Below are 124,169 nucleotides of genomic sequence, written 5' to 3'. Positions count from 1 at the left end.
ACAAAACACAAATATACACTACGTGTCGTTATATAAGTGTAGAAAAGTTTTAAGTTTTAAGTTGTTAATTTTTTAACAAATTTTACCATTTGTATAGTGCAACGTGATATACCACTCTGTATTTCGAGCACACTGAAAAATCTATGTCCTCTACAAGAGTTCAAATTTTCAAGCATAAAATTAGGAGAAAGTTTAATGACTTGAAAAAAAAAACATGTTTTAAGGAAGATATTTTATAAATTATGCTTAATTCTTCAAATTACTTCTCTAAATATCAGACCAATTTGTTAATAGGACTTCGTAGAAGGTTCGCTAATCTTAAGTTGGTAGTTGTAAACCATTCAGCTATGCGTGTTTCTTATAATTTTCCCTTAAATTTTTAGATCGTTTTGTCCTAATAATGTAAATATTAATGTATTTTAACAAATTCAATGCATAATTACAAATATAATCTGTAACAACTCGTCCCAAATTTTACGAAACGAAATGTCATTTTTTGTAATTTCACTAAGTTGGGTTTTTATTTAAAAATTGTTTTTGAGTCTTATTGTGTGTGCTCGTGGGGCCCATCTGTTTTGGTTTTGTCCCCCGGGGCCCAAGCCTCACTCTCTCCTCCTATCCTTCACTTTTCTCTATTCTCTCATTTGCCCCATACTCCATGTCTCTCCCTCATCCCTTCCTACAGCTCTCTCTCTCTCTCTCCGGGCTCACCACACCCCACACAAACAACATCGACGACGACAACCACACCGCCGCTAGCCACCACCGCGAGTATGAAGTCTAGCATGAGATCACAAACCTTGCACTGTCAAGTTTCCTCTCCTGCGAGTTCTCTGTTTTTCCCAACCTAGGTAAGGCTCCAAAAGTTCCTAAATCTATTGTTTAGGGGTAGGTTTAGGTAGTTTTTGAACTGATTTGGTAACTTTTGGACATAGTAACCACTCGAGAGGATCTTTGTAGCTTTCCTAGCGAATACCCGACGGCTTGCAGGCCGTTTTCAAGCCACCATCGACCCTGTGATTGGTATGATTCTGTTCCCCATTCCATAGCTTATTTGTCATAGTTAGATTGTCGTTATTAATGTTAGAAAGAATTGAGGTTGGCCGCAGGAAGCTCATGTGTCCTTCTCTGTCAAAACAAGCCAAAACCAAGCCTTTGAGCCGTTGCTGCCGAGCCGAACCACTTCGTTAACCCAAGCCCAAAACCCTAAACTCTAAAACCCAAACCCCAGTTACAAACTTTTAGCCCATAAACTCAAAGGGACCTCAGGCCATTGGCTGTGTGAACCCAAGCCTTGTGGCCCAAATAATCCAAAACCCAAACCATTTGGGCCTAGGACCCTTCAGCCTAAACCCAAGAAGAATCGCCCCAACCCTTTCACCCAAATGGAATATTCTGTCCGTCAAGGAATATTTGGTCCGTTAGGGAATATTCCTGGAATGTTCTTAGTGTTGACTTTTTCGAAATTTACCCAAGGCCCTTCTTAGTGTAATTCAACGTCTTGGATCCGTTTTTGACGTCCGTTTTTCCAAATTCAATCATTTGAATATAGTTTTATTAATTGGATCATTTATGTGCTTAGGGGCAATTATGGTGGCGTTTCCGGCTTCGCTAGTTTGCGTGGCTCTTCAGCGGCAAAGTATCTGTGAGTGGACTCTTCTAAAATGCATGTTTTAATAGTAGAAATGCATACAAAAAAAGCATGATTTAATGATTATGTTTTATGAGATATTATGCTTACTAAGAATATTTTGAACTACCATATTTTATCGAACTGATGTTCTTTGTAGTATATATGATGAATGACTATATACTATTTAGAACATGCTTTTACACGCTTCTTTATAGTATAAATGATGGATGACTTTATGCTATGAAGATGCTTTTGAGATATATGTACCTATGTTTGGAAAGACTATGTTCAATGGTTTTGTGCGTATCTAGTGGTCACGGTTCTGCCTACGGCTGAGGGAGATATATTGATGGCTTCGAGCCGAGAGATACTGATATTGATATCACTAGTTAGCACACTATATACAAGATATGTTTCATGAAAGGTTTTAGGCATGCTAGGGTTTTTGGAAAACCTACTACATATTATGCTATTGATGTTTTCATAAAACTTTGGGGGTTAGTATGTTGATAACTATTTCAGTATTTTATATATATATATCAACTTGGTCCACTCATGTTTGTTTTGCGTCCTTCAAGACTTAGAATCAAGGCGTACAATTACAGCGTCAAGGCACTTCTGCATCAGCATCTTCAAGTCATCTTGGTGTAAGACCCATCCTTTTATTCTTTCAATTTTATATTATTCCTTTTAGTATTGTATTTAGTTGTATGCTCTGAACACGTTCCTCATTTGCATAGTAAGTACATTTAAATTTATAAGTCATAGTTATTTCTTGTTTACATGCATTCTAATACGGCTTCGTCATCTTCGGGTGTCGGCCAACACATTCCTACCCTGGTATTCGGGAAATATCAGGATCGGGTGTGTCATGATCCATGTTTACATACCTCATAAAATTATTACTATTATATGTCTTTGTCACACATTGATAAACTAATGTATGACAATAGATACCATATTTAATGGAGTTCAAATAATATGCCATTATTTGAAATTATTGAAAAATTCCTAAAGTTGATTTGACTTTAAAATTACGTTAATCTCTATATATAAAGAGAAAAGAGTTTGGTGAAACATTTTTTATATTTTTTAAATAAATTATATTATCTACACTAAAAAAACATTTTTAAAGTTATAAAACAAACAATATAATTAACAAGGACAAAATTGTAATTTCCCAACATGCTTAAAATGAGTATCAAAACTCAGATACTGTATGGTTAATCTTCTTTTGTTTTTTTAATTTATTAACTGAAAAATATGTAATCAAATTTAAATAGATATAAAAAATTAATTAAAAAATAAAAAACCCAATTGTCAAGAGACTAGTAGTAATAATTCGCATCAAATCACCATCTTAATGCAATTATTGCGGCATATGCGTGTATAGCCTTGTGTCATCAGTTATGTGGACTGGTCAGGCGATTCAGGACCATGGATTTGGTCCAACCGAACCAATTTTCAACTCTCTTTTGTCTGAAAAAGTAATGTTGTTTCACTACAGTTAAAAAATTAGGAAATAGATTTTGCATATATAGAAAGTCACTAGGTATATACGACGCGTAAATATTGCATAAAACTCGTATAATTATGTAAAACGCAATGTTGTGATCGAACTCTTGAAAAAAATAAATAAATCATAAGAAAAATGTTAAAGAGATTTTTTTAAAAGTATGACTCTTTATAAATTATTTGTCACATTATAAGAGTTAATTCTCGTGCTAATATTATAAAACGTTAAAAATATGAGATGACAGAAAATTTACGAAGAATTATATTTTTAAGAGAATCTCTTTAACATTTCTCATGTCACAATTCATAAACTCTGCGTATGACTTTGATCCAAAACTCTGCATATGACCGATGATGGTCTGTCGTTGGGCACGTGCACGTGCAATCAGGAGGCCACTCAGGAGCAACTTCACCCCACCAACTGCAAAAGCAACTAGGCAATTATTGCCCCAGAATCCAAAAAACCATCCCCACGCCAATTAGTCGGGCAAATGGCGGCCCAATTGTGTCGGACTAGCCACCCAGTCGAATCGTGATGGATTGTGCGCCCGAGTGATCTGACGTCAGCCACCTGGAATCTTCCATTTTCTTCGAGAGACGCAGGGGAAGACAAGCGGCAGAGATTGGGATCGGACTTACGGTTGGGTTCATCGAGCGGTGTCGCGGCAGTGGTCTGGACCTGAATTTGGGCCCCATTTTAAAAGAAATACGTGGGCCTCCTAGGACGACAAAAGCAATCACTACTAGGGAAATTGTAAACACACATTTTTCCTCCTTCTATACTTTATTAAATTATGTTCATTATTTTTATTTAATTTATTTACATTTGAAGGCCAAAACTATGGAGGTATCAGGTAAGTGAGAAAATCAGCATGTAGCCTGCGCTAAGCTTAAACCAGGGAGAGCTCCTTTTTGGTTTCATCTGTCCACATTCTTCCCTTCCCAGGGGAATTGTGACTTGATTGTTTCATGTAGTCGATTCGCTAATTTCCAAAACTAGCTACCTTATGTATTTATATATAAATATATATTACACCTTTTTGTGATATGACGATAATATGAGAAATAAAAAGTACTATAAAATATGAGAACCACCACAACCATTAGAAAAAAGAAAAAAAAAACTATTAATGACACCCTTAAAGTCTGGGTTTGAGAATTTGGGAGCCCTAGAGTTCTCAAACCCTCGACCCTCTGTGTGCATGATATGTATAAAAAAGAATTTGTTAAATACATGAAAAAGTATATTTCTACATCAAATATCATTAAAAATTGATATTAAAAGAAAAAAGATATACAAACATTATTTTTCTTTTTTGAGATCCAAAGAAATACTTTATGTTTCTGTTAGTAGTCTATTTCTAATATAAGGCATGACAACTAACTCGTTTTCAAAAAGAAAATCATAACGCAATAATAAACATTCAACTCAATATTCTATAAACAACAAATTGACAAAGAAACAAACACAAAACTCAAATCCGACCCATTACCCATTTATAATATATTAATATAAGCAAAGCAGAGGCAATCAGGCAAACGATTAGAATAAAGAATCAAACCAAGTTAACCAACCTATTTTGTTGCAAAGATGGAAATTATAATGTTGACTACTGGACAATACTGTGGAAAAGGAAAAGGAACTCAACATGAAAACCTAATTTGAATATATAAAAAAATACAACAAATTGAGTGTAAAGCTAACATCTACATTAACATCCACATTCCTATTTCTAATATAAGGTATGATAACTAACTCGTTCATGTTACTTCTCCACAGGATGACCTCAATTGGAGCTAGGAGATATTGGATGCTTTTGATAGGTGCTTAAGAGGTGGACTCTAAAAAGATGGAAGAATCATATAAGATGCAGTCTGCCGATATAAACTCCCTGTTGAAATCTGAATTACCTAAGAAGAACCCCAATAATTTTTTTTTTCTAGTAGAGAAGAGCGATAGTTTTTGTGAAAATGAAAGGGTAACTGAAATCATAATTTTTGTGAAGACCGAGAGAGAAGAACAATGTTTCTGTGAAAACGAAAAGAGAAAGCGAGCTATATTGAGAAAAATGACTACATTTTGATTTTTTTTTAATTTTAATAATATTTGAAAGTAAAACTATAGTTATATTAGGTGAGGGAAAAGGAAAAAAAAAAACAATAAAATTCTTTTTCACTTAAACCGACGAGGGGGGTTCAATTTTGAGGAAAATACTCACAGTGGGTCGTCGGCCTTAGGTGGAGATCCACCAAATCTGAAACGTTTTTGCTCAATCACCACCACCTTTAGTACCCTCTTGAGCTTAGGAACAAAGCCTAAACAAGTTTGGGGGCGTCGAAGTTCGTTTGAGGTCGAATCGAACACACCCAAATTCAAAGGGTTTCCGATTTGAGGTAGTTTTCAGGTGTTTCCCGGCCAAATTGGACTTGGCCATAGGTATGAAAATTGTTCCCCTCACTAAGATCTATTTACCTGTAAAATTTGGTAATTTTTGGAAATAGCTAATATTTTCCTGCAATACGGGGCGGCCCGTGTGGCGGCGGGTGGCCAGTGAGCCGACGCCGTATTTTTAAGTTAATTTTGATGTTCTGAAACCAAATTTGATAAGCATTTGATGTGTTTCACTTGTTTGAAACTAGATGGTGATTGTTCGTCTCTTGTAGAAAATTCAGAATTTTAAATGAAATCGAATTGGCGAACTACGAATGGCTTGATCCCTGTTCAGGAACGTAGGTAGTCTAACGAGACGTTAGATGCGGCCATAAAATAAGTGAGATTAAATAATTTGAGACAATATCTTTGGTTGGGAAATTGAGCTAAGTAAGGAATATTGAAAAATAAGAGATTACCCTTATGTTTTGGTGAGTAAATTTTTGGGCATAAATAAGTGTGTGGAATCATAAAACTTAAGCAGAGAATTGCAATTGTAGATAGTTAACTAAATAAAATTTTAATTTGGGGCTATCAACAAAATTAATCCCCAAAAATAAATATTTCGGGGCCAAGGCATTACATTTCCTGTCACCCTCATTGGTAGAATAGATATCAGATTTTTTTTTTTTTTTTTTTTTTTTTTTAGCCACACATTGGCAAAATAAATATCAAAATATCAAGCCATAATTCTCATTGGCTGAATAAATACTAGAAAATCAAGCCACATCTAACATTGACTAAATAAATAATAGCATAAGAACCACAATCATGGATAAAATTACTTACCATCATTGGCTATACATAGTCGTTACCTTGATTCTTTCTCAAAAATTTTGGCCACAATCACTGATCAAACATAGAAAATTTTTGCCATATTCATTTTTTTGGCAAAACAATTATTATAAATTCCCATTGTAGCCATCATGGCCAAATAAATATAAGAATTTCAAGCCATAATCTCAGTGGCTAAATAAATATTACAATTACAAGTCAAACCAATAGAATTGGCAACCCAAATGTTAGAAATTCTAGCGAAAATCATTGGAACTTCTAATCACAATCACTGTATGAAAATGAGGAATTTAAAACCAACCCTCAATTTTCGTTTATATTAAACGAACTCAAATTCTCATTCTATTATTCATGTCCACCAATAATTCAATAAATGAAGAAATATCCATGGTTTTTCCACCATTCCAATTATAATGAACAATTCATAACTTCGATTTATGATTTCTTTCCCGTTTGACAAATTTCATCTTGATTTTCGTAAATATTAAAATTTCTAGCCATAAATATCATTGGCAAAACAACGATTTCATCACTTTTTCTTTTATCCCAATAAGTGACTAGCAACTAGAAAATATCGTAATATATCTGGTCGATACACACCACATTGATAACTCATTCTCACAGCCTACACATGGAGCTTTTATCCCGGAAACACTGGGTCTTTGTGCCCATTCAATTATTTATCCACATTTCACAGGTCATTTCGCCCAAATCAACATTCACATGACCACTTTGCCCAATTCAACATTCACGGGCCTTTTTCGCCCAATTCAACATTTCTCAATTGCAAAGGTATAATACGACCTTCCCAACTACTTGTCACAATTAATAATCCTCTTAACGTTCAACATTTTCATAAATGCATAACATAATATCAACCCAATTCAAGCTTAATCCGAAACTTTAAATCAAACGCTCATCTGCAAAGCTATAACATGAATATGATATTTAAAATTTTCCTACTCTCATTCAATTCAATTCAATTCAATTCAATTCAATTCAATTCATGATGATTCACAATATATGCATTCCACATAAATTCCTTCATGCTCATAGAACTTATAAAATAATGTAATATTAATGCAATTCATAATTTACAATCAACATCCACAAACACCAATAATATCTCACATTGTAAGGTATGATCATTTGCTTTGATACCATTTGTAACGCCCCGACCCGAAAATTTTATTTCGAAAAATAATTTCGGTGCTAAGCCAAATTAAACTCTTGTTTATTTAACTACCATTAATTCTTTATTTAAATTTCTTAATCACTCACAAAATCTATAACCAAAATTTACTTACTAAAAACATAAGATTAGATTTTCTGATAATTCACCAAATTTCTTTTCTTAAATCAAATTCCCATCAAAAGATTAATCTCAATTATTTAAGGCTGCATCTAACCTCTGTTAGACTGCCTATGTACCTTTAAGCGGGATCAAGCATTTCGTAGTTCACCAACTTTTAAATGTCCTGAATTCTTATGAAGAACCTAATGTTTTCTTTTTGGATATCCTTCGTAGTGACGTTAAAGCCATACAACTCAATGCTTGCAAATAGTAATTACAACATCATTACCAAGTAGTTTATGATGTCTCATTCAGCTCCATTGTTTGAAATAAACTCAACAATGTTTATTGGCACCACAATCCAAGTTCGAGACTCTAACTCTCAAATGTAAGCACACTCAACTACACAACTCTTTTCGTTTATCAATGAGCATAGATCTTTCCAAATATACAAAAACAAGCACATACTATCAAGTTAGAAAGTTGACAAAATCTTTTACTGGAAAGTATTGAGCATCCTGTACCTAATTGAATGGACCAAGATTCAAAATTTAATAGTAAGAAGAATTTAGGAGAGAAGATAAACGTTGACAATGTGAAGCATTGCATTTCCCAGAGGGATAATTCCATCATATGCATTACTAAATTATTCATTCTTGTCTTCTTCGTCATAATTACTATGCTAGAAATAAGGCAAGCAATAATTCATGACAGTTGGTCTTGCTCTAAGGATCTTCTTGAGAAAAAAATTCTAATTCCAATTCAAAATTGGTACAAGGATTAAGGAATTAAAACACTTATGATGTGGGTATAAAGTATAACCAAGATGCCCAATAAAATTCAAACTGATTAACAAACACAAATGAAAGGGATGTGAATTGGAGAATTGTAGCCTTACCAGTTTAGTATCCAAATCTAACCCACTCACAACTTCTTGCTCCTACTGTTTTACTATCTTCTCTGAAAACCAAACAGGGGAAGTCGAAGATGGTGAGTTCGAGCGATAGATAATGGTGAGAGAGAGAGAGATGGCAATGTAGAGTGAGAGAGAAAATAGAGAAGGTTGCAAGGTTCAAACCAATTTGGGTTGAAGTCCCCTTCAATTTATTTTCTTCTTCCCCTCTTTCTTCCAGAACTCTCCCCAACCCTCCCTCTTCTTTTTTCCTCCTTTCTTCCTTTCCCCCTTTGGCTCCTCATCTCCTCCCCTTCTTCTAGAACTCTTCATGTGACATATTTCCACCAAAACAAACCTCCAACCAAATCTGGAGCCTTCCAGATTCATGGCAAAATGACTATTTTGCCCCTATTTTCGTTTGTTTCTATTTCATTTGTTATAACTCTGTTTGTCGAACGGTTTTCACCTACACGCTTGTGGAATCGTCCTCTATCCAAATATGTCAAGAAATACAATAAAATATATAAGGATAAAATACGTCCTCGTAAAATTATGTTTAGTCAACTAGGGGCATTTTTGTCTTTTCCACTTATCTATAAATTTTCCGACGTAAATTATAATAAATCCTGGAAACAAAATTCTAAAATTTCTCTAATCAAATTTTCATAACCATAAATCTATTTATTCTCGATTTACTCCACATATTTTAAATTTTCAGGGTATTATATGTAATGTATAATATTATGGTTCTAATGATAAGAACGAAATTCCACGATCGTGAAGTGTTTTGAGGAGGAATTCTTTCTTATCCTTGAGGAGCCAAGTTGAACTCTTTGAATGTGTAGTAGTTGGTGGACTGCATTGGTAACTTTCGCACAATTCTGCCACATGTTTCCTTTCATATCCCATTTTTTGCTTAAAGACTATTGGAACAATGATTGGCACGTTAGCTACATCTATCTAGTTTTCCAGTGGTATATTTTTAACATAATAAGCGATGTTTCACTTTAAATTATATTAATTAAGGAAAAAGAGAGAGTATGAATTTGGAATGTAGTAAGTTGAAATTGAAGTTTTTAAACATTGAAAGTATGTTCTCATGTGTGTAATTTATGAGAGATGTGGTGGTCATTCTTATTTGGAAGTTTAATATTGTTGAGCCATGTTTAACTATCATATATGATGTCTTATGTTATGTTGACACTATTAATTTAAGAAAAATATTATTAATACAAACAAAATTGATACGCTTAGGCCTTATTTGGTATTGTTTTTTTTTTTTTTACCCAAAATATTTAAGAATAATGTTATTCATGCAAACAAAATTGACACACTTAGACCTTGTTTGGTATATTTTTTTGTTTAAGTAAAAAAATTGCTTCACTTTAAAATTAAATAATAACAATAAAATGTACACGTTTCTTTTAAAAGTTGTTTTCACAACATTTTTACATTAAAATGCTTTTACATTATTTTTCATACTCATAACACTTTTAAAAATATAGTTTATCAGATGTTCAACTGTTTATTTTATAATTGATTATTTGAAAGTACAAAAACAGTTTTTTCAAAAACACTGCAATCCCAAACTGAAATTTTATAATCTCAAATAAAACCACATGTCTAAATATCATTAGGGTTGCCAATCTAAATATGGTCACTCAATAAATATGACAAGAATTATTAGTTTGAATCATTATAAATATGACAAAAATTGACCCGAATAGTGTTATGCATGGGAATTCATAGTCCAGATTGATAATAACATGCTGCCACATTGTTTGGAAAGGTAAAAATTTCCCATAAGATAGATTCAAGGTTCTTGTAAACTTTTATGGTTCATTTCATTCTTATAATTAGTTTGGATTGAATAATTCATTATTTTCAATGTATGTTGAATGAAAAAAATAATAAAACAATATTTAACTTGAAGATAAAGATGAATTATTACTCATAAAGAAAACTTATCATGCATAGTAGTCCCTCACGAAATGTTATGATTAAAAGGTTAACATTTCTTCATGTTTAACCCATTCTATTATGTCAAAATGATTTTTTTTTTTTTTGCCTCTATATTCACACCTCAGTTAGTAAATTTGCATAGTAGATACCAATACATATGTTTAAAATACTATAAGATGTACTTTGTTTTTCAAATCAAGCCTACTACCACATATTACATATAAATACACACAAGTATGTGCATACTTTTCACGTTTAATGCATATATTTTCACTTTTTAATAATACGCATGAAATTAATGTTACATTTGTATATTTAACCTATTGTTGAGAAAATGAAACTAAATTAAAATTAAAGTTTTATATAATTAATGACCAAATTTTTCATCGTATTTTGTTAAAAAAATTCCAAGTGATACATGTACGTATTTTTCACGCATTATTCCTTGAGCTACGTCAATAATCCGATCCATCTAATCTTAAATACCAAACCAACCCTTAAATATGACAATCATTCATTCCATGGTAAACCCTAAAAATGGGTTTAGATGACCCATAAAATATTAACAAGTTTGGTACCCATCGGTGATTGAGATAATCAGTGGCACCCAACTTCTGTTTTTGCTTTTCTGCAAAGCGGTAGGCAAACAACCCTACTTCTGTTTTATGCTTTGGCTCCACTTAACAGACATTTATCCTAATTAATCACTTCAACCAAACTAAAAGTTCATAAGCAGCTTAGCTGAATCCTTCCGTTCACCTCACCCGTGACACACAGAAACACCATCCCGTGAATTCCCAGCCGCCACGTGCCACGCTCTGGCTCCTTCCCTTCATGTAGAACTTTGTCAGCAAAATCGACTTACATGTTAAAGCCTGCATGTGAAATCTCCGTTGGAACCCTTTTCACACTTCCATCGAATGGTTTGGTTTGTGTTCCACAAGCTTCTAACCATTGAGAGGGTGACACGTAGGATGTTCCTTGTGCTCACGTGATGGCCAATCCTACGTGTCGTAGCTGGAAACCACAAATCATCCCCAATCAAACACTTTGAAAAACTGCGGCTCTTACTTTTGTCACAATGCAAGGCCTCGTGCTTTTGATTAGGGTTTCGGTTATTGAGCTCGCCCGTGAAAGATTAAGACAAACACGTGCATTTGTAGTGCACGTATGTAACCATTGCACATTTTTCTCCAGCACAAAATCTTAACCCTATAAAAGCCACTTCCACACTTTGCATTTTGCATAGCAAATATCATGCACTTCAAGCTTAATTAACACCAGGTTAAGTTACAAATAACCTCATTGGTGGTAGAAGACCTAGCTCAGCTACATCGAACATTCAACATTTTTGAGTGACCAGGTGAATATCGTTATTTGTCTTACAATAAAGTGATTGTTTGCTCGAACATATTAAGTCAATATTATTGCTCGGAATCATCGATTAGCTGAATTATATCTGCTAGAAGAATGTTACCCATCAACAATAATTGATTAGCATGCTTATTAGCTAGCTAATGATGCTTGTGCATGCATGAGTGATCATGAGGGATGCGAGCTTATGGACCAGAGAGGGGTAGGTAGGGATTTGAATCAACCCGTGAATGGTATGTTGTCGCAGACCTCCTATATGCTTCTTCCTAGCTATAATCCTATGGCCGCAAGCAAAAAAGAGAGCTAGCTAAACAACAGTGAAGAGTCACGAGAGAGTTGTTGCTTTTACACCAAAATTCCACATCCCAATCATCTCATCTGCTGTATGTGCATATATTTTATCCTTTCATATCGTCCCTACATTTCACAACCTCATAGCTCGGAAACCACTCTCTCTCATCTCTCTAGCTATCATGCAATATATATTGGTGTCACATGAATAATGTAACGTATACTAGCTATGATGTATTTATGATGGTATGCTGCTATATAAGTACATATATGCGTACGTAGAAAAGCTCTCATGCAACTTCTTGTATACACTATATTATGTGTATATCATCTTCATGTAATTAGTTATGTTATGAGAAAGATAGAGATGACAATGAGTACAACGAGAAAAAACTTCCCTCCACTTGTATAATAACATATTATGTACCACCCCGTATTCTAAACACATTAAAAAATGTTTCGAGTACAACAGGTTGTAAGTAAATTATTCCCACAAACATATATGTTGCCTTTAATTTATATAAGTATATATAGAATTTCCAGATGGAATAAAATAACCTTAAACAAGTAGTTTATATATAAAAAAACGAAGATAAAAATGGTGCATTCATAGAAGATTATAGTTGTCAATATCTGCTTAAGGTATATATTTATCATATGAGTAATTAATGTATTTGGCCCTAACAAACACAGTTTCAACTTATTGGCGTCTAAAACCCAAGCTTATTAAGTTTTGTAAGGCCCCATTCTCCATTTAACACAACTCGCACCGTATTAATGTCTTTCATGAGATATGTCAATTCACACGTACATAAATCTTGGAATTAATATGCTTTGTCAAAACGAATATTTTGATGGAAGATGATTCTCTACCTTCCTATTTCCATCCCCTCCTCTCATACATTGTTTTTTGTCTTATTATTTCTATAAAAAAAATCAATATAAGATGTTGACGTGACTTAACCGTGATTGTTCAAATAGGAGGACATGGAACGGTAGAGAGATTAGGAGGGTAGAGAATCCTCCTCCTATTTTGACTGGTCTATGTAGCCACATTCATATTCTATTTTAAAATGACTGAAAGTGCTTTTAACAAAAATATTTTTGGGTTTTAAAAACACTTAAAGTGTTTTTCCAATACTCACTTGCATTTTTACTAAAGATTGGTTCAAAAAACATTTTCACAATGAGTGCTTTCAACTATTTTAAAAGCACTTCCAAACGAGCTCATAGACACATAATTTTCAAACACTCATTTTTTTCATATGCACACTTTTATTTATTTTTTACTATTAAATTAATAAATTAAAAAAAATTAACGGACAAAATATATTTAAGCAGGAGAGCTAAATTGTAGAGAGATCTTAAAAAACACATCTGGTTGCTGCATGCACGCAGCACACTGTTTTAGGACACTCGGGCCTCAGAGCAATTCACAAGCACTTAACTGCTAATTAAATTCTCAATCAATCCCAATGTTTCATGTCGGTAACGAATTTGACACTCATCTTTTTCTTCCGTCAACATTTACAGGCAAAATATATAAAGGGGCTAAAAGACGAGCGTTAAAATCGTTAACACAGTAGTACGCGTCGTGTATGTATGTGTACGAAAACAATCAAGTACAAGAAAATTAAAAATGGTGGATGAACTAGAATTCTAGCAGGACCACATGGCAAAGAAGCAAAACAAACCAAATATGTAGAAAAAGGCAAGAGGTCACCTGCAGAAAGAAGAAATCTACAACAGAACAAAAGAAGTAACAGTCCACAAGATTGAAATATTTGCAACAGAAGACCAAGCTCCAAAAGCCACATAAAAGCTTCCAACGATTTTCCCAGAGACAAATCATACATCTATTCTTATTTCATTTTATATAATTTTTTTCATTCAACCTAAAGTTGACACGTATAGGGTTTTAGTATATGCATGAATTTAGCACTGTTGTGGGAAGTTTGTGAGCTCATAACTTTGAGTATAAATTAGAGTCTATGTTTCTACTGGTCCTCTTGCCAGACCACTTTATAACTTCAGGCCCCTCTCTCTCCTCTCTCTCTCCCCTCTCTCTCTCTAAGTGCATTTTGGTAACTCTCTCTCAGAGGAAGACATGGAGCTCTTTCACTGGTTTAGACTCTTATGGATCACTATGGCTCTATTGACCCTCCGGTGTGCAAGCAATGTGGAAGGAAGATATCATCACCACAAGGGGAGCAAAAACTCATCCCCTCCTACAACCCCTGCAGAAAATCCAGTTGCTCCTTCAACTCCGAGCATTGCTCCTCCTACCCCTTCTCGAGATGTTCCCTCAGACCCTTACCCAACCGACCCCGGAAACAACTTTAGTAATTCTTCAGACTGTGTGTTCAATGTCATGGATTATGGGGCAGTTGGAGATGGCTCTGCTGATGACACTGCTGCATTTAGACAGGCTTGGAAAGAAGCCTGTGCTGTTAAATCAGGTGTTGTTTTCGCTCCTTCAGATTACCGCTTCAAAATCACCTCAACAATTTTTTCAGGTCCATGCCAGCCAGGACTAGTATTCCAAGTAAGAATTTTTATGTTAATTTTTCAGAAATTCCTTGTTCTATTGTTTATCTCTAGTTGCGGCTTGTACCTTAAGTGGTTAGTAACTCTGCACATGGAGAAAAACTTATCTAGATATCTAGAGTGTCACTATGACAATATGTCAATTCACTCACGGGCTGTCATGTAAACAGTTTGAGTGGTGCTATTTGCGCCCCTCTTTTTACATTCCGTACACTCTCTGTTAATCCTATCATTTGATCATCTTTAATTCATTTAATTCGGAAGGTCGGAAATTGACAGAAGTGTGTAGAAGATAAAAAGGTGTATGTGGATAACACCACTCATCAACTTTACATAATAATGCATTATTGACTTGGATCATCATAAATAGTGACGTTTCAAGTGTTAGTAAGTTATTCTTCTACACCTGAGGTTATGAGTTCGATTGTCCACTTCCCACATTGCTTTTATAAAAGAAAATGCGTATCCCTAGTAAATAAGTTTCCCTCATCGACAATTGAATTTGAAAAGAAAAAAAAAAAACATTACTAACAAAAATATATGTTGCAATGAAATTTAGTTCATTAAATTTGTAAAATTTGTAATTGAGGTTGAAATATGAAACAGGTAGATGGGGTTTTGATGCCGCCGGACGGGCCAGAGACGTGGCCTAAAAAAGACAGCCAAAAACAGTGGCTTGTGTTTTACAAACTTGACCGGATGACTTTCACTGGTACTGGAACCATTGAAGGTAATGGCCAAAAGTGGTGGGCCCTCCCTTGCAAACCTCACAGGGTAATTAGCTTTCATCTACATATCTCCACCTATTCGTTTATTTTTTATTTTTGAAAAAAAAATATTAAATTTCCAATGTTTAACAGTTATGTTAATTGCCTCAGGGTCCCAATGGATCAACACTGCGAGGACCATGTGACAGCCCTGCTGTAAGTAAATAAACCCAGGAGGGCCACAACCATACTTAAGAATTGACTGCAGTAAAAACTCCTGTCACAGTAACTTTATTAATTTTCTTACGTTCTTCTTTCTTCTTCAGATGATCAGATTTTTCATGAGCTCTAATTTGGTGGTGAGAGGCTTAAGAATCCAGAACAGTCCCCAATTCCACATGAAATTCGATGGCTGTCAAGGAGTACTGATTCAGAAAATAACCATTTCTTCACCAAAGCTTAGCCCCAACACAGATGGGATCCACATAGAGAACACAAAATCTGTTGCCATACACAACTCAATGATTAGCAACGGTAAGAAATTGTGCTTGATAATTCTGGGTAGCGATCTTCACACTTCATTTTTATTCGTTTGCATTTTGTATTGACATTTTATAATTTTTCCGCACTTGCAAAAGTAGTTCAGAAGATGAAAAATGAGTATTGAAATTACTATTGACTTGTGTTATGTGTTAATAATTTTTACCATGATTAAACAGGTGATGACTGCATTTCGATAGGAACTGGGTGTGCAAATGTTGATATAATGGGTGTCACTTGTGGGCCAAGTCACGGGATTAGGTACGTGCACAAGTATTCTCTCTCAATTAAATCTCTCCCACTTGGCTGCTACCTACCAATTGTCATCCGTTTAAGTCCAATCAAGAAAACAATAGGTTCACTAATTAATGCTAGAGAGACCGCATTACTGACAAATTCGATTTGCCGTAACAGGACAGGGAATAACAAAAAATTCTATGTACAAAGAAAAACTTTATGAGTCATTTCATCAAACAATTTTTTAACGAATCTCAAATACTATCATAATTTGTAGCACATTATGTGATCATTCTAACATTACTTGTCACTTGTATATATAATAGCATTGAAAAATTTCAACCGCACCTAATTAAATATTCTAATATTTCCTGCAGCATTGGGAGCCTTGGCGTGCACAACTCCCAGGCATGCGTCTCCAACATCACAGTCCGCAACTCCGTCATACGTGAATCCGACAACGGTGTCCGAATCAAGACATGGCAAGGCGGGACGGGCAGCGTCTCCGGCATCCTCTTCGAGAACATCCAGATGGAGAATGTGCTCAACTGCCTGCTAGTAGACCAGTACTACTGCCTATCAAAAGCATGCCGAAACGAAACCTCAGCAGTACTAGTCACAGACTTGACCTACAGAAACATAAAAGGCACGTACGATGTGAGGAGGCCTCCCATTCACTTTGCGTGCAGTGACACCGTGGCATGCAGAAATATTATCCTCTCAGAAGTTGAGCTTTACCCATACGAAGGAGAGCTCATGGATGAGCCCTTTTGTTGGAATGCTTATGGGACCCAGGAGACTGCAACTATTCCCCCTATTGATTGCTTGCGAGAGGGGGAGCCTCAGGCTTTGGATGAGGTGTCCAAGTATACTTGTTAGAAGGAGTCTTCTGTCCAACTGTCTGCATACACGATCTCAGAGATAATCAGGTGAGAATTTCCCATAGCCTCTCCGACCTAAAAAGAGTGGATAATCGTGGCTTGCCACCAATTATTCTCCTTTTTCAAAAGAAAAAAAAAAATGGTGTTATAACTTATTTGTATGTGAGTTGTCGCATGATCACGTGATCAGCCTCTCAATAGAATTTCTCATATTTGCTAGGGTAGAATGTAATTTGGGTTTGGGCTACTTAGGATTTACATAGAGATACCGTCTACTGTATAGAGCCCAAGAGCTTTTATGGGTCCATCCTTATTTGGGGTTTCCCCCCTTATTGTGTGATGTGATGATGAATTATTTACAATTGGGTCTTGTATTTTGGCCCTACGATATAGTAATGAGATTGTATGCTTACATTACATATAGTGGTATTTTTGTCTTGATAATGTATTTTTGTTGCATATTGAAGTTTATACCCCCATGTTCTCTCTTTTGAGTAATGTGTATGGGTGTACGTTTAATCAAACCCATTGTCGATGAAACCATGTTCTACAAGCATCAAACTCACCCTTAGTTTAAGCTCCAGCGACACATAGACGGATAGGTGAGGCACTGAAGAAAAATATTCTCGTATTAGACTTATGTTGTTAGATTAACACCTTAATTTGTTAACCTTACTCAACTCTTAGAACACTTCTCGAAATAAATTGTTAAATTAAAAAGTCTTGATTAAGTTCGAGGGTGGGGGACATACTGATTCAAACTCATTTGGATTTCTCCTTTCTCATATAAAGGTATATAATTTTTTTTATATATAAATAAAAAGAGCCTCAGTGGAAAATGTGAATATTCTTGATTAATTAAGTGACGAATTCCTTGCATATTGAAAAATATATTGAACCATAAAGATTGATTTCTTATGTCCACGAGGTCCAAGACAATATTGTGATGGAAGTGAAAGTAAATGAATTTTTTTTTTATTTCAAAATTATAAATAAATAAAAATATGTTGAAGGAGAAAAATGTGTGCATAATTTTCCAAATAAAAAGAGGAGAAGGAAAGAAGTTGAAAAATGCCTGCCTATACGACATGCCGTATGTGTTGGAGTAACGGGTATTAGCACGAGTCGACGACGCAACGAGTCAAAACATTTCCGCAGTCGAACCGAGTTTTGCCGCTGGGTACCGAATCGCCGACTCACTCACACAGTCGCAGCCTCGCAGGTAAAACCACTCCGACTCCGTCCCTTCCGCTTCCACCGACTCTAATTTTTCTTCTCCCTTTGATACTGGCATACTTGGAACTTGCCCGCAAGGTGTTCGACGAATTGCTTAATGCTTCTCGTATTCGACTGTGCAGATTTGATTGCGATTCGGATTTTGGTACAGGAAATTTGAGAACATGCCGTCCCTGCAAACCGCATTGCCTCCTGAACTTGCCAACAACGTGATCAGAGTTAGTATCGGAAATGTCTTCACTTCCTTTAGTATTTGCATCCAAAAATTAATCATTTTTTTCTCACCATTTTTTCGACAAAACGATTGTTTCTGTTGTTTTTGTAGCTCTACCGCGAGTGTCTTCGGAGAGCTAAATATGTTGGTCATCGGGTATGCAAATTCAGTTTTTTTCTTGATGAAATTTGTGTTTTTTGTTGTTATTTATCAATGAGATTGAACGTAAGTTAAGAATATCAATTCGACTTAGACCTGGTTTGGTACTGAGGTGATTCTGAAAAAAGCTGCTATCAAAAAAAGCTGGGAGCTGTTTTTGTGTTTGGTAAACACTCAGTTTCAGCTTTTTTTCACAGTTTTGGATGAAAAAAAGCCAAAAACAAGAAGCTGCAAAACCTAGCTTTGAAAAACCGGCTTTTTTTCACATCTGTTTTACATAAAAGTTTACCAAACACTCTAATGATGCTTTTTTTTTTCAAAAGCACTTTTACAAAAAAGTTTACCAAACACTCTGCTGCTTTATTTCACAGCTGCTTATTCTCACAGCACAGCAGAAGCAGCTTTTTTTCAAAGCACATCAATACCAAACCAGCCCTTATATTTGCCAATTTGTTGTGACCGTCACACTGCTAGGTGATATTATCAGTCTACTAATGTTGTAACCCGTGTATTTATTTATTAATATAATACTTTAGGTCCATGAAATATCAATCACGTCGTCAACCATGTTATAACATTGTGGATTAGTAACAACTCACATGTACCGGTGTCACCATCACGCTAAGATTTTTCTCCTATAACTGTATGACATCGTGCCTATCATATCGTTATGAACTTGTGAATGAGTCTCCAGTCTTTAAGAAGCAATTTCGCAGATCCTTCAAACTTGTATGAAAGTATATCTTGATTGATTTTTGCAAATTTGATCATACAATTTGCAAGGAGTAAGTCTCTAGTGCATGAAAAATACATTAACACATTTGGGGATGTTGTTTCGTTAATGATGCAGCAACATAATACAGAACTTGTCGTTGATATGGTGCGGCGGGAATTCAAAAAGCATAAGCATGAGACAGATCCAGAGAAGATTCAAACATTGAAGGATAAGTAAGCATCTAGCATTTGTGTTTGCCTTTTTATATTATAGAACTGTCAGCATTCATTTATACTTTAATCGGTTTCTTAATATGTCCGGGCCAATTTGAAACCAAATCAGATGATCAGTTCTCCATTTTATTATCGAAATCTATTCTCAAAAATATGTTCTCAAAATGCATGCATTTCTTACTCAACTTCGTTGATGGCATCTGATTTGTCTTCCTCTATTTCCAGCGCGGCGAGGGGACTCATAAACCATATACTGTTTGAGTCTGAGAAGATGTCCGGTCGTAAGTTCAGCAGCAAGAGCTAGGTCTTTTGATGTCAAGGTTTTAAATTTTCTTTCTGAGATTCCAGTTTCTTGTGTGGGATAAAGTTTTCACAGTAAAATAAGTGATAACATTGTAAGCTTTAATGCTTTATCGCCTATTTATGAATACTGAATGTTTCGTTTCTTTGGATTTTGTGATGTGGATTTTCTTTCTTCATTATTTTGTTTCCATTCCTCAGTAAACGCTAGATGCTGTAACGAAAAGTCTGAAACATGTCTTCTAGTATTCTCCAGAATATCCTATACTCTTGGGCTGTTTAGCCGTTAGCAGGATCGAATGACCAAGATCTAACCGTCAAAAATCCCGTGGTAGAACTTTCGCTTTTACCATTGTGGTTCTCACAAAGAATACAAGCTAATAGAATAGGAACTTCTGCATCTACCTAATCCAAAGGGAGTTCATTAGAACCAGCAGCTAAACCTGCAGAGCGTACAATCAAGAGGGAAACTTACATACAATCGGGATCGGGATGCCAAAGTGACGGTATCTGAAGCATATCATGCGTGCTAATGCGTTTAACTTAATATTACGTAATTGAATTGGTTCGGATATTGCCACTTTGGGGTTGGTGTTACGTGTGATTTCTTCTCATCAGTCAGGCAAAAGGAATGAGTAGCGTCCAAGGGACCTACACTCCTCGTGAAGTCATGTAGAAAATGTTTCCCGCTGAGGTCCCAAGTCGATTGCTGTGAAAAGTACAAAACACAACTTGATTTCCATGCAATTAAAGAGCAGGGACACATCCACCTTACTTTGCCTCTCCAAATGCCTAAATGGTAATATGAATCGCGCTCTCCGTATGCACAGAGCGCGAATATCGGTTCCAGACACCGGTGTCATCATTTTCCATGGAACGATGAAGATGTCGCATTTTGTCGTCTGTCGACACTTGACAAAGCTTATCGAACAAAATAATTTGTATTTTGAAAGAAAAAATGGATGTCGATGCACGTAAAGTTTCTTCATTTGGCTTAAAAAGGATTAAGTGTAATAATTCTTCATATTTAATTTAATACTGTTATTAATGGAGTTTGTTACAACTTACAATCTTCTCCCATCAGACTCGGAACACTTTACAACAACAATAAGCCCACAATTAGAAACTGAGTTGAGTAAAAGCAGGGGAAAATGCAGGTTTACTCTTCTTTTAGTAATTTGACTATACTTTGCAGGCAAATACTTGTCTATTTATATCTGAGTTCCAAGCTTCAACCACTCTTCCCTAAGTTAGATGATTTCGGTTCTCCACTCCTTGGACTAAATGGTCCTTTTCCGCCACTCCGAGGACTTTGGTCGCCTCTCAGCTCGCTTAGACGAGGACTGATTACCTTGTCCGAGAAGCTCAGTGTGCTTTTCAATTCCTTGGATGATGTTGTAGGTGAGCTTGTCACTTTAGGACTGCACACATGCCTGATCTCGCCCCGGCTTCTAGTAACCATCCCATCTAAAATCTCGCCATCATCTGGAAATGAAGCTGTCCTACTCATCTCCCGCTCCTGATATGAAACAGGATTTATAAGTTAAACTGAGCAGCCACAGTTACCTTTTAATGTGTGTATATCAAAGTAGTGCACAAAATTATAGTACGGTTCTTTTCTTTTTCTAAAAGAGAGCACGATGCCTTGAGATTTATCATACAGAACAAGCAGGCTAGGAATTGTTTAAAAACATTGCCGAAAGGCTTCTATTTAATATCCATTTATGTATTTCCGGTGAGGTAACACTTGAACAGATTGCAGATATGTTTATCAGGAAACAGTGAGACGAAACAAAAGAGTATCCGAATGGAAACTTACAGTTGCGTGGTTGCATGGTAAAGCAGGTGCCTCTTCATACTCTGCAGCATCTAAATCTTGAAGGTGTGCACCTTTGAAGAACTTGGGCAAAATGTATTGTCTAACAGGAACCAGAAGCATGATCATTAATGGGAAAAGAACCCCAGCAATAGGAATCCATGTAATTCCGAAGCAAACAAGCAAGTAAGTAGTTTGGAAAATGGTGAACGCTGCAATTGTCTTGAATGGTACTGTTTCGACAAAAGTGGCATGGTATTCCTCAAGTACTCTGAACACAAAAATGAATGTAGTTCAATTAAATTTTTTGGGGAATCGAGATAAGACAAATTGAAGGTGCAACAATACAAAAGGATCAAGAGAATTACTTGTATCTTCGAGTCGGGGCTGTGAAGAGCAATAGAATCCTCTCCCAACATTGGTTACCCGGTAAGTTCTCAACAGCCATAAAGGCAAAATAACCCCAGAGTACCGATGTTGGGATCATTTTAAGAAAAGGCATGGCCGCAACACATCCTCCTACAAATGTAGCTTGAAGCAAGTTGCTGAGCCGCTGCTCTTTCACCTCAACAGGCAATAAATCATCGATCTCCTTCTCAACATCAAACACAGTCTCATCAACTGGGGCATCTATGTGACCCATGCTTGAAGCCATTTGAACAGTTGAATCTTTCAAGTCATTTAATCCCTGCCTTGTTTTTGAACAACAGTTAGCATTGTCTATGTCATACGAGTGAACAAAAGAAGGAAAAGGGGAACAGCATATCAAGTCATCATACCCGAGCTGAAGGTTCCTGGTATACTAGTGGGGTTTGCATCTGTTGATATGATTCTTGCATGGTTCCATATACTTGTTCCAAGCTGGCATTGTTTCTCATACATCTCCTTGCTGTCGCTACAAGTCGATTGCGAAGCAACTGCAGGAGAAGCAATCTAGTTGTAAAGATAACATGTAAACCACATGAAAAGAGTGCACATGTGGGTGAGTGTCAATATGTGCATCTCCATGTTCCGAACATATTCTAATGTTTTCTCTGCCCCATTGGGTTCTTAAGGGACATTGAGTTGGTATAAAACTCAAAACCTCTTTACAGCACAGAGAACTGTGAAGTTGAACCGCTCAAGTAACGTAACTTCTAGGAAAGCTTTGAAATTGAAAGCAGTGGAAGGCTTCATTGATGGTAAAACCATATACCTACCTGGTGCTTCAGTGTGGCCAAACTTTTTGTATGCATTGGAGATTGTGGTATGACACCATTGGATGGAGGAATGCCTAAGAGACCACATATTATGACCTGTCATGTAGCAAAGACATATTAATCTCAAAACAAAATGATGCCAGTTGCACTCTTTCTTTTTGCAACCACTAAACTTCTAGAAGGGGGATTACAGAAAAAGTGAATGGCACTGTGAGGGGGATTTGCATACCATGAACCCTAAGAGAAGTAGATCGTAATGGAAAGAAGGTGGTTTTCTCAAATTGAATTCTTTCTGCTGAGCAAGTTGGGAAGCCACACTGTGGTCAAAATAGTACAACACTGCAATCATTGTTGCCGGAATGAAAGCTCCAATTATATAATACACTGGCACATTTCGCATGTCCTGTAATTTTATAAAAAAACCATTAATACCCTCACGTGGCAAGCGGAAAACCATAAAGAAGGCAGAAAATAAAATTTAGGATGTGGCAGTGCCTCGATGACAGTCCAATTTTCGTATGCCCCAGGTGACCATGGATTTGGACTGAAGAGGCGCCTTGGAATTCCTTTTGGGACATTTCCAGCAGGTATATAGGAAACAGCAGACCAGATCAATACCATCAATGGCACGCCATAATCTGCTATGAAACCTCGCAGCCATCCTGTGAGAGGGAAACAGCTAATGGGATCAGTCTCCTGTAGCAAACTAATAAATAGGAAACTATACATGTCTGTATGTCACTTGCCAGATCCATAACGCCAAGACCTTGCTTTTCTGCTTCTTAATGAAGTAAGTAGAAGGCCAAATGATAGAACCAAAGCAAACATCCCATTTGCAAATCTCCATGAAGGTTGAAATTGAACTGAATTTGGGTTTTCTCTTTCAGGTATGTGGAACTCATGAACAAGTCCCTAGTAAATACAATTCAGAACTATAGCTATTAGCTAGAAAAAAGTTGGGATTAATCCACCAGTGCCATCTACGAACCTTAGAAACTACTGAAAGTACTCCAGGTGACATAAGAAGTAATTTTTCTATAGGCAAATAGAATGCAGGGATAGAAAGAGATGAATGTTCCTACTTTTATAGCTTCCTGCATGAACAGCATTGCAATGAGAAGGCCAAATAACTCTCCTGCAAGACGAGTGAATCTGTTTATGATGGAGCAAGCCCCTAGTATAGCCAGCAGAAACAGCAAAGCTGCAGTCCAGACGCACACCCTGCATATCGGTATAAATGGTCATAAAGGCGGATCCAGAGTCAAACAAGAGTTAGACAATAAAATAACCCAAAAGGGATAATTGCAAGATAGAGATTAATGATAACAGCAGAAATCACAATATCAATCCATTTGTTAGCACGAAGAAAATACCATCCACTCCATGCTAAAAAGAGCTTTGATCCCAGCTCCGGTCTATTTTTGGCAAAATTGAACATAAACGTGTACATAATCACAGTTGGCTCTGCAACTCCGAGAATCAGCAAAGGCTGTCCTCCAAGAATCGAGTGTATAATTCCACACAAAGCCGTAGATGCTAATGTTTGAACTGCTGTGAGAACCCCACCTGTGAACACCAGAAATGATGCCAAAACATAGATTTCAAACACTAATGCATAATGCGTAGAATGTTAAAAAATTTAGATGTTTCTTATCAACTGGTCGATATTAGGAACATTTTCCACTCAGACTGAAAACCATAAGGCACTTAATGGAAAGCATCAACAACAAACAATACGGAGGTATCCAGTATATAATATTACCTGTGTCTCTTTCCAATTGTTCTCCAAATGAAATAACCGGAATAGCGGATGCAAAAAAGATATAAGTGGTGGGCGCCAAAATCCTGAGACAGTTAACCAAGTTACCAAGCCAGAATAACATTCCAATCAAACTTTGGCAATACTTACAGTTAAATATGATGTGGAATCATGTTTATGATAGCAAGAGAAGGATATACCTGAAGCCTGCCTTGAAACCACCAGTCCAATCTTGCTTGTAACACATCATTCTCCCTCGAAGATCATTCTTAATTCCGCGAAACGGTACAAATGTCTCTTCCATGGTCTCACTTTCTTGAACAATGATAACTAAATCTCAAAGTTGTAGTCAAGGAACCAAGACCTACAACAGTCAGGCCATTACCAAGGTGAGGTGGGCCTTGGAAGAACTGACAACCCAAATCTACATTAAACAAGCAAAGATATCAATGTGGCACAGCAGTAAATGGACTAAATCGAATCGAATCTCAACAGATACAAGCTGACCCAGAAATTGGGAAATCTTGATTCTTGCTGTTTAAGCACAACCCAGAAGTCAAAAATCACAACCCCATTACAACATCTAGTCTAAAAATGATTGGGCAAGAGGTTATAAGCATGCTAACCTTGAAACCCAGATGAAAAATGCAGAGAAATTTTCAGAAAGAGAGTGGCATTGGACTATTAAATCCAATCAAAGACAACCCTTTTGGTTTGTTTTACATTTCAAACAAAGAAACACACACAAAGGGTTGAAAGCAAAGCTCCAAATATATAAGCTTGGAAAGTTCTGAGAAGCCAAAATTGTAGGTTTGATGCTGATAGTAAATGTGGGTCAAAAACAAAGGAAGAAAACATCACTATCACAGCCGAACTGCCAAGAAATCTTCGCACAAACCCAAAAAAAAAAAAAAAAAAAAAACAACAAATCTAATGCTTGCATTGTAAAAGCTGAGAATGTAAATAAATACGTAGAAAAAATGAAGAACAAAGATTCAAAGTAGATGCAGCATGAAATACCTACTCCAATCAGACACAACAAGTGCTGGTGATGAGAAAAGAGAGAAAAGGTAGCTGCTTTGATTTTTCTCGCTTTTAAAGGAAGCTGGTTTTTTCGACCCAAAAAAAGGAAACTGATTTTCAAGTGTGAATTCCTGAGTGTCCGTGACTGAGAGGAAGAGAGAGAGACACAGTCCAAGACAAGCTGGCTGCTGGCCAGTGAGAGAGAGAGACAGTCCAGTCCAAGACAAGCTGGCATGTACAAGCATATTCTCTGTGTTGTGTATACAGTATAGTATAATAGTTGTTATATATTTTAGGTATTCAGTCAAAATGGTTATTGAAAGTAGCATAACTTTTTATTTAGTGCCTGAGATTTAAAATCAATAGTGATCATTGAGATTTAAAATCAATACAAGGGTCCCCAAGTTTATCTATTGTTAATCATTTTGGTTATCCGGTGAGAAATCTCTGTTAAATAACAATTAAAATGACCAAAATATCCTTAATTTAATAAATAATATGTCAAAATAATTTGACAAAAGTTAATAATATTTTTGTCATTTTACTTTATTTAATAAGGATTTTTCTCGAAATAATCTAAATAATTAATGATGGGGGAACATATAAATTAGTTCAACTGATTTTACATGTAACAGGAAAAAAAATTAGTATGTACAGTATATATACTTTTCTTTGTTTTGGTCAAAGATTAGTATGTATACTTATGTCAGAATATTTATGTTTTTTGTGCTGTATTATTGCCCCCGAAACATCGCTACCTTATATTCTTATGGGATGTCGGAAACGCCAATTAAAAAACAAAGAGCCAGTTTTTTGGTATCATTAAATAATTACTTTGAATAATTGGATCCAGAAAATTTTATTTATGAGAGCAAAGATGAAGAAGCTCTCAAATTTTATTTTTAAAGAAAGGCGAAACTGCTCAACTAAAACTTGTTTGTTTTCGCCATTTAGTATTATGGTCTGGTGGTATTTCTTTTCACATGAAAGGAAAAAGTTTTAAGTTCAAATATCGTGGATAGTGAATTCGATCTTAAATTAAATTGTTCTTTGTGTAGCTTAACCAAACTTCCAATTTTCTTAATGTAAAAATATATATGTACTAAAAATAAAAATAAAAATTGTTTGCTTTCCATTAGCCAAGTAAGTGGCCAAATCAATCATTAATCAATTTGTTGAGTATTGAGAGAGTGGGGTCGACAATCCCTCTTGTTCAGAGGAAGATTCTTTTCCTTCCTATTTGAACGGTCACGGTTAAGCTACGTCAACATCTTATATTGATTTTTTTTTATAGAGACAATAAGACAAAAAGTAATGTGTGAGAGGAAGGGAGGGAAGAGGATAAGAATAGGAGGAGAGAGAATCCTACTCCCTCTTGTCCTCCTAGTGAATTCGATTTCGAACATATTTTCATCGGGAATATAATATTTCGAATGAGGATCTTCTCAGTGCTTTCTTTGTGAGGATCAAAGGAATTTTTTTATTTTGTCCATTCATCGTATATCGTACGGTCATAAATTATTTTAAAATTGAACACAAATAGTACTTAAAAAAAACTGATCGCATAATTTACGATAAACAGACATGATTAAAAAATTCCCTAAATCCTCACAAAAAAGATCCGAAAAGGATTCTCATTCTGATATTTCTAAATTCCATGACAAATGTACATAAAATGAGAGAGAAATATTACAAGAGTAGCATTATTAGGGTTTTTTGTTTGTTTATGCTGAGTAAAGTTGCTTGTTTGAGTCAATGGATGTCAATCGTAATCATTCTTATGGTAGAAATTGACCATGAAGCTGGAGATGTGCATTTTGTTTCCTCTTTGACTTTATTGCATTCGCATTAACGCCTGAAACATTTTTGTTTAAGCTCAGTTGATCTTGAGGTTTTTTCAATTTATTTTTAGAGAATTTTAACGAAAAATCTACGGTACTGTTCACTTTAACAAAAAATTATATTTTTATACTAAAAAGTCAAACCTAATACTATTTACTTTACCCTTTATTTTATCCTTAACGTTAAAACTCAAAGTTTTTAAATCATTTTCATTAATTTTCCTTTATTCTTATGCATCGAAAAAATCATCGCATGACTTTGAGTGCATAGAGATATACTCTTAACTAACTAAACTACATGTGTCTTGCAATACTTTTTGTAACTAGAAAGGAAAAACACCATCTGACAAAAAACCAGTTGGCTAGAAAATAACTTCACAAGTTTACATCCCACTTACAAAAACTAGGGATTTCCATTTATACATGAATTTTTTATTTAAGTCATCGTGATGGGACCCCCTATATACTCTGAATTCTGTTTGTTTTCCCTCCATTACTATCATTGCCCATCATTTGCGACTTTGAAGATCAAGGTGTTGATTGAAAGAAGGCATTTTCCAATCGGAATATCCTATCCACATGTTCCATGAGGAGTGGCTCATCAACTTTAAGAGAAATAATAATATAATAATTCGACCCAAAGTTCATTTGCTTTAATTATTATCTCTGGCTTTCTTTATAGTAGTGAAGTTATGATTTTCAATCATTTTTTATATATGATACTAATTTTGAGAAATGATCTTTACATTTTCATTTCTGGCTTTCTTTACAAAGGCGAAGTTATGATTTTCAATTATTTTTTATATGCGATATCTATTTCGAGAAGTTATTTTCACACTTTCTTTTGATCATTTTGCACTATGCTTTTTGACCATTCTTTCATCATTTACTTTCAATTCATACCACAAGAATGAATAAACCAACGGTAAATCATTGAAAAAAAAAGAAAAAAAAAAGAAACCAAAAAAAAAAAAACTGACGAGTGCAAGAAGAATGGGAGATGGATATAGAACGTGAAAATCATTTCCCAAAATTATTTCCCTTGTTAGTTCTATATTTTTATCTTTTATGTTTTCCTATCTTTATTCAACAGAAATTCTCCAAGTGGGATAAATCTTACAAGATTACAAGAGCTAATTGACCTACCATGTTGAAATGATTGACCAACTACTCACATCGTGCAACCATTCAAGTTGGAAAAGACATTTTACTTACGAGGTTAAAAGTTGTCCTTTTCATTTAGCCGCGTGACAAACAGGGCAGGATGATCGACCAACTACTCACATCATGCATCCATCCAAGTTGGAAAAAAATATTTTACTTACGAGGTTATAAGTTGTCCTTTTCATTTAGCCGCGTGACAAACAGGGCAGGGGGCAGCTTCATGATTCTTACCCAGATGGCCAAATGTAATTTAACAAGCCAAAAGGAAAAGAGATTGGATGTGTGAACCAAATAGTCCTCCAATTGGGAAAGGGATCATCTTCAGATTCCTTCCACCTAATCCTCCTCATTAGACAATCCGGATTCTTGAAATTTAATCTAACGGCTCCAAACAAGAGTCTCCTTTGAAAATTATAATAATTTTAACCGTTAGATCAAATTTCAAAAGCCCGGATTGTTTGATGAGGAGGATTAGGTGGAAGGGATCCGGAGAGGATCCCTTTCCCTCCAATTGTAGGCCAACAATGAATCTCCAAATCGTTCCTTGAAGCAGGAGAGGAGCAGGCAAAAATGTGAAGTCTTTGTCGATGGAGATTTCAACTTTCAACCTTAATGATTTTGTCTCGCACTAAAACTTAAAAACCAAACCCTTTACGTCCAAGCCACCCAAACTTTAGGGCAAGAGACAAACTAAACCCACCATTATGTCACAAAAACAAGTTCTGCAATTTCTTGCATGTTGAGCAGCGACTGATTCGATGGTTATCCAACTAGTGTTCTCAACAAGGACGAATTACACACTTTAGATGATCAAGTCATGTGCTTATCTTATCCCGTCAAGTTGGGGGGAGACACTCGGATATACCAAGAATATATCCACCTCTTCCTGTATCTCTCATCATCATGCGGCACGAGACAGTCAAGAACGATGAGGGCATGTTTTTCCAGGAACAGCCAAGAATCTCCCCAACTTCGGAGCTCCAACCGTGACACTTGCAGCAAGACAGACATACTCAACCCACACATCAGTCCTCATGAAAATTTTCATTTGTCGGTCCATTCCTTTTACATATGATTCTCCTTCAAGCAGAAGAATTTTGATAGTTGTCTACATTATCATCAATCATATTGAGTAAAGACTACGATGAATAATCCAGAATCAACATGATTATCATAAACCATGCAACTTATGCACATAAAGTAGTCAATATATGTTAATGCTATCTTTTTACCGTGTGTGTGTGTGCGGGCGGCGTGTAATTCTCAAGCTCAATTTTTCAAGAAAGAACCAGTCTTACTTATTCTTAAAAAATTAGATGTACCACAAAATCCATTATGAGGAGCATGCGAACTGTCAACTTTTTCTTTCTGACATAGTTCTCACGCGTTGCAAAACACGAACAAACTCATAAAACAAGGAGAAGTCAAAACCTGGGACAAAGTCACTCTGTGGAGGAAGCTTAGAAATTGAGTCACTGCATGGTTGCTGACAAATGATAAAATCAAAACCACCAAATTTCCTCATCAAAATTTCAAGCTTGTTGCTTGTCAACTTTTGAACATCTTCAATCTGCTCCAACTGCCCAGTTTGTCTAGTTGCCTCCCACCATCTTCTTAGGATCTTCCTCTTTGTCGCAGAAGTTTCTACAGATACAACTCCTTTCAATCTAATGCCAAGCCGATGTAAAGCAACTTCAACCCCACCTATCCCACTGAAAACTGAGAAGACTGTTAATCCTTCTGGGTATATAGACTTCAGCGCAGAGAGATGATAACCTAAAGTATCTGTCTGAAAGCAATATTTGAGTGAGAGAAGCCTTTCTACTAAACTGCTCTCAGCAACTTGAGTGTGACTCGATGGGTAGCCTAGGATGCGCTCTAAATATTCAGGCTCTACAGGGCCCAATTTGTGTTGTCCAACCCACACAAGATTAGATGAGCGGCAATGATGAAGGATGTCTCTCTGTTGCTCAGAAGAGGGCAGTCCATGAGAACTTGAAAGCATCCTTCCAAGCCTATCACAAAGATGAGATACCCCACTGGTTTCAGAACTGATGCACATCACTTGCTTCCTTGTATCCCACGAAGGCCACCATTTCTTTGTATGTGGCATTGCATCCTCAATGGTCATCGGTGGCTCAGGAAGGATGCGAAACCTATCCTCGGTGGGGAGATTGTGTACATAACCTTCCCTTCTGCTTAAGGCCGAGAAGAATTGAGTATTCACGTATTCAGGCTGAAGGCCATACAAGAACTGAGAAATTTTTGCCCATGAATCATATGCTAAATTCACAATATTTCCATAAAAGAAATATGGAGGTTTAGCCACCATTCGATTCACACTCTTACCAGGATTGTTGTTGAAAAGTTTTGGAATTCCAACTTTGCCAGTTTCAGGGTCAACTTTTTCTTCCATCCATGTTGTGTCAAGGAAAGAGTTTGAATTATCAACATACTCTTGTTTTGGCCTTTTCCCTCTACGTTTTTCTTCAAAAGCTGCCTGTCTCGAAGACCTGAACTGAGGAACAGCATTCGGAATAACATTTGAATCATCACCAATAAACTCTTGCTTAGGCCTCTTCCCTAAATTGTTTGCTAAAATACCACCCCTTGATTGAGAAACTGTATGTGGATAGAATTCCTCGTTTTCAACTTTAACTGAATCATATGATCCTGTAGCATAAAATCTGGAACCTGTTGCACTGCGTGAAGGGGCTGAGTACTGTGCCAGATACATTGTTCCAAACATTAGTAAACCAACATAAGTATGAATGATAAAGACTGTATAATTTCAGAAATAAGCATGTTATGAGAAGAAAACAAGCAATGACTAATGAACATAGCCATTTGACTTGTAAGAATAAATGCTTCAACAAGGAAATCCAAAACTTGGTAAGGTCCTCTAGGGCCATTTATTTTAAAACAACTATATCATTATTTGAAGATAAAAGATTAGGATTAGGTTAAGGTTGTCAACACAATTGGCATCTCTCTGATATATACATAATGTCATAAGTATATAATTTCACATTAGAATGAACTACTTGTGGCACTTAGATAGCAAAAAGCACTATCAAAATTTTATCTGGACTGTAAGAAGCAAAATAAATTATCCAACCACAGCATGTCAGCACTTGAAAAATCATTAAATGCTTACAAGAATGCATCCCAACCTTAGTTTCTTCATAATAGTTTCCAGAAATTTGATATTTAAAGATCGAGTCCGCAAGTTCTGAAATTGGAGCTCCTGAACCTGTAACAGCAAATGACTGTTAAACAAGATTCAGTAAAAAGCTAATAAAATTGTATCACCCCGCATAGCAACAAGGTGGTATTAATCATGTTGTAGTCACAAGTGATTCATTCCCTTCAAAGTCCAGTAGACAGCATCTAACAATTCACATTTCAAATAAACTTCTTGTGTTGAACGGAACTTGGTTGTAATGTCACCACTAATGATAATATTAACATAAAGATCACGATAAGTATTATTTTTAGGGTTACAAGTTACAGCATCCATCTGAAAAATATTATTACATTATTTATGTCCTTTTTTTCCAGGTCAAGTGGAGCAAATTATATAAAAGACTCACCAAACTTTTCAATTGCCCATGAGACTTGATTCTCAGTGAAACCCATTTCAAGCAGACGGAGTGACATCTCCATGGTCCCATATAATTTTTCATCACTAACATCCTGCTAATCAGAAGGTTATATTATTAAAAAATACACTGCCAAAATCACACAACTTGGACACTTGGTACTAGACAACACGGCAACTATGTAAATGCTTGTTCCATACGCTTTTGCAAAATTGTTGCTTCAAAAAAGAACATTTAATGAGAGAAGAGAAAAATCCTGCCCTAGTCCATTGTCATTATGACAGGTACTGAAACCACCTTTCTCACCATAAAGACTTGATATGATTGCTAAAAGTTGGGGGTGATGAGCTCAAAGGTGAAAGGTAAACTTTGTTTCAGTAATCTCTTAATTAAAATCGGTTAGAAGTAGGACATGAGAAAATGAAACTCCAGACACCCAATGGAGCAAATGGAAAAGAATGCAACATATTTTAAGCGAGTATAGACAGGTATTACCCAATAATGCCCAATTATGCATTTCCATAAAGTGGCAGGGTAAAAAAACATAACCTACACGGAAAAGAATTGACAGATGCACTGATGCTATGTATATTATTTAGTGTCCAATGGGATTAGCAAGCAAAGTTCAACATTCCACAAACTTTATGTCTCAGGCATACGCATTAGTTTTTTCTTTTCCCAAAAGACATGAAGCATATGTCGGACAAGTATTGCACAAAAACTATTAATTTTGTTGCCAATATCCAAAATTTCATCAAATGGATAACAATTTAATCCAGGATCAATTGTAGACCTCGTTTTTCTCTTCACCACCATGAGTTGTATCATCTATATCATTTTCGAGTTTGACCGCTGTCTGAGCAGCAAATATAAAATCCACCAAGTCATTAATCGGAGCGTCTTCACCTGATATGGAGCACAACGAGATTAACCAACCTATATTGAAATGTTGAACATACTATTGTAGGAAATTTTAAATAGCAGGATTGAAAAGAGATAAAATTCAAGGTGGAATATCATAATTCAAGCAATACTGATTCTTTTTTTAAAGAATTTATGCACGTATTATACAAGTTTGACAAACATGAATATGAAATGAATTGTGCTATCCAGGAGCTTTCTTAATTGTGTATTAAAGTCATAAGATTAATATTCACCATACACATGCTCATAAAGACCCCTATAGAGTTTGAAGAGATTCCTACTTTTCCAGAAGCTTTCTTATGTTATGTACTCAAGTTCCAATAATGTATGTTTGTGGAGCTCTTCCCTGGTTCAACATCAGTGAAACTGCTTACAGTAGTAGCCCTAAACTTAACAGGAGGTATAGATCGGAATAAGCTTCATTCCATACCCAGATCCTTAAACCAATTCCACAAGAGCGTATTCATATGCCTTGTTGAGGAGCCTAAAACCAAACACATTGGGACTTATCTACGTAACACATTGGGAAAGTACATGGAATTGCAGATTAGTCATGAGAGCAAAAACTGTCAACTGGTGAGTGCTCCCTATTTTTTCTTTCAATATATAAAACCAATACAAGTCAAACATTTTCATATAAAATTAAAATTTAGAATTTTCAACCTACCAAGCTTATCAATTGCAAACTCAACTTCATCCAGAGAAAAATTCATCATCAGTAAGGATGCCCTTTTTTCCTCATTAAGTCCATCTGGCAAATCAGGCTCCTGTCAAAAGTTAAAGAAGCCTTAGCATGTGCAAATTAAGACAAACAAATCACATGAAAAAACAAATATCATAATAATGAGCTGCTCCTATTATGTTCATTGCGACAAGACAAGAGAGGCAACTTAGTTGCTTTATTAGAAAATTTATAGATAAGTTAAGGTTTGCTATGTCTTAAGCATCATACAGCACTTGTCACCGTACTGCATAATGCAGTTTCAGTCACAACACTACTGGCAGCATTCACTAGCATAGTTACCAATGACTTGTGAAGATCAATCACAAGGAGTATCCTGGGTACTTAAAGGATAGATTAAGAAAAAAAGATCACAGCAGTTTTTGCAGGTTACCTCTTTTGGTTCAGCAATATTAGGAATCTCCGGAGGACTGCTTGCATCCTTGTCATCAAATAAGCTATCCAGAGAATCTGTTGATCCAGAATCTGACTTTCGAGAATCCTGTTCATTCCAAAACAGGTTGACTATAAGCACTCAAAATTCCTTGGTAGATACGTGACGTACACTTAAATGACAACCCAGTGATAAATTCACTGGCCCTCCCACATGCAAAACAGTGAGATGGTTGTACCAATGCTAGGACGTTCTCTTCAGTATTTCGAATTGAACTAACAAATGATTTTGGGAAAACCATTCAACTAAAAAACATATGCAATTAGAACATCAACAAAAAATATGTCACTTACTGGATACGACAAAAGTGTCTCCAATAACACTTCTGTGTCACCTTCACCTAGATTCGAAGAAAAATACTCAATCATCAAAATTTTTGAGGAAAAAGACATTCAGATTGCGCGATCCAATATAGAAATCAATATAATGATAATAAGACACAGAGTGCATTAAATGGGGCACATCAAGACTCTGTGTGTATGAATGTGCGTGTGAGCATGTATTCAGCCCAGGTTCAGTGTTGTTTATTTCTAATATTCTAAATCTACAGTGCCACAGGTAACCCCACCAACCCTCACCCACATTTAGTAAGATCAAATAGAATGGAGTTCACAGTTTGGCATGACCTACCCTTTTCTTCAATCACTTTGTCCACGAGTGATGGTGAAAATCCCATTCCAATCAAATCTGATCTCAAATTGCTACCCGATGAACTTGCGACATTATTCTGGAATTGCAAAGGAAGAAAGAATAAAACAATGTAAGCGAATAACAACCATTATATAACTTAATTCATACATCATTTCTCAGCCAGTTTCAAAATTGTTCACAGTTGACTTAGTATGATCAGATATATCATGTGTGGTGAATTTTCTCCATATGAACAGGCATAAGTATCATAAAATGGTGGGCATACCCCGAAATGGCCTGAAAATGTAGGATCTGAATGCAACTCATAATCCAAGATCTCTTCTTTAGTAACAATTGCCTTCTCATATTCCTGTTCCGAGGAGCCTTTCCTGTTTGAGTAATTTGTCATATCGACCTACAGAGCAGAAATCGAGGGCACATAAATACACGGATGACATTCAACCATCTCCAAAGGATTATGTAGAGCTACTACATAAGCATACCTTTTCCGAAATGAAACAAATAAAGCAAAGATAGAAAATATGAGTTTACTATGACAACAAACTGCATAAGCTAGGCCGCCAGTCACACTCTGCAAGAAAACAACCATCAAGTTTAGACCTTTCAGTGGGGCGTGAACCAACAAATAAGCTTCTTGATTCGTAAAGTCATCATTCAACAATATCTAGTTGATTATATAGTGCGGAGAATCATCGTCTGCATTATACTAGTAAGCTACAAACCGTGAAATCTATATATCTAACCGGTTAGACCTCTTTTGTACTTTCGCATGAATCACATTACACGACAACGATGCACCTGTAACGAACCCTAGCGAAAGCAATCGGGCGTATGAAGCCATGAATTATATTTCTTACATAAAAAGAAAGTGCTACATGCTCAAAGTGCAATTATGGAAGAGAATAATATAATTAAGCTAAACCAAAATTCACATACCTAATCACCAAATTAGTCATGCAAATTCATACAATTAATACCCCTAATAATTTACAGTAAAAATTCTTACTTTCCTCCATTTTATCATCAACCAAACAGACCGAAAAAGAAGTGCAATTACAACAGAACGATAACGAACAGAGAAGGACACAAATTTAAGAAAATAAAATCTAAAAAGACGTTATAATCTTCAGCTATGATAATTTGAGCTGAATGACAGAAGGAAGCGCGAGTGCACACGCCGTTCGGCGGTCCGGGACGTACTTGATCGGAAATTTTAACAGCCGGAGCGGAGCAGAGCCCATGCAGGCGGTGCAGCGGCGCGTCGACTGTACTCACTCCCGCGGGAGAAAGGTTCGTTGGGAAACGAGCTGAGAGCTGCGAGAATCGGATAGAGCAACTGAATCACTGACTTTTTTTACGGTCTATAAAATCTAACCAACGGGATCCTCTCTCGGGGTACTTTGTGGATCTGCGGATTCGTGAATTATATCGATCCATTAAGTTTTAAAATAATTTATGATACGATTAAGGAATATAATTGACGGATTCTTACGATCTTCACAAATAGAATCCGGATTCGAAATCTAATGCTCCTCAGAGGTTACGGCGTCACTGACTGCCGTTAAAGGCTGTTCTCTAATAGGAGGAGAATCTCTCTGTTGTTACAAAAAGAGGGGTCACGGGCTTCCGTGCGTTTACTGACTGCGTTGGTGGTGGGTCATGCGGCCAGGGAAAGGAAGCACGACTGACACGTGTCGTCATCAGGATGCCATTTTGGTTCATCTTACCCGCCTGATTTAGCACTAACCAACTGCTTGTCGCAGTCCGCATTGGTTAAATTTCAAGAAAGGGTGGTGCTGTTAACACCTTCGATTTTTTATTTTTCCGCTTTCAACAAATTTTGATAAAAGTATTTCGCTGACGTCTATTTTTTTTTTTTATCAAACGAAAAAGGACGAAAAGATATCTACATGAAATTACAAAAAAGAGATTCGAATACAAGATCTTATATGCAAGAATAAAGATTCTTAATTAATTGAACTACAACGTACTTGCGTAGAATTGACCTGACTAGAATAAATAACCCACTAAATTTGATAATGTTGACTAACAATAAAATTTTCAATTTGTATACTTTATCGAAGCAAAGAAGATAGAGAAATAATGAAAGGTTTTGAACCCCCAACGCAATAAAGTTAAAAGCACAATCCCCTAACTACCATGGCAAACCAACTCTTGCTTCACCATCCCCCTCTATTTTTTTACCCTAGAATAGTGCTATTCACATACTCATTTTTACCTTTCACACATCCTTTTAAGTTTCGAGCACTGATTTTTTTAATTCATATGATCCGACGACCGAAAATTGAGACATGTAAAAAGTAAAAATATGTGTGTGAATAACACTACCATTTTCCCTAATCCTAGAACTCATGTTTTTTTAATGGAGTGGTACTTCTACAGGTTTCCAAAAAGAAGAAATGAGAAGAAAGAAATGTTAATAAACAAGATTGGTTGAAAATATCGCCACACTTTGTCAAATTAATAGGGCTGCCTCTGCCTGGTGAGCAAGTTGGGAGTTGTATCACCATCAGGTTACACGAAATACTAGTAGCACGTTTACATAAGGGTAATTGGAATAAGGAAAGGGAATTGAATTTCGATTACGAAGTATTCCGATGCTTACTAAATATTAAGAAATAAAAAAAGTGATGAAGCCCATATGAAACAAGGAATCCAATTCCTGAAATTGGAGGAACGGGATTCTCTAGTTTTGTGAGGTATTTGAATTCCCTAAGGGTAAGAGAATCGGAAATGCATCTTTTATTCCTATTATGCCCTCACTTGTTTCTTATTATCCTAACATTGCCTTTCATTTTACACTCATTATGTCATTTTTAATAAATAAATAAAACCTATTTATATATTTTTATATAGATAATTTAATTATATAAATTTAATTAAGAATTTAATTTAATTAATTAGTATGAAAATAATTTATTTATGTAAGGGCTATTTAGTTATCAACTTAGTTTTCATTCTGATTGAAGTGAATTAGTAAACAACTTATATGAACTCAACATCATTCTTGCCATCTTTTAATAAGTAAATAAAACCTATTTATATATGCTTATATAGATGAATTTTATTATATAAATTTAATTAAGAATTTAATTTAATTAATTAGTATTAAAATAATTTATTTATGTAAGGACAATATAATAATCAAACTAGTTTTCAAACCGATTGAAGTGAATTAGTAAACAACTTATATGAACTCAACATCATTCCTACTTCGATTCCAAACAATTTTAGTAAACAACTTTAACAGGAATCTGATTCTGATTCCATCTCATTTCAATTCCCCTTCAATCTAATTCTCCCTCAATCCAATTCCTCTTAATTTGATTATGAATTAGTAAACGCGTCATAGAAGTAGAAGCCATCAATTGCATATCACCAAAAAAGACGGTGCAGCATGCCGGACGAGAAAAGAAGAATATTCACTAATACTATACCACACGCATCGATTCAATCTAAATGTCAGAAATAAAGAGTGCAGAAAGAGAAAAGCGGTGCAAAAGCCACTCATTCAAAAAATAAAACAAACTGAACGAGGGAGACAAATACCACTTTACTCTCAAGGACTGACAGATAATGTTAATTGCTAATAACAGAATTCTTTTGTATCTTGATTTCTTGAATGATATCAATCTGTATATTCCACCTGAATTGAGCAACAAACCCCCACCCCTACCGCCAATAAATCCAGGATGTAACTAGAAAGTAAGGACCAGAAAACAACCGGAGCAAAATAACTAGAGGAAAGGAGGTTAAAAAACAAGAGTGACAACATCACAGTGAGTATTGCATTTTACCTTACGGGCATTGAACCCGGGATTTGATGAACCCCGCCAACAAAGCAAAATTTATCCGATACAAGGAACTGTGAATGACTTCCTAATCATTTCTGTTGAGGTTGAGCAGCCTGTTCGATAATAGAGCTGCCCTTCTCTAGTCGTAACGCTCTAGGATCCAGAGGGATTGTTCCAAACGTTAAATTACCCAAGGATTCAGCATATCCATTAACTCTTACGGGCATTGAGCCCACAGTGACAACATCAACCTTTCCGGTGTTAGTAACAGCAGCTGCTGAAGATTTTGATCCTGCCTGCTTTGGATTAATAGTGAGGGAACCAACTTCTAAGGTAGACACAACATCATCTTTTGCTTCAATTGCCTTCTGCTCAGTGTTTTCCTTCTTGATACTTGTTTTAGCACTCATATTGGAGGAAACCAGCTCAGCAACAGAGACTGTAATCTTTTTTGAGTTGTTTGCATCGTCGTTAAGTTTGGTGTCTTTTTCCTCCTTAATACAGGGCAGCTCACCCACAGAGTTGTTCAGCTTGCGAGGGGGGCCCAGCCCAGTTACTAAAAATGGACTTTCGAAGCTTCTGATAAGAAACCTGCCTCTCTCTTCCTGCATGATTTTCTGACGGTCTTCGTAGTACATAAAGTCATCAAGTAAAGATGTCTTCAATGTGTGGTTCTTGAATATTTTCAGAATCTCCAAGCCTTTCTTATACATGACCTGCACAGTATAAAAAAATAATCAACAACTAACCTAAGAAATCATACTTGATGGCACAGAGACTAACAATACAAATCCATTTTCCAATGATGATGAATCCATTTTTCATAGCACCTACGCTTATACCCTAGATTTCAATTAAAAGCTATGAACCTACTTCTGGTAGGATGCACACAAAACATTTAACATTCAGCCCGGTCCGGCAGTGTGGGTTCCAATCCTCCAATTCAAATTTCTCAGTAACCACTATACATGATCAACCATAAGACATGACTTCTGACTCTATGCTAGCTAGCTAGCTAGCTACAAAACATCATATTGTGAAAGTTGCCCAACTATTCACCCACAACAGAAGATTTAGTTAACGTAGTACAGGGAAAAAAATCTAGATTACCTCTTGTGTATCCCTGCTATTAGTCACCGGCTTGTTTTCATTGTTCTCCAATACAATGTGCCTGAAACTGTTATTTGGAACATCTTTAATGATGTGCCACTTAACAGGGAAGCTCCCACTCCATTTATCTTGTTGCCAAAAGTCCATATCCTTGTTAAAGTCAACCGGGCCACCCATCTCCGCTATGCCACAGAATTGACCACTTGCATTAACCTGTGCAAAGACAATTCAATATCAGCATAACCCAATGAATCACTAAAAACCTTGTTTCAGATGGTTTATAAATGAGGTAATAGATAAGGGTTTACAATTATATATGTCTTCAACAAAAAATAGTCAGCAGGTACAACACAACTCACCGAAAAGAAAAGGAAGATAGGACAGGCTCTATGTTTTCCTGCAGCTATTCTTTGAGCATCTTCATATGCACTATTTAGTTTCTTGTTGCCATGGGGTGTGGATGACCAGACATTGTATTTGACACTTTTGTGAACATCATCCTCGCTGTAAGATTTTATTACGAAAAACTTTGCATCCGCGTAGTCAACTGGCAGGTCATCCTTATTATATTTATCAGTACGGATAATGATGTTTCCTTGTGCATCACAATCTCCTGCCTTGGTCGTATAGGCTTTCACAGCTAGTTGATTTTTTAACCTATTGATTCTAGGACCACAATTTTGCTCACCCAATGCCTCTAGGCCACCATGTACATCATTCAAGTCCCTGCCAACATGAAACTTTGGTCGAAGCTTACTCACAGCAACACTTCCTTGAGCACTAGATCCAAAGTTAGATAAGCCATTACCAATGGGGATTTCCACCTTGAAATTATTAGGCAATACTTTTCCATTTGGAAGTTTATCCACAGACGAAATTGACCTGGATGCACTTCTAACCTGTGAATGCATAAGGGAAAAAATCAGAACACTCTGTTTTAAAGGTCTTCAAAAGAACCAGATATCAATACAGTAACAATTTTATAGGTGAACAAAGATAATCTACCAGAAACTCTATTAGTTTAATTAAACTCCAAACATGTAAAAGACCATAAAACTGAACAGAAAGAGTAATACCTGATTAACATGTGATGAGGCTGGGGTTGGAAAACGACCAGAAGAAACGCCTCCATGTGTCGCAGCATGCTTGCTTGATCCATTACCCCTTTGACCTTCTGATACTTTCGTCAAGGGATTCATCTGATTTAAAGAGGACTTCGAGGAGTTAGGGAAGCCTCCAGAAGCTGAATTTAAGTTATATTTGACCCCTCTTCCATCGGGTCTAGTAACTGATGCTCCATTATCAAACAAGGAGTCAGGTGAAGTGTTGGGAATGGCATCTGGTTGAACAAATGGGATATAGGGAGGTGAAGAGACAGAGTTCTGATAAGGGGGGATGGTATACTGTTGGCCATCAACGCCTATCATGGCACCAGGTATGTAAGGATTGTATGGGTTGTATGGAGACTGTGCATATCCATAGCCAGGTGTATAGTATACAAAAGGTAAACTTTCATTTTGTGCACCCTGTTAAAAAGAAATGAATTATGAGAATCATCACAATAATCACTATAAGTACAGAAGTATGTGGGTGTGTAAGAGAGATAAATCACTAACTGTGTACTGGATATCTGGACCATCAACGCCAAAAATTCTACGGTGGTCCTCCCATTCACCGGGTGATTCAAATCCTGTCCACATTATTCAGCACAATGTACAAATGAGACAAACGAACCATCAAATTGATCTACCAAAAGAGAGGGTAGAATGTATTTACCTGTACAGTAATACCCATAGTTTGTGGCAGCGGGATAATAAATGCCCTGATCAACAACAAACTCAGGAGCTCCTTCGTTGTACATGGCTTCAACTTGTTCAAAGGGAGTTGGAAAACGCAGGTTTTGTTCCACGTTTGGAATCTAAAAGCCAAGACACAATCATTTATCAAATCAGCAAGAAGTCACAAACTGAATCCACCACGCAAGAAATATTACTGCTCAATCCAATGTCGGAAGATTAGTAATAACATACCATATAAACCTCATCATTCGAATGCTCGGGAACATTATACATTTCCATTCCAGAACTGCCACCCCTATACAATACCACGATACAGAATGTCATCATTCGGTAGAGTCAGGAAAGTAAAATGCAGAACCATCCTCAAAAGAGTAAACTCTCTCTAGAAATCGGTAACAAAATTTGTTCCCGTTATCAACAATGCCGGCACAAATCAAACACTGTTCAAATCAATCAAAGAATACCCAAACAATAGAACAGAAGAATTGGCTTCTTCTCCACCAGATAATCATAAGCAGCAATCGACACGATTCTTGACCCCAATTTAGGGAGTGTAACTAAACTTATTTATTTTAATTTTTGCTTACAGAGAGTAACTGAGGTATGAATTTGCAGCTACCATATGGCAACCATATCAAAAATTAACATGTCCCGAGCAATACCAAATAAAATTAGATCTGATTAATCTTAAAAACAGACACAAAACCTAATCAACGCGAAAATTCAACAACTCTAACAAAAATATTAGGGATATTTTTTTTTGAGAAATTAAACTATATTCCTAACCTCAACTACCTTCTAATGCTCAAGAAATCGAGCACGGAACCTGTAAACGCAGAGAAAAATAGAAGACACGGACGAAACTGCAAGGAGACTATAAATTTGAGTTCGGAAAAAGCTCAGTTGCTGAATTTATAAGCAAGGACGTAAACGAGGAAGGGAAAAATTTGAGGAGTGAGGGGAATTACCAAGAAATAAGTTGAATCAATCCATGGTTGACCCAGAAAGTTCTAGGAGACGGGAATCGATGAATTTGCAGAGAGTAGAGGGGCTTTTCTGCAACATTATATATAATATGTATATATATTTTTGTGGGCGAACCAGACGCGCTTAAGAAACCCTAACCATTAAGGAAGACGGAAAGGAGGGAGAAAGAGAGAAAGAGAGAGAGAGAGAAGGCGGTTTTGGGGTGTGAATGTGTTTAATATAGAGAGAGCAAAAGAGAGATTCCCGCAATACGCTGCGTTTCAGGGAGTGGGAAACTTTTCAATTTCGCGGTATATTAAATGTCGAGATTACCCCCTGAGCGGCAATGGGAAAACTCGAATACCGCCACGCGGAAAATGCCTAGCGGGAAACTGGTGAATTTTGTCTGGTCCGCTAATAACTTGCAACGACGCCGTTCTGGGAGAGTGGTGTCATGCTCGCTGCCTGTGGTTTTTTTTTTTTTTTTGGGTAAACTACGCTGCCTGTGCCTGTGGTTTGTTCTAAAAAAAGGTGCAATCCAGTTTTCACAGATGTGCCGACACAGCTATAGCATAAGAGTGGCGGGTGCAATTTTCTTTTCTTTTTTTTTTTGTTCTTTTTTCTTTTTTCGAAAAAAAAAATTTCAAATTATTGGTTCGGATCTACTATAATATTTCCAGTAAAACTCAAATTTTAGATTTTAAATTTATCCCAACTTGCTTCCACTCTTGAACCAAAAATGAGTTTCGGATTAAAACTCATTTCTCCAAGCTGCATGGCTTTTACGCCCCCACGCCCTCTAGTTTTTCAAAGCAAACACGCTTGGGTCCCACGCGCATGGACATGTCGGGGAGAATAATAAGTCAAACGGCTCTTTGACTTAATCAGACAGCATATACTCAAATGGACAGGTTATCCTACGGCCCATATTCAAATTTATTTAATTTTTAATTTTATATTTATAAATTAATTGAATTCACCGTCTGAGATTTAATATAAGCTAACGTCAAAAATATTCATTAAATTAGACATCTTTTTCAGAATAATGAATATGTTTATCAACTAAACACTTAAGAACGAAATGCGACATCTTGTGAATTAAAAATTTGAGAGGGAGTGTTTGAATTTAGTCGAGCAATAAAATTTTCCTTTGAAATCCTTTGAAACAAAGAGAGGCTATTGTGGTGATACTAGTAGTAGTACCAGTGTGGTGCCGTTAAAAGCCCTCCAAAGCTTGAACATAAGTATTGAGAGCAATTATGTATATGATTTTAAGATGCGGTGAGTCATGAAGCCCCTCTTACAATAGATGAGAGTATTCTAATCCAACCATAATCTGGGATATGCAAAATAATTTCCAAATTAATGATTAAAATAAAACCAAATGTCAATATAACACAAAGTTTAAAGAGAAAGACATTTTATTTTTGGATAAAAAATTATTTTTAAATACAATAAAGACAACAAAATTAAACAAGTTTATTATTTTCATTCCTCTTTTTTTCTCTTTTTTTTTTTTTTGGGTTTACCTTATCTTGACTTAATTGTTGGGGGGAAACTTGCCTTTATTAGTTGATACTTGAGAAGATGATTTTTCCTATTATTCTTGGTGTGCTTTTTTCTAATACGTCTGTCATACTAATTAGGCTTCAAACTTACAATCTGTTTGAGTTATCAAACTTCAAACTTATAAATGAAAATAAATATCACCGAATCGTAAACTACCGCTTCAGTATATAATGCCTCCTATTAATTGTAATGTTGTGTTGTGCACCCTTATTTGTTCAAATTTGTCATACTAGGTTAATTTGTTTGATATAAGAATAATAACAGTATTAATGTGATTTTGTAAAAAAAAAAATATTATTGAACAAGAAATTAAACAAAGAACAACTCTTAATGTTTGATATATATTTTTTTTAATTACTATAATAGGTAGGGTGCTTTCTAATCGGAACGAGTTCATCGTCATTGTCTACTATTCTAATCTAATAAAGCATTGTACGTGGATGAAAAGTATAAACGACAATACCTTATTAAATTGAGATATCTCATGGATGTGAACTCATGCCGTAAAATATTTATCAGGCTTGAGAACAATAAGAGCTCTGATGCATTTGCTTTGTCAGTCATATGCTCGTGAAACTGATAAACGAAAGACACTTGATAATTTGGAAATCTGAAAAACTATATGCTTGCTTGCATGTGGATGTCTTTTCCATGAAAATATTCGTTATGTACGCGATAAGCTAAAATGTTCATTGCTTCAACCTTCTAAAGGGCAATTAGGGCCCTTTGTTCACCTGAAGAAACACCTATATGCTAAACACGGTGACAAGTTTAGTCTAATCAGGCAGAAATCAATGAAGGAGAAATTCTTTTATTCTCTCATGTCGTCTTATCACCATGTGATAATTGTTCTAGACAAGTAGCGAATGTTTCAAGCACATGACAGATGTTTATTGAAGTGAGACATGACAAAAGCTAAAATTTAATTGCATGAGAAAATATCTCTAGAAAAAAATCCCGAGATGTACCGGCAACCTATAAAGAGGCGAACTAAACAACCCATCACTAAATCGTTTTGCGACTTTACAGCATAAAACAGAGGAAATGAGAGGCAAGAATCACACCCAAGTGCCTAACTAGAAATCATATACATACAACAACAAAACCTTGCTTCATTAAGTGGATTGGCTCTATGAATCCTAAACGGCAGTTGCTAGGTTTTGCGCCAAGGCTTCCATTAGTAGTACCTAAAGCACATTGCATCTACCTACAAATTCCTGAACACTCTGCTGTGTGTGTGTGTGTGTGTGAGAGAGAGAGAGAGAGATGGAGATTAAACATCAAAGAGTTCATTTGAAAAAATAGGATAATTCATGACAAAATCTAGTAAAATTAAACACCTAGAATTCAAGGTGTAATACGCGTCTTTCCCAATTTCTCACACAAAGACACCAATAATCCGACGAGTGAACGTGCTCTCCAATACTCAAATTCAACTGTTGATGATCAAAATATTAGGCCGTTCATAAAAAGAGTTTTCTAGAGCCACCCTAACACATCCATCGTCCAGAACTATCGCCAATTACCCGACATGACCTTCCACCACCAGCAGAAGCAGTAGAGCACTTCAGCAAGTATTCTCAGGAAAACCGACGTAAATGCACCACACAAGGAAGCCCAGCCCCAACTTACTGCAAGTATTCTCACACTAGAAAGCCAGCTTCGCAGATTGGGATAAGCGAGCCACTTGACCAACAAAAACCGACATAAATGCACCACCCAAGGCCTGGAAAGAAAGACTCCGTTGACCGCTCTCAGGTTAAATCAATGAGTGATGGGAAGGGTCTCCTCCGCCCTGTGTATCCACTAGCCCCGTTTGCTCAACCACTGGCAGTTCCCCCACGGGCTTGGTGTCTGGATATACATTGACTTGTGTGTCTGGGGACGTAGGAAGCATCTCTGGTACAGGTGGAACCACAGATTCGGGAACAGGATCCTTCATATCAAATTTTGACACACGTGGCGGCCTCTCATATCTTTCATAACTGGGGCTCCGACTACGGTTGCGACTATGACTTCGGCTACGGTCACGGGACCAGCTCCGGCTACGACTCCTGGTCCAGCTCCGACTCCTACTCCTACTCCAGCTACGGCTGCGGCTTCGACTCCGGCTTCTGCTTCTGTTAATATCCCATGTTCGAACTCTGTCAGGGCTACGGCTATAGTTTCTGCCTCTGCTCCTGTCAGGAAAATCAACTCTATTATCAAATCGTCCCCGTCCACGTCCCCCACGGCCAGCCATACTGTTGTACCGATCTTGCGGGCCACTGCCACTTCTACCCCAACCAACATTACCACCACCAGGACCACCAAATCCTCGGCCCCTGTTTCCAGGCCCAGAAAAGAAATCGCCTCTCCCACCTCGGCCGCTACCAGCACCATCCCTAGGGCCCTCACGACCGCCAAAGTTGCCATCTCGCATGCTGCCACGACCTCCAAAGTTGCCATCTCGCATGCCGCCACGACCACCAAAACCACCATCCCTCATGCCACCACGACCTCCAAAGCCCCCATCCCTCGTACTGCCACGACCACCAAAACCCCCATCCCTCATTCCATCACGGCCACCGGAATCCCAACGTCCAGCAGCACCATTAACAGGCCCACCAGAATCAAAACGGTTCATCGGATTCCTATCCTTGCCAAAACCAGGCCCACCACGTAGAGCAATCTCTCGCACCTCTGGAGGCACTTGCTGGTTAGCTCCCTCCAGAACTTTAATCAAATCAGCTGCATATTTCCAGTCTTGCTCAGAGAAAAAGGTGTATGACACCCCAGTTGCGCCAGCCCTCCCAGTTCTTCCAATTCGGTGAACATAGTCTTCCACACCAGTAGGGAAATCATAGTTTACCACCACCCTATAACATGTGAAACTCAACTCTAAGTACAATGTCTTTGAACCAAAGCCGAGGTCTAAATTCTAAGCTCAATCATGATCTTTGTCCCAATGATCGTCGTTATTTTTTCATTCATAAACTGAACATGTTAAATTGGAAATAAAGAAAGTGCTTTGAAATGAGATAACCTTATATCTTTGATGTCAAGCCCACGAGCAGCAACGTCAGTGGCAACTAATATTGGGCATTTTCCACTCCGGAACTGATTTAAAACCCAGTCTCGCTCACCTTGAGACTTGTCCCCGTGAATTGCAGCAGCCCCAAAAGTGCGTCCAATACTACGTGCAATCTGATCACACAACCTCTTGGTGGAACAAAAGACAATGATCTTAGAACCTCGTTCTTGGGATCTCAGGATCTGCTCCAAACGCCTTTGCTTCTCCATTTGTGGGACAACTTCAACGTACTGCAGATTTATAAACAAATAATTTTGCGAAGTGAAGCAATAAAAACTAAAAAGGTTCCTACTTCTTTTTTAACATATAAAAAGGTTCCCACTTCACAAACAAGTTAATAGTACAAATGTATTCCACCCTATGTGTGCTTTTGAAAAACCCTCTGCACCAGATGCACATAAAAAAAGGAGATCGACCATCACACTGACCAGTTGTATATAATTATTCCGTGTGGGAGCTTATAGTTGTGAGCCAGAACTGAAGTATACGACAAAGCTTATGGTTCTGTGTTATAATTAGATTTAAGTTTAATAGAAAATATTTTGCATAAGTAAGATTTCTTATGTGAGTACCGTACTGATCAAAACTGAAAATATAAAGCACCAGGTATGAAAATTGTAGTTTCTATGATCATAGCACATTAATATACTAAATTACCTAACTGTTCATCATTGCTTCCATAAATCATAGACATTCTCATCAACTTCATCCCTACTTTCACTAGATAATCCCGCTCACACTAAACTAGTCCTAGCCTACCATCCATGATGCATGTACTAGAAAACCTATGACAAAGCTAGGACTAATTTGCAGGCTAAGTGGCATATGTCCCATATATTAACCATATAAGACAAAGTTCCTCAGATGCAAGGTCTGTGAGACTAACTTTAAATTTATACTTTTTATCATTATCCTAGACTGTGCAATACACAAAGTGATAGACCTTTCTAAAAGTTTCTGATTGGAATTTTAACTAGTTACATTATCCCAGAGTCCGTGCACTAGTCAAAACACAAAAAAAAAAAAAGAAAAAAAAGAAAGGAAAACAGAAAGAAAGAATTACCTGTGTGATAGCCTTGTTTGCAGCAAGCTCATTAACGCTGCCAATATTCACTTGTACAGGATTAACAAGAAGATCACTTGCTATTTTTCTTACTTCTTTGGGCCATGTTGCTGTGTACATAAGAGTTTGTCTGTGCGGGGGTATTTGATCCACGATTTTACGGATTTGAGGTTCAAAACCCATGTCAAGCATTCGATCTGCTTCATCAAGTACAAGTAGAGAAACTTGCCGAAAATCAATTTTCTTCATTTCCAATATGTCATTAAGACGACCAGGAGTTGCCACAACTATGTCTGCTCCACGATCTAACTCTTTTAGCTGAGGGCCCTTCGGAGCTCCACCATACAAGCACTGGAATCATGACGTTCAATCACAGTGAATAAAACATACAAACCAAAATGAACTGAAAAAATGAAGCTATCGTATCAATAAAGTCAAGCAATGAGCACCCACCGTGCAAGATACCCTAGAAGCTCGCCCAAATTTCAAAACCTCATCTTGTATCTGTGTTGCAAGCTCCCGTGTTGGGGCCAAAACCAGGACTGTTGGGCCATTCTGAGAATTATTATGGCGTTGTCTAAGAAGAATGAATGCAGGCATCAAATAGCCCAAAGTTTTTCCAGAACCAGTTTTTGCAATTGCAACTATATCCCTACTTTGAAGAGCAATTGGCCATGTTTGTGCCTGAATTGGCGTGGGAGATGCGAAGCCAGCAGCATGAATCTGAACCAATAACATAGGTCTAAGTGATCAGAAAAAAGTTTTAGAATGTCTCACATAAAGATAGACTACAACCAAACAAATATCAATAAAATTTTGTATTGATAGAAGAGTAAGATGACAAAAAAGCCCATGGGTATATGGTTGCTTACACAAGCAACTTGAGGCAACAAAAGAGGGCATAAAGACATAACAGGTGGAGCCATTAAGCAAGAAATCCCAGTCACATAAGGTGTGATTTGGATGAAGGGCCAACCACCCTTTTAGAAGATGCACAAGAAAGGCTCCAACAGTTCATTTTGCAGCCTCCAAAAATCAGAATAGTTGTTGCATGTGTAAGTGTGCCAATAGCAGTGCAGCGTACGACATATGCTCCTCCTCCGGAGCAAATATCGCACCTGCGATAAGTGAGAACTCATGAGTTCAAAAGTAGAAGACAAATACTAATACAAAAATGGAATGGCATGGATCTCATATTGGATATTTTATATTCAGAGAAAGAACAAGTCTAGGGGAATGTAACTTACCTCTCTCAATATCTCTGGAGGAAAACCAGTGTCTTCAAATGTCATAAATGGTGCAGGTACATTGTCACCCTATGCAATTAAATGCAAAAATTGAGGTCATAAAGAATTAACATTAGTTTAACATACTACTGTGTCTATAATAACTATAAACAATAGAGCACCATCTCTTATCAAAACCAATATCATATCGTACCCATCTCCTCAAAACCATTTTCTGTGCTGTATAAACTAAAATTTACGAGCATTCCTACATTCCCACAAATAGATCACAAGCAAACAGAAATACAGACCGATGCAGTAACTTCATGTTGTTGACGATAAACTTCAACAGGTGAGAGACTAGTGAGACTTGTAGGCCTGACATAAGGGGGCTTCACCAAAGAGTTATTTGGGAATGGTGGAGCACCTGTTGCATGACTGTACACATTATGCATGGAATGACCAGGCATGGTATTCAGGGCATTGGAATGACCAGGTGTAGCATTTTGAAATGGAGGGCCACCACTCATCTCCTGAAAAAAAAATGACATGATGTAATGAGAAATCAGTTAACTTTTGAAGAATGGATTTAAAGTTAAATAACTTACATGGAAACCTAACAGAACATGACAGTGATATAAATTAAGAGATACCTGCTGGCTTTTTGCAATCGGAATAGATGCAAGCTTGGGCTGCTGAGGACCTGTCGTCCCTTCATTGTTACTATTGAAGTAATAGTCATTTCCACCTTGACCGTGGAAATTATTTTCATGACCCATTCTTAATCCAGCAGGAGGCCCATTTGACTGCTGACCGTGTATCATTGCTGGGTCCATTTGACTTTGGAACCTAGAACCATGTTGATGGTGAGCCAAATCAGCCCCTGGTTGCTGCAAGTGACCAAAAGAGGAAGGATGTTGCATGTTTCCCAAAGGGCCACCAAATTGTTGAGTTGGGCCTTGATGAACAGACCTCTGTGGCATTTGTACTGGATTGGTCCCAGTAGGAAGATTCTGCACAGATGAGGCTCCCGCTTGTTGAAACCGGGATGGAGAAACACCAATTTGATTTCTTTGTTGAAAATCATCTTCCTCCCTCTGGGGGAATGCAGCTTTATATTCTTGTTGATTTGCCAGTGGTTGCGCTTGTGCATTATGCAGAGTTTGCGGTTGTGAACTCTGTTGCCCTTGGGGAGGAATGCTTTGCTGATAAGGCCTATAATGCATCTGCTGATGTGCAAACGGATGCATTTGTGACCCATGACTCTGTGGTGTGTGTTGTCCCAGTTGTTGAAGCCTTTGCTGCCCTTGTGACCCATGACCCTGTGGTGTGTGTTGTCCCAGTTGTTGAGGCACTTGCTGCCCTTGATGCACTTGTGCCTGGGGCATTTGCTGACCCGGATGCTGCATCATTTGCCCATGCTGTTGCATGGGCTGTCCCAATTGTGAACTCTGTTGATGTCCAGGTTGAGCCATTTGTGAGCCCTGCTGTTGAGCATATAATGTCAGATTCATCTGTTGTGCCATTAGATGTCCATGCTGTTGAGAAAACTGGCTCACTTGCGACCCATGCTGTTGTGGAGCTTGCATTATCTGCTGCCCATCCTGAGGCATCACTCCCTTCGGTTGCACCGAATGAGCAACAGGAATTGCAGCCAGCTGTGGCGTGGCAGTAGCAGGAGGTGGGCCTGCTGGCAAGGGCGGAGGCAAAGAAGCCGGTTTTTCATACTGGGTAACGTTAGTTTCAGGATTCCAGTAGTATAACAAACCCGTGCTACCATCAATCAAACCCTTCCACGGATTTGGAAGTGTAGGATCATCTGGCGCATACCGTGGACCAGCCGGCTCCTCTGTTGCCATGCCTAACACTTATCTACAATCAGATATAACCATTCCATCAGTGCATTGACATTATAAACTCTAAATCAAATACATTCAATCGTCTTGCATATCCCATGGACTAATAAATTGTAAAAGATAACTGTTAAGAACCTCAGATCATCCCACAGTTCACTCTCTCCAGCAAATAAAAAAATAATTACTTAGTCTTCTGAAACTAAATTAATCTAATTTAGTCTTCAAATTTCTGTTCTTACTTTACCAACAGTTTCTCACTTCTCATAACCTAAATTTCTAGCATCATAACAAAATTTGAAATTAACAAAACATCATCCTAAACGTTCAACGACCAAGCATATTAAAACTAAGCAAAATTTTAAATACCCAAAATTTAAAAACGAGGACAAATCAAGCAGATAATTCCCAATTCGTAAACCCTAAAAAAATCACGTACCTCCTCGAATGTATTGAACAACAGCTTCGAAAAACTTCAATTTCGTTTGCGTAATGATCAATCAGAAAGCGACGCGAGAAAAACAAAAGAGAAATTCCGGGAAAATGTTTGGGGTTTGCTTCTCGTCCTCTGTGGGTCGGACTTCGGAGGACTTGAAGAACTTCCCGAAAACCGAAAGAGAAATTTTCCGGGAAAAAGCGCTAATTATATGAGTTGGGAGATAAGAGGGCGTGAAATTTTATTGTAGGGTTACGGGAATAAATATCAGCTGCACCTACAGTCCAGAATCAGCGGTGAACCCTGAATCAGACGGCTGCAATGCTCGTTGTTTTTGGTCGGCGATTTTACCAGATTAGGTTTTTGGTTTGTTTAGGCTTGTTACTATTAATTTTTATTTAGTTTAAATATACATAAGGCCATAATTGGAACATCACGAAAACTAGTTAACTTACACCATCCTCTAAAGTAATAGTGTTTTATACCAACAAGAAAAAGCAAAGTATAAATAAATAAAGAGGTGTGACATCTACATATACTTTTTTAACTTTTGAATGTCAGATCGGATAAATTGAAGAAGAGCAATTAACAGAACTTAACAAAGAGTGTGTGAATAGCACATTCCTAAATAAATATAAACCGACATTACCTTAGTTGTCATTGGTCAAAAAAATGTAGTCGTTAACATTTAAATTTAATAATAACGCATTGTTAACAAATGTGTGCACTTCCTATGTCTCCACATTTGATGTGCATTATCCTCTTAAGGTCGAATACCTTGTGACAGTCATTACACATTGGGCATCCGAACATCATTGCATTCCAAGATGCCAGATTGAATTTAAGTCTATAGCATCAATCTGAGCCGTCAAGGACTTGGCCGGGCATTTTATCAAACAGGCAGCGTACCGATAAAACCGACCCGCATTTGCAATACACGGTGATGTGGTTGTTGGTCAAAAAATGATCTGGCAAGAGGCTAGTGCCTTATGAAACTCGTTCCTATGCTTTTGTAAAAGCGCTAGAATATGTGACAAAAGCGTTTATGAACATAAATGTTTTCTGTTGATGCACTGCCTAATGAGCCCGTGTTCTGGTTCTAATAAATTGAGTTTCTAGGCACCGATTGATGACAGGGCAGAAGAAGAGCCCAAGAAACTCAAATATGGATTTCCTCACTGGTCCCCGTTATAAGCAACCAAAGCTCCCCACAAAATAATGGGTAGACCACATACACCAGATCGAAGTGCAAAACCGTGAATGTCTTTTACCACAAACACTTTAGATCACACTTTACAAATGACTTCCCAATAAATTTACCGAGTTTACGACGCAAAGAAAAATTATCAGTCATTTTCAGGGAAAACAAAGGTCAATAAAATTTACCAAAATTATTGCTGGAAGAACGACCTACATTGAGGGAAAACTTCTAGGAAACTCGAAATCAGCTCCGGTGGAAATGCCTGTCCTTGTATGACTACAGGATGGTATCTCTCCAGAAGTGACGATACAACTCTTTTCAGATCAATTTCCTCTAAGCAGCCTGCAAAAATCAAAATTTCAGCAAATGAATGCAACGAGAAAGAAGACAACTAACTGTAATCAGCTCATATGCTGTCATGATGATGGCAAACTGTACAGCTATAACAAAACATGGACCTTGCTCAAAATCCATTTCCTGGTCTTCATCTTCTAGATCCCCCTCTTCGATAACTGTACCGTTTTCCAAAGCTAGAGCTGCTTCAGCATACCTATTCAGAAACTCTTCCTCAGTCTCTTCATATTCATCATCCTCCGAATCCTGCAAGGAAAAATGCAAGTTTGCTAATATCAGATGCATGAGAGAAAATTCAAGGATAAAAAGCCCAAATCAAATATTATCCATTAACTTTTCGGATGATAAAAGTAAATTTTCATAAAGGGAATAATAACAAAAATTATGTAATATTAGCCAGAGTAACCTATGAAAAAGAATAGCATAAATTTATTGCACATAGCCTTCTGTCATTAATAGGCAGTCCAAAAATGTAGAGAACTTTTAAAAGATGAATCCTGAAACTTGACGATAAACAAAAAACTTGCAAGTTCAAACCTCATCATCATCATCGTCATCGTCATCTTCAATTTCATCATCATCCTCGGTCTCTTCTTCTCCACCTGCTTCCTCTTCTTCCTGCAGTTCTTTCCATCGTATAGATGCTTCCATCAGAGAGGTAAAGCATTCCCGTAACAAAGCACCAGATGACTTTCCAACCACCACCACCCGTTCAACCACTTTTGCCAGTGCCAGCACTGAGATTCATTAACTGTTAGTCATGTCCCAAGTTATCCAATTCATAGGGTTTCAGGAATTTATGCAAAGCAAAAGTAACTAAAATATCATGTCAATCTGTTAGAGGCTGAAACACAATTTCATTTCCCCCGTTTTAGTGACCAAGTACTCACCAATCAACTTTATCTCTGACTCTGTAGGTAGCCCCGGTTTGAAAGAGCTAGAGGAAACAGATCCAAGTGCAGACATCCAGGTTTGAAATCCTCCATCTCCATCCTTCTCCAATATACCCTCTACAACTTCGGGACAGCATAAATAGCATGATGATATAGCGAGCAGCAAAGGCTTCCAGAGAGGACCAGGCTTGCTTTTAATTTCTCTGAAACGGGTATATGTTGCCTGACAAAATGCAACTGCCAACGACTGCTTCACGCCTTCTGTCTCAGATGAGTAAATTGGGGCATGTAGTAGTATATGGATACAAGAGCAAATCTTCCACATTGCAGATGGATATTGTAAGGCAGCCTCGCTTATAAAAGTACCAATGCCTTGTATTATGGAATGCTGAGGAACAGGTGGAGCTGGAGGAGATGGCATTTGTCCTACAATAAAATTCTTCAACCCATATTTTTTGTGTAGACTGACCGCTTCCTTAATGCACTCAAAGATTGACATATCCTCTGATTCTTCCCAAGCATGCCAGTTGGCAATCAGATCAGCCCAAACTAATAATAACTCTGATACTTTAAGCTCTAGAATTGCATTACTTTCAGTAACAGACAGCATGATGGATCGGAGCAATGTTGATGCATAATCTAAGCAAGAAGAAGGGGGCAAAACCTCATCTTCCCGTCCCTGATTAAAAACAGAGAAAATAGCACAATGTAACAACCTGAATTCCATATGTATATTGTGAAAATGATTAAAAATGAGTGCAGGGGTATTTGTTGTCTAAAGTACAGATGCACAAGAAGTTGGGAGTTTTAAGAACCTAGTATTTAATGGCTCCAATTAAAGACACTAACTTCAGATAGCATATTAAATATGAAATAGTTTATCACCAAAAAAAAAATGTATATGCATTCTTTGTCTGGAAAGTTTACTAGAAAATAAAAACTAACCAAGTGATGCGCTGGTGCAAGCCAAGCCTGTTGCAAGAGAGAAGAGAAAGCTCTACCGATGGTAGCTCGGCTTGATACCCACTTTTCACTCGATTCATTCTCCTCAGATTGTTCAGCCGTAAAACTTTCCCAAGATTGATCTATTGCTGCTAATGCTTCAAAGCCCTTTTCAACCATCTAATATAAACAATGCCAGTTCATCAGTCTTAACACCCTTCCCTTCAGTCATATTCCACTAATAGTTGAAACTGGAAGAAATTTAATTTCCAAAAAGAAATCGGTGATTATTTAGAGATTACTTAGAGATCAGTGGAAGAAATTTTCATGAACTGTGGATCAGGTAAACACAAAATATACAGTGAGCGTACAGAACGCAAAAAAAAATCGCAGGGGAAAAAATCTCCATGAATAAACAGTACTAATTTTGGGGCAATCTGATTTCATGGGTCCAAATTGGTCAAGCACACAATGATTCAATTTAGCAAAGCTTATTGGATGAGAAGCCATATACTGTATTATATACACAGCAGTTTCCCTCTCTTTTTAGCAGCAGGTGCATCAATCCCTAACTGCTAAACATGATATCCAAAAGGATAGACAAACTACCAGCCTAGCAATAGAAATCTACATATACCTGAGGCCATGGCTCCAGATCAGTTGGAATGCATTTTGAGATTCCAACAACCAATGTTGAAACAATATAAGGGATATGAACTACAACATTTTCATGTCCTGCCTCCACCACAGAACTGAGAAGATGAAATAAAATTGAGCTTTCTTCCTCATTATTGCCAATCCTACCAATCACAACTTGAAGGAGAGGAAGCCACTCAGGTGGTGGGTAGTCATTCTGGAGACAGAACATCAGATCAGAAAGATTAATAATGCCACTGAAGAAATCACAAGGGATCAACTAAAAGATTGAGTTTGTGACCCACGTCAAGAAGTCCCACAATTGCCGCAGCAGCAGAAACCCGCACAGGATAACAAGAAATATCCCCGTTATCAGGCATAACCAATGACTTGAGCAATGAAGTATACACATCTGCACTCATCTCCTGAAAACGCGACAAAATTTTTGAATAGTGGGCCTAAAGAAAAGCATGCGGTTTTCAAGGAAGTATAGAATAAAATCAAGCTAACAAAACATCAGATAGCAAGTGCCGTGTGGATAAAACGTTTCTCATTTTAATTAAATTACAAGAGTAGGAGCTGGTATGGTAAGAAACAGCCTCACTTCAGGTAGGCAGGAAGCAAGCTCTCCAAGAACCCAGTTTGCAGTGGCAACTAAGTATGGTAAGGAGACTGATAATTTATACAATGGTAGCAACCGAGTTTGAACCAGAGTTGTCGCATATGCAGGTTGCTGCTCTCTTAGAAACTGTATTGCATTAAAAGAATTATAAATACTCACTTGCAGGCTCTTAATATACCACAGTAAATCAAATTATGACGTAACTGGAGAAAAAGTCCTTACATCTAACAAGCCACCATATGCCATCAAAACACCAAAATAACTGTGATTGTCACAGTAAGAGTGTCAGGGAATAAATTAAAGTATACAAATCAACATGAAAGAAGCATCTACACATGAAAATTTGAAAATGTTGGTGAGTAGGAGGAACAGGACAACAGTTAACAAGCTGCATACGGGGAACTATATAAACAAAGAGATAAAAGAAAGAATTACCGGCACAAGAAAATAATCAAATGTTGGACACCACATATATATATATATAGCTACACAGGGCCTACCAATTCAATATCAGATAATTTATACGAAGATATGTTTATGTGCTCACTCGTTCTGAATTCTAGTTTGGGATGTATTAGCATCAGAAGGAATTGGAAACTTCGACAGAAATGGAAGCACCAATAGTTCTCCAATTGAAGGATGTTGATTGCTTCTCTTGTTCTTTTCATTCTTTTTACGTTTTGATGATGCTGATAAGCTATTAGTAGAAGTTCCTACCGGAGGTCCCTGTAGGCATAGAACACCAGCTAAAAAAATATGCTCTTTGGAATACATGTATAGAAATAGTTCACCAAGGACCACAAAAGGCAACCTTTGACACTGACATAACACCAATTAAATTGATAGCACTTTTTCTGGCCGTAAATAGATCCTCCCTCCAGCCAGAAATTTCTTCCTGTATAAAAACAAGAGGTGATGTTAAAGGTAATTGAGAAGGTAAAAGAATCACATATACGACCATTATAAGCTTTCCATACAATGTCAGATGGAAGATTCTTTCGTATGTACTCATCTGCATCTTCATCCCACTCTACGATATCCTACTTGAAAAATTGCCAGAAAAACAAGAGTTAGTTCAACTTATAACTTCAGATTTCAAAAATATGTGTTTCCCATTTTTTTCTGATAATAATATTTACCTTTTGGTTCATTACCAATGCTTGAAAGATTGCAGAGTCCAACAGAGATGAAAAATGTGGAGAAACTATTCTCCATCCCTGATTTACAATTAAGGAAAGAAAAAAAAAACAATTAAGGGAGTGGATTGAATAAGTAACAAATTGTGCAACATCCAAAGTTCCACTTCCTAATGAATGAAGTTGGCAGAATTTTGGTGATCTTTATTCAGTAAAACTTACAAATCAGGAAACTTACAGGCCCTGTTTCAAGAACACGTGAAATCACATCAAAAGCTAATGAAAGAATCCTCTCCGATAAAAAATCAAGCCTCTGCATGTATAATATTACTTTTCAGTTATAAAATGACAACAAAATGAGCAAATGATCAGATTCAGGGAATTAAAGTTTAAATTCTATGTATAGAATCACAAATAAACAAACTGAACATCAACATAAAATAATAATTACAATAAGAAAAATAAAAGTCAGAAGGCTGGAATAAGAATGCAAGTCAAAACTTGGATTCAAGATGCAGACTTAGCAGTCAGACAATTTGAAAAACACAGGCATCACCACTCTGAATGTTGACTGAAATGATTAATAAGTAAGAAATTTTAATACAGAACTTACACCAACATTTTTGGTATATTTTACTATGTTCAGAACGCATTTTATCATGTCCGGCATCAACCTGCAAAAATACATGAATGCAAAACATAAAGAATTTACCACAATAACTCTACTCTAATCAAATTTAATACAAGCATTGTGTTATTACTTATCAGAATGCTTCCGGTGTCGAGTAATGAGAGTACAGAAAATGAGCAAACTTCTTTTCCCAGTCTTCAATCTCATCAGGTACCCATTTTGTGGAGTAACCACGGAATCAAAACTCAAAGAACTAAGAATGGCAATTAGATCATGACAAAATGAAGGTAGAAGAGGAACTAAAGCAGATGGCATATGCGACCTCACCTACAAAAATAGCAATGCCACAAAAACATTGAAAAAAGCAGGGTGAGGGTGGGAGATAAAAGGGACTGAGCATGATACATTTTCATGAATATTCCATAATCATAAACAAGATTGTTACTTACAGTAAAATACATGCATTTGCTGACAACCAGAAGGATATTCTCTGCTTCCACATCTGTTGTACCATGAGCACCCAAAGCCTATTTGATAATCATATAGAATCCATTATTGTAAAAGCTCATAAAAGACTACCTAGGGTAGAAAATGAGCAACGAAGTGTAAAGAAAACAACCTTTTCGACAAATTGATGGAAAACAATTAACAAGGGCACAAGAATGTCTTTCGCAATTAGCTCTAGCTGTGGCGGTATTGGCTCCTTGGCAACCTTAGGATTCAAAAAATACTGCCAGAAACAATTTGAGCCCATTAGTGATACTATTTGAGCAAGGTTTGCAGCACAAGCAATTACATGCCAATATGAGGACTGGAAACAAAATATTCAGACAACCGGACACATGTAACCACATGATGAAAGGAAACTTAAAAAATTTAAAAACCAATCCTAGGAAAGGGTAAAATTTGGATAGAGATATCATAAACTGGTTTCGCAACAAACAAATTAATTATGCACCGTACACTACTAAGTACCTGAAAGGGCCTAAGGAGAGCGTGAAGAATCGTAAGGGCATTGGCTGTGGTCCATTGAGAGTTTGCACCATTGCTAATAAGGTTGCTATTTTGAATAGCTGATCGCAAATCGGGTACAAGTTCCGGCCACGAGTTCTGCTTAACAAACTCGGCAACAACAATGATCCGGAACTGCCAGCCAATACATTAAAACAATTATATATCAAAAGCTCACACCTTTCACTAATGTACTAAAAATTAGGATATTGAACTCCGAAATATGCATACCACTTCAACCAAAATTTTGACAACCGATTGTTCGGCTTGCAGCAATGCCCGCAAAAGCTGGTCCTTGAACTCCTTGCTAACGTTTGATTTCGAATTCGGATTCTCGCAGTCCACATTTCGCCTTGTAAAGTTTTTAAGGTACGCCGCCGCAGCGACTTTCTGACCTCGATCCTCACCTCCTGGTATCGAATTAACACACAAATCGACACAATTTTCCACTAAGAAACCATAAATCGCGTAAAATTAGCATATAATCATGAGTTGCAAGCTTAATTACCGGTGGAGATGGAGAGGAGATAGTAAGGGAATTGGGGGAGCTGCGAGAGACGATCGAGTGCTTCGGTCGCCGTGTGGACGGCGGCGCAGTCTGGGTTGAGAGTCTCGTTCAGCAGCTGAGCTATTTGAGCTGCGACCTCCATAGTTGGTTTCTTGACACCAGAAACCCTAATTTTGAGTGAGCTCAGCCGCGGAGTAAGTAAAGAAAGTGATAGATATTGCGCGGGAAAGGAAAGCAATAAAAGCGAAAATAAAATGTAAATTACCAAAAAATTAGAATTAAAAATAAAGGTGAAAATTAAAAAATATTATTGACTAATTTGCGAATAAATGGAGATGCGGTATCGAACCCCGTACCTCTCGCATGCAAAGCGAGCGCTCTAACATGTGAGCTACTTACCCAACGACTAGGATTCAAATCTGTAAAATAAAAATAATAAAAATTCAAGAGATTGTTTTGTTAATAATCCACAAGCCGAAGGCCACGTTGTCTTCAAATTAAACACGTGGCAACATCGGAGAGCAAGTGGCATGGGGCCAACTGCCACGGGCCCACAACTCCCGAGCCACGTTCTCTCCATGCATTGGTCCCACAAGTCTTTGTATACTACCTACGGTCTCGCTTGGCAGTCCAGATAAGGGATTGGATATAATTAATAGTACGAACCTAGTCGTTTGTACACTTCTGTATTATTAGTACTCGGACTAATTTGTCTGGCCCCACCTGTTTAGTGCAACTCATACCGCCTTCCTTATACCAAGATCAAATCTCCTGCGCCCAAAATGAGTGTGGCCTCTCTGTGGCCAAGTGTCTGACACGTATTCATTACCTTAAATTTTCTTAATTTTGTTGTTATAAATTTAAAGGAAAACTAATGAAAAGGGTTTGAAAACTTTGAGTTTTAATGATAAGGACAAAATAAGAGTAAAGTGAATAGTACCAGGATTGATTTTTTAGTGTAAAAATATGATTTTTCGTTAAAGTGAACAGTACCGTAAACTTTTTGTTAAAACTCTCCAAATTTAATATATGTGAGACATTTATTGAGACCACGTATACCACGTCCACTTAGAATGCATAAGATTTGGTCTCCCTTATCCCACCCAAAACCTCGGTATAATTAATCGTGTGAAAAGATATCAAAACACGGTCATCGTTGGGTTTCGCGAATTTCCTTCGACTTCGGCAGTTGTCTCGTCTAGGGATTTCCCTCAACCTCCTAGCATGTTCTGCATTCTCCGTCATGCCCGCGATGATGATTTCCTCGGTATCCATGGCGATGGCAGCAGAATCAGAACTACTTCGTGTTCAAGATTTCAACGATTGTGATTGGTTTTAATCTCTTTTTCAAAATTTCACGAATTTAAGTTTTGGTTGGTTCCAAGAATTGGGTTTTCGTTGGTTTCATACGGGTTGCACTTTGACCATTTTCTCCGAAATTAGTTGACTTCCCTTTTTTTCCTAGTTTTCATCTGGGTTGCTGAGCATCAGGGGAACCAGGAATTGCCGTTGCATTTTTGTTAATTATAACATGTTGAGATGCCATTTGTTTACACAATCCTTGATGCTCGTTAATTTTACCAGATTATGTAGGAAGGATTTCTACAGAAATCAAATTAAATCTAAATTGTTTGCAGACTTAACAGAAGTTTTTAACTTTAAACCATAAATCCTAAGGTAATCCAGTATTTATATGGTTTGAAGTTAATATTTCTTTTTTTTTTTCATAATCATTAATTTTCTCTTAAAAAATAATAATAGCTTGAAGTTTTCTTATCCGGTACAGTATCAAACACATTATAAACAATACGATCAGTACTGTCTGACGATTATTTATTTTATCCGACTAAAATAGTCAGTACAATTCGAGCACCAAACGAGACCTACATGTCTCCTTCGTCTTTGCACAATATACAGAGAGTTGCAGTTTCAGTTAGCGTCCGTTACCGTTACTACTTGAGAAGATGCCAGGACTCACCATTGGAGACACGATCCCAAACCTTGAAGCTGGAAGCACGCATGGAAAGATCAAGCTCTACGACTAGTTCGGTGACAGCTGGGCCATCATTTTCTCTCACCCCGGTAATTACAAATTAGTGCCTTAATTAATCATGGAATGTTTCTTCTTAATTTGGTTGAAGATGTCGCAATTATTTGGTTTGCTTATGTATGCACGTATGTATGTATGTGTAGGTGATTTCACGCCCGTTTGCACGACCGAGCTCGGGAAGATGGCCGAGTACTCCTGGAAGTTTCCAGAAAAGGGAGTGAAGCTTGTGGTCTATCATGCGACGATTTGCCTTCGCATCTTGAGTGGATTAAGGACATCGAAACCTACAACGTATGTTCTGATTTATATTTTTACTTAACTCGATAATTGGGATTAGTGATTTCAGTACTTGTTTTTAGTATTGTGTGCTAACAAGAAAGAACGTTGAATTCGCTACCCTGTTATTTTTTTTGTTATCTGATATATGCATGAGATGTACACTTTCAAATATGTTGTGTTATGTAGTCCGGGTGCAAGGTGGATTACCCGATTTTGACACTTTGACATATTTTAACGTTTCGCTCTTCACCTGATATGTTAAATTAAACTATTGTTTTATTACATTATTTTGTGTTCTTAATTTTTGTTTTATATTTTAAATTTTACACGTATAAATCATTCATGATAATTGAAACCCAACAAATAACTTCTTTTTTCTGGTTGAACACTAATAAGGACATGATCCTCATCTTTGTTGAACAAATAACTTTTTTCTTGCTTCCAGACGCTGAATCAGAATATGGGTTGGAAAAAATTCGAGGCACGTTCACTGTATGAAGTTCTTTGTTGAACGAATGACTTTTTTCTTACTTCCAGACAACAAAATCTCGTCAGTTTGAACACTGAGCTCTCTCTCTTAGATCGAAAAAAGATCTATCTTTTTTATTCATGTGATAAGAGATGAATTGTCTCCAGAATCTCACAGGGTTTCTCATCCATTCCGTACACACATATTCCATAAAACATTCACCAATTTTCTTTGCCAATTAATTAATCTTTTTTCATTTCATTTTATTTTCCAAATCTCATATCCTCTGTTTTGCCTCTCCAGAGCTTTGGGAACTAATCCCAGGAGGCCTTCGTTCTCTAATCTCTATCGCAACTCTATCATTGATTAAAAAAAGAAAGAAAGAGGCAGGATATGAACAGACTGCACGTTCATTTCAACAATCAACATTTATTATAATAAATGATTAAATTAATTAAAAAACATTTAATAATTAATTAAAAAATATTTGAAGCTGCTATCAAATTTGACAGCAGCCCCCTTTTGGTGTCATTCCATGTCATGCCACATAAGATTTGACATTTTGGTTGAAAACAATTAGTGGCTGTCTTTTTTTTACTGTTATAACTTATGTGGATATTTTGACATCTCCATTAGAGATGCTCTTAATATGATGGAGTCGGATGTGAAGGACTCTTCGAGAAACCAATTTCCCTCTCGCTCTCTTCATATTGTGGGCCCTGATACTTTGGTATGTATTTTAATTTTTTAAAACAATATTATTTATACTAAGCAACTTAACTTTATGATTTAAGGCGTACTGATATATGTGTTTTTCTTTTATTATTAAGGAGTTTGGAATATGTGGATTAGGTCTAAATTATGGGGTTGATTAACGTTTTTGGTTATAGGTGAAGCTAAGTTTTCTGTACCCGGCGAGCACCGGGCAAAACATGGATGAGGTGGTGAGGGTGTTGGACTCGCTGCAGAAGGCGAACAAGCACAAGGTTGCAACCTCGGCGAACTGGAAGTCGGGGGATCCCATGATCATTTCACCCTTGATGTCTCTGGACGAGGCCAAGAAGATGTTCCCTCAGGGCTACAAGACCATGGACCTCGCATCCAAGGAGGAGTACCTTCGCTTCACATATGTTTGATATAGTGTTGAACATTGTGGGGAAATATGAAAGAATGAAGCAGTTATGTGTCTTTTGTTTGTGACTAGTGTCCATGAATGCTATCCTTTGCGTAATTAAGTACTGTAGTATATGATCGATATATCATGCGTGGATCGATTATGTGTTAAGAATTTTATTTGATAATTATGGATTTTTTATATCAAGTTTAGAGATAGGCATTGCTTGGGTTGGTTGGGTTTGAACGTTATTCCGTTTGATTAACCTAACTTGCTCGAGCTAACATAGTTCAATCTCATTTTCACCCAAGAAAATGTGGAAACCAATCCATCCAAATCATTTTTCAAGCGGGTTGGGTGAGTGTCATTGCGGTGAGGAGTAAAAGTGCATTAGCCGGGCCAAGCTCAGAGTTCGGTTAAAATGGAGATTTGATTAAATAATTGTAATGAGTTTTCATAAGTAACTTTGTATCACAGTAGCATAAAGCGGGGATAGCTCAGTTGGGAGAGCGTCAGACTGAAGATCTGAAGGTCAGGTGTTCGATCCACCTTCACCGCATTTCTGCTTTTTGTTTTATTTCAGGCGTTGCGCTTATTTGAGGCTCAAATGGATTTAAAATTTTCGACATTCTAAAACCCCTATGCATTCGATTCAGTTAAGGTGGTTTCAATCAAACAAAACCAATCAAATTACATTTTCATTTGATTTGGCTCAAGATTACACGTTTCTAGTGTTAACATTAAAATTAAACCAAATCATTCATATGGATTTGATTTGTCGTTTTGTGTTATGAATGAATCTCTCATTGATGATAAAATAGATCTTGCATACGAAAACCAATCAAATTACATTTTTATTCGATTTGGCTCGAGATTACATGTTTCAAGTGTTAAAATTAAAATTGAACCAATCATTCATACGGATTGGATTTGTCGGTTTGTGCTATGAATGAATCTCACATTGATGAGAGAAATGGATCTTGCATAAGCTTATGAGTAGTGGGGTTGCTTCTCATATTATCAATTGATTTTATAGATGAAATTCAACTTCATTAGTTTGAATAGTTCTTATAACACCCTACACGTCGCGCCTTAACCTAAAAGATTTTCAATGTACCAGAAACACAGCTAGGTGCATCAAGTGTCATAAGTCATAACAAGTGGTTGAATTTTATTTTTTTTCAAGTCGGGAATAACAACTCTGTTATGAAAGAGCAGGCAGACTACGCCCATTCCTTTATGAGTGGTTTTAGGAGATTAAGGTCCCCCCTTATATTCTCCCTCCATTTGTAGAGGTGGGTTGCCGACGTCTTCGCAAGGATATCCAGATCGTAAGACATTATTACCTTCGCGCTACTGGACTATAGTTCTGTTATTTTCGGAGAGTGCGTTAAATAATATCGAAATACTTGAGAAGTCTATTTTAAATTGGCGAGTTGCAAATATTTAGTTAGAAACTTGATTATGAGTTATTAAATGGTAAAATGAATAAAAAATATCAATTTGAGAGTTGTTCCTAAAGGGCCTAACGAATTTGTAATTAGAATTAGAAGATCTCTTTTAATTGATTATTTTATCCCATTGTAATATTTTACATTGTCGAATGTATCCAACTATTTATACAATAACACTTGATTTACCTGATTGACTCACTGATCTATCTAAAGAATCAAGGGCCAAACTCAACCTTTCAATATAACCAATCATTATGATGGTGTACTTAGTTATAAACTGTATCTTAGAAATAGACAAGGTTTGTCTGCCCTCTCACTTTTGGTGCCCTCCCGTGCCCTCTTGTTTGTATGGTCACGGTTAAGCTACGTCAACATTTTATATTACTATTCATTTTGTCTTATTATCTCTATAAAAAAACTATATAAAATGTTGATGTAACTTAATCGTGACCACACAAAACAAGAGGGCACGGGAGGGCACCGGAAGTGAGAGGTAGACAATCCTTGTCCCTTAGAAATATAGTTTAAATGATGGTATAAATAGAGGATAATGTTAAATAGACTAAAATTTTAAATTAAATTTGCAAACCAAATAATGTGTCATCAATAAGAAATAAGAATGTTAATCAACGCTTAAGTAATAATCCAATCATTAACAATCACATCATTTAATTTGTAAATTTAGTTTAAAAAATTTAGTCTTTTTGACATTACACATAAGTAGATGATAAAGGTAACATTTTACATTAAAAATCACAACACCTCGGGGAATCCCAACACTGATATATCACTGGAGCCACTGATTTCTTCCCTGTTTTTCAACTTGTGGATCCCATCACAGCCTGTCTAAAGATCCAAAAGGTGTCCTAAATTATGGAGTAAATTCCGCCCAGTTTATCAATCTCTTTACACATTAGGCCTTCTTACACTGCCACAGTAACTAATTTTTCATTTCTCACACACAAACATGTGGTGGTCTCAGTCAAAACCACTCATCACCACCGTCAACGTCCTCCTCCTATCACTCCACCTCCACCTCCTCCCCACCCCCACTCTCTCCCAATGCCGCACCTCCTGCGGCCCCATCCCCATACACTACCCTTTCGCCCTCGATGACGGCTGTGGCGCGCCCCAGTTCCGCCACATGTTCAACTGCTCCACCGACCTCTTCTTCGCCACCCCATCCGGAAACTACAAAGTCCAGTCCATAAACTACGACAAGAAAACCATGGTCGTCTACGACCCCGCCATGTCCACCTGCTCCATCCTCCAGCCCCACCACGACTTCCTCATGACCCCAATCCAGTCCGCCATTATCCCGCCGACCTCCGACACCGTCTTCGCACTCCTCAACTGCTCCGTCGACTCCCCTGTCCTCAACCACTACAAGTACCTCTGCTTCAACTTCTCCGGCCACTCCTGTGACGAGCTCTACGACTCCTGCAACGCTTTTCGAATTTTCCGTACCGGTTCCGGATTGGCCACTCCTACCCCCAGCCCCGGAGGATTTTTAAGCAACGGTACTACCCCCAGTCCCGGAGGATTTTTAAGCAACGGTACTACCCCCAGTCCCGGAGGATTTCTAACCAACGGTACTCCTCCTCCTCCTGCTACTACGACTACTTCTCCGCCGTGTTGTTTTACGGGGTACGATTCGGTGAAGTTCATGAGCATGAATATATTGGACTGCACGCATTATACTAGCGTGACGAATACGGATGGATTGAAAGGGTTAGGACCGCCGGATTGGGTTTACGGGATTAAGCTGAGCTTCGCGGTGCCGGATACCGGGTGTGAGAGGTGTGCGCAGTCCGGTGGGACTTGTGGGTTTGATACCGAGACTGAAGGGTCTCTCTGCCTCTGCTCAACTTCCTCTAATTTCACTAGACAATGTGGTAGGTTGATATATCAACTTTTATAAATCTCGATATGTTTATATTATTAGACTGTGGATTTGGATCGCTTATTTAGTTAATAATTAATTAGTTGCTTGAATTTTTCTTCTTGCGGCTAATTTTGGCTTGATTTTTCAGGTGCAGGCAGTTTTTCAGCGGTAGGACGGGACTGTTCTCCCAATATACTATTCCAAGCATCCTTTGTGATTTTGGGGGCGTTGTTAGTCTTTTTGCATGAGTTTAGGATGCTGAATTTGTGATGGTGTTAGTGTTAATCTTTTGTTTAATTATCTTTGAGATATGTGAACATTTCCTCTTCTTATCTACCTTCATTTGCATGCATGATGCAGCTCATGACCCTTTTGAGGGTTTGTCGACAATGTTCTCCATGCAATCTCTAAATTTTGTGACAAAAGTTAGTCTCCAATTCCATCTATAAATTATTCAACCTAGTAGTAGTTAGTAATTCTATTTGTTAATTACAAAGTACGACATTTTGTAAGTTGATATAAGAAATCTTCGGTGAAAATATTTAAAGACATCTTAAGCTCGAATGTCATTTTTCTTATAAATTAATTGTTTACTCTGACAAAAGAAGAGGCTCACACGGACTCGTATTTGGTTCACATGCCTCCATAAATGACTTTGAAACTTTCTTCTATGTGACACGTAATGAGTTTCAAAATCTTTTAAGCACCAAAGCAAGACATTCATTTTTCAACGCGAGATACTCTCAAGTACAACTCAAATTCACAACCCTAGTGGTCAAATGCTTGAATGAAGTTGGATTACTTTGTCATTTGATGGTGAAGGATAAGATGTAAAACAACTAATTTAACGTCAAATTCTATCTTTTCGAAAACAAAAGAAAAATGAATTGCCTTTGTTTAGTCTTTAGTGCAGAACTAAACATTGAGAATGAGAGATGCTAAGAGTAAGAGGATTTATAAAATATGCTAAGAGGATTTATACTAAGAGCCGAGTGAGATTCTTTATGAGCTAAGAGTTAAGCTAATATTATAAAATATTATGTCAAAAACATAAGGTGGTAGAGAGTCTAAAGACAACCCTACTTTTTGAAAAAGTCACTTTAGCATGTCTCTTGTACATTTCCAAAGGAATTTCTCACATTTGAGTAGCCTTAAACCTCATCGAGACAACAAAATGAGTATGTAATTATAAAATTGCTATACTAATTACACAAAATCCAACATATATATATATATATATATATATTCTAAGGATTAAGGTGCCATTTCAGGCCGCTCCTCCACTAATCCACTTTCTCTTTTGAGTTTTGATCATCAATATATTCTAAGGATTAAGGTGCCATTTCAGGCCGCTCCCCCACTAATCCACTTTCTCTTTTGAGTTTTGATCATCAGACGTTGCTGTTTGAATTCAAATTCCCACCCTAAACTCTTTTCTCTTTAATCATCGTTTTGGCCATAGCTGAATCCCCATCATCATTATGTTCAAATCAAGTCTCAACATCCTTTTTCTACGGACCATCATATGTGCGCACACTTTTTTTGTTACAAACTTCCATGATTTTCCTTATATTAATTATAGGTTACAAGATAACACACGACTAATTTACAAGTCAAGTGAACGTTCAAGTTGGGTTATGCCTATTAGTTCTTACAACAAAACTTGGGTTAAACCATCTGACTAACTAGGTGATTCAATCATTTAATATGAATGAGCAATTCGATAAGTTGTCATTGTAATTTTGTTATTTAATTATTCTATTTAAAAAAACAATGTGACTTCATTTTATTAGCCAATTGGTTAGGCATACTTGAACCATGTTTCTCTCAGCTCTTAGTATATTATGGGTATTTATTTTCCTAATGCTAAGAGAGATTTCAAATTCGAATCCTCCATCCTCGTTGGTAAAAAACAAAAAAAACAAATTAGGGTAATAATTGACTTATAATTCAAAAAAATATAATTCAACATGCATAACTATAACTAAGTTGGCTAGAACAATGTCTTCTCCTTGCAACCAAGTTCGAATAACTTTTGTGACAATATAAATTAGATTAGAATATTTGGTTTATTTAAAAAGATATATATATATATATATATATATAAGAAATTTTTAAGGGAATGGATACCCATTTTTTTTGATAAAAATGGGGATTAGTTGTGGGATCCACACTACATTGAACTTTAACGATTTGAACCGTCTATTTTTCAAGTTGCATCTCATATATCATCCTATTAGCCAAATCGGAAATGTTTAAGATATCTAATTGAGTTCAAAGAAATTAACGAATACTTTGTTATATAAGAAACAATGAAATTTTATCTTGATAATTAAATAAACAAATGATTTCGGATTGAATTAAATTTTTATAAGGATAATTTATAAATCAAAATTTATAAAATAGACTGTTCAAATAATTAAAATTTGATGTGAAGCGGAAAAAAATGAGAATTTCTTTACAAAGACGGCCCGTGTATGTGTGTGTATGTATATATTTGGGTTCAATTGAAAAAGACAAAAAGAGATGGAGCGTCCCGTTAACAATTCAAACGGGCGGGGCAATCACTGAGCTTTACCAATTTCAAATTCCCACCACTCTGACACTTTCCACTCAAATCTCAACCCACTTCTCTCCTTCCCAACCCAACGGCCAAAAGCAAACCCAAAACCCCCCCAAAACGTCACCGTATTCTTCGTCTTCTCCGTCGAATCATGGATTCAAAACTCCGTTTCTAATACGGAAACAAACACAACAATCCAACTTGTTTCACTGAAGCTCCGAGCTCCCTCAGCATGTCGAAGGAGAGCTCAACTGTTCGATTCCCAGCCCGAAACGTCGCGAGGAACTCGCAGTCCGAACCGAACGAGAACGAATTCGAAACCGCGTCGAATCCAATCCACTTTCCGCCTCCAAGAACGCCTCTTAACAGCATTGCAGATCCAGCCCAGCTGCAGAAGGAACTCCATGAGTTTGATTTCGATTCGCAACCGAAGTTCGAGGCGATTCGATCCGGTCGGTATTCGTTATCGTCGGATAGGAAGATCGAAGCTCAGGAGAAAGCTGGACATGGCGGAGGTCTCAGCTATGGAACTCCCAGGGTTTCGTCAGGTCGCGGAGGGAAGGCGCACTCGGAGCCAAACTCGGCTCAAAGCACTCCGGCGAGGACCGGTAGAGCTTCGATTGGTGGAGCAGTGGGAGGTTGTACCGGAATCAAAGCTCTGCAGTACAATGGAGGCAGAGCAGGGAGTTGTTCTAGAATCTCCCGGGAGGTTTCTGTGGTGAATTCCGCGGTTTTAGCTCAAGTTCCGCATTTTGAGCTAGCGGAGGACTCCTCGTTCTGGACCGATCACAATGTGCAGGTTCGGAGATTGGTTTGGGTTTGGTAATTGGTGCCAAAGTTTTCTGGAGTTTGATTGGTTTGATTGGTTTTGAGTTCAGGTGCTGATTCGAATTCGGCCATTGAGTAGTATGGAGAGAGCTTTGCAAGGGCAAGGCCGGTGTTTGAAGCAGGAAAGTGCGAAAACTCTGGTTTGGCATGGTCATCCGGAAACCAGATTCACATTCGATCACATTGCATGCGAGACAATATCACAGGTAACTAGGGTTATGTAAAATAATACCTAAAATTTTTCTGTTTTAATTTTTACTGCTATCTTTAAAGTAATGCTATGTCGAAAAATGGACCTTGATGTTTTATTATTTGGCTTCAATCCATTGGAAACTCATTGAGTGTGTTGATTGAGTTTGTCATAGGAAAAGCTGTTCAGGGTTGCTGGGTTGCCCATGGTGGAGAATTGCTTGTCTGGTTATAATAGCTGCATGTTTGCTTACGGTCAGGTATTTCTTCGGAGAAGTTAATAGTTCGGTGCATGGTGTGGTTTATTTATTTTTGCTGGATAAGTTACACTCTAAGTTTCTTGTTTGCAGACGGGTAGTGGCAAAACATACACAATGATGGGTGAAATATATGAGGTTGAAGGGCAGCTCAATGAAGATTGTGGGCTTACTCCACGCATTTTTGAGTATTTGTTTAAAAGGATCAGACTGGTACGCTGTTCAAATTATTGATATCTTAATCTATAGCTAAAATTTATCTTTTATTTGGGTTTGATGTCTTACTATAATTTATTCATGCAGGAAGAGGAAAGCAGGCGGGAGGAACAGCTGAAGTACAGCTGCAAATGTTCCTTTCTCGAGATTTACAATGAGCAGATAACAGATCTCTTGGAACCTACATCAACTAATCTACAAGTAATTAACATCTTTTCAAATGTTCATGTTGCAATTTCCATTTAGCATTGTTTTGTTGAGCAATAAGTAAACGTATCTTCCATATTGTAGCTCAGGGAGGACTTGAAGAAAGGGGTATATGTTGAAAACCTTACAGAATACAATGTGAGGAATGTTAATGATGTTGTCAAGCTTCTGTTACAGGTGGGACTTTATGATAAATGTTATCTAATGAATCACTAACTACATATTCGGGTGTGAGTATGATGCTATATATTTGTTTTCTTAGGGTGCTTCAAACAGAAAAATGGCAGCAACGCACATGAACAGTGAGAGCAGCCGATCGCACAGTGTTTTCACATGTATCATAGAAAGCCGTTGGGAAAAGGATTCCATGACCCATTTTAGATTCGCTAGGTTGAATTTAGTAGATCTAGCTGGCTCAGAAAGGTAACTACCATCTTCATAATTTATTCTTTTTTTTGTTTAATATTTTATTCAAGGCTTATCTGCTGGCTGACTTGCTTATTCATTTAGGCAGAAAAGCTCTGGTGCAGAGGGAGATCGTTTGAAAGAAGCAGCAAATATCAACAAATCATTATCAACTCTTGGGTAATTATTTCAAGGACCTGTTTGGTTTTCTATTATACTTTTAAATATTTCCTTCCGTTTTCTGCTTTCACAAGGCCAAATTCAAATGCCAACTTGGTCATTAGTGTAATTTCCAGAAATACATAAAACATGGGGTCTGTTTGCACATGGTTGAATTAGTCGTATATGCCTTTATTGCTAGGCAGACTTTAGTTTGGTTTCAGTTGGATAACCTATATTACTTTGTGGTTTTAGCTTGGTGATAATGTCTTTGGTCGACTTAGCACATGGGAAACATAGACATGTTCCCTATAGAGATTCAAGGCTTACATTTCTTCTTCAGGTTAGACGCCAAATGCTCTGGAACCTAAGATATTTTATGTCATTTTGTAACACTATGCATACTTGTTCATTTTACTGCATCTTCATACATAATTGGTCTATGACTTTGGGACGCAGGATTCTCTGGGTGGGAACTCAAAAACAACTATAATATCGAATGTCAGCCCATCAATTTGGTATGTGTTGATTCTTTCATAGTTCTAGATTACTTTATGTTCTTATTCTTCTTTTTGGTTTCCTTAAACTGACCTTGTCTTTCCTTGTAGTTCTGCAAATGAGACACTTAGTACTTTGAAGTTTGCCCAGCGTGCCAAACTCATCCAGAACAATGTACTTACTTCGTACACTGACACACACACTTTCATTCTCTTTTTAGTTCTTGACTTTCATTTCCATATTTTTCCAGGCTAAAGTGAATGAAGATGCTTCAGGTGACACAACTGCACTTCAGCGACAAATCCAACAGCTGAAGGCATGAGTTATATTTGCAATTTTGTGAAAATTTTAACCTTGAACATCTAACAGATGGTATAACTGAAGTATTGAACTGTTACAGGGCCAGTTGTCCATCCTAATGATGCACCATAACCTCTCGAGGTCTTCAACAAGTTGCGTGCCAAGTAGTGAAGAACCTAGATTCAATGACTTGCCTGAGAAATATGATGACTCTCAAGAAGAAAACATGGCAACTAATAAGTTACCAATCATGCGAAACAAGAAGGTAATTTGATTTTCCACATAGAAGTCATTTCCTTCTAAAGAACAGTTGTATGATGCAATCCCACTATGGAAATGCATTCTAACACAAATGTAACAGATGAAAAGCATGGAGACTGTTTTAGTTGGTGCCCTAAGAAGGGAAAAGATGGCAGAACATGAAGTCCAGAAGTTGGTGGCTGAAATTGAACACATGAACAACTTGGTGTGTTTTGCTACAAGTAGTTATATATAGTTTCCTATGTCTGTTAAGTTCTTCACTATTCTGTGTAAAGGTTTTTCATGATTATTAATATCTAAATAGCAGTATGTGATGCGATTTATTAGTGACATGGTATTTCTGCAGGTTTGCCAAAGAGAGGAGGATGTTGGACATACTAAAGTGATGCTAAGGTTTCGGGAGGACAAAATTAAACGACTTGAACTGTTTACGGATGGAATGTTGTCTGCTGAGAAGTATCTGATGGAGGAGAACAAGGCTTTACTGGAAGAGATTCAGCTGCTTCAAGCAAGAATTGATAGCAATCCAGAATTGACCCGATATGCTGCGGAGAACTTTAGACTTCTCGAGCAACTTAAATTGTAATTTGTATATTGCTCAATTCTGTAGATGGTTGCTCTTTGTCTTCTTTTTGGGTGGCCATGACTCATTTTGCATTATTCTTCATGCCAGGTACCAAAACTTTCACGAGCATGGAGAGCGAGAAACATTGCTAGCTGAAGTATCAGAATTACGCAATCAGGTCCATAAAATTCTCCTCCTTCCAAAACTGCCTCATGCACTCTAAGGTGGCTATCTAAAACATGTTTTATGTGCAGCTTCTGGATACACTTCAAGGAAAGCTTCCATGCTCGAATGAAAATCAGGTTGGAAAACACCTTTTGGTTAATAATAATACATATGACCTTTTAGAAACTTCCAATTCTTAATGTGCTTTCTTTGAAGAGTGCAGAATAGTGATACCATAAGGGAACTGGAAGATTGCAGGGTCATGAATTCTAAACTGATTAGGTATTTTTCTTCATCAAAATACACTTTTTAATGCATTTTGGATCTGCTTTGTTTCTTTTTAATCGATTAATTTCATTGTGTTCTCTAAGTTTCCAGTATAATCCTGCTCCTCTCCCTGGCTACCAAAAACATACGGCAGAAAGGAATCTTATTCTTCCTCCACATGATAAACACTGGTCCTGTCACTACTTGACAGCCATATATGTGGACATTCTATTACCATAAATTGTCTAGTTACTTTCTGCTGCTATTGATACAATTTAAACCTTTCATATTAACTATGTGAAGGCAAATGTCTTTCGCTGTTTTGGTTAAAAATGACATGTCGCCATTGCTCATTATCCTCTTATGATTTTGCATCCGCAGGGAAGTAGATGAATTACAACTAGAACTGCAAAAGCATATGAACTCCAGTCAGGCTACCTCGGGCTCTGTAAGGATAGCCTATAAATAGTTGGAAAGAAACTGTTGTTTAAACGACGTTATAACATTTGCATATGTAGTTGATGGACAATCTTTGCATATATGCAGGTCAGATATTCTTTCTCCAAGGAAACTGAGGAATTCAGGCAATCAGATAAATATTCAATGGTAAGTGAGATATATCAATTTGTTTCCAGCCTAGTATCCAATTAGTTTACATCGGTGACCATTCTTCAAATACTGGAGTTATTTTCAATTTTACATGATTTTTTATCTTTGTTGCTATATCCCAGTTCATTTTCTGTGCATTTAAAATTTTAAACAAAAGCTATCCATGCCATGATATCACGTTGTGTTTCACTGTTCTAGCTTGTGCTTGGTAAATTTGCCACTTCCATTCTTGCGTACTTCATTTTACTCAAAAGAAAACAGAAAGACTCACTCACGGCAGCGAGAAGAAATTCTGTGGCATGTTATTCATTTTAAATGAGCTAGAAAGCAACTAGTTCTAGACAGATTATAACCTACATAGACATCACGTTGTGTTGCACTTTGCCTTCTTCTCGGAATCAAATTTATGATTGGCAACCACTTTTCAGATTGAAAGCTTGTCTATAAGAAGTGACTCTGGAGATGAAATAGCATCTTACACTCAGGTATGTGATGAGGTTGTACAAAACCATGTGATTCATGTAGGTCTAAATGTAGGTGATGATACTCAAAAAAGAGTAAATGGATGCTAGATTGTTGCGGGTTCATTTAATAATTATGTTACATCATGTGCAGGAGGAAAGCTGCAGATACATGGAAGTTTCATGCAACAAGGACAGATTAGAAATCCAATCTGAGCTGAAATGTGAAAGTCATTTTCTGAAATCAGGTGATTTACATAAAGAAAACAAGGGCATGATAATGACGATCACTGAAGATGTTGAGAGGAAGGCTTTGCAAGCTAAGCTGGACAAAATGGCTAAGGACCTTGAGGAGGTGAGGTTACTTAATAGCCACTTTCAAGAGGATCAGCTGTTACAGTTGTCTCACCAGAAACAAACCGAAACAGTCTGTGAACAGGTTGAGATGGAGACAGCGAGAACGATTCTTCATTTACAGGAAGAGGTTGCTGCCCTTCAGTTTGAACTTGATGAGAGATTACAGTGCATGATTCAGGAAAATACAATACTGAAAAACACAATTGCAGCAAAAGAGGATCAAATAAGAATACTGAGTGGGGAGTGGGAAAAGGCAACCTTAGAACTAACAAGATTCCTCCTAGATGGTTCTAGATCCCTCAGAAATGCCTCCAGCCAAATAGAAACTATTGCTTGTTCATTTCCTCAAGCTAACGTTTGTGTCAGTGAAGATGTCCAGAGGGCTGCCAAAGTTTGCATGGAAAAAGAAGAAACAATTGAACTTCTACAGAAGAGTTTGGAAGATGCGCGAATGATGGTAATGGAAATGGAACAGAAGTTAAGTTCCTTGAAGGGAGCAACAATGGCTTTAAGTGAACTCCAGCATTTGGATAATGATGAGAGCACCAAAGAAGCAATTCCCTTCTGCATGCTGTCAGATGAGCAGACCAACATGGTTGAGATGCTAGAGAGAAAAATCATATATAAGGAAAGTAAGTTCAAAGAAGCAGAAAAATGTGCCAATGCTGCGTTCCTTGTAATAAAATGGCTTATGGATCGCAATGCTAGTTATGCAATGGAGAGAAAGATTCCCATCTCAGTTCTAGCTATACCAGCCAGAATGCCCAACCACATAACTAGTGGCACAAATGAAAATGCTTTAAGAGAGCCTTGCAAAATTTCTCAGTCTTGTATGGTTGAACCGCTATCATTAGAAGCATATAAGTATTTGAAATCTGAAAGTCTTTATCACATGCTGCATGAAATAAAGAATGAGCTCAGTGTAGCAAATGGTAGATTGAAAACTACTGAAGATTTCATTTACACAATAAATGAAGATGAAGATAAATGGAGTACTGATAGTTTGATGTCCAGCTGTGATACTTCAACAGAAGGTTCTTGTTCTGTTAACCAATTTTGGGCACTTGAAGGGAAAACGGGGGAACTAAGAGTTGAAGAAGGCTCAGTGCTTCAGTCTGCTGATCATGATCCAGATGAGTCAAAGAAGCTCTTCAAACATTTCACTCACTCTGAAGGAGAATCATTCTGCTTGAAAAAAGAATTAGAGATGACACGTGATGCTTTCCACAAACTCTCTGTTAGGCTAACCACACTTGTTAGTGAGTTGGACATTGGAGGTAGTTCTCAACCAGCAGGTATATTCTTCAGTGAGTTTAAGTTTTTATAATAATGACCAGAAGCATACATTGATCGATCAGGGGACTTAATCAGCTCTTATTATTATATGCAGAGTTGAAAGAAATTGTTCCATCGTTTGACTTGAGGATGGAGAATGCTGATGCAGGGTGTCGTATTACAGAAAGGGTACATTAAAAATTCTCTCGATAGTATCCGAAAATAATTGTGATGTGAACTTGTGAGGCAATTATATGTTAAAATGGGTTGTATAATAGCACTTTCATAATCAATATTTTATTAAGAAAAATGCTAGTGAGTAAGATCATTGTGCTTTGATGTGCAGGTAGCTGCTGATAAGAAGAGTGATTTTGCTGGTAGCTTCTTAAGCAAATTTGAAGAAGCGCATGCAATGATAAAAGAAGCCGATGTTATGTTAAATGCCTTGGTGGAAGCAAATGAAAATGCAAAAGAATTGACTGGGCTGTGGAAGCAAGCTGGTGAGGATCTGATGTTAGAAAGAGCAAGCTTTACTGAAGAAGTTGAACATCTCAAATCTTCAGTACGTCTAATAGAAAGAGAGAACGAACTACTGCAGGATCAATCTCATTATAATTTGGTGGAGATAGCAAAATCATTGTCTTTGCTTGAAGAGTGTTTTATGCAATTAAAAAGTGATGTGGAGGAGAAGTTCAAGGTAATATATGCTGATACTTCATCCATGGGAAGGGAGATACACTGCTTTATTAGCAATTCAAGATCATTGCTTGAAGAACTATGCTCTGAGAGATTAGAGAAAGACTTTTCCACATCTGTCCTTCATCAGTGTCTCATAGGAGAGCTTATCTCCAGAATATCATGTTCTAATGTTGAAATCAGTTTCCATCCATTCAGACAGCAAGAAGGCTGCTCAACAACAAATAAACTGCATACGATATCGTCAAGTTGTGAGGATGGCATAGTGCGTACTAGTAACATCTCCAAAGATGATGCACATCAAAGAGGAGTCACAAATTTGAAAGCCGGTGACTTCAATTTATCCTGCGATACTTTGATTGATGAGAATTTAGCACTGAAGGAAGAATTGCAACGGAAAGAGATTCTACTAGAGGGCTTGCATTTTGATTTTAGAATGTTGCAGGAATCAGCATCCAGCACAAAGGATATAAAGGATGAAACTGAAAGGCTGATGAAATCTTTGAGCCAAATACAGAATGAACTAGAATTAAAAGCATGCCAACTTGATGATATGTTGGCTCAGCATGAAAATCTCGGGGGTCGTCTGACTGACACTGAAAAGGCTCTGCTTGAATCAAATTTTAATCTCGAGCAGGCCACAGAAACAATCAACACTCTTTCAGACCAAAACTGTGAGTTGAAAGAGCTTCTAAAAGATCTCTATCTCAAAAATTCTGAAGCCGAAGAACAACTGGAAGAGCAGAAGGAAGTGGTGAAAGGTTTGGAAGAGGAAATTATTCATTTGACTTCTTCAATGGAAAAAAAATTACTCTGCTCAGTTGAAGGCTTTGAGGATGATTTGAGAAGAGTCATCAGCGAGAGAGACCAACTCCTAGATGAGGTCCATTCCCTGAATGATAAACTTGAGATGTCATATGCAATGGCCGATGAACATGAAGCTATATCCGTCGAAGCTCGCCAGGTATGTGTTTCATGTTTATTCGTATGTCATATATCAAAGTTTGGATGGCAGGTGGATTTATCATATATTGAACCAATATTGTAGGAATCTGAGGCAAGTAAGATGTATGCCGAACAAAAGGAAGAGGAGGTTAAGATTTTAGAATGCTCTGTTGAGGAGCTTGAATGTACCATCAATGTATTGGAAAAAAAGGTTAGCTCCCTCGGCATTTTTGTCTCTTTATTTAATACGTGAACATCAATGGAGTGCTAGTATCAACAGGTCTTGCTGTCTTACAATTACATTTCTTACAAACATCTGGTCATGTATCAGCTGCGTGCTGTTTGAGGTATTGACATGTTTTGGTTATTGGTTTCAATTCCAAAATTTGTCCCTTCTTTTAGGTATATGAGATGAATGATGAGGTAGAAAGACATCGGTTAATCAGAGATGCACTAGAACTGGAACTCCAAGCTTTAAGACACAGATTGTCTACTGTTGAAAATTTCAGTGAACATATGGATTCAGAAAACATAAACGGTGAACAAGCTGAAGATTTGATATCTAGGTATTGCTTGAATTCTCCGTTAAATTCTCGTTTTTGCCTTAAATTACCTTAAACATGATAAATCGTTTTGATACAGGCAACTGCAGAGTAGGCTACTGGAACTTCATGAGGCTCACAACAAGATAAAGCTTCTTGAAGAGGAAAGGGCAGAGCAGGATAAAGAGGTGAGGTCCCCCTTCTTTGCTGGTGTTTAATTATCTTGTATGTGTGCAATGAATTTTAATTATCTTGTATTTGTTTTCTAAGAACCAAATTTTGACAAATTTTGCATATCATGAAGATCAAACAATGCAAAGAATACATCTCCGAAATCGTGTTGCATGCTGAAGCCCAGACGTCACAGTACCAACAGAAGGTACAAAGACTAAAGTTTCTCTCATCATTCAATATATCCTTGAACACATCTTCCAGCACATTCAAAATTCAGATAACTGAATTCTTTTCTGTCAAATAGAGAGAATGAGATATTTATAATTAACCAAATTTTGACATTAAATAACCTTTTGAACAGTACAAGACTCTTGAGGCCATGGTTTGTGAAGTGAAAGAAGATAAGAGAAACTCAACATCAACAGCTGTGGCATCAGACAAATCAGAGAAAATCAGGACGAGGGGTTCCAGCTCGCCATTCAGATGCATTTCAAGTTTGGTTCAGCAGATGAATACGGAGAAGGAACAAGAATTGTCTTTGGCCAGGCTTCAGATTAAGGAACTAGAGAATCTGGCAGCTAGCCGGCAGAAGGAGGTTAAGCACCCCCTTTGCTTAGTTTCCCTTTCTCAAACACTTTTGTAGGCAAAACTGCTAAAATTTGACACAACTGTTAACCATCAGAAGAGTATTGATTTGATTGAAATATGATCTCAGGTATGTTTGCTGAATACTAGGCTGACTGCAGCAGAGAGCATGACACATGATGTCATTCGTGATTTACTTGGTGTCAAATTGGACATGACTAACTATGCAGTAAGTCTCCGTCACTTGTAAGTGTTAAAACTTCATAACGGCAATTCTCATTTGTTTTGTTTCTTTTGGTATCATCTAGAACTTGATAGACCAGTATCACGTTCAAAAACTAGTAGAAGAGGCTCATCAGCAAACAGAAGAATTCCAAGCAAAGGTGACCATAACTGATTTTGTTTTATTTATTTTACTTTTGTCTTCCTTTTCCCTATCGTCTTGTCTGTAGACCTAGCTAACTGATTTTGGCATCATCTCAGGAGCAAGAAATTCTCAACTTAAGGAAGCAGATACATGATCTAATGGAGGAAAGACAGAGGTTAGACCCATTTCGATATACCACTTTCGAGTTGCGACCATAATTTTTATCCAATTTTTATAAGTTTCTCTCCTTGTGATTACAACTTCTGTAACCTCCAAAAACCGAACTTATGATTGAATCATTGATGTAATTGCTGTAGGGTCGATCTTTTAACAGAAATTGAAAAAAACCAATAAGCAAACAACAACCTGCAAATGAGTACCGTAGCGGAAAATTGTTCAAATCACTTAAAAATTTCATTTCATTACCGAAATGCCCACATCTGGAACAAGAAAAACAAGAATTATTGTAGTATTCTTGTTTGTCTTTGCTCAAGTTAAAAGCAAAACTTCGTCTTATGACACGAATTCATGCCGCTACGTTCTTCATATTTTCTTATTTGAAATTTTGCTATTGCAGTTGCATATCCGAAATAGATAAAAAGGAAGAAGATATGATGACTACCCGGACGACATTACAACAACTCCAAGACAGAGATCAAATGCTTTCTGCACAGAATGAGATGTTGAAGGTGGATAAGACCAATCTGAAGCGGAGGGTGGCGGAGCTGGATGAGATGGTAAGAACAATTCTTGGAACACCAAAAACACAGCAGCAGCAGCCGCCAATTCACCGCACCTCCAAGACCAAGGCATGTTTTTCTCCACGTAAATGAGTTCTTTACGGCAACGGTAACTTTCAACTAACGTGCCATGGCTTTTCTTGATCAAGCAGAACACTAGCTCATTGAAGTTGCATGAGGTTGATTTCGCCAGGAGACTGGAACACTCCGAGAAGCATCTTTCTCGCGTGAATGGTGAACTTGCTCAATACATCAAATCTGGCAGCAGCAGTGGCACCGGTGGTGGACATTCAAGAGACAAGCGTTTCGGACACACGTCGGAAACGGACTATAGGTGAGTGTTTTGCTGTGCAACAAAAATTAATTCGACTCTTATCATTCTTCAATTTGGTAAAATCCATAATGTTGTTGGCCAACAGAAAGCAGAAGAATTGAGTCTGGATGAAGTCAAATGCCGCAGAATTCACATCATCTGTAAAAGTACATATTTTTGGATAATTGGTGGTGAATTTAAAGGTAAACATTAAAAAATAAAGAAAAACTCAAATACTTGTTATGTGTGACCATAATTTTCTCTTGGATTATAAATTCACTTTTTAACGGTTAGATATATTTTGTAGATTATTTCAACAGCACTTGCGAACAAGTCCCACGCAACCCAGCTTGTGTTTCTTCATTGCTTTATATATATGTACATGTATATTTAATTGTGCTACTTAGCAAGTGTGGATAATAAATAAATAAAATTGTTTGATGTGGCATTCTAAGATTCATACAGCTGACTCTACTTAGTGAGATAAGACTTGGTTGTTTGATGTTCTAAGATCGAAATATTGTTCGATTCTTTGTTAACTGAAAGCGGATAATGGAAAAAGAATTGAAGTGTAGGCCTAACCCTGAGCTAGGCCGAGTTAGGTAAAGCAGTGTGCTCTCTGTAATTTAGAACTGAAGCAGGTGGACGTAATTATACGAAAACTAATGGAAAACCCCTAGGTAACTGTAAAATATATCACCATTGGCAACTGTAAACTTGTCAACTACTATGGTGTTTTGACCATCAACCCTAGAAACTAGGTCACATAAAACTTGACTACTGGTCAAGTAAGGAAAAAGGAAAGTGTGAGCCATATACAATTCTGCCTTCTCCTATCCTTCTTGCAATTGACACAATTTCCCAAACAGAAAAAAAAAAACCACGACGGTCGTTACATACAGGCGAAAAAATTACGGGTAGGGCAAAGAAATGTCATACAGCCTTTGGTTTACTCCATCCAGTTACTTGACATGGTGGAAGTTGATCATTGACCTTCGTTGAGCGAACGTAGAATTTCATCTGACTTTTTGGTCGGAACTTTCATTTTGATTCGAGGCCTGGTTCTTCCCGTCAGCCATCTGTTGATAATACAGATATATATATATATATATATATATATATATATATATATATATATATGAACTTTGATTAATAGCGAATCACATAAGCAAACAAAAATACTATAACTCAAAGCAGACGGAAGCTCTTCTAGTTGCCATGAAAATTGTTGATTTATCTATAATTGTGCATGTGCGTGTATATTTATAAATGCAAATACAATGAAAAATTACCTCAAGTTTCTCAAAGTTTGAAATTAGCCTCGTATACTGTTCACAAGCTTCAGGCTGACGAGCCATGGACTGTACCCTTGCAAGAGCTTTCTCAACCCCAGCTAATTTCTGCTTCCGACCGACACTAAGAAATTCATAGTCATCATTTTTTTTAACCTCTGAGGATGCATCTTCAGTAGGCTTTTCCACCTGAAATCCTCGCAGACCAGTTCCTCTTCGCCTCCAACGCAGTATAACCTTTTCCAATACACCAACAGACCACAAAACCTTTTTGTAATTCTTCCGGACCTGATGTCCCCTCACATGAGCCTAAAAGTTACGAGCAGAATCAACGATAATTTAGAGCATGGACAAAACTCCAGATAAAGTACACCCAAGTCCCACAAAAACGAACATTTATATGGTCAAAGTTTTTCAAAGGAAGGACAACTGTGACACGTTGTACTGTTTGTACTGTGAACATGGAGGGCCAAAAAACGCATTGTACAGTCCATGCATGTCCACAATTCCACAACATTTGGAAGATAATAAAGTTAGCAATGACATACACATCAAGAATTAAGTATAAAAAAGTTTGAGGTACCTGAATTTTAACAATACGGTCACGAATCTTCAGATAATCCTTTCTTCCCTTCCATCCACGATAGTTTTTTTGAATCTTCAGAGCTGCTGCAACATGCAGATAATCTTCATAATGAGCGAACTTCTGTACTCTCTTCAAGGAACGACGTGCAACAAGGTCCTGAGACGGAACTTCAGAAACATCTGTTCTACTCTTGGTTAACTGTCTATGACGGAATGAACGAGCCCGGAAAGCTTCTTGAATTAGAGCAGCCGCATGAGCTGATTTCCTAACAGCTGCTATAGGGTTTTTGAGAGAATGTTGCTCATCTACTGGATCAGATGCAGCAACTTCTGCAGTCTGATTGGCGTTCTCAGCTGCAATAGTTGCGGTAACATTGTTCATTATGTTCTCATTCATGGTCAATAACTCTAGGTGACTGGTTAAATCTGCTTCTGCCAAATATCCAGCAATCCCCTTATGCCCTCTACTTGAGGCTAGATCAGCAGCAGTTTGTCCGCCAGGAAATATTGACGTTGGGTCCTCGACGGCTCCTGGAGCGGCACCTAGTTGAAGTAACGTGATGACAATTTCCTCTCTATAAAAGGGTTGAAAAAAACAAGAGAATAGTGTTACATACAGATCCATACATGTTGCATAAATAAAGTATTAAGATGGCATAGCTGACCCTTTTACCCATCCTCAGAAATGGTAAAATAACATGCACTTAACCTTATATACTACAGCAAAATTAAGAGAAGAATGAGCCTAGACATACAGTATTTGAATTTAATACTAATCACTCCGTATAAACTGCATGCAGATGATGAATATGATTGGATATAAAAGAGAAGAATCTATAACAGCAACCCTACCTTCCAAAATATGATGCCCAGTGAAGCCCTGTTCTGCCGCGAGCATCTCTGAAATTGGGACTGACGCCTGCAGCAATTATGGGACCTATGGCCCACTCGTAACCAAGAGCAGCCGTCAAATGTAGAACACCTTGGCCTTCATTATCCAGAACATGTGGTCCTTTTCCTCCTCCATGAATTTTAGAGACTAGCCATTCACAAAGTCTATCCTTCAACAAATTCTGAATCAAGGCATCCCTACGGCTCAAGTGATCACTTTTGCATGACACAGAAGCCCCATCAATTGTTACCCAATCACTTTCACTGTTGCCTTGCATTGAAAATATGGAACTTTTGAGCTTACACTTATCACAATCTGGAACAGCACATATCAACCACTTCCTCTCTGAGCCCAAGCTCAACAATTTTGCTAGTCGTATCTGAAAGCGCAATTCATCATCTTGTAGTTGTAAGTTGTTGATAGCTATTCCAATGGGTTTTTCGCGGTATTCAAACTCCCTGATCTCACTGCAGGCTAACCTATTTCTGCCGGTCACATAGAATGGAACACGCCCAGGAGCATGCAAAGGAGTTTGACATCTAATGGCATTGTTAGATAGAATTTCAGCAGAAACTTCTATTTCACCAAACATGCATCCCCAATTAGTGTCACCAGAATCCTTCTTGCTTCCCAGAAAACTACCAACTATTAAAACCTGAGAAGGACGAGAGGAAAAAACTGAACAATGTCTACGTATAGCGTACATTTTTCTAGAAAAATAAAATAAAAATAAAAATACAAACTCTATTAGCATGTACACATACCTTTGTTTCAGTTCCTGAATAAGCCCAATCTGGCGAAAAATCAGAAATACTAAATAGTTGTTCTTGGGAAAGAAGGGGGCCCAGTGAATCTATATCCAACTGCATATGGTGTGATAAACTGGATACTTCCTTATCACCACTCTCAGCATCAAATGTACTCCAGTAATTACCAGAGTCAGAAGCCATCAAGGAATCATCACAATCCACACCAATTTCTTTATCCATCCATCTCCCAAAGCTGTCTAGTTTCTTCAGTTCCATATTATGCACACCACCATCTCTATAATTCTCTCCGACTTGGTTGGAAGGAGTTACTACAGTCTGAGGATCAGTATAATCTTGAACCTGAGGATGAAACACATCGAAGACATGCTCCTCTGGCACCTGCAAGAAGGTTCAAGTATCACTAAGGAAATTCCCACTACACGAAACACTAACCTTAAAAAATGAAGTACAAAACTTGAATAGAAAAATAAAACAAGAAGAAAAGAAATTCAGACAATCGGATACTTGAGTTTCAAACGTAACACATTAGTATGGTCAATGTTGAAGAAAGCTTAGGGTCCACCATAAAACCAATTGTCAATATGAGGAGTACCCCAACTCCTTATAAGGTCCCTTCTTTCCCGATCGGGATTCGTACTCTCAACATGAAAATAAATGTTTATACACATATCACTGCATAAAGAGATGGAAAGGAAAAGTGTGGATGACTGAACTTGTCATCAACCTCATGGACATTCCATAATGCACAGAATAGCATTATATAACAATTTTCCTCATGCATGGATAAGTATGATCTGTGGAATAGGGACAAGTACTCCACTTAGCCGTTAGCCCTGACCATGAACAATCCTGGTAGGCTTAAATCAATTCTCATAACTTCCTTTATTAAAAGTTTTAAGTTCAATAAGATATCTAAATGAAATGATTGGTCAAGTTTATCTTCAACAGTGTAGTAGTGTATTGTGGTAACTTATAACACTAAAGGGGGTTCTGAGCATGCGAGTGTGAGTGTCACATTCATATGCACTACTGTTGAAATTTGAATTCTACTCATCAATCTCAAAAATAAAGATGCATATGCATACAGTCTACATCAGAGCACTATCTCATAAAATGAAATATAACTTTTTATAGGAAACTACATAAAATTAGATATGGACAGTGGGAAGGAAAGTGTGACCGTAGAAAACAGACCTGATCTTCTCTTTGAGAAGGTGCTGAGAAAATTTGGACATCTATGTTAGTGGTCAACCTATCTTCGCAAGTTACATCGTTGACTCCACTACGAACATCCACTCTAGAATCTGTTAGCTTATTAGTTATGAAGTCAACTCTGTTAGGTTCTTCAACAAAAAGGTTTTGGGCATGCATGCTGTGCTCATTTCTCGTTGAGCTATCCACTCCGTGCCAGGAGGATAATCCAGCACCATGATCACATTTAGGTCCACCATACCACGTACTAGAGGGATCCCTGAATGACTCAGGAAATCCTGAAAAGCACCAGAGACACCTGGTCACATATTTCATTTTTGGAATCTTATTATTGCAAAAGATAAATTAAAATCATTGAAACAAATGACTTTTATATGCGTAAAAAAAGATTACTCTATAGGTTTCGTCTATATAATGGGGAAAAAAACATAAAATAGGACCTGATAGAGGTCTAGAAGCAGAGTTCGATACAATGGATGATGCATGTTACTGTTAAAAGACCAGAGACAGTAAAATGTGATCAGGGAGCAGAAGGGAAAAATATGTGAAGATATGTTTTTCTTAAAGAGAATGGAACCATGGAATGTCCAGCCATTCCAGGTAAAAGTAGAAACAAAAAATGAAATTGCAAGACTTCAAAAAATGTGAAAAACTGATTCAATGAATCAAATACAAATGAAAAGGCATCTGCAGCTATGCATTTTACCTCCAATTTTTTTGTGGAAGCAGTGAAGCATTATGAAAAATGGAACCAAGCATCAGTTGCTCAATAGATGAAATTCCTGCATCTCTCCAAGAATCCACATCCTCAAATTCTGTCGATAATGTTTGTCCACTCAAGTCAACTCTGTTTGGACTTGAAGCAAAGGATGTTCGAACTGGACTTGAAGCAAAGGATGTTTGAACTGGACTTGAAGCAAAGGATGTTTGAAACATACGGGCAGCGGAGTTTGCCTGTGAAGAGCAAGGAAGGACAGCAAGTCTTATTTTTAAACCAAAAGTAATAATAATAATAATAATAACTGTAGGAGCATCTGTATCCTACTGCAACATATGCACAGATCATGTACACACATTTTTAAACCAAAAAAAAAAAAAACTGGGGTACCTCTTCCACATTTCTGTAATGCACAAGAACGATGTGCTGTAAATGCCTGCAAGCAAAGAAAACAGTCTTATATGACTTGTTGATATACAGAGAACGTAGAAATTTTAAACATCAGTTCTTGGGCATGGATGATTTCTTTTTTCCCGGACAGGTGGTAAACGGAATTTATGCAAACGAATTGAAACCTAATTTATAGCTTCGAACAGAAAACTCACGTGTCAAGCATCCAATAACTCCGCCGTTGAAAATTCGCATTGTCCTCCCCATGGGCATAGTAACAATGAAGTACGTCTACACTGCCAGCCTAAAAAAGGTCAAATCACTGCAAACAATAAAGCCTTGAATTTAAATATTTGGGCACCAGAAACACAAACATAGTGATATCTTAAGTAGATAAAGGGAGAAGAAACTAATAATCTCTTACATAATCCTATTAAAAGAAGAAATGAAAACAAAAAGGAATGTTTAAACACGGGGATAAAATAACCTAAATGACCATCAGCTTCCAAAGTAGATAAATTAAGAATTTACCATTTGTGTAACATTTGCAACACCCAGCGCCAGATTTCAGAAAAAAACTGTACTCTTTATAAGTTTTATTTACTTAAAAACTGGATGTTCAAGTAACCCAAAATTAAGGTCTATTATAGAGACATTCAATGCTCAAAGAACTCTGGACAGCTGAAAGCAATAATCATAGCATATGACCCATGGATTCTCTGCTTACCTTGATCTTTACAATTACAAACTAGAATGATGAATCACGTCTTAAAACTACAAATAGTCTATCAAAGTGACTAACATTGTTGTACCCACAAAATGTACGATGACACCTATGTATTGATCCATGACAAACTATGACCACCTAAAGATAGAGGATCCAAGTACGGACGACAACAACCAAACAACGACTCACTCTATCTCTTAGAACCAACCCTATAGGTGTACTTACTAATAATAGATTGAACAGCACACCTTCAACTTTTCATGGGCTTCTTTTACAGTCTTTCCATCTTTTTTCTTCCTCCAGCGATGATCGTCTTTACGAAAATATCGAAGTGCTTTTCGATCAAACAGGTACAGAGAACCACCTGGAAAAAATGAACATCACTTAGCTTCCGTTTGCATATACCAAGTAAGAATGTCAGTGATCCATCTGAAGTAACAAATGCCCAAATGACCAAAGATCATTTTGGATGATTCTATGCATGGAATGGGAATGGAAGAATCAGATAATTAAATAAAGCAAGTTAAGATACATGTGTGTGTGCCTACATTATGTATATGAGAAATAGAAAATACCAGCTCAACTGTTTCACATCTTAACCCGTATTAAATAGTAATAATAATGATAATTAAGCAATTAGTGAGTACTTTAAACATAACTTGGAATTCCTTGTAGAGGGTTTCTTAGGACCCAACTTTCAAAAGAAAATAACAGAATGGGCAAAACAAAAGGAGATATGTTTCATCAACCAAAAATGGTTCTTATGGCAATTTCTGGCCTTCTCATAATCTACAAGTAAATGAAGGTCACCTCCCAAGAATTAATAGCACGGTTTTCCAATTTTAGTTAGAAATTAGTAAATCCAAAGAAAAACTATAATAGCCCAACAAACTAAAGTAGAACTTAACAAATTCAGACTTAACACATTGTCATCAAGAAAAACTATCCAAATGTAGCCATTCAGAAAAAGATGCAAGGGCCAACCTGGAGGCCTGACGGGCGGATGTGTGGTCAACTCAAAATTCTGATAGTTGCGAAGTATTTCACAAATTTCAGCTGGACGAAGCCAACGGTTCTTTGATTCTTGCAATATCTGGGAAAGGTCTGTCAAATTCCCAAGGTACCAACAGAATAAAAGATATTAGAAACAAAAATAATATATACGAATACAGGGTCCGATTTAAATTCGGAGCAAATACATAGACATAAATTAACACTTTCAGCATCCCCATTCTGTAAATAAATACACTAGATGCACCAGAGTAAATTTATCACAGAGACGACACAACTCAACGCACTTACAATGCATTACAAGATTACTTCCGGCTTTCAAAATAGCATTCCATCACAAAATTACTGACTCAGTTAGTCCATGCAAACTAACCCTTTCACCAAAGGTGTACTTAGTACTACGGTCTAGTGGTATTCCTCTTCATTTGTAAGCGAGAGATCTTCGGTTTGATTCTCGTCAAAGACGAATTTGAACCATATTAGCTCATTAGGAGGCTAAGCCCACCTCCCTCCTCCTCTTTAGTGTGGATATATCATTTGTTCAATTTTTTTTTTTTTTTTTTCACCAAATGTGAAAATTTGAGAGTTTTACACGCATGCATGAAGTGTTAATCAATGATCACGCCCAATAATTATTTCAATCACCAAAAAAATCACAGCCATTCTTGAAAATAACTATTATCGAGTGAAAAATTGCAAACAAAATTTGAAAAATCCAAATTTTAATCCAATAAAATAAAGAAAAATGACAGAACAAAACGAGAAATGAAGAAAGAGAAGAGGGAGAGAAAGCTGACCTAGGTGTTGATTGGGGAGGCATCTCCTGGTATCAGCCATGGGCTACCTAATGAGCTTGCATAAACCCTTGATTTCATGTGCGAGAGAATGAGAGAGAGAGAGAGAGAGAGTGAGGGACTGTGATTACCACCACCAATCCACACAGAGAACAAAACGCCAACAAAAATACATGTCCAGAAATCGCAGAAACCAATTTTTGCTCTGCTCGCAAACAAAACGGTAACAAAATCGAAAAAGCAAATGCTTTCAGGCAGCCAGTCTCCAGAGAGAGAGAGTGGGGAATGAGGTTTGGGTTGAAGGAACGTACGTTGGCCTTGAGAGTCGAGACACAGGGGGGGGGGGGGGGGGGGGGGAAGCGAAGAGTGAAAAGAATTGGAGAGAGAGAGGGATTGGAAGTTGATGTGGAATGGTTTTTGCGTTTGCACTAATCCGACGTGTCGTATATGGTTCTCATTCCTTTTTATGTCCAGCTGGTCTTGACAGCGCGCGTCCCATTTACTTTCGAAACTGATGTCACAGCATTCATTTTTTATTTTTGGTCATCGGTCAAACATAAAGAATGTATCCAAGTATCGACCCCCTCTGTTGGAAAAGTATCGACCCCTTTTGTTGTAAAACGTAACCATTAAATCATATTTTTCATGTATGTATTTTTACTATTAAAATATACATTTTAGAAGGGATCGACTTACAGATACTCAGTCGTTGAAGAATCGTATGAAATAGGAATGACGGAATTGCCGCTAATAATTGCACCTAAGCACATAGAGGGTCCAATTAATAAAACTCTAATCATTTTAGAAGGAGTCAGCTCCGGCACTCCTTCAGGCGGCCCTTCCTGCTCTTCAAATGTGTTGCCTTCCTATTGGTCCGGGTCTGCTTCTAACGAACTGTGTAGAGGGATGTCATGTACCAGTTGTCACAAGTTTGTATTTGGGACAATCTTTGTCAACATTCCAACATTCTCATTTGGTGAATGATTTGTTTTTGTTGTTTGCATTGTACCACGCTTGTGCTTGAAGTGTATAAAATGTGGGATAAGACATTATTATAAAATGCGGGTGTAATACAAATAAATCAATTAAAATATTGATGTGGGTGGAATACAAATAAATAAATAAAAATATTGTCACTTGATTTGCTAAACTTCTGCCACTACTCATATTAGAGGAAGCTTGAGAGGACGTTTTTCCAACTAGTAAGCGAGTTGTTGAGTTTTTTCCAACGACCTTGAAGACCTTGACTACTTCTTGCGTCTTCTCTAAGCCTCTCGCAAAACACTGTAGTAATTCAACTCCAAAATTCACGCAACGGCATCTCATTATCCGTATGCGGGTCATGAATAATTTGAATCCAATATTCACACAACATAACATCTTCGATGACTATCCAAGTAGCCATTTTTTGCACACAAAAGTATATGAAAGCTTTGGTTCAAAGTGTTGAAAATATTGAAATGTGGCGTAAGGTGGAAGATGATGGTTAGGTATTTATTGAAAATAATAATAAATTTTTGTTTTATTTTTTTATGTATTTTAAAATAATTTTTAATAAATTTTTGATAATCTCTACTAATTAATGAAACCCTCTTTGTCAACCAAAAGAGGGTGAAAAGACAAATTAGTCTTCTAAAAAAATGATGGGCAATAATGTAATTTCACAGGTCCAAATTTTATTGTCTTTTATCGAAGTCTCACCTACAAGTGATGTTAAAATACCTCCAATATTTAAAAAAAAAAAAAAAAAAACCAAAAACAAAAACCTCCCACTACCCCACTTTTTATCTCTCTCTCTCTCTCTCTCTCTCATTTTCTAAAAAAATGTGTTCATACACACAAAATGTGTAGGCAAATGCTAGTATTTATTAAGTTAATTAATTTGGATCGTTGGATTTGAAAAAGATTGAAATCCAACGGCCCAGAATTGGACACGTGGCCAACGGTAAGAATTCTGACATTTTATCTCTTTTTTTTATTTAAGTTTTTTGGCTGAAAATCCTGGACCGTTGATCTAGGAATCAAATGGCCTAGATGTTGCCACATCACTAGCCGTTGGGTTTGAAATTCAAAATTTTGTTACCGTTGAAAATCTAACTGTTCAAAAAAATAGTTGTTGAAAATCCAACGGCCGAAGACGTGCCACATGGCCATGTCCCGCGCCCTTTTAGTGTGCCTGCATCGGCGGGGCCCACCATCTGGTTGCTATCGGGAACGCACGTGTGTTTCCCATGCGCTTGACGTAAAAAAAAAAAAAAGAAATCTGGCATTCGCTGACATCATGTTGATGCTAGTATGACGTTAGATAGGCCGATTCCTCACTCAGTCCATTTTTGGCCGGCCTACAAACTGGCTTGGACTTTGGGCTGACCTATTTTTAGGGGTTGAGGGTTTTACACAGTGCCAACCTATTTTTTTAGGCTTGGGCCGAGCCTATTTTGGTCGGCTGGAGTTGCTCTAAAGCAAAAAACAAACCAACAAGTCACTCTCAATTCCACAAGAAGCTGAAAATTCAACTGCAATTGAAGAAAAGAACAAGCAAAAATACAAGCCCCTGAAAATGCTCTTATCACAAGCTACGACTGCAAGTTGTAGCAGTTATAGATTAGCTAGGGCCGTCCTAGCTCTGTCCTGGAAACCTCGGCTAAATTTTGGGCATTCCGTTTACTACTGAGCCGGCTTTTTCCTCTTTTGTTAACCGACTAGTAAGTACAAAAAGTCATCTCAAGTAAGAAATGAAACTAGCACATGGTATAGAAGGTATAATTATCAGTTTGAAGTTTCAACACATGCAACAACACAGGTACGGGGAATGATGAACCGTACGAGGTTGAAGATACTTATCTTCCTCAATCGACCGAGGGTTCACGCTTAACGCCTGGCTTTAAAGAATTATCCTGACCAAAAGAAAGGAAATACATGTAATCAAATTGTAGTCAACTTACACACCTCACTCCTATCTGATAAACACGCACTAAATTGCCAAGATAGGAAATTTGTTTCACCAACCTTGGTACAAATGTAAATATAATGAACATCAGGGTTGTTTCCTAGCAATTCCTCCGCTGAGCTTCTTCCATCACCATGCAGCGGTACAGGATTTGTCAGATCCCATATTGGAGGTTCTGGTTTATCTTCACGGGAAAGTTTCCCTGCATACATGGTGATGGCACAGACAGAAATCAACACATATATAACAAAAAAGATCAAATGCCACGCAAAATACGACTCAACGAACCTATCACATGGAGTTTTATCATCCACGAGCATGACTCTCTCAACAAGCGCAAACGATACAATGGGGCACCATATGTGACCTACAGCAGCATGCAGCATGTTTGAGACAAGTTATGGATGCACAAACTGCAAAACAAGAATACGAAAAAAGAGGGCGGGCTGGGCGGGGGAAGGGAGGGTATATCGAAATCATAGGCGGAGAACAAAAAAATAAGCAACGTTACCAGAAAGTAGACTCCTTTATCCTTGAGGACCCTACAGGTTGTTATTAACCGCTTTAATCTATGGTGGGTGAACAAAATCAAGAAAATAAGCAAAACCAAAAGTTTAGGACAACTGCATTTACTTATTAAAAGAGATTTATACCTCCAAACTTCCTCAAGCATATCGGTAGCATTTTGCCGCGAATTACTTCCACACTAAGCATGAAAAATCGCACAACAAAAGAATCATAAATAGCGAAACGACATAAAAACAAGCACAAGAACATAGCACAAGGGTTATCAGCACTTACCAAAAGAGAATCTAGAGTTCCTGAAAAATAAAAATTCACAATATGAAGTGCATTCCGCAGTTTAGTTTAGTTGTGCCGGAGAATATAATTAAATAATTACGACGATAATTAAAAATGAAGTACCTTTGTCAACAACAGCATCAAAGGAAGCAGTTTCGAAAGCACTCATATCTCGAACATCCATTTGCAAATCTAATTAATTATTAATAAACAAAATTAAGAGCTAATTAACCAAAATACAAATAAATAACTCATAAAAATATCAAATTTAAAATATAAAAAAACAGACATTTGAGGTGTGGACGATTCGAGTACTTGCTCTGCATAGTTTGGACGACCACAGATGAAATGTCAATACTAACCACATCCTCGTACCCATCATCAACCATCCCCTCGCTGAACGCTGCGTTTTGGAAACCAATTCCTTTTGAGTTTTGAGTGTGAATCAAATGGGAGATCTGAATCATCTGATCGGGTGAGTGCGGGTGCAGGGAGAAGGCAGAGTACGTACCTGAGTTGCCGCAGCCGACGACAAGGATGCGGTTGTGTTGGTTGGGATGGCGAGGGACGTAGAGATTGATCAGCGGAGCCAAAGATTGGTACTTTTGGTACCAATCGAACGATCCTGATTCGTTGGCGTAGCGGTTGTCCCAGTACCGCGACTCGCCGTACGCCTGCGTCGTCGTTCCCATCGTCATCTCTCTCTCTCAGAGTCTTCACCTTCCTTTGTTCTTCAGTCGGTTTCGTTTTTGGGTTTGTCGTTGTTGCGCTCGCCCGTGATGATATAGTTGCATATGGGCATTAATGTCATTTTTCATGAGTAGATTCCTAGATTGCCACCTGCTGGCGGGTTAAGCCGTTAAGGCACTTGAATGTGTCTTGCCATATGCAGAAAAGTTGATTCTTTTAAGTATCCCTCTATTTACATATAATTTAAAAAATTTGTTTTTTAGAATATCTTTTAACTTTTTAACGTAACAATATGCGATTAATTACGCTGGTGTTGCAAATGTGTGTCTATCTTTTGAAATAAAATTACAAGGCCAAATCATGATGATATAGTTGTTGGCTCATTTTAGTTCTAGCCAAATTATGATTTTGTAATTTCAAAATCCAGGACTTGGAAGTACTTTACGAATAAGCACATATGACCGAAATAAGATGTTTTTGCTAGCAATTGCTTATATGACCATACTCACTTTCAGTTTATTTATTTATTTTTTATTACCAAACAATATCAGAAAATCTTTTTGATTTGCAAAAGTTGCTTATTCTCTTAACATTTTTTCAAACATAATTAGCACTAAGGGTACCCTCAGCAATAATTAGACTTTTTAAGGTGCTGCACATGCCTCTCTAGTGCTAATTCCATTAAAAGAATGGCAAAATTAAACGATTAGGCTTACTATATATTTGTAGCATATTTTAATATTATATAATGTACATGTGTAAAAGACACATCATTGAACAATTTTATTTCATTATATATTGATCGAATGTATTGCATGGCACACTAATTTTTTTTATTAAAGGTAATACACGTAGTCAAATTTAGTAGGATAGATGTGTCATTAAGGACTCGTTTGAAAAATATTTTTAAAATGAATAAAAGCGCATTGGGTGAGATTGATTTTAGATTCTGAAAGTACTTTTAAGTGTTTTTTTAGAAGAAATATCAAATAAGCACTTCAAGTACTTTTTCAAAATCCACTAATAATTAATATTAAAAATATTTTCACAAAAAGTATTTTCGATTATTTTAAAAGTATTTTCAAATCATACTTTTTAAAATGATTAAAGATAATAGTTGTACGAATGTAACACACGTAGGAAGCCTACCAAAGCCCATCGAAATTGGACAAAAGGGGGAACGAACCCAGTACGACGTCGTACTAGTTGATATTCTCCTTCAAGTGTTTCTGCTTCCTGTGTTTTGGGGACAGCCACTAGAGTGATGGACGCAATCAGCCAGTTGCAAGAAAAGGTGAACACGATCGCGACAATTGCTTTCACCACCATCGGAACGCTACAACGGGATGCGCCTCCGGTCCGAATCTCCCCAAATTACCCGGAAGCCGGATCCGCACCGACCCCCAATCCCAATCCGAATCCGAATCCCAACCAGAATCCGACTCCAAACCCGAATCCGACCCCGGAAAGTGACACGGAGTTCGCGAAGCAACCCAAGCTGATGAGTGCTGATCTAGTGAAAGCAGCAAAGCAGGTGGGCTTTGAGTTGGTTGACGTGGCATCTAATTTGTTTTCTTTTTATCAATTAATTTTAATTCCAGGATTGCACTTGTGCAGTTTGATGCATTGGTGGCGGCGCTGCCGTTGTCGGAGGGAGGCGAGGAAGCTCAGCTGAGGAGGATTGCTCAGCTTCAAGCCGAGAACGACGCCGTCGGCCAACAGCTTGAGAAGCAACTGGAAGCTGCAGGTCAGTCAGTGTGTTCAGTTAACTTAACCAGTCACATTTGACCAATAATACGCTAATAGAACCGGTTACAAAATTTTAGTAAAAAATATAAGCCGAGGACATTGAAAATACAGTAATTTGGTACCGAATTATGGTTTATATTCGGCTTATTGTTTGTTCGGTATCTCCTTAATTCTATTTTTATCAAAAGTTTATAGGTACAGTTTCATTTATGTTTCATTTGTTTGCCTGAGTGGTTTTTGATGGTGGCAGAGAGAGAATTGCAAGAGGTCAGAGAGTTGTTTGGAGAAGCAGCGGATCACTGTTTGAACATGAAGAAATCAGATTGAAAAACTAGAGTTGCTTCTTGTTTCTTAGGAAATTTACCACTGTAATTTACGTTTTCTTTTTTAACCGGTTGCTGAGAGTATGGATCTTGTGTAATTGTGGTGACAGTATTTTAGAGTTTATGCTTTTAATTTTGGAAACTTTAATAAAAAGCTTCCAGTACTGTCACTTTAACGAAAAACCACATCTTTATGCTAAAAAGTAAATCCTGATACTTATTCATTTTACCCTTTATTTTGTCTTTATCGTTAAAACTCAAAATTTTTAAGTTTTTTTTATTAATTTTTTATACGAGTGATATTAGAGAAGAATCAAACTCGGACATCGAGTCCAAGAGTGTTGCAGACTTATTAGGAGAGAAGATTCAAACTCAGACATCGAATGTAAGAGAGATGGTAAATCCTGAAGTTATGAGCCTAGGGTTACTTACATGTCAATGAAATGAAAGACTATTCTCCAATCGAAAGGGCGTCTAGCAAAACCTTGAAGAATCCGGCACTACGGACTTTTACTAACCGGTTCACGATGGATACCGTACAGAGAAACCGCCGTTTATATCTGAACGGAGAATGAGACATCATTCGCAACAGATTTGGCAGTCAAGTCACTTCGTTTGTTTTTTGTTTCCATGAATACCAACGGACACGAAAAATGATCTCCAACTTTCCAAAAGGAAAATGTTCTAACAAAACCAAATAAATCATCCTAATCAAACCAAATAAATCATCGTCAAACATGATGGTTGATATTGTCCTGTGTATGCATTCGCAAACTTAAATAAGGTGTACAACAAGAAATGTCTAAGCTGACAATGAGTTTCGACAGATTGAAAACTAGGATCCTATTCAACGGGAGCGTGCGGTTTCTGGTAGAGTTCAATGCCAAAGAAAAAGTATGACGATTTGTGAGACTGCAGCGGCAGAGCTATCTCTTTTTCTTTCCATGTTTCCCAGATTTGGCAGGCCCAGCACTTGAAGTGGATGCAGCGGGCTCCTGCTTCTTAGTCCTACCAGGATGCCTAGGAACCATCTCTGCAACTTTCAGCATCAGCTGTTTTCCTGCAATTCAGTCAAAATAAAAACCAAATAATTATATACATGTATTAATCAAAAGGCACACGAAAAACAAGGACAAATCTTCATTTTATGTTTAACTAAATAACGCAAACAGTTGAGTTGTAGAATGTGGCGACGCCCTTCATAGGATCAATGAGACAACCAGACAAAGGAATCGCTTGCAAACGCTCACTGAAAAAACTTCGAAAACAAAGTCCAGTTGGTAAGACTTATTCTGGCTTTAACTATCTTCGTAAAGGTTGACAATGTTATACATCCGTGGTTCAAAGACGAGAATGGCGAAGAGTGCATATGCCCCACTGTTACAAACAAGGATCTCTGTACCCTATATCTTATTCATTCCCCGTTACCCACCCCAACCCACAGCTTGAGTCACAGATTAGGAGCCTATGATATAAGGTGAGAGTAAACTTGGGGGACTCTAACAGCTAGAAACTGCCAAATATCACAATAGCTTTTGCTTTAGCTATGTAGAGAGAGAATAATTTCACAGGATACCTTTGCTAACACAGTAAGTTTTATCTCAATACCAAGGATTACAAAGAGCAATAATTGAGAATCTCCCTACGATAAATGGGCTAGTCCAACAAAATTAAAGGCTGCTGTTTAATGTCCCATCCCGAAATCTTGCATTAACTGATACATTACTTTGAGAATGTCATAAAATTAAGGGTAAGTGCAATAGTAATACAGTAATACTTACTGGAAGTAATGTCTGGATTATATGGAGTTCCATCTTCCTTTTTGAGCAAGACCCTCACTCTCCCAATTTGCATGAAATCACGTGGATAAGCCTTATCTATCTACAACAGTCAAACACGCCGCATATATTAGCACAAATCACACCCATTACTGGAACTAAACATGCACAAACCTTATGACACAGATGGTGCAAATGTAGCAAAACAAACCTCGATTGCAAATGGGAGTTTAAAATAGCTGCAGCAATCACCAATCTCAGCACAAGTAGGACCCTCGCACGCTTTCGCAACACTGATTCGCCTCCCTTCAGCCACAGTTTTCTTCGAGTTAATATAAACCGGATAAAGAACAACCCACTTCTTTATATTGGGGGTCTCCTTATCCATGACTCAGCTAATGAATACCTACACGATAAAATTATTTAATTACAACACAAACCCATCACATTTCTTTCCTTCCTAGACACAAATGCACAAAAAAAACATCGAAATGTTAAATGGAAAAAGAATATACATTTCAATCAATATGCTATAAGCAAGACGAAGATCAATCAGAAATCCCAATTACAGCTAAATACTCAATGGTTCAAGATTTCTATATATATATATGTATGAATGTATAAACAATACACACACATATATATTCAAGAAAAGCCTGATGATGCAGATCAAAATCAAGGTAATTTAGTACACTATTCTTAATCCCTGACCAACAATCACCCACACAAAAAACAAGGCAAGCACACGCAGATGTAAAAATGCACCAGATCACAGAAACCCTAAAATTCCAGCGACAGAAAGAAAATTCAAGTGGGATTGAATCAATGAACTAACCCAACAAAATAGCAATTGAAGTTTGAGAAATGGGGAGGGGGACGGTGGAAACAAAAAATTCGAGCAATTGAATCGAGTCGAAAGCGTGATCTGAAGAACTTACCAGAAGTTGAAACACAAGCAATGGAGAGTTTGAAGAGCAAGCCGTGATATGCGAGAGACTGAGACTGCAACGGAGATTCGACGACGAAGACCGTCCGCGCGGAAGAAAACATGAGTTTTTACTTTTAACGCCCAATAATTTGGGCTTCACACACTCTTCAAGATTTCAGGCCCGTTTATATTTTTCGGGTTGGGCTTGATCAGCTATAACCCAGCGCATATTCAATAAGGTAGTGCTGTTCATACATTATTTTTTGCCTCCACCGATATACGAATGTTAAAAAATTAATTCTATTCAAGTAGTCTAATAGCTTAGCAAATATGGTATTGAATTTTTACTCATGCCCAAGTTCACCTTTTTATTATTTTAAAAAAAAAAAATTTATTCGATTATGAGATTCAACAATAAGACCTTTTCTAATTATTGACAAATACTTATATTTTTTTTAACAAACGATATCATTTGTACTAAAGGGAATGATGTAGGTTTAACCTCACAATAGACTAGTAATAATGTGGTTCAAATTCGTCTTTGATAATAATCAAATCTAAAACCTTTCACGTACAAGTAAGAAGGAATATCACTATAGCAACAAATACAGTTTTTAATTGTGAAACGGAGAATAGAGTGCTACAATTGATGAAAATCATGAAATTGGTTGTTGAAAATCGTTGGACAAATTAAGAAACTTCCAAAAGTGTGACATAATCAGCCTTGAAGTACCAGCTTCCCACAGTTCGCTAACTACCATGTCTAAAGAACACAAGTGGCGAGAAGTGGCACGTGGCAGGCACACTTCAGCAATCTGATTCTTAACCAATCCACTGGCGCGTGTATGTAGTAGGACTATTTCCACGCGTGTGACTTTACAATCTTATCCAACTGTACACACTCATCAGCCGCACCTGCCAACTGCGCACTTCCCGTTCGCAACAAAACATCATTTGCCACTCCACTCCACCGCACCATACCAGACCCGACCCGACCCGATTGTTCGTATCCGGCGACGCCAGCGTGATCCGAGAAAATCCGACCCAATGGCCCGGAAGAAGATCAGAGAATACGACTCCAAGAGGCTGCTCAAGCAGCACCTGAAACGACTCACCGGAATCGACCTCCAGATCAACTCAGCTCAGGTGACCGAGTCAACGGACTTCACCGAGTTGGCGAACGAGCTGCCATGGCTGTCGTCGACGCGGCTGGTGGTGAAGCCCGACATGCTTTTCGGAAAGCGCGGAAAGAGCGGCCTCGTCGCCCTGAACTTGGACATGGCGCAGGTCGCCGAGTTCGTCAAGCAGCGACTCGGTAAGGAGGTAATTGAATCCGATTTCGTATGATTTGAATCGTCTTTTGGAAACCCGAGTTTTTGAATTAGGATTTTTGTATTTTTTTTGTTTGATGGGTTTTGTGTAAATTTTGGAAAAGGTTGAGATGGGAGGATGTAAGGCGCCGATTACGACGTTTATAGTGGAGCCATTCATGCCTCATGATCAAGAATTTTACCTCTCGATTGTGTCTGAAAGGCTTGGATCAACCGTGAGCTTTTCGGAGTGTGGAGGGATCGAAATTGAAGAGAACTGGGACAAGGTAATGAAAAATTGTGTTTGTTTTGAGTGTTTGGATTTAGGATGGTGTTTTCTGCTTGGTTTTGAGGTTGGTAATTTGCTGTGGCGTTTGGTTTTTATGTTGTATAGGTTAAGACTATATTTCTTCCGACCGAGAAGCCTATGACGAATGACGCTTGTGCTCCATTGATTGCCACTCTTCCATTGGAGGTGTGTGTCATAGATCATACTGTTCTTTTTGACGTTTCTCCATGTTAAGCTTGAACTTCAGATCTCGCAAGCAAATGTGTTGTTATAACAATAAACATGAGCATATACATGAGGCTCGCGACATTGACATGGACTGGTCGCGACATGGACTGTTCAATTTTTTTTGGCTATATTTCTTGTGAATCCGTTTGATTATCATCATTTTATTATTACTACTATGCTCTGTGTATTCAACTTTTTGGTTGGTTTTGGGACATATGCTTAATGTATTCTGCTGTTACAGGTCAGAGACAAAATTGGGGATTTCATAAAGGGCGTATTTTCTGTATTCCAGGGTACGAATGTCCAATATGGATTACTAAAGTATAGAACAGTGTAAAACTGTGATTAGCTATGTAATTAGTTGGGTACATGCTCTTGTTGCTGAGGAAGTTTGCATTCCTGATTTTCTTTTGCAGATTTGGATTTTAGTTTCCTGGAAATGAACCCATTTACCTTGGTTGACGGTGAACCTTATCCATTAGATATGAGGGGGGAGCTGGATGACACTGCTGCCTTCAAGAACTTCAATACGTATATTTCTCTTGATGATTTTCCAAACTTTAGTTCTACCTGTTTCTAGTTAACCACTTTTGGTTTGATTTTTCCTTCTGACAATATTTGTAATACTATTCAGATGGGGCAATGTGGAGTTTCCACTGCCTTTCGGCAGAGTCTTAAGTCCTACAGAAACGTTTATTCATTCTCTGGATGAAAAGGTAAAAACCAAACTGTTCCTTGCGCGGAAAGAAATTTATGATAAATTTCAATTTACTTTAAGGATCAGCACTTTTTTAAGAGTTGTTCAAAATAAAGTTAAACATATATATTGCAGACAAGCGCATCCTTAAAATTCACTGTGTTGAACCCAAAAGGACGCATCTGGACCATGGTAGCTGGAGGGGGTGCAAGTGTTATTTATGCTGATACTGTGAGTAGCCTGAATGCCTGATGTATTGCAACCATATAGCTATACTGTCCCGGTAGCAGCCCTGTCAAAATCTTGGGTCTCCATTTTTGGCTTTAATTCATTGTTTCTGATTGAATGTGCACCTATTGCTATTTCTCCCCTCTGTTTCTTTGAACGTTGGGAACCTTTAAATTCCTACCATGGCCTGTTGTAATATTCTGGCATCTTTATGGGAATTAGGTTGGAGATTTGGGTTATGCTTCAGAACTTGGAAATTATGCAGAGTATAGTGGAGCTCCAAATGAGGAAGAGGTGTTGCAATATGCAAGAGTTGTGGTCGATGTAAGAAGCTTTTCTTTTCTTACGAAAACCTCTTTCTTCTCTCTTGCTCACACACACACACACACACACACACACACACACACACACACTCGTATTTACTTTGTCTGACTACTCAAGTTGCAACCATTACATGTAGCATACACTAACTGCCAATAAAATTCTCATATATTGCAGTGTGCAACAGCTGATCCAGATGGTCGTAAAAGAGCTCTAATAATTGGAGGTGGTATAGCTAATTTCACAGACGTAGCTGCTACATTCAGTGGAATTATTAGAGCCCTAAGGGAGAAGGTACCACCACATTTTGACATTCATATCATATAGATAGATTGGCCTAGTTGGTTTATTTCGTTTTGTATGCTCAAACCGTTTCTTTTTTGCGACATCAAAGGAATCCAAGCTAAAAGCAGCAAGAATGCATATATTTGTGCGTAGGGGCGGTCCAAATTATCAAACTGGTTTGGCAAAGATGCGTGCTTTGGGGGAAGAACTCGGAGTTCCTCTTGAGGTATGCGACTTTCTGGTTTTGACATTTGATTTCAGTTGTTAACAAGCCTTACTCTTGAAGAACGTTAAAAGGGTGAAGTAAAACACAAATAGATTATAACTTATGAGCTGCAAGCCTGACGTCGTTTCTCAATGCAGGTTTATGGCCCTGAGGCAACAATGACCGGAATTTGCAAGCAAGCAATTGAGTGCATTGTGGATGAAGCTTAAGAGTTTCTTATTCGTGGCTCTTTGTATGAGTTTTCCAGCCTCAAAGTGTGTATTATGATTTGGCCAAAAAGGCAAAAAGTGTGAATTGTGAGTTTATCTTGGCAAGATGAGACCGCATAATTTCTTCAGTTTTCCAATCTTTTCAACTATTGTGACTTATTGTGATGAACCATGTTTAAGTGTGTTCTTGTTTTGAAAGGAAATGGTTGCATTGTGTTCTTGTTTTGAAAGTAAATGGTCGCATTACTTTCCTTCCTATCCTTCCGTTATCTGCCCCTTTGACTATTTCAAGTTTAAACAAGTAAGAGGTAATAAGCAAAAGAAAATATTTCTCGCAAAAATTATAGAGACCTTTAAGGAATGAGGAAGCGAGTAATTTTTATTTTTAAACAACGATATTCTACATGTAAGGGGACGGCGATAGTCTACTATGAGGGGAGGGGGTGGATTGGGCTAAGAGAAAATCTAAGATCTATGTGTTTATTAATTTGAATCTAAGATGTTCGAGTTTATGACTTGTTATCGTTCAATAGAGATTAGAGAATTTGAAATGTCATCATTCAGTTCTGAATAAATGTGTTTTAATTTTTTTTCATGTTTATTACTTTACAACTTTACGGAATTAATTTTCACATCCTTATTTTTCTCTTACATACTACATTTCATCTCTCACCTTGTGTTGGATAAATAAAAATAAAGAATCAAATGACAAAGTTGCATTACAAGTTTTTCCTGGCAAATATATAGAGGTAATTTAGCCGAAGGTCAATAAAAACTCTACTATTAAGCCATATTATCAATGACATATTTTATTTTGGACTTAATCAATGATATATTTTTATTAATTAGGTATAGATCAATAACACGTAAGCTTTAAGTAATTATAAAATCCATGAAAACACCAAAATAGCATCCGAAGAAAAAGAAAGGAAGAAGAAGACGCCGCCAATTTTTACATATAGTGAGCAAATGACGGGGAGAAAGAGAGAGAGAGAGTGACGATGGAGAAAAGATAGGGAGAGGCAGAACCAGAACAAAAAGAAGAGGAGGAGCAGGTAATGAATCCATGGATGGTGTCGGCCAAAGGTGGCGGGAAAATCGACTACGACAAGCTCATCGACTAGTTCGGCTGCCAGAGAATCAACTAGCCGCTCGTCGACTGCATCCACCACCTCACCGGCCGTTCTCCCCACGTCTTCCTCTGCCGCGGCGTCTTTTTTGCCTATAGGTCCCCTCTCTTTCTCTCTGTCTTAAGCTTTCTTTTTTTTTTTTTTTTGGAAAAATTGCAAAAAATTGAATTGGGGGTCGAATTTCAAATTTCTTAGATTGAATTGTCAAGGAAGGTCTCGATTTTGGGTGGCCAGGGCTTGGAATCGGAGGCGGGGTGGGGGTATTTGAAGGGGGTGTTGAGCCAGGTGTCAAGGATCTCGATGACGAAGTCGGGTGACGTGGACATGCTTGGGACGACAAAGACGTTGGAGTTGTTAATGGATCAGGCGTTCTGGGCGTCGGAGGAAGTGAGGCACGTGGCAGCAAATACGCCGGGAAAATTGTTGGCGAAGATTGAGATTCCGACGCCGTAAAAGCACATTAACGTAAAAGCACAACATGACATAGACACTGCAAAAAAGTGTTTGAATTCACAGAACAAGAGTGTGAATCCACAAACCTATTTGAATCTCAATGCACAATCACAGAATAGGAAATAAACACTGCAACGTATTTGAATCTCAATGCACAATCACAGAATAAGAAATAGACACTGCAACGAAGTGTTTGAATCCACAGAACGGGAAACAGACATTGCGTTGCAATGTCTGAATCCACAAACCCATTTGAATCCGAATGCACAATCACAGAACAGGAAATAGACACTGCAATGAAGTGTCTGAATCCACAAACCCATTTGAATCCGAATGCATAATCACAGAACAGGAAACAGACATTGCAATAAAGTGTCTGAATCCACAAACCTATTTGAATCCGAATGCACAATCACAAAACAGGAAACAGACACTGCATTGTAGTGTCCGAAAAATGAAGATTGAAGGTGGTGAGAGGCGGGGAGGCTGAAGTCTGAAGGTGGTGGGAGGTGCGATTTACAATGAAGGAGATGGAAAAGTTTGGTGTTTTAAACGGTAATGGCATCATTTGTAATTTTAATTTGATTGAGGTGTTTTAATGTATCTTAAAGTCTCATTGACCTATTTATAATTCCAATAAATTTGATTGACCTATTGTTAATATCATAACTTTTAATTGATTTTATACAAAATCACCCTATATATAAAATAGGGTTAATCTCAGTTTACTAACCTAAAGTTTTGTAATTTTCAACATTTGGTACATGAAGTTTTTTTCTTCCTAGAGTTATTCCTCAAGTCTTAATTTTGGGACAGTTTTGTACCTCTGTTAAGTTAGCCGTTAATTGATGATATGGCACCCATGTGGACAATGACTGGACGCCATGTGTCAATATGGGCTCACGTAGATATTAAAAATTAATTTTTTTAATACCATTAGGAAAGACATCGGTGTTAGTTGGAGTGAGGTTAAGGTATTTAAACTCTTATTTTCTCAGAGATTTGTTGTGAGATATGTGACTTGTGTTGTAATCCCGCATAAAATTTTATTTGTCCAATCATCACTATCTAGTTTTGGGTTAGACATTCTAATACCATCAGGAAACCACGAATAATGCACCAGCGATACCTTGTGAATAAACAAACAAACACACACATAATGCATTTGAGTTGATGGTAGGTTTCTTCTTCCATGTTCAACATGCAATAACTCTGGCCTATTATATATATCTACATACTCATAGGAAATTGACGCTCTACCCAAATGGAAACAAGAAGATGATATGCAGCTACTCATAAATCACTCAACTCAACCTACAAGTTCAGTAGTAATGAAGGGATAAAGGGAAGAAGGATATAAAGAGAGAAGAGAGATATTTTCTAATATTTTCTGATGAATATCCTCCTTCAATACTACCACAATTGGTTACATATATTGTTTCCCAAACACTACAAGCTAGCTGGCATGACTAATCCAAAATACTTATTTAAAAACTAAGCTTGTGATTAAGATAATCATAGCTATAACATTGCCCCATCCTTTAGTTAAACCTTGTCCCCAAGGTTGCAGCTAAAACTTAAAATCTGGAAATCTTGCAGTGAATTCATCATAGTCCTCCCAAGTTGATTCTTCAACATCCTTGTCCTTCCAATGAATCAGCACTTGCACCCCAGCAACATTGTTCTTTTTATACATCCTTCTCTGCAGCACTGCCATAGGTTCTTGGACCTGTAAACCATCATCAGTAACCAATGGCAACAATGGCACCGAATTAACATCAGGACCAATGTGTTTCTTCAAGCAACTGACATGGAAAACTGGGTGTATCTTAGAGGTCTTAGGAAGCTTTAACTTGTAGGCCACCTCACCAACCTTCTCCAACACCTCAAAAGGGCCATAAAACTTAGGGTGCAGTTTGTGATAGACATGAGTTGCTAGTGATTGTAGTTGGTAGGGGATGAGCTTCAAATAAACCAAATCTCCCACCTTAAAGGTTCTCTCACTCATGTGTTTGTTTGCTTGCACCTTCATCCTATTCTGCGCAATGGCCAAGTTAGTTATAAGCATTTTCAACATTTTGTCTTGAGCAATCATGCCTTGTTCCACACTCTCCAGCTTTACTGTACCAATTTCATAAGAAGAAATGTGTGGATGAGGGAAGCCATACACGATTTCTAAGGGAGTGAACTTGGAGGCAGTGTGAAATGAGGTACTATAGCTCCATTCAGCCCACGGGAGCCATTGGAGCCACTTCTTGGGTTGAGAACTAGTAAAGCACTGTAGATAAGTCTCTAGGCACCTGTTGACAACTTCTATTTGGCCATCACTTTGAGGATGGTACCCTGAGCTCAAACACAACCTTGAACCTTGCAGTTTAAAAAACTCATTCCAGAAAACATTGAGGAAAATAGTGTTCCTGTTACTAACAATGGTTTGAGGCATGCCGTGTAGCTTAAAGATATTTTCTACAAATTCTTGGGCTACCATGCAAGCAGTGTAAGGGTGTCCCAAGGCTATAAAGTGTGCATACTTTGATAGCCTATCCACTACCACCAAAATCATAGATTTCCCTTTGCAAGAGGGAATGCCACAAATGAAATCCATGCTTATATTTGTCCATGCTTGTTGTGCTATTGGAAGGGGCTATAATAACCCTGGTGGTGAGATAGTTTCGTATTTGTTGTGTTGACAAATTCTGCACTCGGATATCCAAGCTTTGAGATCCTTCTTTATCCCAACCCAATGAAAACCTTTTTTCAGCCTCTGATAAGTTTTCAGCACACCCTCATGACCTGCTGTGGGAGTGGAATGATGTTCTTCAAATACCCTTCTCCTCCAAACTGAATCCACACATAACACAATTCTCCTTTTGTACTTCAAAAATCTATTATCAACGTGATACTTAGAGGTAACTACACCTTGACCAGTGCTTTGAGCTAGCTTTTCAACTTCTTGTTTTTTTAGCTTAACCCAAAGATCCAGTTCTAAATCTCTTCTTTAACTCATCCAACCACCCAAAGTAGGGGTAGGTGATAGCTAACACTTCATTGTCTTCTTCCAAGGGTAGCTCAGGAAGGGAGTTTGAACCTGGGGCCCTAGAGAGAGCATTTGCCACAATATTTTCTTTGCCATGTCTATACTGCACTTCATAATCAAATCCCAACAGCTTGGAAACCCACTTTTGTTGAAACGGGGTATTTGCTCTTTGACTCAAGAAATATTTCAAACTGTTGTGGTCAGTTTTAATGATGAAATGACGCCCTTGGAGATAACTCTGCCATTTTTTAACTGCATACACGATTGCAATCAATTCCCTTTCGTATGTAGACAAGGCCTGATTTCTAGGACCAAGTGTCTGACTTGCAAAAGCTATAGGTCGGCCCTTTTGCTGCAAAACAACTCCAATGCCCAAACCAGAAGCATCACACTCTACAATGAATGGCTTTGCAAAGTTTGGCAGAGCTAGGAGTTGGGGCGAAGTCATGGCCTGTTTCAGCTGTTGGAAGGCTTCCTCCGTGGCTTGTGTCCAAAGAAATCCATCTTTACCAGTAAGCTTGTACAATGGTTAGCATATTTTGCCATAACCAGGAACAAACTTCTTGTAATAACCAGTCAAACCCAGAAATCCCCTCAATTCCTTCACATTCTTAGGTGCATGCCAATCGACAATAGCTTTAATTTTGGTAAGATCCGCAGAAACCCCTTCAATGGACACTATGTGACCCAAATACTCTACCTGCTGGTGTCCAAATGAACATTTCTGTTTTTTGAGAAACAGTTGATGCTTGAGTAACATCTCCAGTGTTTGTTGCAGATGTACTAAGTGCTCATTCCAACTAGCACTGTAGATTAAAATGTCATCAAAGAACACAAGGATAAAGTTCCTCAAATAGGGCTTGAAGATGTCATTCATGAGGTTTTGAAATGTTGCAGGGGCATTAGTAAGGCCAAATGGCATTACCAGAAACTCATAGTGTCCCTTATGAGTTCTAAAAGCTGTTTTTGCAATGTCACTCTCTTGCATTCTAATTTGATGGTACCCGGATCTGAGATCAAGCTTAGAGAAGTACTTTGCCCCATATAATTCATTAAGTAAATCATCAATCAATGGAATGGGGTACTTATCCTTAACTATGATGCAATTCAACTCTCTATAATCCATGCATAATCTCCATGTTCCTTCATTTTTCTTTACCAACAACATCGGAAAGGAAAATGGGCTGTGGCTAGGACGTATGAATCTTGACTTTCCTGCACTGCCTTCTCAATCTCGTCTTTCTGTGCAGGTCCATAATGATAGGGCATAATACTTGGGGGCTTTGAACCAGGGATGTGTGGGATTTGGTGACCTTGTGCTCGATGTGGGGGTGGTTGAGTGGGGACTTGGAACAATGTATCAAATTGTTGCAAAACTGCCTGTAGCTCATTTACTTGTTGAGAATTAAGAGTATCAGTTCCCTTTTCATTAGACTCCAAAGAATACAATAGAACCCCAACATTAGACTGAGAGAGCTCCTTATTAACTTGCTGCAGGGCCATTTCATGAACTGCCAGCTGTGGTGGTGAACTGTGGGTCAATTTAAATGTCATTTTGCCCACTTGGAACTCCATTGTAAGTAACTGAAAATCCCAAAGTACAGGACTCACAGTAGACAACCATTGCACCCCTAAGACCAAGTCACAACCCCCTAATGGATGCGAAAATAAGTCTGTGTGACAATTATATCCACTCACCTCCAACGGTATGTGCCTACAACACCCTTGGCTCATAATTTTCCCACCATCAACAATCATTACCTCAAAAGGCTTGGTTGCTTGCAAATACTACCCTAATGTCTTAAGAAGCCTAGAGTCAATGAAATTGTGCATACTTCCAGAATCCAAAAGTATGTGCATTGAGTGGTTATTAACAGTGCCCAAAACCTTCATAGTTTGTAAAGACCGTGTGCCTTGCACCCCATAAAATGCACATTTACTCAGTACCATGCCCTGAATTTCAGCCGATACCTCCTCATCCAAATCTTCACATAAATCACCCTCCTCACTCACATCCAATACAAGTAGCTGCTTATGGCCACACTTATGCCCCTTCCCCCACTTTTTAGGACAAAACCAACATTCCCCTTTATCATTTTTGCATTGAACCTCCTCGGGAGTAAGTTTTCGATATGGGAGCATAGGGGTTTTAGGCTTGGTGGGCAGTATGGGGAATGGAGTAATTTTTGCAGAAGGAAGAATTCGACGATTGAGTGCACGTAATTCAGATAGCTTAGAATCGACCTGAATAGCAATGGATATGACATCGTGGACAGTAGCAAGCCGTAACAACTTGACATCATAGATCAATTCACGTTTTAATCTACCAAGGAAACAACTCTTAAGGAGCACAGGGCCTATATCTTTAGCACGATTAGCAAGTCTACGAAATTTAGTGATATAGTCCTTGAGAGTACCAGTTTGGTGCAATTTGAAAAGAGCCTATGTACAATCCTCAAATTTGGAAGGCCCAAACTCCTTGCAAAGTTCACTAGTAAATTCCGCCCAGGTAAGAGTAGTATGAAGACAATTGCGCCATTTGAACCACTGCATTGCTTCATTGTCCAGGTAAAAAGAGGCTGTAAGGACCTTTTGAAAATTTGGAGTATTGTAACAAACAAAATACCGTTCCGCCTTATAGATCCAATTGAGAGGGTCGCCACCATCTGAGAAACGTGGAAAATCCACGCATTGATGCCATTGTAGTTGCTGTTATCCCCCCGCCAGTGTCGAACTGATCACGTTGAGCCGGATGTGGAGTCTCCATATCAGAATTTGCCACGATTGGAGCAGGATTGGAAGATCTAGCCCCACCTTGAAAGCACTGTTCATGGCGAAATTGCTCGAAGGAGAAGGCTAATTTAGCCTCGAAATCGGCAGAGAGAGAAGCCTTGAGGTTAGCGTTCGCGGTGGCGATGGAGGAAATAATGAAGTTGGGGAGATCTGCCAATTGCTCCTCAACGGCAGAGAGACGAGCGTCCGTGGCAGCGAATCTAGTCGTCGGATTGTCCATGGCAGCGAATCGAGAAGGTTGATACCAATTGATATGCAGCTACTCACAAATCACTTAACTCAATGTACAAGTTGCAGTAGTAATGGAGGGATAGAGGGAAGAAGGAGATAGAGAGAGAAGAGAGATATTTTCTGATGAATATCCTCCTTCAATACTACCACAATTGGTTACATATATTAGAAGAAGAATGTGAAAGACTTCATCTCTGTCTACTTGGAAATGGCTGGAGTAAACTCACTTCAGGCTGGTTAGGAAGTATATGTTGATTTGAGAGTGTTTTTGCTTGATCAGAATAAGGGATCGTACTTGGTTCTCCAAGGTGTACATGTGTGTATGTGTGTATTATATATATATATATATACACACACACACACACACACACACATATATATATGTATGTATGTATGTATTCTATTTCTCATGCATGCATCCAGCAGATAAGAGATCGGTTAGTATGTGTTGATGAGGTCACGTCAAGAAGGTGAGGGGCTTTCTTTGTATATGCTTATTGAATGAGGGTCTTCCAAAATTTAAGGAATTAAGTCCAAGTTAGTAAGGAATGAACCATAAAATATAGATAGAGCTATTATAAATGTCTTCCATGAGTACTACAAAGGTACGTGAGAGGGATTTGCAAATCATTACTTAGAACGTTTCAGTTTCAAATCCTTCTCACATGCTTTAATTTGTTCAACTCATATAAGACATTCCTTATCCCCTAAGTAACATTTGTAGATTTGAATTAAAACTCCTTACCTTAAAGTAGCTTTAGGGAATTGGGTTATCCTCATACATATTGCTAATTAATTTTATGGTAAAATATCAATTTATTCATAATATATCAGAACAAATGTACACACCTATTGAGCCCAACACATGCTCCCACGTCATCCAAATATGTCCCCAACGTGTTATTCTTGAATGATCACACACGAGAGAATCTCAAATTCCTTCATGTGCTTTTGGACATTACTAATCATTTTTATGGTCTTTCTTATTAATATTTATTTTCTTGGTGCATTTAGATCCTAATATAAAGCAAAATTGCTTTCATGGGGCGATGCTTGATGGCGGTATTGATAAACTCATCTCACTGAAAGAATTTACTGATGCTTCCAATGGCTATCTGGTAAATGACGACTGCGTGGTTGGAGCTGAGGTCTTCGTTTGTAAAGAAAAAAGAGCAGCCAAGGCAGAGTTTCTATCAATGAGCTATTATTCTTTTACGTACAAGCATGTTTGGAACGTTGAGAACTTTTCAAAGTTAGATGCCAGACTTGACTCAGAACCATTCACTGTTGGAAACAAGAAATGGTACGTACATCTCCTAACTTACCTGCATGAAAATTGGAAAGAAATTAATTAGGCCTAGAATGGCTTATTGCCAACACAATTATAATACTAGTAGGGATCTCCGGCATATAAACTGTTTATTGTTTGTTACACATATAAAATGTATATTATTTTGTTATAGGGTAAATATTAGTTTACTACTCTCATATTTTGTGGTTTTCAATATTTAGTACATTAAGTTTTTTTCGTCCCAGAGTTGTACCTAAAATGTAAATTTTGGGACAGTCTTATACATCCGTTAGTCAAACTGTTAAGTCTCCCATTAACTGATGATGTGGCGACCATATGGACAATAACTGGGCACCACATGTCAATAGGGGCCCACTTGAATATTAAAAAAAATTTAAAAATTAAAACTTAAAAATTTAGAAATCCCCCCGTCTCCTACCTCCCCCATCCCCCTCCCTCCCTTCCTTCCTCTGCAACCTGCACCTCCCTCCCTTCCATCTCTCATTTGCAACCCGCAACACCTCGACCATTCCTCTCCACACCACCACCTCCTCCACCATTCCTCTCCTAACCCCCACCCTCTTCTTCCTCCTCCTTTTCCTGCACCCCAACCCTCGTAGTTGGCGGCCCACAGCCGACCCATCCCAAGCCCCACGAGACCAGAATCTCCCCCGACCCTAGAGACAATGCCATTTTCCGTTTTCTTTGTATTGCAAGTGGATGAATGTTGCTAAATTCTTGACTGGGGCATCAACTGTTGGGAGCATAGCCATTCCTATTATTCTTGGGCACGCTCATATGATTGAGACACCTGCTATGTGGATTGAATTCTTTTCATTCTTCATATTTATCCGTACTATCATGTTTTTTAATTCTTGAATATAATTTACTTGTGATGTTGATCTTTAGTGGTTTCACACTCGTTTCTCCTTCCGCACTCCACTTCTTTTTGACCATTTGATTCTTTTTTTTAATTTATACTCGAGACCCATAATTTTTCTTCTCTCTCTGAGGCCCTCTACTCGAACCCTAACCCTTAAATTTCTTGGCAAAACCCCGACTTTCTCAGAGAATCACGGAGGAAATGTAGCACTAGAGGCTGAAGCAGCAGCAACAACAAACTCTGATGCAGCAAGCTCTTCTCCAGCAACATTCTCTCTACCACCCTGGCCTCTTAGCTCCTCCTCAGGTTTGACCTTTCTTTCTCTGTCTTGCTGCTCCAATTTCACGTCCCTTGACTTCGATTATCTTTTTGGGTTCGATTTTGGTGTTGGTCTTCCATCTCTGATTGTCTTTGTGTGTGATTGCAGTACGGAAGCTAGAGTTCCTCTTCCTTCTTGTGTTTCAGAAGTATTGATTCCGCAAGATGGGATTTTCGGGAAATTTCCTTTTGTGGGAAAGTTTTGAATTTTATTGTTTTGGTTTTTGATTGCTTCTCGGTAGTGAAAAAGAGGAGGGTCGGGGACGATTCTGGTCTCGCGGGGCTTGGGAGAGGAATGGTGGAGGAGGTGGTGGTGTGGAGAGGAATGGTGGAGGTGTTGTGGGTTGTAGAGGAGAGAGGGAAGGGAGGGAGGTGCGGGTTGCAGAGGAAGGAAGGGAGGGAGGGGGATGGGGGAGGTAGGAGACCGGGGGGGGGGATTTTTATTTATTTATTTTTATTTTTTGTATTTTTAATTTTTAATATTCAAGTGGGCCCCTATAGACACGTGATGCGTAGTCATTGTCCACATGGGCGCCATGTCATCAGTTAACGGGAGACTTAACAGTTTGACTAACGGATGTATGAGACTGTCCCAAAATTTACACTTTAGGAATGACTCTGGGACAAAAAAAACTTGATGTACTAAATGTTGAAAACCACGAAATATGAGAGTAGTAAACTGATATTTACCCTTTGTTATATTTCCAGCGTCGGACTATATTTTCTAACACGCCTCATCACGAGAGATCCACACAATTTCACACCGGAAACCAATTCTCACATAAAAATTGGTCAATTTCATTATGTTTGAGCTCACACATATTTTCAAGAGCCCATTAATTATTCATTCACTAGAGCCAACTCACATTTCGAAGGCTTGGTCATTCGTCTAATACCCTTGTGCCCAACATGGTCAACCTTTTTGACCCAACATCACTCACCACCCACTCACCAACATCATTGATATTGTCCACAACTTAACTACCTATTATTAGATGTGACATTTATCAAATTACCCCAATGACATTAGTAGTGAACCTCCCACTTATAAACTGTATATTATTTTGTAATACTATATGATGTGGGACTCAATTTTCCAACGACATTGTTTTCAGTACTAAAGTATTGCTCCACCAACATGGCCAAGCATGGGCCATCACCAACATCAATAGTTTTTGTTTTAGCCAATTTCACTATGCTATTTGAAATATAGTCTAGCAGATTCAATGCCCAAAATGAAGCATTGCTCTTGAAGATGAAATCAACTTATAAATGAGGCTTTGTCCTTAAATTTCACGTGCTGATTGTGGTTACAGGAAGATAATGCTCTATCCTAAGGGAAACTTGGACGGAAAAGGTACTCATATTTCTCTTTTCTTCGAATTGGCTGATCCAGAAACCCTCCCTCCTCGTTCCAAAACGTGTGTGGAGTTTTCCCTGCGCATTGTCAATCGAATGAATGGCATGACTAATCATTGTCAAAAAGGTACTACACGTAAATAAAGATTGAACTATTTCCATGGACATATAATTAACTACGTTTAGATATTCCACATCGAAAAAGGAAGCTTTGTCTAAATATTTTAAATAATCTCAAGTCTCTCCATGCTAGTGCTAATTAATTAGTATTAGATTGGACGCGCACGTTCTAATAATATATATACAATGCGCTCTTATTCATGAAGGTATACATTTTGTGTGTGTGTGTGTGTTATTCTATTCTCTTCCTGTATCTGCTAATCAGTGGTTTGATGCCTCGGGTCCGAGTTGGGGTTGGCCTTACTTCATTGCACTGGACACTTTCGGTCAGGCCAGCAAGGGCGATTTTGTAAAGGATACTTGCTTGGTGGAGGCCGAGGTCACCGTCCATGAAAATTCTCAAATAGTGTAGCTAGTCAGCTAAACCATGTTATCATGCACTGTTAAATTTGCTTCCACCCACCCAGTGGTTGCATTTCTTTGGAGTTACTAATTATGATATTTTATATATGTTACTTACCTCGAAGTTTTTGAAGTAGTCCATATATGTGCTTCTCTTTCAAGAAATTCATATGCTGAGATTTTATAAAATGATGAAAGAAAGGGACCTATAGAGGTATTCATCATCATATATCTACCAATTATTTTAGGGGCATTTTAGGTTTAGGTGCCTCGTGTTCCTTATTTTCCTTATCTACCAATTTCACTACACTTAGGTGCTGCTAATTTTTCATCAGAAATTAGTGACAGTGTCTGTATTTTTTACTGTTTTTGTTTTACCGTGTAATTTGAGTTGGCGGTGCATCGGTAACTGATCTCGGAACCCTTGCAACCAAATATTATCAAATATTGGTACCAACAAGAAGGTATAGTGACCTTCTTCAAGGACACAACTGAGAGTTTGAGTAGTTAAGCAAATAATAAACCCTAACTAAAACACATATTACTCTTAATTAAAAAAAAAAAAAAAAAAAAAAAAAAAAAAAAAATATATATATATATATATATATATATATATATATATATATATATATATATATATATATATATATATATATATATATATATATATATATATATATATAAAGCTAAAGGATTATTAAAAAAATTAATAAAAAACATTTCTAATAGGAAGTGAATTGTCACATCCTGGGTTGGGCTCCCACCACATCCCGGGCTTGACTTTGTCGTAGCACGATATTGTCCGCTTTGGGCCCCGACCACGCCCTCACGGTTTTGTTTCTGGGAACTCATGCGAGCAGAACTTCCTAGTGGGTTACCCATCCTGGGATTGCTCTCTCCCAAACTCGCTTAACTTTGGAGTTCCGATGGAATCCGAAGCTAGCGAGTTCCCAAAAGGCCTTGTGCTAGGTAGAGATGGGAATATATATGCTAAAGGATTATTAAAAAAATTAATAAAAAACATTTCTAATAGGAAGTGAATTGTCACATCCTGGGTTGGGCTCCCACCACATCCCGGGCTTGACTTTGTCGTAGCACGATATTGTCCGCTTTGGGCCCCGACCACGCCCTCACGGTTTTGTTTCTGGGAACTCATGCGAGCAGAACTTCCTAGTGGGTTACCCATCCTGGGATTGCTCTCTCCCAAACTCGCTTAACTTTGGAGTTCCGATGGAATCCGAAGCTAGCGAGTTCCCAAAAGGCCTTGTGCTAGGTAGAGATGGGAATATATATATATATATATATATATATATATATATATATATATATATATATATATATATATATATATAAGGCTTACAGGATCCACTCCCCTGGGCGATGTGGAATGTAACAATCCACCCCCCTCAGGGGCTCGATGTCCTCGTCGGCACACTCGCACCACACGACAGAGTGGCTCCAAGGCAGGTACTAAAATATAACGCAAGTATGACATGGCACTTCAATCACATTTCATTTATTTCACCTGGCTTACTTATTTCATTGCTGAGATACTTGACATGGCATATACTTGGTTTTTCACCACTCTCGAGTATCATTTCTATATACATATGTAGTATTATTCTCTGGGAAATTATACGGATTTTACAGTGAAGGGTTATTATTTTTGGAAAGAGAAATGGTTTCAAAAAGCTTGGTTTTCCCCGACTCACGTTTTTTGTTTTTCGTCCCTCCAGGTTTAAGTTGCAGAAAGTTCGTATCGACGAAAATTCTTGGCGAATCTCAATATAGGTGGCTACCTCTGAGGGTATGATCCTTACCCACACTATTGTACTTTTCTTATGCTTTGATGTCGCTCGTGAAATGGGTTCATTTCTGCTCACAACGCACTTTTGTGTTTAGGCACTTTTAGGTTTAAATTTATTCACATTTTTCACATCACTATACCTTATGGTTTTGTCACATTCCAGGTGTTGGCTAGCACAACTCGATTCGGAGTCCTAGTGGATATTCTGGGTCAACGTGTGTCATGAATTCTCATGGTTGAATTTTTCAGGTTGACAGGCCGATGACCCATTCCAACAACACTGATACAGTGTTAGTTGGAGAGGAGTAAATATATTTAAACTCTTCCCTTCCCTCACCAATGTGGGACTTTATCCACCATGACAATCCACCTCTTACCTCTTAGATGAGGACTTAAGAACTAAAAATATATAAACACGTAACAAACAATCTGTCGTTTGTGTTAAAGCAAAGACGTCTGCATCACCCATGCTTCCTGCTGTTGTTGAGTCCTAACGTGCCATTGGTACTGCTGTTGTCTAGTTCTGCAGGAATAAGGAGTCCTAGTCTTCATTGGAGTTTTTGTATCTTGTTGAAGTATAATTCTTGGGTGACTTGTAGATATCTTAGTTCATATCCCACACGGATTAAACTTGTGTTTAATTTCTTTATAAATATTAACGTGCAGCACTCGCTCTATTCATTGAGTTGAATTTACAGATCATTCTATTTTTCTAGCTTAATATCATTCAGTTTGTAACTTGATCATAGTTCCTGCAACGTTCGCGGTCAATTTTGTCACCATGGGTAACCTTAACTTGGATCAAGGTGGTAAGATACTTTCTGTGTCTCTAATTCTTTGCGTGCGTTTCAAGCATTGTTTTGCTTTTCCAGAATTTTAGTGACTCAGATGCCTAATGCCTGCATATTATGATGCTTTGTTGTGTTACCATTATTCGGTTTCAGGGATTTCGAGATCATATTCAGTTTCACCCGCAACTCATTACACTTTAAAATTGAGTCGTTTTCAATGCTAAAAGAACTTATAGGGTGCTCGGGTTGGATTATGGATCTGGTCCCTCGCATAGCTCCCCGGGGCTCTAGCTCTTTCTTGCCTATCGAGCAAGATCTTGCTGCTTGATATGCTGCAATATGAGCTACTGTTAGTTTGAATTATGCCTTTATGGGGCCTTTGGTTTAGGCCTTGAGGCTCACAATCAAAATTAAAAAGGATCTGAGTGTGCCATTGTTATCTTCATATATAATAGATTGTTGAATAGGTGTTAATTAGGTCAGTTACTTGCGACACAAGTTATTTGGACTTCTTGTTTATCAAACGATTGTCACAGATGGGTTAAGTCTGTATAAGGTTCTTTTCTTGCCTTGTGGACAAGGACTTTTAATTCATAGTATTGTATGTCTAAAATGAAGGGAGTCCAGGACCTTTTTGATCATTCCTTTGGTTGTAGTTAACATGGTAAAGTTAATTAACTTAACCAGATATGACCATAAATGGGACTTAGAACCCAAAGAAGTTGAGAATGAGTTAAAACACGATAGTATATGCATTAAAACACAATAGTATATGCATTAAATAATAGATCTACACTATGCAAGTACAAACAAAAGAGAGTCGGGAAAAATATAACCTTGTCGGGCAAGGTTCAACTTCTTGCAACCACTTCTTTTTGTGTTTACAGGGGTTTGCAGACTATGGAAAATGAAATGTAAACGAAGTTTCCTAAAGGGAATCGATACTACAATACTAGGGAAGGTAGCAGAGCTTCTAAATTTGACAAAAGATGGCTTTCTATGTGCAATCTACAACTAAAAGGGCAGAGTCTGGACAAAACACAACTTTTCTGGGTTTTTGTTTGTTTGAGAACAAAGTTTGTATGTTTGTTTGATTGATTGGTTGAGTGTCTTTGTCTCTAATGTCCCTCTCTGCTTTTATAGACAATTTGGCCCGACTGTCTGAGCTGTTGTGAAACCCCATCCCAAGTTTAATGTAATTTCATAGTAATCGATTTATGAATTTACCATTTTGCCCCCTTATCCCCTCACCCTACCCGGATTTACCCATTTCCCATGTGGGATATTTTTATTATCTTTTTATTATTTTAACACTCTCATCTCCTATCTGCCTGCCACGTGGCACCCCTATTTCTTTTCTCTCATTTTCTCTTCTCTCCCCTGAGTTCACTCACACACACACTCTCTCTCTCGCACAAATCTCTCTCCCTCACCCCGAACTACACACACCTACATACCCAAAAATTAAGACAACGACAATGGAGACAACACCACCATGCCCACCGTGTTGAGTCCCCCTTTCTCCCCCTCATCTGTGAAGCCCAGGAAACCCAACAAGCTTCTTCAGCGAGCCCTGTGGCTTTCGAGCCAAACTCTGGCCAACTTCAACCACCTCACGGCGTGATTTAGGTACGAAACTCTTCCTCTCGTCCTAAGCTTCAATTTGATAGTTAGATCGCACCCTAGGGTTGAGTAATTTGATAGTTAGATCGCACCCTAGGGTTGAGTATCGAAGTCGATCGGAGCTCGTAAAGCTTCGGTCTTCTCCTTTGTCAAAACAGGGTCAGACCCGACTTGAGATCCTAAGACTCAGATCCAAACCCAAACTAAACCAGACTCAGCCCAAAGCCTTGGTCCGGGCTTCCAGGCCCAAACCCTTTAACCCAAGACCCAGGGCTTTCGGTTTACTGAGCCCAACCCAAATCTAATCCCTTAGGCCAGGTTACAAGCCCAAAACAGTAAGCCCAAACTCTAGGCCCAGACTTTTTGAACCCATGCCTTTGGGCTGTGCAGACTCGAGCCTTTGGCCCATTGAACCCAAGCCCAAACCTTAGAAGCTTAAGCCTAGGACTCGAGCCCAAATCTGACTCGGATTCGGCCCAACCCGGTAGGATGCCAGAACCCAGGCCGTACGTGGGTGCTCGCCTGTGCTGGCACGTGGAGCACATGCGCCTCCACCGTCCACGGTGGCACCGGTGACTTTTCCAGCCAACTTTTCGACGACCCATCTCGGTGCATGGCCATCGGAGCAACCACCTTACGGCGACTCGTAGGGGTACTTGAGGTCCCCCTTTATGTTTTTCGACGTCCTAAACCGTTTCTTGAAATTCAATCATTATAATAGAGTATTATTAATTGGACCTTTTATGTGCTTAGGGTCATTTATTAGCGGCGTTTCTGTCGTTCCTTTTTCGCACGGCTCTTTGACGATGAAGTATCTGTGAGTGGTCCCCTTCCAAAATGCATATTTTATTATTAGAAATGCATACATGAAAAACATGATTTAATGGTTACGTTTTATGAAACGTTTGTGAGTAAATTAGATTTACACTTAATTATATATCATGCTTTACTGAGAACATTTTTGAATACCATGCTTTACCGATTTCATATTCTTTGTAGTATATATGATGGATGCCTATATACTATGAAGATATTTTGAGATATGATATTTGAGCTACTGAGCTCTGTTGAGATATATGTACTTATGTTGGAAAGATTATTTTCAATGTTTTTGTGCTTATCTAGTAGTCACTATATGCCTTTGGGTGGATGCTGTAGGAGCCTACGGGCGAATGAAGAGTTCTTGATGCCTTCGGGCGATACTAATACCACTATTAGCACACTATATATGATATATGTTTTATGAAAGATTTTATGGCATGCTAGGGTTTTCAGAAAACCTAATACTTATTATGCTATATGAGTTTTCATAAATTTTGGGGGGCTTAGTACGTTGTTGAATAACTATGTTAGTACTACATATATATATATATACATCAACTTGGTCCACTCATGTTTGTTCTGCGCTCCCTCGGGACATAGGAAGGAGGCATACGATCCGAGCTACAAGGCATTCCCCTACTAGTGATATCGTGTCATCCTTTCTGCTTTTGACATCACTTGTAATAGCACTTTCTGTTACACCTTCTGCTTGTATTCTGAATTAGATGTATGCTCTGAACATGTCATGCATTATCACTATTGTTTTATTGACTACTGAATATTATTATATTATTTTGGTAGAGTTTGTATACGAATATTACATTTGTAATTCGTGCGAACTTTATATGCATGTTTCACATGTTCTCGGCATATGCATTCATTAAATGACTTGTGTCACCCTCGAGTGTCGGCCAGCACGTGGCCATCTCGATGTCCCCTGAACATCGGATTGGGGTGTGTCAGCTTTGCCTTTAATTGATAGCTTTTGAAGGGTAGTGAGTCATCACTTATTTACTCATTCATGCCTTTTTGGCTGATGGTGAGGTGCCCTCTGTTGCCCATCACTTCAAATATAGGCATGTGGCCTATGCCCTTGCTGAAATAGCTTCCAAATCTTCTCGGGCCTATTGACTTGTCCGAGCCCAGTCTTCTCTTTGCTTTTGCATCTTTTGGGCCTCCATTATCACAAAGCTCAGTATCAAATATGAACCCAAACACAGGGATCATAGATTTGAATCGGACGAGTTTGAATCTGCTGATTAAACAAACCAGTTACAAAAACATTCATGTCTTGTATATTATTCTGTTACTTGTGTATATATGTTTTGGTCATAAAGGAAACTGGTGGTCCTCCCATATGGAAACAAGAAGAAAAATATGGAAGACCACATCTTTATCTACTTGCAAAAGGCTCGAACAGATTCACTTCAGCCTGACTGGGAAGTATATGTTGATTTCAGAGTGTGTTTGCTTGATCAGGACAAAGGAACCTACGTGGTTTTTCAAGGTATATATGATGTGTGTGTGTGTGTGTTTTCTCTAAGTGATATCCACACACTCCTTTTCTCCCTTTGAACATCCATTTTATTTTTTATCTTTGTATTGAATAAATCAAATCAAAGAAGAATCAAGGGAATGTGCAGAAATTATTTCCCTATATTATATACCCATCTATTTACATTTAATTCTCATGCATCCAGCAGATCATATAGACCAGTTAATCATTATATGCAAAACACATTGCTTAATTTTACTTATTTTTTTGGTGTTGCGGTACTTAGACGATAAGATAATGCAGAAGTGCCTTTATGGGGCGGCGCCTGATGTGGGTTTTGATAAACTTATCTCCCTTAAAGAACTTGCTGATGCCTCCAATGGATATGTCATTAACGACACCTGTGTGTTTGGAGTGGAGGTTTTTGTTCGTAAAGAAAGAAGAGCAGGCAACGGAATGTCCATATCAATGACCAAGAATGCTGCGAAGTACACGCATGTTTGGAAGATTGAGAACTTTTCAAAGTTAAAAGATGAATATTATTGCTCCAAACCATTCACCTCAGAGAACCAGAGATGGTAAACTACTGTCAACTTTCTTCTCTCCCTCACCAGGAACGAAAGGAGATCGATGCTTTCAGTTTCAATTATATATTTAGATTGAGGTTATTATACAAAAAGGCCCCTGAGATTTGCATGATCAATAGAAATGGTCCCTAAGATTGAAAATCAATAGAAATGGTCCTTGAGATTGTCCACCATCCATGATTTTGGTCATTCCGTTAAAAACTCTTTGGGCAATTTTCAAAGCTTCGTAACTCAATCGATTCTTAACCAAATTCGACCCATAGTGTATCAAAATGAAGATAAGAAAGTTTAGAACAAGATTATACCTATTTGGAAGCCCAATGATTGCCAATGATGGCCGGAAAATAGCCTGAAAGGTGATTGGTCTGTGGGAAAACTGGAAAACTCGCCGGAAACTGGGTAAACTTTAAACGTTCATATCTTATTCAACTAAATTGAGTGATTCAAAAACAAAAATCATACTTCTTGATGAAAAGAAGAGAATGGTATCTTTCTTTACTACTAACTCGCCGTGGTTTGGCCGGAAAACTGCTTGAAAGTGGCTAACTCGAAAATGGTTAGCCATTTTCAAGCCGTTGTCTGACCAAACCACGGCGAGTTAGCCTTCGAAAAAGGTACCATTCTCTTCGTATCATCAAGAAGTATTATTTTCATTTTTTTGAATCACTCAGTTTGGTTGAGTATTGAAGAAGTTGTGAATGTTTAAAGTTTACCCAGTTTCCGGTGAGTTTTCCAGCCTTGGATCAATCACCTGTTAGGCTATTTTCTGGCCATCTCCGGCAATCATTGGCCTTTCAAATAGGTATAATCTTATTCTAAACTTTCCTATATTCATTTTGATATATTATGGGTCGAATTTGGTTAAGAAACAATTGAGTTACAAAGCTTTGAAAATTGCCCAAAATCGTTTTTAACGGAAGGACCAAAATCATGGATGGTCGACAATCTCAAGGACCATTTCTATGATTTTCAAACTCAGGGACCTTTTCTATTGATCATGCAAATCTTAGGGACCATTTCTATTGATCATGCAAATCTCAGGGACCATTTTGTATAATAACCCTTTAGATTGATATATGAAACTTCATGCATCTTCTAGAAAACCTGTACGTTATTTGGAGTTTTACTTACACTAATTTGTTGGCTATTGCAGGAAGATATATATGTATCCCGGGGGATATGGTGCTTCAAAGGGTACTCATCTTGCACTTAACTTAACATTGGCTGATGTAGAAAAGCTACATCCTCGCTCCCAAATCCTTACAAAGTTCACCTTTCGCATTGTAGATCCAATGCATCGCAAGCATCATTGTTGTCTACCAAGTATAGATTGTCCCTATTACTGCGTTTTATGTTATATGTAATGTAACCACAAACATATGGATAGTCTCCTTTCGTTGAAGAATTTTTTATTTTTTAATTAATTTTTTTTTAACTTTATGAGGGGAATTTTAAGGAAAGAAAAAGTTACACGGACATAAATCATAAAAAAAATGAAAAATATATGAAAAAGAAAGGAATATAAACCTTACCTGAAAGAAAACCAAGAAAGCTTCGATGCACACTTCCATTAATCGAACCTCGAAATAGAGTGCATCAATTTCTAAGAATTGTTTTTACTTGTAGGTACTACTTGGTTCTGTTTAGAATGAGTTCCATATTGATGGGAGGAGGGACATTGCATGAGCTTATAAAACGTTAGGCTACTTCTCATATTGCCAATTGGTTTTATGGTGGAACCTCAACTTTCTTCATGGTATCAGAGCCAGGTTGTCCCACATGCGCTCCACATCACCATGTTGTGTTGGCCATGTGTTAGGCTTGAAAATTCACCACATGTGAGGGGGCGTGTTGAGATTGAGTCCCGCATTGATGGGAGGAGGGACCTTGCATGGGCTTATAAGAGATTATGCTACTTCCCATATTGCCAATTGGTTTTATGGTGGAATCTCAATTTTCTTCATGTTTAGCACTTCCCAAAGGCGTTTAGGTTGGCCGTCATTCATCACATTGGCCACTTTGAATAAGGCCGAAAAGGGATTTTTTATGAACAATACTTGCATAGTGGAGGCAGACATCACCGTCGTTGCAATTGCTAAAGTTGTTCAGGCAAAGATTTCTCTAGAGAAGGTCTCTGGACCTCAGCACAGCTCCCTAAGAGATTGGCAGTTTGACGTTTGGTAGTCGGGCTCTTACTTGTTGGTATGCTATAAGAAGAGTACAAAGTTAATTTTGAAAGGTGCCTTTGTAGGGCTTTAGGTATAGGCCTTGAGGCTCGCAATCAAAATTAACAAAGTGTTAGGCGTGCCACTGTTATCTCAATATAGCAGATGTAGAACAAGTGTGTTTTAAGTTGATTACTTGCGCCTCAAGTTACTCAAACTTCTTGTTATCAAATGAAAGTCACAGATAGGTTAAGTCTGTATTAAATTCTTTTTCTTGCCTTGTAAACAAGGACTTTTAGTTTATGAT

At 37.8% G+C, this 124,169-nt stretch overlaps 13 protein-coding genes, 1 long non-coding RNA gene, 1 other non-coding gene and 1 pseudogene across 19 annotated transcripts; 8 read left to right on the top strand and 8 right to left on the bottom strand.

Annotated features, from left to right (window-relative positions):
• Positions 1-11,784: 11,784 nt before the first annotated feature.
• Positions 11,785-17,501, top strand: LOC137731175 (polygalacturonase At1g48100-like). The gene is made up of 7 exons (XM_068470281.1): positions 11,785-11,888; positions 14,290-14,735; positions 15,344-15,511; positions 15,616-15,660; positions 15,771-15,978; positions 16,164-16,245; positions 16,599-17,501. The coding sequence occupies exons 2-7, from the start codon at positions 14,298-14,300 to the stop codon at positions 17,098-17,100; spliced, it is 1,443 nt and encodes a 480-aa protein (XP_068326382.1). The 5' UTR covers positions 11,785-11,888; positions 14,290-14,297; the 3' UTR covers positions 17,101-17,501.
• A 682-nt stretch (positions 17,502-18,183) lies between these two features.
• Positions 18,184-20,111, top strand: LOC137731765 (uncharacterized). 2 transcript variants are annotated; one of them, XM_068470973.1, is made up of 5 exons: positions 18,184-18,324; positions 18,490-18,556; positions 18,664-18,708; positions 19,562-19,659; positions 19,885-20,111. In XM_068470973.1, exons 2-5 carry the CDS (start codon positions 18,503-18,505, stop codon positions 19,961-19,963), a joined length of 276 nt encoding a protein of 91 aa, XP_068327074.1. In that variant the 5' UTR covers positions 18,184-18,324; positions 18,490-18,502; the 3' UTR covers positions 19,964-20,111. The 2 variants fall into 2 exon arrangements, with proteins under 2 accessions (XP_068327074.1, XP_068327073.1); XM_068470972.1 differs by having other exon boundaries at positions 18,186-18,324; positions 18,461-18,556.
• An 859-nt stretch (positions 20,112-20,970) lies between these two features.
• On the bottom strand, positions 20,971-25,992 carry LOC137731176 (probable boron transporter 2). Its single transcript, XM_068470282.1, has 13 exons — positions 25,754-25,992; positions 24,934-25,157; positions 24,737-24,819; positions 24,348-24,540; positions 24,057-24,195; positions 23,721-23,886; positions 23,470-23,636; positions 23,204-23,377; positions 22,975-23,070; positions 22,555-22,692; positions 22,144-22,463; positions 21,779-22,046; positions 20,971-21,478 (listed from the first exon to the last, which is right to left on the bottom strand). Exons 2-13 carry the CDS (start codon positions 25,035-25,037, stop codon positions 21,191-21,193), a joined length of 2,136 nt encoding a protein of 711 aa, XP_068326383.1. The 5' UTR covers positions 25,038-25,157; positions 25,754-25,992; the 3' UTR covers positions 20,971-21,190.
• A 3,993-nt stretch (positions 25,993-29,985) lies between these two features.
• LOC137731461 (probable inactive DNA (cytosine-5)-methyltransferase DRM3) lies at positions 29,986-36,642 on the bottom strand. The gene is made up of 11 exons (XM_068470568.1): positions 36,314-36,642; positions 35,596-35,684; positions 35,379-35,507; positions 35,093-35,189; positions 34,756-34,802; positions 34,403-34,510; positions 33,955-34,054; positions 33,157-33,269; positions 32,355-32,457; positions 31,935-32,014; positions 29,986-31,483 (listed from the first exon to the last, which is right to left on the bottom strand). The coding sequence occupies exons 3-11, from the start codon at positions 35,499-35,501 to the stop codon at positions 30,116-30,118; spliced, it is 2,139 nt and encodes a 712-aa protein (XP_068326669.1). The 5' UTR covers positions 35,502-35,507; positions 35,596-35,684; positions 36,314-36,642; the 3' UTR covers positions 29,986-30,115.
• A 2,030-nt stretch (positions 36,643-38,672) lies between these two features.
• LOC137731112 (YTH domain-containing protein ECT3) lies at positions 38,673-43,061 on the bottom strand. Of its 3 annotated transcripts, none has more exons than XM_068470198.1 (8): positions 42,806-43,061; positions 42,069-42,132; positions 41,815-41,956; positions 41,655-41,728; positions 41,115-41,564; positions 40,398-40,937; positions 40,039-40,251; positions 38,673-39,644 (listed from the first exon to the last, which is right to left on the bottom strand). In XM_068470198.1, exons 2-8 carry the CDS (start codon positions 42,114-42,116, stop codon positions 39,018-39,020), a joined length of 2,094 nt encoding a protein of 697 aa, XP_068326299.1. In that variant the 5' UTR covers positions 42,117-42,132; positions 42,806-43,061; the 3' UTR covers positions 38,673-39,017. The 3 variants fall into 3 exon arrangements, with proteins under 3 accessions (XP_068326299.1, XP_068326300.1, XP_068326298.1); XM_068470199.1 differs by lacking the exon at positions 42,806-43,061 and adding an exon at positions 42,633-42,780; XM_068470197.1 differs by lacking the exon at positions 42,806-43,061 and having other exon boundaries at positions 42,069-42,620.
• Positions 43,062-45,645: 2,584 nt separating this feature from the next.
• LOC137731265 (DEAD-box ATP-dependent RNA helicase 40-like) lies at positions 45,646-52,259 on the bottom strand. The gene is made up of 8 exons (XM_068470364.1): positions 52,027-52,259; positions 50,388-51,606; positions 50,046-50,267; positions 49,756-49,824; positions 48,962-49,231; positions 48,509-48,859; positions 47,398-47,675; positions 45,646-47,230 (listed from the first exon to the last, which is right to left on the bottom strand). Exons 2-8 carry the CDS (start codon positions 51,591-51,593, stop codon positions 46,132-46,134), a joined length of 3,495 nt encoding a protein of 1,164 aa, XP_068326465.1. The 5' UTR covers positions 51,594-51,606; positions 52,027-52,259; the 3' UTR covers positions 45,646-46,131.
• A 921-nt stretch (positions 52,260-53,180) lies between these two features.
• Positions 53,181-60,144, bottom strand: LOC137731476 (importin beta-like SAD2 homolog). The gene is made up of 21 exons (XM_068470590.1): positions 59,958-60,144; positions 59,681-59,859; positions 59,414-59,584; positions 59,058-59,168; positions 58,888-58,965; positions 58,569-58,765; positions 58,421-58,481; positions 58,046-58,120; positions 57,811-57,888; positions 57,649-57,711; positions 57,483-57,566; positions 57,219-57,397; positions 56,894-56,933; positions 56,654-56,797; positions 56,355-56,474; positions 56,051-56,266; positions 55,417-55,593; positions 54,469-55,150; positions 54,116-54,315; positions 53,683-53,824; positions 53,181-53,566 (listed from the first exon to the last, which is right to left on the bottom strand). Exons 1-21 carry the CDS (start codon positions 60,097-60,099, stop codon positions 53,415-53,417), a joined length of 3,291 nt encoding a protein of 1,096 aa, XP_068326691.1. The 5' UTR covers positions 60,100-60,144; the 3' UTR covers positions 53,181-53,414.
• A 1,584-nt stretch (positions 60,145-61,728) lies between these two features.
• Positions 61,729-63,872, top strand: LOC137730550 (uncharacterized). The gene is made up of 3 exons (XR_011068185.1): positions 61,729-62,039; positions 62,151-62,298; positions 63,646-63,872. It is a non-coding gene; the product is annotated as an uncharacterized lncRNA (long non-coding RNA).
• A 483-nt stretch (positions 63,873-64,355) lies between these two features.
• On the top strand, positions 64,356-64,428 carry TRNAF-GAA (transfer RNA phenylalanine (anticodon GAA)). The gene has a single exon. It is a non-coding gene; the product is annotated as a tRNA-Phe (tRNA).
• A 1,825-nt stretch (positions 64,429-66,253) lies between these two features.
• LOC137733016 (uncharacterized) lies at positions 66,254-67,599 on the top strand. Its single transcript, XM_068472242.1, has 2 exons — positions 66,254-67,218; positions 67,357-67,599. The coding sequence occupies exons 1-2, from the start codon at positions 66,291-66,293 to the stop codon at positions 67,476-67,478; spliced, it is 1,050 nt and encodes a 349-aa protein (XP_068328343.1). The 5' UTR covers positions 66,254-66,290; the 3' UTR covers positions 67,479-67,599.
• Positions 67,600-69,842: 2,243 nt separating this feature from the next.
• LOC137730755 (kinesin-like protein KIN-12C) lies at positions 69,843-82,171 on the top strand. The gene is made up of 36 exons (XM_068469716.1): positions 69,843-70,570; positions 70,650-70,805; positions 70,965-71,048; positions 71,139-71,258; positions 71,349-71,462; positions 71,553-71,645; positions 71,731-71,891; positions 71,979-72,053; positions 72,288-72,375; positions 72,492-72,550; positions 72,641-72,704; positions 72,781-72,846; positions 72,931-73,095; positions 73,192-73,296; positions 73,438-73,673; positions 73,765-73,834; positions 73,911-73,958; positions 74,045-74,103; positions 74,470-74,536; positions 74,635-74,694; positions 75,126-75,182; positions 75,313-76,810; positions 76,906-76,979; positions 77,137-78,450; positions 78,535-78,642; positions 78,834-78,997; positions 79,074-79,161; positions 79,278-79,352; positions 79,509-79,742; positions 79,863-79,961; positions 80,041-80,115; positions 80,216-80,274; positions 80,677-80,908; positions 80,992-81,173; positions 81,259-81,355; positions 81,460-82,171. Exons 1-35 carry the CDS (start codon positions 70,004-70,006, stop codon positions 81,272-81,274), a joined length of 6,732 nt encoding a protein of 2,243 aa, XP_068325817.1. The 5' UTR covers positions 69,843-70,003; the 3' UTR covers positions 81,275-81,355; positions 81,460-82,171.
• LOC137732633 (calmodulin-binding transcription activator 3-like) lies at positions 82,138-89,869 on the bottom strand (annotated as a pseudogene).
• A 1,977-nt stretch (positions 89,870-91,846) lies between these two features.
• Positions 91,847-94,041, bottom strand: LOC137732513 (uncharacterized). 2 transcript variants are annotated; one of them, XM_068471834.1, is made up of 9 exons: positions 93,806-94,041; positions 93,584-93,697; positions 93,418-93,486; positions 93,295-93,314; positions 93,147-93,199; positions 93,005-93,062; positions 92,782-92,860; positions 92,553-92,695; positions 91,847-92,440 (listed from the first exon to the last, which is right to left on the bottom strand). In XM_068471834.1, the coding sequence occupies exons 1-9, from the start codon at positions 93,990-93,992 to the stop codon at positions 92,393-92,395; spliced, it is 771 nt and encodes a 256-aa protein (XP_068327935.1). In that variant the 5' UTR covers positions 93,993-94,041; the 3' UTR covers positions 91,847-92,392. The 2 variants fall into 2 exon arrangements, with proteins under 2 accessions (XP_068327935.1, XP_068327936.1); XM_068471835.1 differs by having other exon boundaries at positions 91,851-92,440; positions 93,005-93,035.
• Positions 94,042-95,161: 1,120 nt separating this feature from the next.
• LOC137730754 (mediator of RNA polymerase II transcription subunit 21-like) lies at positions 95,162-96,194 on the top strand. Its single transcript, XM_068469715.1, has 3 exons — positions 95,162-95,518; positions 95,602-95,731; positions 95,984-96,194. The coding sequence occupies exons 1-3, from the start codon at positions 95,249-95,251 to the stop codon at positions 96,058-96,060; spliced, it is 477 nt and encodes a 158-aa protein (XP_068325816.1). The 5' UTR covers positions 95,162-95,248; the 3' UTR covers positions 96,061-96,194.
• A 583-nt stretch (positions 96,195-96,777) lies between these two features.
• Positions 96,778-98,907, bottom strand: LOC137732052 (signal recognition particle 19 kDa protein-like). Its single transcript, XM_068471347.1, has 4 exons — positions 98,773-98,907; positions 98,046-98,240; positions 97,838-97,937; positions 96,778-97,116 (listed from the first exon to the last, which is right to left on the bottom strand). Exons 2-4 carry the CDS (start codon positions 98,220-98,222, stop codon positions 96,983-96,985), a joined length of 411 nt encoding a protein of 136 aa, XP_068327448.1. The 5' UTR covers positions 98,223-98,240; positions 98,773-98,907; the 3' UTR covers positions 96,778-96,982.
• A 771-nt stretch (positions 98,908-99,678) lies between these two features.
• On the top strand, positions 99,679-102,769 carry LOC137731034 (ATP-citrate synthase alpha chain protein 2). Its single transcript, XM_068470087.1, has 11 exons — positions 99,679-100,085; positions 100,198-100,359; positions 100,467-100,547; positions 100,831-100,882; positions 101,006-101,120; positions 101,224-101,305; positions 101,422-101,517; positions 101,737-101,838; positions 102,013-102,129; positions 102,230-102,346; positions 102,484-102,769. Exons 1-11 carry the CDS (start codon positions 99,810-99,812, stop codon positions 102,553-102,555), a joined length of 1,272 nt encoding a protein of 423 aa, XP_068326188.1. The 5' UTR covers positions 99,679-99,809; the 3' UTR covers positions 102,556-102,769.
• Positions 102,770-124,169: the final 21,400 nt, after the last annotated feature.

Source organism: Pyrus communis, chromosome 4 (genome assembly GCF_963583255.1).
Source record: "Pyrus communis chromosome 4, drPyrComm1.1, whole genome shotgun sequence".
In the NCBI taxonomy this organism is placed as follows: Eukaryota; Viridiplantae; Streptophyta; class Magnoliopsida; order Rosales; family Rosaceae; genus Pyrus; species Pyrus communis.
Note: the sequence above shows the minus strand (reverse complement) of the source record. Positions and strands in the feature narration are given on the sequence as shown.

Coding starts and splice junctions, on each gene's coding strand:
- LOC137731175 (XM_068470281.1), top strand. CDS start 14,298: ATGGAGCTCTTTCACTGGTTTAGACTCTTATGGATCACTATGGCTCTA. Junction 14,736..15,343: donor AGCCAGGACTAGTATTCCAA/GTAAGAATTTTT, acceptor AATATGAAACAG/GTAGATGGGGTTTTGATGCC. Junction 16,246..16,598: donor GGGCCAAGTCACGGGATTAG/GTACGTGCACAA, acceptor TATTTCCTGCAG/CATTGGGAGCCTTGGCGTGC.
- LOC137731765 (XM_068470973.1), top strand. CDS start 18,503: ATGCCGTCCCTGCAAACCGCATTGCCTCCTGAACTTGCCAACAACGTG. Junction 18,709..19,561: donor CTAAATATGTTGGTCATCGG/GTATGCAAATTC, acceptor TTAATGATGCAG/CAACATAATACAGAACTTGT. Junction 19,660..19,884: donor ATTCAAACATTGAAGGATAA/GTAAGCATCTAG, acceptor CTCTATTTCCAG/CGCGGCGAGGGGACTCATAA.
- LOC137731176 (XM_068470282.1), bottom strand. CDS start 25,037: ATGGAAGAGACATTTGTACCGTTTCGCGGAATTAAGAATGATCTTCGA. Junction 23,637..23,720: donor GTCTTGGCGTTATGGATCTG/GCAAGTGACATA, acceptor TCCCTCTCACAG/GATGGCTGCGAGGTTTCATA. Junction 22,693..22,974: donor TGGCCACACTGAAGCACCAG/GTAGGTATATGG, acceptor CTTCTCCTGCAG/TTGCTTCGCAATCGACTTGT.
- LOC137731461 (XM_068470568.1), bottom strand. CDS start 35,501: ATGACAAATTACTCAAACAGGAAAGGCTCCTCGGAACAGGAATATGAG. Junction 34,803..35,092: donor CAAAGTGATTGAAGAAAAGG/GTAGGTCATGCC, acceptor CTTCGAATCTAG/GTGAAGGTGACACAGAAGTG. Junction 32,015..32,354: donor ATGGGCAATTGAAAAGTTTG/GTGAGTCTTTTA, acceptor TTGCTGTTACAG/GTTCAGGAGCTCCAATTTCA.
- LOC137731112 (XM_068470197.1), bottom strand. CDS start 42,164: ATGATGACATTCTGTATCGTGGTATTGTATAGGGGTGGCAGTTCTGGA. Junction 41,957..42,068: donor CGAATGATGAGGTTTATATG/GTATGTTATTAC, acceptor CTTGGCTTTTAG/ATTCCAAACGTGGAACAAAA. Junction 40,252..40,397: donor CTATCTTCCTTTTCTTTTCG/GTGAGTTGTGTT, acceptor GTCTTTGCACAG/GTTAATGCAAGTGGTCAATT.
- LOC137731265 (XM_068470364.1), bottom strand. CDS start 51,593: ATGGCAACAGAGGAGCCGGCTGGTCCACGGTATGCGCCAGATGATCCT. Junction 47,676..48,508: donor CAAACAAGGCTATCACACAG/GTAATTCTTTCT, acceptor ATAAATCTGCAG/TACGTTGAAGTTGTCCCACA. Junction 47,231..47,397: donor CTTGACATCAAAGATATAAG/GTTATCTCATTT, acceptor CACATGTTATAG/GGTGGTGGTAAACTATGATT.
- LOC137731476 (XM_068470590.1), bottom strand. CDS start 60,099: ATGGAGGTCGCAGCTCAAATAGCTCAGCTGCTGAACGAGACTCTCAAC. Junction 56,934..57,218: donor CAAACTAGAATTCAGAACGA/GTGAGCACATAA, acceptor TGACAATCACAG/TTATTTTGGTGTTTTGATGG. Junction 56,798..56,893: donor CATATGGTGGCTTGTTAGAT/GTAAGGACTTTT, acceptor AATGCAATACAG/TTTCTAAGAGAGCAGCAACC.
- LOC137733016 (XM_068472242.1), top strand. CDS start 66,291: ATGTGGTGGTCTCAGTCAAAACCACTCATCACCACCGTCAACGTCCTC. Junction 67,219..67,356: donor TAATTTCACTAGACAATGTG/GTAGGTTGATAT, acceptor TTGATTTTTCAG/GTGCAGGCAGTTTTTCAGCG.
- LOC137730755 (XM_068469716.1), top strand. CDS start 70,004: ATGTCGAAGGAGAGCTCAACTGTTCGATTCCCAGCCCGAAACGTCGCG. Junction 74,104..74,469: donor ATGAATTCTAAACTGATTAG/GTATTTTTCTTC, acceptor TTGCATCCGCAG/GGAAGTAGATGAATTACAAC. Junction 78,998..79,073: donor GCTGAAGATTTGATATCTAG/GTATTGCTTGAA, acceptor GTTTTGATACAG/GCAACTGCAGAGTAGGCTAC.
- LOC137732513 (XM_068471834.1), bottom strand. CDS start 93,992: ATGACGATGGGAACGACGACGCAGGCGTACGGCGAGTCGCGGTACTGG. Junction 93,487..93,583: donor GAATCGTCCACACCTCAAAT/GTCTGTTTTTTT, acceptor ATAATTAATTAG/ATTTGCAAATGGATGTTCGA. Junction 92,696..92,781: donor GATAAAACTCCATGTGATAG/GTTCGTTGAGTC, acceptor CCATGTATGCAG/GGAAACTTTCCCGTGAAGAT.
- LOC137730754 (XM_068469715.1), top strand. CDS start 95,249: ATGGACGCAATCAGCCAGTTGCAAGAAAAGGTGAACACGATCGCGACA. Junction 95,519..95,601: donor TAGTGAAAGCAGCAAAGCAG/GTGGGCTTTGAG, acceptor GCACTTGTGCAG/TTTGATGCATTGGTGGCGGC. Junction 95,732..95,983: donor GAAGCAACTGGAAGCTGCAG/GTCAGTCAGTGT, acceptor TGATGGTGGCAG/AGAGAGAATTGCAAGAGGTC.
- LOC137732052 (XM_068471347.1), bottom strand. CDS start 98,222: ATGGATAAGGAGACCCCCAATATAAAGAAGTGGGTTGTTCTTTATCCG. Junction 97,938..98,045: donor AACTCCCATTTGCAATCGAG/GTTTGTTTTGCT, acceptor TGACTGTTGTAG/ATAGATAAGGCTTATCCACG. Junction 97,117..97,837: donor TAATCCAGACATTACTTCCA/GTAAGTATTACT, acceptor ACTGAATTGCAG/GAAAACAGCTGATGCTGAAA.
- LOC137731034 (XM_068470087.1), top strand. CDS start 99,810: ATGGCCCGGAAGAAGATCAGAGAATACGACTCCAAGAGGCTGCTCAAG. Junction 101,121..101,223: donor GCCTTCAAGAACTTCAATAC/GTATATTTCTCT, acceptor AATACTATTCAG/ATGGGGCAATGTGGAGTTTC. Junction 101,839..102,012: donor ATGCAAGAGTTGTGGTCGAT/GTAAGAAGCTTT, acceptor CATATATTGCAG/TGTGCAACAGCTGATCCAGA.